The 144,179-nt window shown below is 34.8% G+C and overlaps 6 protein-coding genes, 1 non-coding gene and 1 pseudogene across 8 annotated transcripts; 5 read left to right on the top strand and 3 right to left on the bottom strand.

The window, feature by feature from the left end:
* Positions 1-34,972: 34,972 nt before the first annotated feature.
* Positions 34,973-35,449, bottom strand: LOC108462692 (glycine-rich protein A3-like). Its single transcript, XM_017762611.1, has 2 exons — positions 35,386-35,449; positions 34,973-35,169 (listed from the first exon to the last, which is right to left on the bottom strand). The coding sequence occupies exons 1-2, from the start codon at positions 35,447-35,449 to the stop codon at positions 34,973-34,975; spliced, it is 261 nt and encodes an 86-aa protein (XP_017618100.1).
* A 71-nt stretch (positions 35,450-35,520) lies between these two features.
* Positions 35,521-41,399, top strand: LOC108462691 (UPF0664 stress-induced protein C29B12.11c-like; annotated as a pseudogene).
* An 866-nt stretch (positions 41,400-42,265) lies between these two features.
* Positions 42,266-45,306, top strand: LOC108461911 (putative pentatricopeptide repeat-containing protein At3g23330). Its single transcript, XM_017761893.2, has one exon. The coding sequence runs from the start codon at positions 42,595-42,597 to the stop codon at positions 44,755-44,757; it is 2,163 nt and encodes a 720-aa protein (XP_017617382.1). The 5' UTR covers positions 42,266-42,594; the 3' UTR covers positions 44,758-45,306.
* A 1,303-nt stretch (positions 45,307-46,609) lies between these two features.
* LOC108461277 (50S ribosomal protein L3, chloroplastic) lies at positions 46,610-48,207 on the bottom strand. Its single transcript, XM_017761072.2, has 2 exons — positions 47,532-48,207; positions 46,610-47,077 (listed from the first exon to the last, which is right to left on the bottom strand). Exons 1-2 carry the CDS (start codon positions 48,067-48,069, stop codon positions 46,788-46,790), a joined length of 828 nt encoding a protein of 275 aa, XP_017616561.1. The 5' UTR covers positions 48,070-48,207; the 3' UTR covers positions 46,610-46,787.
* Positions 48,208-71,800: 23,593 nt separating this feature from the next.
* Positions 71,801-71,906, bottom strand: LOC128287459 (small nucleolar RNA R71). Its single transcript, XR_008278159.1, has one exon. It is a non-coding gene; the product is annotated as a small nucleolar RNA R71 (small nucleolar RNA).
* A 9,654-nt stretch (positions 71,907-81,560) lies between these two features.
* LOC108462690 (UPF0481 protein At3g47200-like) lies at positions 81,561-83,285 on the top strand. Its single transcript, XM_017762610.2, has one exon. It carries the CDS (start codon positions 81,775-81,777, stop codon positions 83,119-83,121), a length of 1,347 nt encoding a protein of 448 aa, XP_017618099.1. The 5' UTR covers positions 81,561-81,774; the 3' UTR covers positions 83,122-83,285.
* A 4,229-nt stretch (positions 83,286-87,514) lies between these two features.
* On the top strand, positions 87,515-90,381 carry LOC108462689 (uncharacterized). The gene is made up of 5 exons (XM_017762609.1): positions 87,515-88,052; positions 88,175-88,906; positions 89,222-89,603; positions 89,655-89,730; positions 89,875-90,381. Exons 1-5 carry the CDS (start codon positions 87,515-87,517, stop codon positions 90,379-90,381), a joined length of 2,235 nt encoding a protein of 744 aa, XP_017618098.1.
* A 22,380-nt stretch (positions 90,382-112,761) lies between these two features.
* LOC108463428 (UPF0481 protein At3g47200-like) lies at positions 112,762-114,712 on the top strand. Of its 2 annotated transcripts, none has more exons than XM_053023805.1 (2): positions 112,762-112,916; positions 113,125-114,712. In XM_053023805.1, the coding sequence occupies exon 2, from the start codon at positions 113,139-113,141 to the stop codon at positions 114,480-114,482; it is 1,344 nt and encodes a 447-aa protein (XP_052879765.1). In that variant the 5' UTR covers positions 112,762-112,916; positions 113,125-113,138; the 3' UTR covers positions 114,483-114,712. The 2 variants fall into 2 exon arrangements, with proteins under 2 accessions (XP_052879765.1, XP_017618859.2); XM_017763370.2 differs by having other exon boundaries at positions 112,770-112,916; positions 113,130-114,712.
* Positions 114,713-144,179: the final 29,467 nt, after the last annotated feature.

Here is a 144,179-nt window from a genome sequence, read left to right on the forward strand (position 1 = left end):
TCAAGTAGAACTCTTGAGTAAGAAATTTAATGGTTTTCTTAGTTCTTCACAGGTTCACTCAGTAATGCAATGCGAAGCAAGTGGAGGTGGATCGAACAATTCAGAATACCCACCTTATGGCCACAACATGGAGAAGCAGTTAAATTACATGGGTAATAATCCTCGATCTCAAAACAATCCTTATAGCAATACTTACAATGCAGGTTAAAGGAACCACCCAAATTTTTCATGGGGAGGCCAAGAAAATTAGAAACCACCACCCCCTCTAGGCTTTTAGCAACCACCGTACCAGTAGGAGAAAAGCCTGAACCTTGAGGAGATGCTAACCAAATTCTTCTCAGTGTCAGAGATTCGTTTTCAGAATATCGAGACGGCACTCAAAAATCAACAAGCATCAATCCAGGGGCTCAAAACTCAGATTGGATAGCTCACCAAGTTGATTTCCGAACGACCATAAGGTAGCTTGCCAAGCAACACTGAATCTAACCCAAGGGAGCAACTCAACGCAATTTCCATTCAAGATGAGGAAAGGTTAGTTGCAAAACCAAGGCCAGAACCGGTGGTAAGCAAAGATAAGAATGAGTAGGCCAAAGCGAACAGAAATCGGTAAGTACAGAATACAAACCTCGTGTGGCATACCCCAATGCGACAGGGAAAGACCGCTCAGACGAACAATTTGGTAAATTCCTTGAACTTTTAAAGAAATTACATATTAACTTACCATTTATTGAAGCACTTTCGCAGATGCCGAACGCAGTCAAAATTTTAAAGGAGCTTCTAGCAAATAAGTGAAAGTTAGATGAAACGTCACATGTAGAGCTGAACGCGATTTGCTCAGCCATTCTTCAGAATAAGTGTAACACCCCAAACCCGGCCCAGTCGTTAAGGCCGAATTCGACGTGCCACTTTGAAGTCAAAAACCCGTGTTCCCTTTTTAGTGTTTTAAAAAAAAGCCGACTTTTGTCAAACTAACCAAGTGAATGGAAGCTGGGCACCAGGTAGGTATCCATAATAGAGGAGGTGAGCCATGAAGGCTGCTTAAGTACCAAGCTCTCCGATTGGATCCAATCCTAGACATGCCCACATCCATTGCCACACTTGGTTATAACAAGTTGAAATTTCTTTGAGTGATTATCTTTGGTAAACCGAATATTCGTGACGTCGTGTTATTTTTAAAAAAACAAGTATCGTTTTGAAATCACACCCTAAGTCTAGCCCATTTGAAATAGTATTCATCAATTTAAAGTTGTTTTTAATAATATAATCCCAGAAAAATCAAAGAAGAAAATAAAGTTAAAATGGCCTTATTACAACCAAAAAATTAAATAGCAATTAAAAATAACTTAAGAAAACAGGTCTCTTTTTCAAACCCAAAAGTATTCACCATGGCCACTCTAAATCCCTCCGGCTCCAAGTCACCCACATCAAGACTCACCGCAAGGTTAAAGAAGGGTGAGTTTGGGGAAACTCATGTGTAAGGAAAACCCATTCAAATCCCAAGTCACTCAAGCCCATTGGGCCTAAGCCCATTCAGTAATAGTGATCTTGGGCGAGCCCTTTTCAGATTACAATAAACCGGGCCTTAGCCCCTATTCAGATAATGATGATGGCCTATAGGCCCATTTCAAAATACATGCAACATTAGTAAACATATGCAAGCCCATTTGGGGAGACTACTCAACCCACCAACCACTACACTCCACCCATACCAGCCATACACTCCATGTGGGGAATAGCTCAACCCACCCAATTAACACTCCATAGTTGCGGCGTTCTTTGCTCGATTAACGATAGAATTGAGGCAAAGCCTCCAGTACGTGGACAAGCCACTTTCAGTACTTCCTCCGTCAATATCCTAGTCCCATGCATCAGATAATAACAACATGGCATGCAGTAAATAACAACAATCAAACATGCATTTAGGTCAATTTAACCCTATGGGTATTTCGGTAATTTATCTCCTAGGGTAAAGCGTAAATTTTCACTTTTAAAGGTATTTCAGTAATTTATCTATTTTAAGGTTTTTCATGCATATTCCTACCTTTCACGTACTAACAGAATCACTACCGAGGGTTCTTACTGAATTGGGCTCGTTGGCCCATCATTCCAATTTTGGCTCATTAAGGCCAAAAATATCGAGGGCACATAAATCATGCACTTTGCAGTCCAAACATTGCAGCTTACCAAAAACATTAATCGATTTACCTCACGAGCATTCGCACACTCGCAAATCTACAAAATACTGGTTTTCGGCATTTTGGCTTTTCGACTTTTGCTGATTTAGACTAAGAAAGAGGGTGTTAGTTACACACCTGTTTGCGACGATATGCTGACGAGATCCACACACGAACCGCCTACAATTGGATTACTAACACGTTAATCCAACTATTCAAATACAAACTACGTATTAACCCCTTACAATATTCGGCCAACCACACCTACAGATCATAGTAAGCTTATAAGAAATCAATAAGCAACTCATTAACAAATTTTTGTCAATGTTTACCACATAATCATAATTTTACTGCAAGCTGTCTTCCTGAGCAACAGTCACTAAATCATTTATAACTGGAGCTACGAAACTCCAAATCAAGTGCCGTTAATTTTCCCTGAAAATAGACTCATATATCTTTTATCCATAAAATTTTCAGAATTTTTGGTTTAGCCAATCAATACCAGATTTTTCTCAAAGTTTCCCATGTTTCACTGTTTGACTAATCTGACCACTCTTCATTACGAATCAAATTTCTCATTGTACAGAATTCAAAATATGTTCTCGTTTATTCTATTTGAAACTAGACTCATTAAGATTTAATTACATAATTTATTCACCTTCTAACTCATCTCTCACAATTTATGGTGATTTTCCAAAGTCACATTACTGCTGCTGTCCCAAGCAGATTTATTACCAAATCACTCTTTCACACATAACTTGCATGCATGTTATTTAAACATGTATAACACCAATCAATCATCACATATCTATGAGTTTACTTAAGTATAGTCTCCATTTCATCATTTTAAAGCACAACATGTTAGCCGATTTTTCCCCTTAGCATCTAAGGCACATGCATGCTCATTTGTTTGGCTCAACTTCACTTATCTTCCATTTTTCATCAAAAGAACATGAAACAACAACCATTTCCTTCATTTTAATTCATGACCAAATGCTCACAACACAACCAAAAACCAAAATATGCTTCAAGAGTTAATGTAGAATCAAGAAGAACTCATGAACATCAAGATAGAAGCAAACTACCATGAACTTACCTTCAATTTTCTTCCCCAAGTGACCGAACATTCAAGAGCTTTCTCCTCTCCTTTCTCTTCTCTAACTTTAGGCTATGATGAACAAAGATGGACAAAACTTTGTTCTTTTCACCCCTTTTTCTTTTAATAAAATTTCATATTTCATCCATTTAATTCTTTAATAAATTCCTATCATGGAACATTTACCTAACCCATTATCATGGAACATTTACCTAACCCATTATCATGAAACATTTACCTAACCCATTATCATGGAACATTTACCTAACCCATTATCAATTTGTATCAATTTGTACCATAAATTATGGATATCAAGTGCACATTTTGTCTACAACAACATGATGGCTGGCCACTTCATGTAAAATGGGAGGTTTGTCATGCAAATCCTCCTATTTTGCACTCCTATTTATTTGGCCACTTCAATTTAGCCTATAGCATTTTCAAACATTTTCACATAGGTCCTATTTCATAATTTCACCCTTTTTCTAATGGAACAAAAAATTAACTAAAATTGCCGGGTTCTATCTTAAGCTTGGGCCTTCTAGAGGCCCACTAACATAATTAAACCTATGCCAACATTCATAGAATTCCCGAAAATTGGGGCGTTACAACAAGCTACCCAACAAACTAAAAGATCCAAGGAGTTTTACGATTCCTTGTTTAATTGGTAGTTTAGATGTTAATAATGCGTTGGCTGATTTAGGGGCTAGTATCAATGTTATGCCTTACAGATTGTTTAAGCAACTAGGTCTAGGGAAACCCAAAAAAACTAGGATGAGTATTCAATTAGCAGATAAAACTGTTAGATTTCCTAGTGGTATTATTGAAGACGTACTCGTTAAAATTGACAAATTTATATTCTTAGTTGATTTTGTTGTTTTAGACATATAAGAGGATAGTAACTTCCTTTAATTTTGAGAAGACCCTTTTTAGCAACTGCTAAAACAATTATTGACGTTGGCACAGGTGAACTCACACTTCGTGTAGGAGACGAAACAATCACCCTTCAAGCTCACAACCCGAACAACACTTCAAAAATTGAAGGTGATTGTACAAATTGTTCTACTAAGACTGATCATACAGTGCAACCTATTTTACAGGAAAAAAGTTCGAAGGACACACATAAGCCATGTTCAATCCACAACAAAGGATCTATCTATGAAGAACGAAGGCTACAAATCGAGGAGTTAGATGAATAGTTGACATTTAAATCGAGAAAACATGATAAACCGAAACCACGCCATGACATGCTCGAAACCTCACCAAATCAACTTAAAGTTGGAGACAAGGTACTACTAGATCCAGCAGATCCTCGCATTACCACTTCTGAATCAAATAAAGAAATTCCTCTTACGGTACTTAGCATTTTTCCATACGGTACAGTCGAGGTAAGTCATCCCAAATTCACCATTTTCAGGGTAAATAGTACTCGACTTAAACTTTATGTTGATGAGATTGATAGCAGGGATGAGGAGTATAAACTCCTTGAACCACCATGATCACAAACCAGAGAGGTAAGTTGAGCTTAGACTATAAATAAGCGCTTCTCGGGAGGCAACCCGAGCACTAACAATATTATTTTCTTTAAATTTTAGTTTTTAAAATCTAACATACTAACCAAAACATTGAACATAGGCTTTCCAAAACCACACGGGCAGGCACACGTGCGTGCCTTATGCCATGCCTATACCATGGGTAATGACACGACCGTGTGCAAACAAGGTAAAAGTTTTTTCCCAACACAGGGCTGGGATAAGTTGCCACAACTGTGTGACATAACCGTGGGTGAAACTGTCAAAACAACACGGACGTGTGACACACCCCTGCCCCACACTCGTGGTCGACACTGTCAAAATAACACTGGAGTGCGCATGGGTACACGAGCGTGGGAGAAGCGAACCACATCACACACAGTCGTGCAACACAATCAAGCAGCCATACGGCCGTGCCATTTTTAAAATTAGATTATCTCTTTTATTTTATTTTCTTTTACCTTTGTTTTTTCACTAATTTATTTGAAGTCTCATTTGTTTTTAAACCCGGCTTATCTTTATGATTACTATCAGATTATTCTCTCAATTCTCCTTTTATCCTTCAGAATCATGCTTTCCCTTTAGCTTTATTTCCAATACTCGCTCTCGCTAATCCAGGAATGTCATCCATTTTTAACTCAGGAACTTTCACTTCTCTCCCTATCTTATGAACTTATATTTATATTGGTCAATATATCTATCTTTGTACATTGAGGACAATGTACATCTTAAGTGTGGGGGGGTTACTTACATTTATATCAGAAAAATCCCTGAATTTTGTTTTACTCTCATGCGATCTTCTCATATCATTATTAGAATGAATTCCAATTAGTCTATAAAGTTTATTGATATATCTTGAATTAAAACATAGGCATTTATGCATTGATTGTTTAAACTTTAAGACATTAGGGAATCAAGCATGATAAGTTGATTTTTAAAGAATTAAAACCTTTAGGTTGTTTCCCCAAGTTTAGGTATTATTTTGAGTTGGAATTCACAAGTTTAAACATCAAAAAGCCATAATTTTTGTGAGATCTTAAGCCTTTAGAGCATCTATTATTTCTTTCATGCTCACTTTCATTTTGAGAGCGTCAATATTGAATTGTTATTCTAAAATTTGCTTGATTATGCATGTCAAGACCACACCATTTGATTTGATATGTCAAAATGATAAATGCACTTAGGTTTAACCCACTCACTCCATAAAAGCCTACCTTCACAATTAACCCTTAGTGAACCCCCTTGAGCCTAACAACTCATTCATTAATTTACCCTCAATATTAACCCATAACTCATTATTGTTGAAATCCCCTAAATTAATTTGATCTATTTTTGTCGAGATTTGAGTTGGAATAGTTGCTTAGCTATGTTTTTATTCTATTTTGTAATTTGACTTGTTCTTAAAAAAAATAATAATACATGTATACATATTAGTAGTAGTGATCTTCTGAGCTAAAGAAGTTTAATTCCATATTCTGAGAAAAAGCTCTGTTGTACGCAATTGATGTTTAATTACTTTTTTCTAGTTAGACAGTTTTTCAATTCAATCTCGATTCTAACCTTTTCTTTCAGCTTGTAACCACACCCCCTAACCAAGTCCACGTTACAACCCTTTAAAGACCTTTTGATTGATGTTCATTTCAATTTATAGTGGTGGAGATTTGATTTTCATGCAAGCCTATGGTAATGACTTTTCATTATTGACTATTGACTGCTTCATTTATTGTCCTTAAACACCTCGAGTGATTTGAGTGAATCTTTAGTGAGGATGTGAAACTTTGTGATATTTTGAATCAAAGGTAATTACTTAGATAAGGGGAGACACCTATGTTTTCATGATAAAATGCTCAACTTGGAATGTTTGAAACTTTGATGTTCTTTCAGTTGAATTTTCAATGTATGATTACCTATGGATTATTTTAAGATGTTATTGATAGAAATTATAAGTTGAGAAGAATTTTTTTTGATTGTGAGTTGAGGATTTTGCTTGAGGATAAGCAAATGCTTAAGTGTGGGGGTATTTGATAAACCGTAATTTGTACATATTTCTATCCCATGCTTAGCACATTTTATGGATGATTTTTATTTAGATTTGGTGAATTCGATGCTCCTAATGCCTTAATTTCATGTTTTATACTTAGGTGAGCATAGGAGAGTGAAAGAAACGAGAAATGGGTCAAAAATGGAGAAAATGGGCCAACGTACAAAATCAATACGGCCAGGACTTCCTCACACGGGCAGACCACACGGTCGTGTCAATTTGGCAGAATCGAAGCACGACTCACACGGGTATACCACACGCCCGTGCCTATTTAACAAGCTTGACCACGGCCTGAAGTAATTGCACACGAGTGTGTCACACGGGCGTGTCCCTGTTGAGCCCAAGTAGAGTCCTATTCGGAAAAGGCCACTTTTGAGGGCTCTTAGGCATTCCAAAGCCTATAAATACACCCTAGAAGAGGAGAAGAGGGGGACACAGAGGAGGAAGCAGGGAACTGCTCAAGGGAAACTGATTGATCCATCTCAGAAGCCGGATTCATCATCAAGACTGAAGATCTCCCCTCAATTTCCCTTTAGGAGTTTTGGGTTTTTCTTTATGTTTTGTATTCATTACTCTTCTGAGATGTTTACCTTTTTAGTTATGAACTAAAACCCCTAAATACCTAAGGGGAATGAAACCTAAGACAGATCTTGTTATTATTATCTGAATTGTATGATAAATATTTGACTTGTTCTTAATTATGTGTTCTTAATTCTTATTTTGATATTCCAGGATATTGATTCAAGTTAAGCTCTTATTCAGAGGAGGAATAGACCCTGCCTAAGAGTACATTTGTCATAATTAAGCGGAGTTGGTTGCGCGCTTAGAGGTAGGGTGACAAGATTTTGTCGGATTAGGGTGAAACCTAATAAAGGGATCCATAGATCAAGTTAATGCAACCATAGGACATTAATTAGAAAGAGATTTCAATTATTCAATCTAGGGTTAGACGTTGTTAGTCTCGAGAGAGATAATAATATAACTTAGGGATCTCTACGGAACAAGTTGAATAAATAAATCGTCCGATTCAGAGTCAAATAACAAGTGAAGTCTAGGTAGATTTTTCCTTAGGTATTGTCTTAATCAATCGAATTTTCTAAAAAGTATTTTTCCCCAAATTTTTTTTTGTAATTTCTTAGTTAAATTAATTAGTTAGATAAACAAAAACCCTTTTATTTTTTAGGCTAGATAATAAAAGAAAGTTAATACTAGTACTTTTAGTTCCTTTGGGTTCGATAATTCGGTCTTCTAAAGCTATACTACTGTTCGATAGGTACACTTGCTTTCATCGTGATAATAGTTAGTTTCAAGAACGATTCATTATAAATATTTAAAACCTATCACAAATATCACATATCATCTCAGTCTTCGGGTTGTCCAAATCAAAGCACAACACAACTTATCAATCGGTGAATATCTTATCTCGCATTCATTGAATTTCTTACTGAGATAGTATATCGCTTTTTCTTTTCTTCCTAACTCATCATGTTGGCCTAGCTCGTATCCCATGGAGTTTTCGAACACTGCCAAATACAGTATCAGTGGCTTATCTAGGCAAGGTGGCATCAGCACTGGGGCATTGGACAAGTAATGCTTGACTTTATCAAAAGTTCTCTGGCACTCCTCATCCCATACACCTAGGTTGTGTTTTCTAAGGAGACGAAAAATGGTGTCGCATTTCTTTGTTAGTTGTGAAATGAACCGGGCAATATAGTTTAGTCTTCCTAGGAAACTTCGAACTTCTTTTTGAGTGCGTAGCGGAAGTAGTTTTTTATGGCCTTGACTTCATCTGGGTCAGTCTCAATCCCCTTTTCACTGACTACGAATCCTGACAACTTTCCTGACCTAGCCCCGAAGGTATATTTTGTGGCATTGAGCTTTAATTAAAACTTCCTTAACCTTAAGAATAGTTTCCTCAGGACCTGTACATACTCCTCTTCTGTTTTGGATTTTGCAATCATATTATCGACATAAACTTCGATTTCTTTGTGCATCATATCATGGAACAGAGTTACTATGGTTCTCTAATACGTTGCTCCTACATTTTTCAGTCCGAATGACATTACTTTATAACAAAACGTACCTCACATGGTTATGAACGTGGTCTTTTCCATGTCTTCATGATGCATCTTTATCTGGTTGTACCCCGAGAAGCCATCCATGAAGGAGAAGTGAATAACTTGTCGTGTTATCCACTAAGGTATCAATGTGAGGCAACGAGAAATTATCTTTCGGGCTGGCTTTGTTTAAATCCCTGTAGTCCACGCACATTCGCAGTTTCCCATCTTTTTTAGGAACAAGGACTATATTGGCTACCCATTCTGAGTACTTGACCACTTGTAAGAGACCGAAATCGAATTATTTCTTAACTTCTTCTTTTATCTTTAACAAAACATCGAGTCTCATTCTTCAGAGTTTCTGTTAAACAGGCTTGCAATCTTCCTTTATAGGGAGTCTGTATACCACGATATCAGTATTCAACCCGAGCATGTCTTGATATGACCATGCGAAGACATTCTTGAATACTTGTAGTAACTTAATGAGGTCTCGCTTTGTCTCTGCAGCGATACAAGGTCCAATCTTCACCTTCTTTCCCTCTCTTAAACTCATAATTTCCACTGACTCCTTGTGAGGTAGGATTTATTTCTCATCTTGTCCTACCATCCTTAACAAATCGGGAGATAGGTTACAGTGTTGGTCATCTTCAAAATCCTGAGAATCCTCTGTACACATATCTTGCTCAAAAAGAGACTCTGAGTCAGTAGCAGCGTTACTCATATCATTAATATCGGGAGCCTGTTATAGGGATGAAGAAAAGTCCAAAGAACAAAAGAATCTAAGAATATTTATTGGTGGTATGATTAGGAATAAAATAGAAAGAATAAAAGAATATTTGCTCAAGATGATACGCAAAGATGTATTTTTATTAAAATAACGATATCGGACAAGAGCTTATTTCAAAAAAGGATTCTTATTGCCCCTAGGCTTAGAGAAATAAGATTGTTTTGGACATTACTATGAATTAGTTTTAAAAGTTACAGGGATCTCCTCCGCGGTCCAATTGTTCAAAATGTTCCCAAGCACGTACGGGCAAATGTCTAATTGATTCTCTTCTCTCGTTTCTTCCTCGGATATGGCGTTAATGCTTAAGTTTTTTGACATTTCTTCGGTAGACCCTTTCCTTGTCGATCTTCCTTTGGAGTAAATAGTCCCTCCCAACACAAATGTTCTAGATATGTGGGGAAAGGTTATTGGCTCCCATTTAACCTCTTCCCCACTTAAACGCGCTTTTCTCCTTTTTTGTTTTTTCTCTTGCTCCTTTTTCTTTTGCTTTGCATCTAGCTTGAATCCTAAGCCAAAATAGTTTCGTTTATCCATGAGCATGGGTGTCTCGATCCTTCCTTGTATGCTTCTTCCAAGCCCCCTCTCGGGCAAAGCTCTTTTCCCAACCGTCAGTTGTAGGCCTATCCTTGTAGTTTTGGAGATTCTAGGCGTCAGGACCTTATTTCTTTTGACAATGAAGGTCGTATTTACAAATTCTAACAATTGAAAGGAACATTCTATTGCTCCATCATCTGTCCCCACATATGGCGCATCGCGGGTAACGGATGCAATGATATCTTCTTCCGCATTTATGGTTACCAATCGACATTCCGTTATAAATTTGAGCTTTTGATGTAATAATGACAGCACTGCCCCCGCTGAGTGAATCCATGGCCTCCCAAATAAGCAATTGTAAGAGGGCTTGATGTCTATCACTAAGAAATCCACTTCGTACGTGCTTGGACCAATTAAAAGGGGTATTTCAATCTTCTCCATTACTTTCCTTTCGGTGCCGTCAAATGCCCTCACTATGTTTTGGCATGTCTTCATATAGGAACTATCCACTGGCAACCTATTCAGTGTGGATAAAGGTAGGACGTTTAGTGCCGATCCATTATCAATCAATACTCCCAGCAATGTATATCCCTTACAGCGAGTGGTGATATGTAGAGCCTTGGTGGATCCTATTCCCCCTGGTAGTATTTTGTTGTCATTGAAAAATATGAAATTTTCGGTGCTTATATTATTGATAAGACGGTCCAGCTTGTTGACAGAGATGTCATCCACGACATAGGTTTCGTTTAACACTTTCATTAACGCGCTCTGATGTGTCTCCAAGCTGAAAAGTAAGGCTAGTACTGAGATACGAGCCGACTGCTTATGTAGTTGTTCTACAATGCTGTATTCACTGTGCTTTAAGAATTTCAAGAATTCTCTAGCCTCTTTTTCAGTCACTGGCTCGTTAACTGGCGATTCGAGCCTGACTGTCTTCTCCTTCATTTACTCGACTATTAGGGCATTTTCTTTAACAAATTCAGTTCTTATACCTACAGGATCATAATGTCTCCCACTTCGTGTATAGAAACATACATCTTGGCTTTCCCTTGAAGTACTAGCCGAATTCTCCTTCCTCGGGATTGTCATGTTGCAGTCATAGTTCTAGGGAACGCTTTTGCTATCCTTGTAAGGAAAGGATACGGGTTTCTAAATTATGACTCTTGGTACCATTTGTATTCTTGCTTCATTGTTCATTGGTCGCGAAATGATCACCACAGGGTACTTAACTCTTTAGACCCCTTCTGTTGTTCCCTCTTCTGAGGCGTAAACCTTTCCTTCTTCTGATCCTTTGATTTCTTCATAAAATTCCATCTCTTTATTGTCCATTAGATTTTACACTATGGACCTAAACTCATTACACCCTTGGATGTCATGGCCTTCATCGGCATGAAACTCACAGTATTTTTTCGCTTCTCTAGGACTTTCTCCTGAATGTTGTGTGATCAGACCTCCATCGATCATTTGTTTCCAAACCCAACTCAATGAGGTTTTTACTTCTGCCACGTTGGCTTTGATTCTTTTGCTCCCACTCTTGACTATTTCATTTATCCCTTTATTAGCATGATCAGGCAACAGATTTCCTACTACGTTGGGTCCTGATGGGTCATCGAACTTTACGATACCCATCTTGATAAATCTTTCTATCAACTTTTTAAACGCAGTGCAGTTCTCGATCAAATGCCTCGTTATCCCTGCATGGTACTCACATTGGGCTTTTGCGTCGTACCATTTTGGGAACGGAGGTTATATAGGCTTCAAGTAGAAATGTGACACCACATGGGCATCGAATAAGCTCTGATACAACTCCTTATAAGACATCGGGATAGGCGTAAACTGGAGCCTCTCTGTATTTGTCCTTGGCCTGGATTCTTGTCTTGGAGGGCCTTGCTGGCTAGTAGTCACCGTCCTTGGTTGGCTTACAGTATTGAGTTTTGAATAACCCTTGTTGTATGTGCTTACATTGTTCACCTCACTATCATTCCTTCTTGGGGCAGACCTTTTGGAGCTTTCCCCTACGTCTATCTTCCCATACCTTATCGCGTTTTCTATCATCTCTCCAAACATCACTATGTCTGAAAACCTCTTAGTTGCGCCCCTTAGCATATGGTTAATAAAAGGTGCCTTTAAGGTATTAATGAATAACATAGTTGTTTCTTTTTCTAGCAAGGGCGGTTGGACTTGTGTGACTATTGTCGAGACCATTTTTTTAGGGAAAAAACGGAGATAAACTTTTAAAACAACGTGTGGAGTCGACACCAATCTTTTTGTTTAGGTGTGATTGGATCACCTAATAAAACATTTTGTTCCATTTAAATTAACTTTGGTCCACGTAAATTTAAAAAAAAGGTTCGGGAGCTGGTTACGTATGAGGTAGGGTTAGCACCCTCACTACGCCCAAAAATTGGTACCAGATTGATTAAGTGTTGTCCTTATGTCTAGGATTTTAGAAAAAATATTGAAGATGGTTCTTATTAAAACACTTGAGTGGTTCGAGTTGGTCATCAAAATTCTCTCGTTTCAAAAGTATACAGCATCACATCCAGCACAATTGGACACGATCCTTTATACCCTTGAAAACACGATTGATTTTTGACTTTCAAAAGCTCATACGCCAAAAATTACGAAAAGATGTCCAAATATTCAGTCCGACGGAAAAAAATCGTAACCCAATTCGATAAGGCACTGTCGAAACCATTTTTTTAAAAAAAAGGGGAATCGACTTAAGTTTTGGAAACGAAAAACAAGTGAGTCGTCACCAATCCTTTTTGATGAGGTGTGATCGGGTCACCTTAAATTAATCATTTTAATAAAAGTTAAGATTCACTAAAACGATAATTTTTTCTTTGGTCTACGAAAATCAGAAAATGAGTTCGGGAGTCGGTTACGTACGAGGAAGGATTAGCACCCTCATGACGCCCAAAAATTGGTACCTAGTTGATTAATTAGTGTCTTAGTATAGAAATTTTGAAAACTTGAAAGATTTTAAAATACAATCCCTCTTTTTGTAGAAACACTTGAATGTTAAAGACTTTCTTGTCTCGAAATAATAAATGTCACATCCAGTAAGTTAGGACACAACATCTTGAATTTTCGAGAACGAGCTTGTCTTTTATTTAAAATTTGTGTATTTTAACCCTTTTTAAAGGATATTCGATTATTTATGGTAAACGAGGAAAATAGAAACCCAGAAAGTTAGGGCACGATCTCTCGATCTTCCAAATATCGAATATTTCCTTTGTTTGCAAAAATCTTATCTCAAGGTAACAAGATGTCATATCCGGTAAGTTAGGACACAACATCTCGTATTTTCGAGAATAAGTATTTTATTCAAAACTCGTGTTGTGAAAAAAAAAATGTCGTTATTTAGGTTAAACGAGAAAAATCGAAACCTAGTAAGTTAGGGCACGATTTTCTCGAATTTCCAAACACGAAACAGTGCCTTTATAAAAGAATTAATTTTGGGTTGGGTAAAGCATAAATTCGTAATAAAACAAGATAATAAAGAATGCATAAGCAAATAAAAATTTTGGTATTGACAAGCATAACAGAATAAATATGAGTGTGAACGATAATGATGATAATGGAAAAGATAAAATAAATGAGTAAAATGAATAACCTAAAATAATAAAAAAGAAGAAAAAAATAAAAAAAGCTAAAAAATATTTGAAATTAAAAAGAACTAGTAGTAAATAAATAAAGATTATATAAAACTATGAAAAAAGATAGTAATAGTAATGATAATAATAATAATCTGAAAAATATAACAATAGTAAAATGATGATATAGATATAATGCTTAAAATATAATAACAATGAAAATATAAATAGATAAAAATATAAATAGGTAAGTAACGAGAAAATCTACATAGATGAAAATATGATAGTAATAATAATACGATAGTAATAATGATAATAAAAGTTAGTAATAATAATATGTTAAATAAAAGATATGATAGTGACAATAATTAAAGAGTGTTAATAGTAGTAATAATAATAATAATAATAATAATAATAATAATAATAATAATAATAATAATAATAATATACATGAATAATAACAGTAATAATTATAATGACACAACAAGTCAAAGTAGAGAATAATAATATATTAACAATAGTAATAATTATATATTAATAAAATGATGACATGTTAATAAGGACAATAATAAATAACAATTAATAATACTAAATTAATTAATAATAAATAAATAAACATAAAAGAGAATATATAATATAATAATAACAATATGAACTTAATTAGTTTAGTACTAAGATAATAATAATAATGATAAAAATAATAATAATAATAATAACGACAATACATTAAATTATAATAGTAAAGTAATAATAATAGTGATAATCATAATATATTAGACAATAATGGTAAAATAATAAGCAATAATAATATATTAAATTAATTAATTTGATTAAAATATTGAAAATAATAAAAAAAAAGGGACTAAATAGAGTCTAAAATGAAAGTTCGGAGCGAATTTAGAATAAAATACAAAGAAAAAGGACCAATTTGGGCGCGCGGATAACAAGGGAGGACCAAAATGGGCAATATCCCATCCTCCCAAAACGCGCAGCACCAATAGGGACCAAATTGAAGGTCAAAATAAATTACAGGGTAAAATTATAAATAATGAAAAATCTAATTTCAAAACAATAAAAAAGCGGAAGGGCTAAATGCGCAAATATCCCCTTTTTCAAAAACACGCGGATCCTAGGCGGGTCGGGTCGGGCCTGTTCGGTCCAGGTCAAAATGACGTCGTTTTGGGCATTTAAGGCCAGTCCCAAAATGACGTCATTTTTGGGGCTATATAAGTCAAAAAAATTTTAAAAGAAACTCATTCTTTATTTGTTTTAAAAAAAAAACTTCAAAAACTTTCTATTCTCTCTCAAGGTCCTCTCCCTCCAGCCAAGCTCTGGCTCTGTCCGCCGCCGTCGCCGGCCACCATGCACGGTGGTCGAAAATTCAAAAAAGGTATATATTTTTATTTTTTTATATTTTTTTATATATATGTATGTATAGACGGTAAAAAAAATAAATAGATCTTTATATGTATAAATAGTTACGAAAAGTAAATAAAAATGAAAATAGATCGAAAATAACACCTTATACCCGAATCTAACTCCTCTGTTTTAATATTTCTTGTTATGATCGAATGCTTCTATTGGTGTTTGAATCTGTTTTTTTTTTCTATTGATGAAAAAGTTATCGAATCCTACAATGGTTTTAGATTTGGCTTTTTATACTCTACAAAACATCGGGCCTCATCCTTCTAAGCTTTTGTTGAACTAGCTTGCATTCTTCTTTGATGAGGAGCCTGTGTACCACAATGTCAGTACTTAGCCCAGGCATATCTTGATACGACCATGCAAATACATCCTTGAACTCTTGAAGTAACTCAATAAGGTCCCGCTTTGTCTCTGTGGTAATGCAAGCTCCGATTTTTACTTCTTTCTTTTCTAGTTCATCTCCCAAGTTCACGACTTCTACTGACTCTTTGTGAGGTAGAATCTGTTTCTCTTCTTGTTCTACCATCGTTAACAAATCAGGGGATAAGTTACAGTCTCTGTCATCTTCAAAGTCCTGAGATCCCTCTAAACACATATCCTGTTCAAAAGGAGACTTTGAGTTAGTAGCAACATCACTCATATCGTTGATATCTGGAGACCTATTGTAGGTGTGAAGGAAGATACAAAGAACAAGAGAATCTAAGAACAATGATATGTATGGTATGATCATGAATGAAAGAATAAAAGAATATTTGCACGGAATAAGACAAAAGGATGCATTTCATTGAAATAACGATTTTGAACATAAGCCTATTTCACAAAAGGGACTCTTATTTCTCCTAGGCCTAGAGCAATAAGTGTGTTTTGAACATTACTCTGTGTTAGTTCTAAAGACTATAGGAATCTCTTCCGTAGTCCAATTATTCAGAACACTTTCCGGCTCATGAGGACGAATGCCCGACAAATTCTCTACTCTAGTTCCTTCTTCGTATGTGGTATTGATGTCTAAATTTTTCAACATTCCTTCCACGGTTTCTTTTCCCGACGTCCCCCGCTCAGGGTGAATGACTCCTCCAAACACAAAAGTCTTCGATATATGGGGAAAGATCATTGGTTCCCATTTGATATCTCCCCCGCTTAATCGCGCTCTCCTTCTCTCTTACTTCTTCTCTAGTTCCTTCTTTCTTTGTTTCGTGTATGGCTTAAATCCTAACCAAAACGGTTTTGTTTGTCTTTCATTATTGGTGCATTAATCCTTCCCTGGAGGTATCTCCCGAGTCCTCTTCCGGGTAAGGCCCCTTTCCCAACAGTTAGCCGTAGTCCCATTCTTGTAGTCTCAGATAACCTAGGCATTGGAATTCTATTTCATTCGGTAATGAATATCGCATTTACAAACTCTAAAGACCGAAAAGTGCATTCTATTACTTCATCATTTGCCTCTAGATATAGGGCATCACTGGTTACTGCTGTGATGATGTCCTCTTTAGCATTGATTGTTACCAACCGACCTTCGGTTACTAATTTCAATTTGATGTAGTGATGAAGGGACTGCCCTTGTTGAGTGTATCCATGGTCTCCCCAATAGGCAATTATACGAAGGCTTAATATCCATGACTAGGAAATCTACCTCGTACGTGCTCGACCCGATTAGAAGGGGTATTTCGATCCTTCCCATTACTTTCCTTTCGGTGCCATCAAACACCCTCACTACGTTTTGGCATGTCTTCATATGGGAATTATCCACTGGCAACCTATTCAGTGTGGATAGGGGTAGGACGTTTAGTACCGATCCATTATCAATCAATACCCCCGGCAATGTGTATACCTTGCAATGCGTGGTAATGTGCAGAGCCTTTGTGGACCCCATACCTCCCGGTGGTATTTCATCATTGTTAAAGAAAATAAAATTATCAACGCTGATGTTGTTGACCAGACAATCCAGTTTGTTGACAGAGATGTCATTCGCGACATAAATCTCATTCAGTACTTTCATTAACGTGTTTCGATGTGTCTCCGAGATCAAAAGTAAGGCTAGCACTGAGATACGAGCCGGTTGCTTATGTAACTATTCAACAAAACTGTACTCACTATGCTTTAAAAATTTTAGAAATTCCCTAGCTTCATTCTCTGTTACTGACTCATTGACTGGCGATTCGAACCTGACCGTCTTCTCCTTCCTTTACTCAACTATTAGAGTCTTTTCTTTGGCAATTTTGGTTCTTGTACCCGCAGGATCATAACATCTCCTACTGTGTGGATAAAAACCTATATCTTGGTTCTCCTGTGAAGCACTAGCCGAGCTTTCCTCCCCCGGGATTGTCACGTTGCAGTCGTAATTCCAAGGGACCTTTTTGCTATCCTTGTATGGGAAGGATACCGACTTCTGGATTATGACTCTCAGTGCCATTTCTACTCCTGCTTCATTGTTCCTCGATCGCGAAATTATCACCACAGGATGATTCACTCTCTAGACCCCTTCTGTTATTTCTTCTTCTAAGGCGTAAACTTCTCCTTCTTCTGATTCTTTGATTTCTTCATAAAATTCCATCTCTTTATTGTCCATCAGATTTTGCACTATAGACCTGAACTCGCTGCACTCTTGGATGTCATGGTCCTCATTGACATGAAACTCGCAGTATTTTCCTACCTCTCTGGGCTTTTCCCTTGAATGTCGTGTAATCAATCCTCTATCGACCATTTGTTTCCAAACCCAACTCAATGGGGGTTTTTACTTCTGCCACGTCGACCTTGATTCTTTTGCGCCTACTCTTGACTATCGTATTTACCCCTTTATTAGCATGGTCGGGTAACGGATTTCCTGCTACATTGGGGCCTAGTGAGTCACCAAACTTTATGACACCCATTTCGATGAGTTTTTCCACTAACTTTTTGAACGCGGTACAGTTCTCAATCGAGTGCCTCGTTACTCCTGCGTGGTACTCACATTGGGCTTTTGTGTCATACCATTTTGGGAATAGGGGTTGCAAAGGCTTCTAGTAGAAAGGTGACACCATATGGGCATCGAATAAGCTCTGATACAATTCTATCTAGGACATCGGGATAGGCGTAAACTGGACCTTTTTCGTGTTGGGCCTTGGGTTGGAATCTTGTCTGGTGGAGCCCTGATGGCTGGTAGTCGCTGACCTCAGTTGGCTCACGGTGACTGGCTTAGAATAACTCTTATCGTATACGCTCGCGTTGTTCACCTCATTTTCTTTCCTTCTCGAGGCTAATCTCTTAGCACTTTCCCCTACTTCAATCTTCCCATATCTTATCGTGTTTTTTATCATCTCTCCAGACATCACTATGTCTGAGAAGCTCTTAGTAACACTCTCCAGCATGTGGTTGATGAATGGAGCCTTCAGTGTATTGATAAAAAGTATGATCGTTTCTTTCTCTAGAAGAGGTGGTTGGATTTGTGTCGTCACCTCTCTCCATCTTTGGGCGTACAGTCTAAAACTTTTATTATGCTTTTTCTCCATGTTCTGTAAAGTGATTCTATCAGGGGCTATGTTCGCCACATGACCGTACTGCTTCATGAAAGTTTGTGTTAGATCCCTCCATGAATTGATCTGGGTAAGACTCAGTTGGTTGTACCATTTAGAAGTTGCCCTAACCATGCTTTCTTGAAAGCAGTGAATCAATAGTTGGACGTTATTGACATGGCTTGCCATTCGTCTGCAGAACATAGTGATGTGAGCTTCGAGATAGCTAGTCCTATTGTACTTCTCAAATTTCAGAGTTTTGAACTTGGGGGGAAGTACCAAGTCCGGAACCAAGCTTAATTCCTTAGCATTGATTCCACGACGATAGTTGGTGTTTTCCATTTCTTTAAATTTCTCTTCTAACCATTTACACCGTTCTTCGAGTTCTTTCGGAAGCTCTACCTTTGTCTTTTCTATTTTTATCACTTCATCGAGATCGGGGACAACAAGGTTAGTCAGGTTATCCCTCGGATTGGAGCCCGAGCTAGCTTGATAGTTCATGGCACCGAAACACCAGCCTGAAATGGTTGGGGCCTAATTGTGACCGATGGCCTTCTTGAGTACATAACAGGTTGTGTCTGAACCTTCATTGGGGCAAAACCCGGAGGGTAGATAGGATCCTCATTATCATCTTCCGCATTGATCATGGGGCTTTTCCCTTTTTCTAATCTGCTCGCCAATAGTCGCGTTAATTGATCTATCATACTTTTTTGGGACTCCAGCATCTGGTCCCTCACATCTTGCTGGATTTTGGCCAGCTGTTCTTGCATACTTGTTTTTAGTTGATCCTGCATCTCTTTTTGCATTTGTTCCAATCTCTCTAACCTTTGGTCCATTACTTTTGTTTTTCCTCTTGTACCGTAATGATGTTCCAGGGTAACTGCCACAATTTTTAGGGTTTTTTTGTGAATTTTAGTGCATATGATACAATGCTGATGCATGAATACAATGAATGCAAAAAAAAGGCGTTGATTCTAATTCGATTTCATTAGAGTAACTTTTCTAGAAAACAAGTTTCTTTACATAAAACAGATTACATATAATGCTTGACCCTGATACTTAAGGCCTTGACCTGCCTAAGAAGCCAAGCTAGCTCTCGGCCTCGGTCCGATTCTGACTCATATTTTAAACTCAGCATATCGGCCTGTACTGGTAACGTTTGTAAGTGATCAGCCACTTCTTGCACTTGAGCCAAAGCTTTGCCCATGACATAATCCCTGTTCCTGACCTGGTCTTGAGATTGATGAAGTTGCTCATTCAATTGCTCGTTATTTACCTCAAGGAGTTCAATCTAAAGTTTACGATTTTACAGCGCTATTTTAAGTTCTTCTATCTTCTCTTTTAATTCTTCGATTCTGCTCTGACTAGCTTTCAACTCGATTACAGAGTTACGCATACGATACTGATACAAAAACCTCTCTAACTCTGACACCCGAATCTTTAATCCCTCCTTCTCATTTTGACTTTCTACCAAACCTCTTTTCAGAGCACCGTCTCGAGCTTGAGCATCTCGAAATTTTTCTTCCTATTGGTTGGCTTTGCTTTTCTCTTCTTTAATTTTCTGTCGCCACTGTTTAGATGTTTTTCCTAACCCAGCAGTTCTCATTGACCTACGCAACTTCTTGTAGTCTATTTTCAAACTGTCCAAATCCTCTTCAGCCTTGTTTTTTCCTTTGTTGAGTCTTTCAGCTTCTAGTTTTTGGACATCGACATCTAACCCCAGCTGTATTTTTTCTTTCTCCAATTGCTCTATCCTTTTTTCTAGTTCCAAGCTCTTTCTCTCGAAATCTTGCTTGATGATTTCTAGCTTAGATGGGATTATTTTCAAGTGTTCTTCCATTGATCGAGGGTTTCCTTGATCTGACGTAAGGATGTTGTCGTTAATCCTCTGATCCCACCACCGGTCATACTCAAGGGTAATCATGGGATTGGCAGCAAACTTTTTCATTCTACGAGTCTAGTTCCAGGTATTTGATATCTCGTGAACTTTCTTTTTGTAATTATTCCCCGTGAATACGAACTCACATTGAGCTAACCCGTATGTTGGTTGTGTAAACTGTCTGGATCTGTACTGTCTTAATGCAAGCAGAGGAGCATACCCGATGGCTCCCCATATTCCTAACAAAGGAACCCAATCGAAATCTCTGCATCGATATAATATTTCATCAGGAACCATCCACGGGGCTCTCCATTCAACGTCTTCCTCTTGCAAATTTTGAAGAACCGTCATCCAATTTCCTTCTGTAATATCATCTCTCTCGGTGTAGCCACTAATTCTTTCAGTGGAGAGTAGTTTTCAGAGAAGATGCGATACGAGACCTTTTTCACTTTCCAAAAATGGTTGTGGAACCAAGATAGCAAGAGCTGTGCACACTCAATAAATCTCCCTTCACCCGTTCTTCGACAAGCATTCAATGATCTAAAAGTTTCAGCCAAGATCGCAGGTACAGGTGTGGCCCCTTTACTAAGCCTGTCAAAGAGATCAGAAACTGCCTCGTCTATATGCCCCAAAGCTTTAAGGAAGATAACCAGTCCATAAATGCTCAAAGCGAACACATCTACCCTCTTCTTCACATCGGGATACGCTAAGATTAGATCCATCAGGTTCCTCCAAGGAATGAATTTACAATCTCTTTTTTGTTTGATCTGGGTTGCAACCCACTGTTCACTCATCCCTGTGATGTTCATTAGCCTTTTTGAGAATGCTGGGACGTTGCCAGCTCTAGAATAAATTCTGTCAACCTGAATCTTTGGGCAATGGAGCAAGGTCGTGTACTCTTCTATAGTAGGTACCAAATCTACCTTCTCGAAAGTGAAGCAACTATAAGCAGAATTCCAATATTGGGCGAGGGCTCGAAACAGGTGTTCGTCTACCTTGACATCAAGCAGATAAGGTAAATCGCCATAATGACAATAGAATATCTGTTTGATCTCGTCATCCCACTGACCCCAAACTTCTTTCATCTCTTAGAGATTATTCTGAGTTACGCTAATCCGAGTAAAATCCCACAACTCTGACACGTACCCCTCGGTAAGACTATCACCTTTCTCTTGCTGTGTTGTCTCAGCCCATATCCGGATAGCCGCATTGTCCTCTACTTTATCAAAAAACCCCTTTTCCATGATAAGTTATCTACTTAGCAACCGAATGTGAATCAGCACCTTTTGTGATGAAAATGCCATGCAAATACAATCAAAGTAAAACAAAGCAAGTCATTATTTCATACACAGTTTAAAGCAAATAAGGAATAACAAACACAGCACTTACTCAGATAACCACTAGGGTTTCGGAGTGGCTCTACCTAGGGTGGGCTCTTAAGGCTCGCTATATAGGGTTTGGCTCTAGAATAAAGGTACCTGAACCAGCAGATTCCTTGATCTTCACCCATTATAGGCTCATATAGACCGAGTTCAGTTCAGGGGAATACATTTCCCTATGGCTGCACGGAGATGAAAATCTCACGAAGACATAAGTATAGATGTATCCCGAAAGCGATCCACTATCTTGCACGGAGGTGAAAACCTCACGAATGAGTAGTTTCTCACTCCCACTAAAAAGGGTAAGATCAACTGATCATGCAATGAAATGTGCAAAAAGATACCAAAATTTAAACCAATGCAGCAATTATAAACCATAATGATGAAGATCGCAGCACAAAACAGATGAAAGGCGATGAAAGGATCGTATATCAAAACCAAATTTTCAATTTTCGACAAAAAGACAAAAGTTAATCAACTTGTGGTTTGACTCTCTTATTTGGTGTCCCCAGTGGAGTCGCCAAGTTGTCGAAACTATTTTTTTTTAAAAAAGGGCATCGACTTAAGTTTTGGAAACAAAAAAAAAAGGGAGTCCCCACCAATTCTTTTTGATGAGGTGTGATTGGGTCACCTTGAATTAATCATTTTAATAAAAGTTAAGATTCACTAAAACGATAATTTTTTTCTTTGGTCTACGAAAATCAGAAAATGAGTTCGGGAATCAGTTATGTATGAGGAAGGATTAGCACCCTCGTGAGGCCCAAAAATTGTTACCTAGTTGACTAATTAGTGTCTTAGTATCGAAACTTTGAAAACTTGAAAGATTTTAAAATACGATCCCTCTTTTTGTAGAAACACTTGAATGTTAAAGACCTTTTCGTCTCGAAATAATAAAATGTCACATCCAGTAAGTTAGGACACAACATCTTGAATTTTCGAGAACGAGCTTGTCTTTTATTTAAAATTTGTGTATTTTAACCCTTTTTGAAAGGATATTCGATTATTTAGGGTAAACGAGGAAAATCGAAACCCAGTAAGTTAGGGCACGATCTCTCGATCTTCCAAATACAGAATATTGCCTTGGTTTGCAAAAATCTTATCTCGAGGTAACAAGATGTCATATCCGGTAAGTTAGGACACAACATCTCGTATTTTCGAGAATAAGTATTTTATTCAAAACTCGTGTTGCGAAAAAAATGTCGTTATTTAGGTTAAACGAGAAAAATCGAAACCCAGTAAGTTAGGGCACGATTTTCTTTAATTTCCAAATACAGAACATTTCCTTTATAAAAGAATTAATTTTGGGTTGGGTAAAGCATAAATTCGTAATAAAACAAGATAATAAAGAATGCATAAGCAAATAAAAATTTCGGTATTGACAAGCATAACAGAATAAATACGAGTGTGAATGATAATGATGATAAGGGAAAAGATAAAATAAATGAGAAAAATGAATAACCTAAAATAATAAAAAGGAGAAAAAAATAAAAAAATAAGCTAAAAAATATTTGAAATTAAAAAGAACTAGTAGTAAATAAATAAAGATTATATAAAACTATGAAGAAAAGATAGTAATAGTCAGGGGCAAAACCAAGGGGGCAGGCATGGGCCCCGGCCCCCCCTAAAATGGAAAATTTTCATTTAGACCCTTTAGATTTTTTTAAAATTTTAAATTAGTAAAGGTAAAATTGCACTTTGGCCCCCCCAAAAATTTTTTCGGTCACCGGTAATAGTAATGATAATAATAATAATACGAAAAATATAATAATAGTAAAATGATGATATAGATATAATGCTTAAAATATAATAACAACGAAAATATAAATAGATAAAAATATAAATAGGTAAGTAACGAGAAAATCTACATAGATGAAAATATAATAGTAATAATAATACGATAGTAATAATGATAATAAAAGTTAGTAATAATAATATGTTAAATAAAAGATATGATATCTGACAATAATTAAAGATTGTTAATAGTAATAATAATAATAATAATAATAATAATAATATACATGAATAATAACAATAACAATTATAATGACACAACAAGTCAAAGTAGAGAATAATAATATATTAACAATAGTAATAATCATATATTAATAAAATGATGACATGTTAATAAGGACAATAATAAATAACAATTAATAATACTACATTAATTAATAATAATAAATAAATAAATAAATAAACATAAAAAGAGAATATATAATATAATAATAACAATATGAACTTAATTAGTTTAGTACTAAGATAATAATAATAATAATAATAATAATAATAATAATAATAATAATAATAATAATAATACATTAAATTATAATAGTAAAGTAATAATAATAGTGATAATCATAATATATTAGACAATAATAGTAAAATAATAAGCAATAATAATATATTAAATTAATTAATTTGATTAAAATATTGAAAATAACAAAAAAAGATTAAATTGAGTCTAAAATGAAAGTTCGAGGCGAATTTAGAATAAAATACAAAGAAAAGGACCAATTTGGGTGCGCGGATAACAAGGGAGGACCAAAATGGGCAATATCCCATCCTTCCAAAACGCGCAGCACCAATAGGGATCAAATTGAAGGTCAAAATAAATTACAGGGTAAAATTATAAATAATGAAAAATCTAATTTCAAAACAATAAAAAAGCGAAAGGGCTAAATGCGCAAATATCCCCTTTTCTAAAAACACGCAGATCCTACGTTTTGGGCATTTAAGGCCAATCCCAAAACGACGTCGTTTTGGGGGCTATATAAGTCAAATTTTTTTTAAAAAAAATTCATTCTTCATTTGTTTTAAAAAAAAAACTTCAAAAACTTTCTATTCTCTCTTAAGGCCCTCTCCCTCCGGCCAAGCTCGGCTTCATTCACGCCATCGTCGTCATTGTCGTTTACCATCACAAGACGATGGTCAAAAATTCAAAAAAGGTATATTTTTTTATTTTTTTTATATTTTTTGATATATTTTTAATATATGTATGTATAGACGGTAAAAGAAAATAAATGGATCTTTATATGCATGAATAGTTACTAAAAGTAAATGAAAATGAAAATAGATTGAAAATAACACCTTACACCCGAATCTAACTCCTCTGTTTTAATATTTCTTGTTATGATCGAATGCTTCTATTGGTGTTTGAATCTGTTTTTTTTTTTCTATTGATGAAAAAGTTACCGAATCCTAAAATGGTTTTAGATTTGGCTTTTTATAGTCATTTACATGTTTTTTTTTATTATTTGTTGTCCTCTCTTCATTTAATTTTGCAGGTGCAAGTGGTGGTGACGTGACTAGGGCGGTGGAGTAGGTGGCCGACTAGCATGGGCGATGGGACAGAGGGCAGAGGCCGTAGTAGCTTAGGGTTTTCTTAATTTTTCTTTTTTTTTTTCTAATTGTTGTGGGCTAGGGTTAAAAGGGTTTTGGGCTGTTGGGTTTTGGGATAGTTAGGTTTTGGGCAGGGTAAATTGGGCTTGTAACAGGCACGATTTCTTGAATTTCTAAATATTGAATATTGCCTTATTTTAGAATTTTTGAATAAAAATCGGAAATTTGCTCAAAAGATATTTATTCGTTTTAAAATAAGATGAATAATTAATTTTAAAAAGTTGGACATTACAAAGCAACATTTGTATAAAAAGGATTAATAAACATAAGATAATATGCACACATAAAGTATAATACTTGGTGAATGAAAATGACACAACTTTACCTAACCAATTAATAAAGCAAACAATTAGATGCAACTAATCTAGAAAATGTAACCAAATTTTAAGCATGGATGAAGAACAATTGATATAACAAATAAAACAATGAATAAATAATATGCAACAACAACATATATGGCACAATATAAAACCATCTACATAAAATGTACAAAACAAAATGGAAATTAGAAGCCAATGTGGTATAAGACAAATTTAAAATAGTGATGAATTAATGAACACATAATATATATAATATATGAATTGGTGAATTGATGAATTTGAAATAATTTGTATAAAAAACTAGGGACACATATATAATCATGAAAATAAATGTTATAGAATGAAGACATTTGAATCAAATAATATGCAAATTGTTAAAAAACATTTATTTAAAATCGATAATATACACAATACAGAGAATTTCAATAATATATAAAATATAATCTTAAGAAATAAACCATACACATAATAGATTTTAAAAAAACATATATATATATACATAAATAAATTTTAGAAGTAATTATATGTAAAAATAATGTGGAATTAAATATATATCTAGGATCAAATATATGTACCAATATATATGTATATATATAATAATAATTTAAATAATACATAAGGTATGTAGGATTTTCCTTTAAATAAAAATATAAAATATGTGAATAGATTTAAAAGAAATTATATGTATAAAATAACATAAGATTAATAATATACATAGAATAAAATGATTAAATGTAAATCATGTATATATATATATACAAAATAATAATGTATAAAAATATTTAAAATAACCATGATATAAAACTTTAAAATAAAGAATGTACATAAAATTTTTTAAAAAATAAGTAAATTATATAAATAAAGTATTTTTTTAAAATATACAAAAGAAAAAATAAAAATGAATAATATAGAATAATTTAAAATAATGAATAGTATAAAATGAATAATAACTTAAAATAAATAATAAAAATAATTTTACAAAAAAATGGAATTAAAAGGAAAAGGACTCAATTGAAATAAAAATATAATAAAAAAGATAATCCCTAAATAAATAAATTGTTGGAGCTTAATTTAGGACTGAAATACAATGCATGCAAGCTCATGGGGATTAAAAATGAAATTATCCCAAGCTCCAAAACGCAGTGCTTAAACACGGACTAAATTAATATTGAAATAAATTATAAGGTACAAATTAAAATAAAAGAAAACTGGATTTAGAAGAACAGTTAATGCGGAGGGACTTGACGCGCAAATACCCCATCAACAAGGAAACGCGTGGATCTAGGGCTCATGGATCAGGTCACACGCGAATCCTCTCCCCCTTGAATGATGTCGTTTCATTAGCTGTTAAAGTTGGAAAAAATCTCTTTGAAAATATTATTTGCGAGTCTCTAAAGAACAACCATCATCTTTACTAGGGTTTCGGCCTCTCAAAGGCTACCCTTCAACACCACATAATGGTGGTCGACACGCAAAAAATGGCCTGGATCTAACCGACCATGATCACAAAAGCCATGTAAGTGTTCATTTCTTTCCCTCTTTTTATTTTTTATACATTAACCACAATAGAAGAAGATAAAAAAATGAAAAAGCTAGATGAAACCAACTTTCAATCTGCTTTAAAAAATAAGAGGGATAGATCTATCAAAACGAAAAGGATTTCAATACCTCATTTTATCTCTTTTGCAATCACAAAGTAAATCCACCCTTGAAATCAAACAAAAGCCAGATCCACTGAAAAATAAATGCAACCCTTTGCTAAATCTATTTGATTTTTTTTTATATTCCAATATGCATCCGTAATCCATTTGCAGTACAAATGATGGTTTTTTATAGCTGATTTGCAGCATAAATAAAAGAAAAATAAAATTCTATTTTCTTGCTGTCATTTGCTGGCTTTTGTTATTTGTTGTTGTTCTTGTTGCAGGAATGAAAATCGTGGTGCTGCTGACATGGCGAGGCCGTTCGTAGGGTGTACAGAGGATTAGAGGTGTACGTGTGGCACTGGGGAGGCTGCTCGTGAAGGTTGCGGTGCATGGGAACCCTAAGGTTCCTGAGGTCCCATTGGACTTGGGCCATTTGGGCCAATTTTGGAATTGGACCTTTGGGTCCATAAATTAAATTTAGCTTAGGTAATAATTTGGGCTAGGATTTGGGTTTGATTTGGTTTAGGCCCGAAAACTTGTAAATGGAAATTGGTCCTTTTTTTTAATTTATTTTTCTAGATTTATTACGGGCCGGGCAAATTGAGCCTGCTACAGCTATCTATCTCCACCGTTGGGCATATTGCCTGAAGCTCTCATTTTGTTTTTTCTCCATGTTCTGTAACGTGATTCTATCAGGCGTCATGTCTGTTACATGACCGTACTGCTTCATAAAGGCTTGTGTCAGATCTTTTCATGAGTTAATCCTAGCACGACTCAGTTGATTGTACCATTTAGTGGCAGACCCAACTAGACTGTCTTGGAAGCAATGGATCAATAGTTGATCATTGTGAACGTATCCTGCCATCCTTCGACAAAACATGGTGATGTGAGTTTCTGGACAACTAGTTCCACTATATTTTTCAAAATCTGGAGTTTTGAACTTATGAGGGAGCACTAAATCTGGGACCAAACTTAGGTCTTTGGCGTCCATTCTGCAATGGTAATCAGCGTTCTCTATCGTTCTGAGTTTTTCTTCTATCCATTTGTATCGATCGTCCAGTTGATTTGGCAGTTTCACTCTTGTTTTTCCATTTCTGCCACATCGTCGAGATCAGGAATAATAGGATTGGTTGGGTTGTCCTCGGGATTGGAGCCCGAGCCTGTTTGATAGTTCATCAGCACTGAAGTACCAGTTTGATGCTATTGGGGCCTGATAGTAACTGGTACCCCTCGTAGGTACACTTCTAGTTGTGTCTGGACATTGATTGGAGTAAAATCCGGGGGGTAAATAGGATCCTCATTATCGTTCCCTAAGTTAACCGTAATGCTCTTTCCTTTTTCACGTTCTCTGACCAGCAACTGTGCCAATTGGCTTATCATACTATTTTGGGACTCTAGCATTTGTTCCTTCATATCTTATTATATTTTAGCTAATTGCTCTTACATCTGTGCTTGCAGTTGCTCTTGCATATCGCTTTGCATTTGTTCTAGTCTTTCTAATCTCTGATCCATTACTTTAGTTTTGTGACGGGTATTGTAGCGGTATTCAGCTGGTTGACTCTTGTTGGTTTCCAGATTAACTGAAATAATTTGGTTTAATTAGGGTCTTTTCGTGAAATTTAATGCATATGATGAAATGTAATGCAAATGAATGAAATGAATGTGAAAAGAGGCATTGATTCTAATTCAATTTCATTAGAACAACTTTACTAGAAGAAAAATTTCTTTACATAAAGCGGATAATTACATATACGACTTTGCCCTAATTCCCAAAGCCTTAACCTTCCTGAGAAGCCAAGCTAAGTTTTGGCCTCGATTTGATTCTGATTCTTACTTTAAGCTCAATACATCAGCCTGAATTGCCAAGGTTTGCAAATTATCGGCTACCTCTCGAACTCAGCTTTGCCCATGACATAATCTCTATCTCTGATCTGATCTTGAGAGCAATGAAGTTGTTCTTTGCAATGTTCATTGTTTGCCTCTAAGAGTTCCACTCGAATTTTGCTGTCTTGTAGTGCAATCTCGAGTTCCTCTATTTTCCTTTTTAGCTCCTCGATCTTGCTTAGACTGGTCTTTAACTCAATTACAGAGTTACGACTACGATGCTGATGTAGTGATTTTTCCAATTCGGCCACCCGAGCTCGTAACCTCTCTCTTTCACTTTGGCTTTCCAACAAACTCTCTTTCAAAGTGTCCTCCTGCACTCAAACATCTTGAAACTTCTTTTCCCAATGATCGACTCTAGTATTTTCTTTTTTAATTTCTCGACGACACTGCTCCGACATTTTACCCAAACTGGCAGTTCTTATCGACATACGCAGCTTCTTGTAATCAGTTTTCAAACTATCCAAATCTTCCTCAGCCTTGTTCTTCCCTTTCTTTAATTTCTTGACCTCTAGCTTGTGGATATCGACGTCTAGTCCCAACTTCATCTTCTCCTCTTCTAATTGCTCTATCTTCTTTCCCAATTTCGAGCTCTTTTTCTCAAAGTCTTGCTTGATAATCTCTAACTTGGACGGGACTACTTGTAAATTCTCCTCTATCGGCCGAGCATTTTCTTGACTTGGCATTGAGATGTTGTCGGTGATTCTTTTGCCCTACCACCGATCATACTCGGAGGTCGTCATTTGACCTGCAGCGAATCTTTTCATCCTACAGATTTGGTTCCAAGCATCTGATATCTCACAGACTCTCTTCTGATAGTTATTGTCCTTGTATGAGAACTCGCACTGACCCAACCCCTGTGTCACCAGTATGAACTGCATTGATCGATACTGTCTTAACACAAGTAGTGAAACGTATCCAACGGCTCCTCATATCCCAAGTAGAGGGACCCAGTCAAAGTTACCACACCGATATAAGATCTCATCGGGATCATCTATAGGGCCTTCCATTCAACATCTTCAGCTTGTAAATTCTGGAGAATCACTATCCATTTCTCTTCGAAAAGGTCATCCCGCCTTGGCGAGGCCACTAATTCCTTCAATGGAGAGTAGTTCTTTGAAAAAACTTGATATGAGACTTTTTTTACCCTCCAAAAGTGACATGGAACCATGATAGCAAAAGTTGCGCACATTCTATAAATCTGCCTTCACCCGCTCTCCAACAAGCATTCAATGATCTAAATGTTTCGGCCAAGATCGCAGGGACAGGTGTGACCCTTTTATCAAGTCGATCAAACAGGTCTGAGAATGCTTCGTCTACGTGTCCTAATGCCTTGGGAAAGACGACCAAACTGTAGATGCTAAAAGCGAAAACATCAACCTTCTTCTTCATATTCGGATGTGCTAGGATTAGATCTCTCAAGTTCTTCCAAGGAATATAATTATTGTCTCCCTTTTGCTTAATCTGGGCTGCAACCCACTGCTCGCTCATCCTCGTGATATTCATCAATCTCTTTACAAAGGGCGGGATGTTAGCAGCTCTGGAATAGGCCTTGTCGACTTTAATCTTTGGGCAGCGAAGTAAGGCCATATACTCTTCCACAGTAGGTACCAAATCAACTTTCCCAAAAGTGAAGCAGTTGTAGGCGGGGTTCCAGAATTGGATGAGAGCTCGGAATAAGCGTTTGTCTACTTTTACCTCTAGTAAATAGGGTAAGTCTCCATAATTATGGTAAAATAGTTGCTTGATCTCGTCGTTCCAACCGTTCCATATCTCTTTTAATTCTTGCAGGTCATTCTGAGTCACACTGATGCGAGTAAAATCCCATAATTTCGACTCGTATCCCTCAGTCAAACTATCACCTTTCTCTTGCTGCGTCCTTTCGGACCATATTCGGACGGTCGCATTTTCTTCCACTCTATTAAGAAACCCTTTTTCCATGCTAAGCTTTTCTATCTAGTAACCGAACGTGAATCAACACCTTTTTATAATTTAATCCCATGTAATAACAGAAAAACACAACAAGTCAATATTATATATATAAAAAATAGAACTCAAAGTAAGTAGTAAATAGTCAAGCACCTATTCGGGTAACCACTAGGGTTTGGCGTGGCTCTATCTAGGGTGGGCTCCTATGGGTCACTACATGTGGTTTGGTTCTAAAGAAAAGGTACCTGAACTAGCAGATTCCTCGATCCTCACCCATTATAGGCTCATACGAACCGAGTTTGGTTCAAGGGAATACATTTCCCTACGGCTATACGAAGATGAAAATCTCACGAAGATGTCGGTATGGATATATCCCGAAAGCGATCCACTATCCTATACAGAGGCGAAAACCTCATGAAGGACTAGTTTCTCACTCCCACTTAAAAGGGTAAAATCGTCCAATTATGCAATATGATGCGCAAAAGTATACTAAGAAACTCGAACCATAAGCTAATCATATAAAATGATGAAAACCACAAAAATGAAATGCAATGAAGGGATCATAAATTTAAAACGAATTTTCAAATTTCGACAAAGGACAAAAATTAATCAATTTATGGATCGACTCTCAAAATCCCCAGTGGAGTCGCCAAGCTGTCAAAACCATTTTTTTTGAAAAATCGGGTTGACTATTATTTTAAAAAATGAAAATGGAGTCGCCACCAATCCTTTTTATTTGGGTGTGATAGGATCACCTAGAAATTTACTCGTTTTAAATAAAATATTTCGATTTATTAAAACAAATGATTTTGGTCTACGAAAATTGAGAAGACGAGTTTGGGAGTCGGTTATGTGCGAGGAAGGGTTAGCACCCTCGTCACGCCCAAAATTGGTACCTAATCGATTAATTAACGTCTTAATGTCGAAAATTGAAAAGATTTTAAAATAAATTTTAAAATACGATCCCTCTTTATGAATGCTAATTGTAAAACGCTTGAATTACATTGAAACAAGCATCAAAGGCATACTGGTTTTGAGATAATAAGGTGCCACATCCCATAAGCTAGGATGCGAACTTTAAATCTTCGTGAACAAGCTTGCCTTTAATCTTTATCGAAAATTTTTGTATTTTGAAATCTAAAAGGATATTTGGCTTTTTAGATTTAACAAGAAAATCGAAACCCCGTAAGTTAGGGTACGATTTCTTGAATCCCCAAAACGCGAAATATTGCCTTGTCTTCAATTTTATTTTTTGAATGATAATAAGTATAGCACTTGACGATAAATGTTCATTTTGTTTCGAGCAAAGCAAATACGTTGGAGCATGATATACAATATGATTTGAACTAGATAAAACAAAAATATAACATAGAGCATGGAATGACGCAACACGAATTAGATGCAATGTTAATGAATGTCACAATATGAAAATGCCAATAAATAAGTTCTAGTACATGTAATAGCAATATTCACAATGTATATTATTTTTCATACCAATCAATAATCAAAGAAAAACGAAGTAAAATAATATAAAAAGACTTGAAGCACATAGGATAAAAGTTCAAAATAGATAACAAATGAAATAACTAAGATTCAAAACACATAATAACAAAGAATGGTTCAAAATGAACGACATGTGAAAAAGATTTAACATAAACAAAATATAAACAATTTGAAATAAAATAATATATAAAGTAAATTTCAAATAAATAATATGTTAAATAAATTAAAATAACCAATATACAAAGTAAAATAAAAGGACCCTTTAGCAGAATATATAAGAGCTTAAAATAAACGATGTGTAAAAGAGAAATTTAAAACAAATAATGTACAAAAACAATTTAAATAAAAAATCCAAAATAAATAATTTACATATAAAAGTTTAAAATAAATGGCTTATGAAATTTTAAAATTAATAATAACAAAAGTTTCACGATAAATAATAAAAGAATTTTAAAAATTTACATATAAAATAGTGTAACTAGATAACGATGAAACGAAACTTCAAATGGATAATACATAAATAATAGTTTAAAATGAATAACGATAAAAATATTTCAAAATAAGTAATATGTATAATAGTTAAAATGAATAATATATGTAAAATATTTAAAATCAGAATATCTTAAAGTACATAAGACGTAAAAGGATTAAAATAACTAATAATAAAATGGTTCAATATAAATAATGTAAGATAAACAAACTTAAAATAAATAATAAGAAAACAATTCCTAAAAAGTTGAGATAATAAATAAATTAAATGGGTTAGGACCAGGTTGAAATTGAATAAAATTTGAAGACATGAATCGTATATAAATAAAGAAGCTACGAAGGTCAAAATAGAACACGCTTAAACTAATGGGGACCAATTTGGAAAATAGCCCAACATTCGGACACCCGTCCTTTCCCCGTGGGCTTAGCATACCTAGGACTAAATTGAATTGTACACAAGATATGTGGCCGAAATTTAAAAAAATAAACAAAAAGGTAAGTAACAGGCTAAATTGCAGCGCGCTATGAAGGTAGAGGGACCAAAGGGAGAAATATCCCAAAAGAGCAAAACGCGTGGATCCCCTCTGGAGAGGGTCGGGTCGCGCGTGGGTGTACCAGAAACGACGCCGTTTCGATGTTAATGTCCCATGTGCAAAACGGCACTGTTTTGCCTTATTATTTTAAGTTAAAAATTTCATTTTTTTTCATCTGCTTCCTTTTCTTTTTAAAAAAAAAATTAGAACACCCCCTTTCCCCATTTCTCTTTTCGGCTAGGGTTTTGAAACCCATCATCGCCGCTGTCGTCACGGCGCTACCATGGGCGGTGGTTGGGGCGGTACGAGAGGGGCTTTCTAGCCCTTATTTAGGACACCCGCGAAGGCTATGCCTTCTCAACCCAAAAAGTAAGAAAGAAAAGAGTCTCTCCCTTTCCCATTCGATCCGATCCCGACGACGGAGAGGAGACCTCCGGCGACGTAGCCGCGGACGATTCTGGTGAGATCCTCTTCTCTTTTCTTTTGTTTATTTATGACCACTTTTAAAATAGATTTGTAAATAAAAAATAATAATAATAAGAAACTAAAAAAACGAAACGAAAAATGAAGAAAAGAAAATCGAAATCAACCTGTCTGCTTTTGATTGCTTCAAATCGTGTGTTTAAAACATTTTTGGTTTTTTGGGGCTTTATAGCCGAGAATATTACAAATACATTATCTATTTTGCTACTGCTTTTTGCTGCTTTTTTGTCTGCTTTGTTTCTACTTTCTTTCTCTTTTTTGCGTGTTTACAAGTCAAGGAGGAGGTCAACGAGGGCAAAAACATGCCATTTTGGTGTAAGACCAATAAAGGAAATGACCCTCGGGCGATGTGTGCACTGAAGGCGCACATGGAGGGGGGTACGGTGCACTCGAGGCACGCGAAAGGTGGAAACGACGCCTAGGGTTTCTTTTGGCTGAATGAGTTTAGGTTTCGAGCTATTCTTTGGGCTAGGTTTTTTTAGTTTTAGGCCTACAAAATTTGGGCTTTATATTTGGGTTGTAAATTTTGGTTTGGTATACTTTACATTCGGGCTCTTTTTATAATTGGACTCAAACTCTTAACTTGTTTTGGTTTTATTTTTATTTTTGGGTTATTGGTTTAGCCCCGGGAAAAATAGGCCCATTACACCAACAAAAAGGATGAAAGGAATCATATGCAACTCCTTTTCAAACGAAACCAAAAAAAAAGAACATTCAATGTTTATTCGGGGCAATGGTCATAAAAGAACCAAAGTCAGAATTGGTAAAATGGGATACTAATACCATAAGAAACAGGAAGAATTACGGCTTCCATTTCTTGAACTTAGGTTTGAGAAACTTGCTCCCCTTCTTCCAGCGTTTCCCAGGCTTGAATTTCGCCTTCTCATGTTTGAATTTTCCCCGACCAAACAAACCATGTGCAATATGGTGTGCCCCGTAAGCAGCAGCTGCACCCACTGCTATCAACCCTCCCACAGCATGTCCATGTGAACTTTGTCCTGTAAATTTTAGATACACCCGTTAGACATACACAATCAACACTCGAGGTTGAGTGACAGAAGCAAAGACTGAACAAAAATGACATAATCAGCTATAAGTTTAAAACCATATGACATCCTTTTGCCCATTGTTGTTTGAACCAAAGACTAAAATGCCTTGCTATAGGGAGGATTGATGAGCCATATAAAAATTAAAGTGTGATTGAGCATACATACCGGGATAACCAGGTGGTGGATAAGGTGATTGAGGAGGATATCCGCCAAGATCACCGGGTACCATCCCTTTTGTTTTAATCTCCACTTTTCTTTTATTTTCTTTTTTTCTTCTGGGGGTTTTATTTAGATAATCAGATGCATGCCAGGCCAGGCCGTTTAAAACAATTTCAATTTGATGTTACGGTGTTTTTTTTTTCTGATCACAGGGAGGTCGTGTGATGCAAAGGGCATAATTTACTTATCCAATATACGGATGGTCTTTGTTGCAACTCACCCAGTTGGGAATTTCTTCGATTTTGATATGCCTCTAGCACTAACATCATCCTTTACCTTCAACCCTTTTCTCATGGCTTTACATATTGTTGAGATGATTTTAGATAGTGTTAAAATGGTGTTATCCAACATTGTTTGTTTAGACTTGGATTGCATGTAGCCTTATATTTACGTTAGGTCTCTCTACCTGTTATGACTCTTAGCATGATATCAAAGCTCAGGTTCTGTGTCATTTTGGAACTCGAATGTTATTTCTTTGAGTTCATCACACGATTGTCTTCTTTTGCTGTGCATCGTTGCCATGGAGCTTTTTTGTTAGGTTCAATTCTCTTGCATTTAGACATTGACTCAAAAGATGTCTATATGTTCCTTTTATGCAGCTTGACGTGCATGATGAAAAGTTTAATCAACCAATATTTCACTGCAACAATATTTCTGGTCATGTTGAGTCTGTAAGTAAAATAGTGAATCCCCATCTGCTGTCAAACTCTCCTGCAGTTTTTTCAGTAGTTCCTGAATATCTTGATTGTACATGTGAAAAATAAAATAAAATAAAATAAATAAAATAAAGAACATACAAATTTTACATGGAAACTCTTTCGGGAAAAAAACCACGGGCAGAGGAAAAGAAAATTCACTATGTCGAAAATTTTAATCAATACAAGAGAAATAGACTATGTCTATTTATAGGCTTGTAAAGCTATATTCTAGTAGGATTGAAACACCTTATCCTAATCAATATAAAATAGATGGAGTTTAATAAGGTTTAAAAAACCTTATTCTAAAATAAAATAAAAGAAGTCTAGTTCTATATGGATTTTACTTTTATTTTATTTTCCATCGTATTTTATTTAAATAAGAATTTGGGTCACTTAATTCTAACAATCTCCACCTTGACACAAATTCTCAATGAACAAGTTCTTCATCGCGAACTTTCAATAAACAAGTTCTCCACCTCTTCCATAAAACCCCTTAAGGGTTTAACTTCAACAATGAACACCAACCAAGTCTAAGCAATGCTCAAACTTGGTTATAGGAAGTGACTTAGTCATCATATCTGCAGGATTTTCATGAGTACTAATTTTGCTCACAACAATATCACCACGAGCAATAATATCACGAACAAAATGATACCGAACATCAATGTGTTTTGTTCTCTCATGAAACATTTGATCTTTTGTAAGAAAGATGGCACTCTGACTGTCACAAAATACTGTGCTGATTTGAAGGTCTTCATTAAGTTCACTAAAGAGTCCCTTCAACCAAACAGCTTCTTTACAAGCCTCAGTAATCGCCATGTACTCAGCTTCAGTGGTAGACAAAGCGACTGTAGTTTGCAAAGTGGCTTTCCAACTGATTGCACAACCTCCGATTGTAAAGACATAACCTGTGAGAGATCTTCTTCTATCAAGGTCTCCAGCAAAATCAGCATCAACATACCCAATGACTCCATCTCTAGTTCTTCCAAACTGTAAGCAAACATCAGTAGTACCTCGTAAGTATCTTAAAATCCACTGAACTGCTTTCCAGTGTTCTTTACCAGGATTCGCCATGTATCTGCTAACTGCACTGACTGCATATGATAAATCTGGACGTGAACAAACCATAGCATATTGAACCTGTAAAGAACTTTCTCAATGTACCCCTTCTGACTTAGGTACAATTTACTTGCTTTTCTATCTCTGAGGATCTCCATACCAAGTATCTTCTTTGCTGGTCCTAAATCTTTCATCTCAAATTCTTCACTTAGTTGGGCTTTGACCTTTCTTATCTCTACTTTATCCTTTGTTGCTATCAACATGTCATCAACATAAAGAAGTAGATACACAAAAGAACCATCACTGCTTTTTCTTAAAGTAGACACAACTGTCAAAACTACTTCTTTTGAAATCATGAGAAGTCATAAAGGAATCAAACCTCTTGTACCTTTGTCTTGGTGATTTGTTTCAAACCGTAAAGGGACTTTTTCAGCAAGCAAACATAGTCCTTTTTTTCGAGATGTAAAACCCTCGGTTGTTGCATGTAAATATCCTCCTCAAGTTCTCCATGCGAAATGCGCTTTTACATTTAATCGCTCAAGCTCCAAATCATGCATGGCCACAATACCAAGCAAAGCTCGAATCGAACTATGCTTAACAACCGGGAGAACACATCTGTGAAGTCCACTCGGAATTTGATCAGTAACCCTTTGCAACAAGCCTTGCTTTATATCTGGGTTCTTCAACTCCTAGAGTCCCTTCTTTCTTTTTAAACACCCATTTACAACGAATAGCCTTTTTACCTTTAGGAAGTTTTACAAGATCCCATGTTCTGTTTTTGTGGAGTGATTCCTTCTCCTCTTACATTGCAAACATCCACTTTTCTGAGTCTTCACAGCTAATCGCCTCAGAATAATTAAATGGCTCTTGATTCGCATCTATATCTTCAGCCACATTTAAAGCATAAGCAACTAGATCAGCCTCGGCATACTTCTTTGGAGGTTTAATTTCTCTTCTTGTTCTATTTTTGGCGATAGAGTATTGCGGTGAAGAAGCAACTCTATTCTCAATTTTGTATTCGCTGAGGAGTTGATTCGTATTAACTCGATGCTCCACCGCTTTTGGTTTTCTTTATTGGAAGAGTCTTTAAGAGATAAGTTAGGTAGCATAGCGGTTTTATCAAAAACAACATCTCGCTAATCACAACTTTTCTATTTTCAGGACACCATAACTTATAGCCTTTTACACCAGCTTTATAACCAAGAAAAACGCATTTAATGGATCTTGGTTCCAATTTTCCATTATCAACATGAGCATACGCAGGACACCCAAAAATCTTTAAATCAGAATAATTAGCAGGATTACCAGACCATACCTCTTGTGGAGTCTTTTTCTCAATGGCAACGGATGGAGATCGGTTGATCAAAAAACATGCAGTAGAGGTTGCTTCTGCCTAAAATGACTTCTGTAAGTTGGCATTTGACAACATACATCGAACCTTCTCCATGATCGTTCTGTTCATTCGTTCTGCAATGACGTTTTGCTGTGGAGTATGACGAACTGTCAAGTGTCTCACGATCCCTTCTGACTTGCACAATCTATTAAACTCATCAGAACAGAACTCTAAGCCATTGTCTGTACGGAGGTATTTTATCTGTTTTCTCGTCTGTTTTACAATCATAATTTTCCAAGACTTAAATGCGAAAAACACATCGCTTTTCTGTTTCAGGAAAAATGCCCAAAATTTTCTGGAAAAATCATCAATAAAGGTTAGCATATAATTAGCTCCACCTCTCGAAGGCACTCTGGATGGCCCCCATAGATTAGAATGAATATACTCCAACGTTTCCTTCGTGTTATGGATTCCTCTAGTGAATCGAACTCTCTTTTGCTTCCCAAAAACACAGTGCTCACAGAAATTCAGTTTGCAAATTCCTTGCCCATCAAGAAGTCCTCTTTTGCTTAATTCAGCCATGCCATTCTCACTCATATGCCCTAGGTGCATATGCCAAAGTTTAGTAATATCATCATCTGACAAGAAGAGGAAGCGACAGCTGCATCACCAGTAACAGTAGAACCCTGCAAAATATATAACTTGGCAATTTTTCTCTGCCCTTTCATCACAACAAGGGACCTTTTGGAAATCTTTAAAACTCCACTTTCAGCTGTGTATCTGATCCTTTTGAATCAAGAGTACTCAATGAAATTAAATTTCTTTTCAATTCTGGAACATGCCGCACGTCACTAAGTGTTCTGAAACTCCATCAAACATCTTAACTTTAATTGTTCCAACACCTGCGATTTTACATGAAGCATTATTTCCCATCAAAACAACACCTTCAGATACTGTTTCATAAGTTGTAAACCAATCCCGATTGGGACTCATGTGGAAGGTGTAGCTGAATCAAGTATCCACTCCTCGCTTACTTTAGAATCATTGACAGAAGCGACTAGAAGTTCACCATCGCTGTAGTCTTCTACAACATCAGCTTCACCGGAATTTTCTGGTTGTTTTCCCTTTTGATTCGCAGCCTCCCTTTTAATCTTATTTTGTAGCTTATGGCACTCAGATTTAATGTGCCCTTTCTTCTTGCAGAAGTTGCAAGTTTTACCTCTGTTTGAAGACTTCGATCTACCCTTAGATTTACCACGAGGATTTCGTTTCTGTGTCCTACCACGATCATCATCAGCATTTCGATCTTGTCTCCCACGAACAATGAGACCCTTTCCCTGAGAGTCGGGTTTAACCACAAGATGCTTCATCTTATCATACGAGGTTAAAGAATCATAAACCTCATCAACTGTGAGAGACTCGCGGCTATATAAAAACGTGTCTCTAAAGGTTGAATAAGACGGGGGCAACGAACAAAGTAGAATCAACCCTAGATCTTCCTTATCATACTGAACCTCCATGGCCTCCAAGTTTGAGAGAATTTCTTTAAACACTGTTAAGTGTTCGTGTACAGACGCACCTTCCTCCAAACGATGAGCATAAAGACGCTGCTTCATATGCAACTTGCTTGTTAGAGTTTTCGACATACATATTTGTTCTAGCCTCTTCCATAATGCAGCGACAGTTTTCTCTTTCATCACATCCTGCAAAATTTCGTTGGACAAATGCAGATGTAATTGTGTTAATGCCTTTCGATCCTTACGCTTCTTCTCTTCATCTGTTAATGTCGAAGACATCTTATCTATCCCTAGCAGGGCATCCTCCAGATCCATCTGTGCAAGAACTGCTTGTATCTTAATTTGTCACAACGCAAATCTGGTGTTGCGATCCAACAGCGGAGTTTCATACTTCAAAGACGCCATTACCGTGATCGAGATGAATAACCCGGAAGCTCGGATACCAATTTGTGAAAAATAAAATAAAATAAATAAAATAAAGAACACACAAATTTTACGTGGAAACCCTTTCGGGAAAAAAATCACGGGCAGAGGAAAAGAAAATTCACTATGTCGAAAATTTTAATCAATACAAGAGAAATAGACTATGTCTATTTATAGGCTTGTAAAGCTATATTCTAGTAGGATTGGAACACCTTATCCTAATCAAATATAAAATAGATGGAGTTTAATAAGGTTTAAAAAACCTTATTCTAAAATAAAATAAAAGAAGTCTAGTTCTATATGAATTTTACTTTTATTTTATTTTCCATCATATTTTATTTAAATAAAAATTTAGGTCACTTAATTCTAACAGGACAAATTTGAGCTAATTTCTGAAATGAGTATTAGGCACTGTACTCCACTCATTCATTCAAGATCTTGTTCAAGGAAGGCGGCTGCAGAGCCTTTGTTCCGCTTTCTTTAAATTTGATTTCCTCGGTTAGTGGGTACAATCAATAATTAAATCCGGCACCGCAACCTCAAATGGATCCTTTACAAGCAGCACAAACTCCGGTTGATGAAATGATGAGACATGCGTAAGTTTCCTAGTTATCAACCATATTTACCGACTTGATCGAGTTCTTAAGTAGCTTGTAGTAAATGGTTGTCTCTGTTTTCTGCAGATATGTTGATCCAAACGATCCGACAAGAATCTTTTTACAACAGCCAGTACACAGCCGCTGGTAAGGCGGCGAAATTACCAGTCCCAACCAACTGAATGTTCAATGTAATTTGATGTTAAGAAACTTAGACTGGTTTGTTGCGTTGTGCAAGTGCGTGCTGCATAATGCCACTATTTCTTTCATGTTCTGTGTTGTCCCGTCTTATGTTAATTTGATTGTGCCATTGCACTCTTATTCTATGTTCTAACTTGAGTATAACTCGATAATAATTGAGTTGAAATGAAAAGTCGAATTATTTTTAACCAAATAATAATACATAGTAATATTAAAAAAAATTAATAAACTTTACACTTAAAAATAATTTTGCTAATTAAAATCGACTCTATTGAGTGCTTTTGATTTTTTTTAACAGGTTTTAGTAGGGTTTGACTGTTTTGATGATCGACGTCTTGAATGATCATGAAAAGGTACAATAATTTATTGAATATGAAAAAGTAGTAGAAAAAATCTAGATTTGCAAGAAAGTTTAAATGAATTTTATTTTGAACCGTAAACAGTCTTTTATTTCCTAATTCCTAAAGAAAAAGTCGATGAAACTTTGTTAGTAATGATTAAATTTTTGAATTTTTTAAACATCTAACTTTGATTTTCATTTGTAATTATGTGTTGTTTCTTTCATCATGAGTATAGTTTGTTTTTTTTATTTTCTGATTAATATTATTGGATATCGGTCTCCTTCAGTGTCAAATTTAGGCATGCTTCTAGATTGAGCATGAATTTATGTTTTTCTTTTTTTTACTTCCGCCTAGCTGGTTTTATTATATAAAAATAATAATATTTTTATATTTTTATATTTAAATTTAAATAAAATCATTATTTTAATAATGAATGGTTTATTTAGTTGAGTCAAGCATAAGGTTAAAAGATCTTTTATAACTAAGCTTTGAATCGATTTAATATAACTCATGGACAGTTCTATTTAAGCCATAAAAGAACTAGTCGATTGAATTTTAATTCAATTGATATTGACATTGTTATCAGTATAAGATGATACGAATTTAAGTTAGTTAAAAGCGCATTATTCTCATGAGAAAAAGTTATAAATAATTCTAAAGATAATATAAAAAAGAATAGATATGACCGGAATTTATAATTGATTATTAAAAAGAAAACTTAAATAATAGATATATTTATTAATAGTAACTTGGATCAAATGGATTCAACTTGAATTACACTTTATCTAATGCCGGGCGGGAACTTTGGTCGGATCAAATGGGATCAACTTGAACCGAACCAACCAAGGTGAGAACTTTGGGGAGGAAGCCCGGGCGGTGTGGTGTGCGAAGGCAAACGCAATACCCGCCAGCGGCAGACAATTCCAAAACTTTTTTTAATGTCTTTCAACTAACCTTGGACGAAAACCCATTACCAGACTCCCCACAATGACTTCAAAATCCACCGCGAAAACCCTGGTCAAAACCTTCCTCAGAACCCCACATTCCCTCAAAACCAAATTCCAAGCCAAGCAGCTCCTTGCCCAATTCCTCAAAACCCAACCCTACTCTCCCTCTTCCACTTCCATCCTCATTTCCGTTTACTCTAATTTCAATCTTTTACACCCCTCCCTCTTCCTCTTTAACTCTCTTAACTCCCCTCCTCTTCTCGCATGGAAATCTATAATCAAATGCTATGCAAATTCTGGCCATTTTCTAAATTCCTTGACTAGTTTCGTCCAGATGCGTAGTTTTGGTATTTATCCGGATTCTAATATGTTCCCTCTTGTGCTTAAAGCTTGTGTCTTTTTGAAGAACTTGAGGTTGGGTGAATCCATTCATGGCTGTATTATTAGGCTGGGTCTGGACTTTGATTTGTTCACTGGAAATGCACTTTTGAATATGTATGCAAAATTTCAAAGCTTACAACCGAATGGAGGACGTAAAGTTTTCGCCTTTAATGTGTTCGATGGAATGCCAAAAAGTGATGAACTTTGTGGGACATCGGCTCAAGAGAAAGGCGCAAGTATTATTCAATTAGAAAGTATGACAAAGGTTTTAGAAATGATGCCAATAAGGGATGTAGTTTCATGGAACACTGTAATTGCAGGGAATGCACAAAATGGAATGTATGAAGAAGCTTTGAGGATGGTTAGGGAAATGGGGAATGCTAACATGAAACCTGATTCATTTACTTTGTCCAGTGTACTTCCTATATTTGCAGAGTACGTGGATGCCATTAAAGGAAAGGAGATTCATGGTTATGCTATTAGACATTGGTTTGATTCTGATTGTTATATAGCTAGTAGTCTGATTGATATGTATGCAAATTGTGCTCGTATTGAAGATTCATGTAGTGTATTTAATCTGCTATCTAAGAGAGATGACATCTCTTGGAATTCGATTATTGCAGCTTGTGTGCAGAATGGTGTGTTTGATGAAGGTCTGAAGTTATTTCGTCAAATGTTAACGGCTAAGGTAAAGCCAAGGGATGTTACGTTTTCTAGTATCATGCCAGCTTGTGCGTACCTGACAACATTGCATTTGGGAAAGCAACTACACGGATACATAATTCGAGGTGGATTCAATGATAATATGTTTATAGCGAGCTCCCTTGTTGACATGTATGCCAAATGCGGAAACATCAAGGCAGCAAGGTGGATTTTCGATCAAATGGAACACCATGACATGGTTTCATGGACAGCAATTATAATGGGGTATGCTTTGCATGGGCATGCTCATGATGCCCTTTTGTTGTTCAAGCAGATGGAAATGGATGGGGTCAAACCCAACTACGTATCATATATAGCTGTCTTTACTGCTTGTAGTCATGCTGGATTGACAGATGAAGCTTGGAGGTATTTCAATAGTATGAGTCGGAATCATGGTATTAAACCAGGCTTGGAACATTATGCAGCTATGGCAGACCTTCTTGGTCGTGCAGGAAAGTTGGAAGAAGCTTATAAATTCATTGGTAGCATGCATATTGCACCTACAGGTAGTATCTGGTCAACGCTGTTATCCTCTTGTAGAGTCCATAAGAACCTGGAGTTGGCAGAAAAGGTTGCTAACGAGATATTTAAAGTTGATCCAGAGAACGTGGGAGCTTATGTGCTGATGTCAAATATGTATGCAGCTGCTCGGAGATGGAAAGATGCAGCAAAGATGAGAATATTTATGAGGAAAAAAGGCATAAGAAAGGAACCAGCTTGTAGCTGGATTGAAGTTAAAAACAGGGTTCATACTTTCATCTCAGGTGATAAATCACATCCTCTATATGACAGAATATTTGAGGCATTGAAAGATCTTCTCGAACAGATTGAACGAGAAGGCTATATTCCGGACACAAATGAGGATTTCCATGATGTTGACGAGGAGCAGAAGAAATACATGATATTTAGCCATAGTGAGAGACTAGCTTTAGCTTTTGGCATCATTAGCACCCCTGCTGGGACAACGATTCGAATAACCAAGAACATTCGGGTCTGTGTCGACTGTCACACTGCAATAAAGTTAATATCAAAGGTGGTTCAAAGGGAGATAATTGTGAGGGATAATAGCAGATTTCACCATTTTAAAGATGGGAAGTGTTCATGCAGAGATTATTGGTAATAGGCTGAAACTGAAAATGATGTTGAGATCTAAAGCCATTGTTGCGAGATGGCCAACCATGCAACAGCTGGCACAAATGGCAGACAGTCCAAATGTGACTTACTTGGCGGACAATCATCTGTTGAATTGCCTCGCTTACTGTCGTTATGCGGACCATCATGTAATCATGCAAACTATCATGTGAACAGCCATGTCGCGGACAGTTCATATGCAACAAGCCTGGTGGACTGATCAAGTGAGAACAAAGCGCGAGGTTAAAGACCAGCGGATGAATGTGTCTGTGGACTGTATCCTCAGTTAGAATGAAAATGTTTTGGTGCACACTACCAGTGATAAGTGCGTGTGTGTTTTAAGTAAAACCAATCTTAGTTGGTAGATCTTTTATGTGTTTAGGTAATGATTGCCATGTTTGGTTAATTTACTTGAGTACAAGAAATGTATTTCAAGTTTCAAGATTGTTTTAGTGGGGTTTGTTATCTTGTAAAGAAACTCATATATATTGTTAAGTACGAAGAAAATGAAATATGGAGCAGACTTGTTATACTGCTATTTTCTCTGTTTTTGCTTTCTTTCTTTGTTCTAAAATCCAACAGCCATGATCATATATGGATTGAGGGATCAGTATTTACACGCAGTTTTCACTCTTGTGAGTAGGGAAGAAGAGTGCGGCGAGAATCTTTGCAGTACGAATCAGTGAGAAGCTTCCACCAGAATTAAAATCTTCGGCAATTCAGAAGGCCAAAGGCACCCTAGAAGCATAAGTGTCTTCAGATTACTTAGTTGGGATGCTCTTTGATCTCTGTCCTATAGATCGAGTATCGTGAAAACTTCAACTACTCATTAGAGCTTGAGAACTCTAAGAAAACAAATGTGTTTTAGGGAATGAAGCATTTAGTCAAGAGCCCGGCCCGACTTTTTCAAGTAATCACTAGAAAGTAGAACTTTGCACAGGCTTTTGCAGGTTTGGGATTTCTCCGAGGTTCAAATGTGGCATTCTCTGCAAGTCCTCTTCTTAATCCAAACTAGGGGTTTCTTTGTACCAGAGAGATGTTGGAATTTTCCTGAGAAAATGTATATGATTTTCCATCTGACTTGGCACCTTCTATACCTAACCTCGTTGGTTAATGATTAAAACTTTAAAGATAGATAAGAATTCATCAAAATATTGAACTCCAGTCTCTTCTTTACTAAGTTGATCATCAGATGAATAAATGCTTCAGCCATCCAGAGCATCAACTCCTCCATAAACCAAGGCCTCGGAAGTATAACAAGAAAAATATATTTTCTTCACCTAAAGTTTTATAGGGTGGAATATAGTTTGGTTATTTCATATCGGTTCATGGTTGCATTCCACAATGAAAATAAATGAAAGGAAACACCTTGTTAGCCCCAGTATTAAGTGTAAGAAATTTGGACTTGCAATGAGGGGTATGTGTATGTGTCCAACATGAATACTTTACAATTATCTTTGAAGGTTTTTTGAGAAATGTATCACAAAGGCACTTTTATTAAGAATCATATTACATTTTGCCTTCTTTACTAAAAAATAAGTAAATTAATACTAATACATTAGATCAAAGAACAAACTAATCCTAGTTAAAAATTTTATTCATTTTTTGGTGTTAAAAATCAATTTACTTTTTAATCTAACCTATAAAAATTAATTTACTATTTTTTAGTAGAATGAACGAAATACAATCCGACTCCTAATACAAGGTCCACGGTATTTTACTTTTTTTTTTTCATATACTTGAAAAATAATTTTCTTTACATATCTAAATATGTATTGGGAAAAAAATGCCGAATGAAAAGGATATGTATTCTGCAATCTAGCAGAGTTGCGCAGAGAATATTGACAAGTAGAATTGACTGATCAATTTAAGTAGTTCACAAATTGAGAGGCCATTTCCAAATTCAGGAATCAACTCAATAAAAGAAAAGGTAAATTTCGACTTAAACCACCAATGAATATATCAAAAGTTCCCACAACTGAAATACTAGCTAAAATGAAATGAGTCCAATACATGAAACTAGCTCTTTGGTATGTTCTTTCCAACAATCTTAGCCGGGGTTATACGTAGCAGATTTCCGGGCTTACCAGGGAGAGCACCTTTGATCATCACAACTCGAAGCTCATTGTCGATTTTCACAATCTTGAGCTTTCGGATCTTTCTTTTGCTTCCTCCCATCCTGCCAGGCATTTTCTTTCCCTTGTATACACGCCCAGGTGTTGTTCCAGCACCAATAGACCCCAATGCTCTATGACTCTTGGAACCATGGCTCATTTGACCTCTTTTAAAATTATGGCGCTTTATTCCACCTGTGCAAAAATTATGCCAAAGATTACATTCCACCAATTGGGGAATTTGAATTGCCAAAACAACAAGACCCACATTATGGCAAAGGAAGCTAAAACCTTTGAAGAAACCCTCGGCATTTCATATCAATATGCTAAAAACAATGTAATATGAGCCAAAGGATATACTTGGGTACTAACCAAAATATACAAGGAGAACACATATATGTATGGATGGATGTAACATCAATAAAAGAGAAAAAAAATCACCGATTTCTGAACTTTGCAATTTGACAAAATTGAAGCCTAACAACACCAGCATTGATGAAGCTATGATTCACACAATTAATTTCACTTCAAGCACAAGGATTTTAATTTGAAATATCAAACTTTTGTTCAGTCATCAACAACTCCACTAGAAACATAATATAAAACCATCATAACCTTCAAAATGCAATAAATAAATATAAAATCAAACCTTGAAATCCTTTCCCTATGGTAGTCCCAGAGACATCAACAAGATCACCTTCTTTAAAAATCTCTTCAACAGCCAATTTCTGACCAGTCTCAAACTCCCCCACACTTTGCAACCTAAATTCTTGCAAATGCCTCATGGGAATAACACCAGCTTTCCCCAAATGACCCAACTCAGGCTTTGTCAACTTCTTATCTCTAACTCTCCTATACCCAACTTGAACAGCATCATAGCCATCAGTAGCCGATGTCTTAACTTGGGTCACTATATTTCCTTCTCTAAAACCAACTACAGTCACTGGAACAACTGTGCCATCAGTTTCAAAGAAACTCATCATTCCAAGCTTTGTGCCCATTACTCCAATGCCTGCTTCCATGCTCATTGAGACTATATGCGAAAAAGGCCTCTTCTCGGTAGTTTTGAAGGCAAAAGAAAACTGGGTTTTTGTGGGTTTTGAGAGAAAAGAAGATTTGAAGGAGAAAGGAGGAGACTTTTGGCAGCAATAGCCTAAAGAATGGAGAGATAAGGTAGCAATTGGCATAGTTTTTCTGGGTTTGATTCAGAATAAAGATTAGGAAGATGAAATTTTGAGCCAAAACAGAACACAGAAAAAGTTTGAAGCTTTTATCTTTAGAGCCCTTACTCTCTTTCTTATCTAGTTGCTGAAGAGACGTGGGAAGCAATCTCCTGCTGTTGGATGCATAGAATAGTTTATTGGACCAATGGAATTTGAAAATGGGTAAACTACCTAATTCCTCACCCAATTTTTGGGCTTTTATTTTGGTCACTTAAAAAGAAATTCTTACAATTTTATCACTCAATTTTTAGGGCATTTTTGTTTTAGTCACCCAAGCATCAAATCTCTAACAGCCACATTTACACTTTCATTTTGATGATACAAAAAATATATTTTTTATTAAGTACTGATCAGATATAGAGCATTAAAATTAATGTCAAAAAGGGTAGAAACTAAAATAATATATTACAAAATGTAAATTGTAATTGTTTACCCTTTATCAAATATTTTAATTTTTTTCATATTAAGTTTTAAATTTCAAAACATCAAAATCAATTAAATAAATTGTTAAAAAGTTATTTATTAATAGTGCCGATGATTTATTACTATAATATTAAAATTTATTCATTAATACTAAGCTAAAAGCAAAGAAAGATCCTTTCAATTAATTAATTAATCAATTAATTTTATCTTCCATGCCAAACAAAATCCACAAGTTTTTCATCACTTATTTACTCAAATAAAAACAAACAATTAATCCAAAAAACAAAGATTCAAGATTATCTAATCAAAAGAAATTTAAGGTTCAAAATAAATTATTAAATATAGGTTATTTGAGTTGATTTTATTAAAGATAATCTAAAAACATAAAATAAAATTTTAGATTTTAAAAAATATTAAATTAAATAATTTTACTAATTTCAATATAGTAACCAATTGGAAAATGTTAATGGTGATGTTTGCGATATAATGATCAAAGACGAAAAACATTGTTGATACAATTTGAAATTTTAAAAACTTAATTCTTTCTCGCCAACAACATAATTAATTTTTTCACCAAAGTTGAATGACTTGTAGCCTCAAAAGAAACAACAATTCCTATTTTTTTTTTAATGAAACAAGTTAAGATATTAAACATTAAATTTAGGTCTATGGCTGCATAACATTTTATATGCTACTTTTCAATAATTTTTATAATTTTTTTAATAATTTCACATCAATAATAAAATGTTAAAGGCTAGTTTGTTCTAAATAAAAGAGTGGGACCAAATTGAATAAAAGTGTAAAAATCGATGGCTAAATTTATTAAATTTTTGCTCTCTCATCTAACTTGCAGGGACTAGTTTACCTACAATGATATTTTTTAAAGACTTTACCACTGGAAGACTACATTGAGTTATGCCGCCCATTAATTAATATCTTTTGTAACTTACAAGTGTTGGGTATAATAGTATGCTACATTGCATTCTTAAAGGAAGACACTAGTTTGAATTTTGGAGAAGATATTGTTGAAAAGGACAACCACGAATCTTAAACATAAACCATAAAACAAATATGAAAAATTTCAAAAATAACAGAACAATGTGATGGTCTTGTGTTCATTGGTGGGCTTAGTTTATATCATTTTTCACCTCAATAATTAAAACTAAAACAATTAAATAACATATTTATATATGTAAAAATTAATAAATTTAAAGGTAAACTACAACGTTAGTCACTCTAAATAGGAGTCGCTCCTATTTTTGTCACCTCAAATTTTTTTGTTAATTTGATCACCCAATAAAAATATTGATCAAATTGCCCACTTTTGCAGGTACAACAGATAATGATGTGACTCGGACTGTGCTAACAACTCTTGTTTCCTACCCAGTGTAACACCCCTATCCCGTAACCGTCGCCGGAATAGGTAAGGGTTATTACCAGACAGACAAAACAATTCAAACTAATTCAGAATCACAGATATCCAATAACATTAATACAAGAATCATCAACAATATCATCCTTTATGAAGGTCCATGAGACCTAAAACATACTTTAAAGGAAAAATCGAAACTAAACCGAACACATTCAAAAATTTCAAAACTCAGAAAATTTTTCAATTCTGTTGAGGTCACACTCCTGTGTGACCAAGCCGTGTGCCTCACACGGGCACCAGACATGCCCACGCGAACCAGCCGTACTAGAACAAGGCATAAATACTGACTTTCACCCACGGCCAACAGACACGCCCGTGTGCTATGGCCGTGTGATACTTAGCTAGCTACTGACTTAAGCCCACGGCCATATGACATGCCTATGTGTCTTAACCGTGTGGTCTTAGGAGGTCACTGCTTTGCATACACGACCACCAGGCATACCCGTGTTCCCTGGATGTGTGGCACAATGCAGGCTTGGTTTAAGCCAAAATTGCCACCCCTATTTGGGTCAAACGTACAAGCAACATTAAACGACACTTATACCAAAATTTTCAACCAATTCCATGCTTAAAATGACCAATTCCTATTGGATCATAAAAAATTACAAGCATACACCATTTGACATTACCAACCAAATGCCAAAACTACGCACAAACATATCATTTGCTAGCCAACTTTCATGGCATATCAAATATACATATCAAAGCTTAAGTACATAGACATTCTAGCCTATACATGCCATACTAAAAAAAAATATTTACATTTTCAAAACTACCAAAATGAGTTCGATAGTATGGTGATGATCCTTGATAGTCCCGAGCTTGTGGTAGCTTCGATATCTATAAAACAATTCAAACATACACACAAAGTAAGCTTTCAAAAGCTTAGTAAGCTCGTACTAAAATCATCAACAGTATATAAAACATAAATCATCAACACTTAAGTAATTATAATTTCTCATTTCATATATTCAATCTATACCAACTCAATCCATGAGTTTTTACCAATTCAATGAGATTTATAAACATAATGTCATCTACCACATAGGTATCATACTTAACTGAACATTTTCATATTCATTCATTTTCAATCTCACCTCTTGTTTGAATACTTTAAGACTTTCCAAAGATTGGCACTACTTTAAGCATTCGCACACTTAGTGCTTAAAAATTAGCCGACAATAGAACGATTTTAGCACACTTAGTGCTATTTCAATTAACCGAAACTAAGTCGGTATCGACACTTAGTGTCTTGTATAGCCGAAGCTATGCCAACTCACACACTTGTGCCATTTGTAGCCGAAGCTATATTAAACCGCACACTTAGTTCCAAGCATAGTCGAATATCATTATGCTCAAACCGTAATTAAATATCTATACAATTTATGCATTATCACTGCATTAAAACATAGCTTTAGCGTCATTTATTATATACGAACTTACCTCATATTCAAAGTTGTCAACTTGAACGTTTATTGTACAATTTTCGACTTCCCTCGATCTAAATCTGAATTCCTCGTTTCTTGATCTATATGTATTCAAAATTACCCCTTTTATTCACCAAATAATTCAATTCAATCCATAAACACATATTTAGGGTATTTTACAAATTAGCCCTCACATTTCCATATTTCGACACTTTAGTCCCTAATTCATAAAATCACCAAATGCACAAAATTTCTTTGCACACATGTCTAGCCAAATATTCACAGTGTTCATATAAGTCCCCACATTTCATTTATCTCTCATTTTAGTCTCTCAAAATAACATTTTTACAATTTTAGCCCAAATTACTCAATTTAATCAAAAATCCAAAAACAAAACATTTAAATCCAACATCAAGCTTCCGTAATTTATCAACTAACATTACAAAACTCACATTTTCATCAATGGCACATTTCAAAATCATCAACAATTTCATAAATTTTAGCATAGGCTCGATAGTATACTAAGCAACAATCACAAAAACGTAGAAATTATCAAAAATCGATCAAAAACACACACAGAATTAGCCAATACAAGTGCCAAACCCTAAAAACTTTTCTTCTTATTTTTCTTTGCCAATTTTGGAAAGATGAACACATAATGGCTTTATTTTATGATTTGTTTTAACATATATTACTTTAATATGTATTTTACCAAATTACCCTTGCTTTAAAACATTAGTATGCCATCAAATAATGTCCACTAATGTCATTTAATCATAATTTTAGTCAAATAACCACATAAGGACCTCACAATTATAAAGCCAAGTCGAATAGGCACTTTTAACAACTAGCACACAACTTTTGCATTTTACACGATTAGGTCCTTTTATCAAATTAAACACACAAACGATTAAATTTTTTCTAACTTGGATATGTGGTCCCGAAACCACTATTCCGACTAGGGTCAAAACTGGACTGTTACACACAGAGTCTAAAAGCTCTGTTCCTATGACTCTTAAAGAGTTAAGGGGAGATGTATCCTTTTCTGCCATTGAGACTTCAATTGTTGGGTCATCCCAATAGACTCAACAAGTTGCTACTGAGATTGATGTGCTATTGAACAACCCTTTATGCTCGAGCACACACCTATTCTCTAGCATAGAATTGAACCCTAGTTGGTGCTGTAAGTAGCCAAGGTAATCTTTTTTCTACAATTGATAGTTCATTAGTTAATGTTGTTGTTGCAATTGCAAAACCATCTTCCTCAAAAAGTCCAATTGATACATTTGCCTTCACCACTAATATTCAAGAACTTATGGTGGAACCTAAGAAAGTTGCAAAAGATAATAAGTAGGACCATACTGTCTCTACTGCTACTAAAAATAAGGCTAAGTTTGGAGCCTCAAGCTAATATTGAAGTGACCGAGGAAGTGCCCACTTCCACTGGCCCATCGTTGGTAACCATAAAGAAAATCCACTCTGTAATGGAAAATGGGTTTGACAGCATAGAGACTGTAAGAAAAAAACAAGGGCAAGGCTCCAATTGTTGAAAAATCTAACAAGAAATGAAAGATTGTTGTAAAAAGTTATAATAAACCATTTGATGAATCAAAGACAATAATTGAGTCAAGCTTTGATGAGGATGCACCTTTGAAGAATGTCACTACTAGAAAAGCTAGGACCAAGCACCCCAATGCTCCTTTCTCTGCACAACAGAGAACTAAGTAGATAAAGTAAGTTGGGGTTCTAGAGTTGCTTGTTGGCACTACTAATGTTGTCAAAAAATAAGAAGAAGAAAGATTGATTGAAAAGAGGAATCAAGTATTCCTAACCTCTGCCTATTCTAAGAGGTACTTTTCTTTCCTCAAGAAAAGTTTCATCAAAGAGAAAAACTGTGACATCTGCATTATGCCTCGGAGCTAGGTACAATGCTATTTCGGATTAGGAATATTAGAGAATTTTAGAAACAGACTAAATAGGAAATTTTGAGTGTAAGTATAAGTAGTTAGAGCCTATAGGAAATTAGAAAATGTTTTTAGATCAGGAAGCTTAATTTGAGGTATTAACTAAATTGTAGAAGAATAGAAAGTGTTGTGGTAAAACTAGAAAGTTAAAAGTTAAAAAAGAAATACATGGAATTGGTGAGAAAAGAAGGAATAAAAGTGAAATTTAACCGTAATAAAACATGAATCATGCATGGTATTATAGAAAAGATAAAGGATAAAATAATAATTACTTAAATTAGATAAATATGGAAAAAAATAATGATTAAGGATGGAATTATGTTAAATTACCATTGGTGGGCCAATTTGCAAAACTATTTTTTTAATGGTTAATAAATAGATATTTCATGGAACTATGTAGAAAAGAGTAGAAAATATGAAAAATTTTTATCCCCCATAAGAAGAAAAAAAATGTCACCCAATAAAGCCATCAATCAAACTTTTGATTTTTTTCCAAATAGGTCCTTCCAGAATTTCTTAGCCCGCCCAAGCTCAATTTCTTCAGTTTCTTTGATGTTCTCTTAGTAAATAAAATAAAGAAGACTAATAGTCATCTTAATTCCATGAGAAGAGACTCCATAGATGTGTTGAAGGAGAGAGAAAATAAGAATCAGGTTTTGATTTCAAGTGATTAAGGTGAGAGATGATGAAATTTTCATGAAATACATATTTATTTTAATAAGATAATATAGAAATATTATTTGGTTATGGTTTTAACATGTAAATATTATATGTTTTCATATGGAATTGAAGAAAAAGAGAAGAAATGTGAGACTCAAACTGAAAACAAAGGAATAGAGGTGGTCAAAGAATAAGAAGAAGGAAAACTCAACATCCAAGCCTTGGTTGTAAATAAAAGGACCAAATTGTGAATAAAAGGACCAAATTGTGAGAATTGAAAAGTTATAGTACATGGCTTGATTGAATAAATATTACGGTTCAATAAAAATAAAGCTTATGTAGATGAAATTAGAACTATTAGGATATAGATGGCATGCCATAAAGTAAGTTTAGCATGCTTATTGTTATGTTAAGTACTATTGTGCTCACTACTACTTGAATGCACCTCGGCGCACCTTTGTATTTGTTTTGTATATCCTAATTGTTCAGTTTAGTCTACATTGAGCTATTATATGAAATATGAATTAAGAAATCGATAATGTCATGGTAAGTCACGATAAGTTCTGCAAAGGTAAAATTTTGAACAGTAGGAACTAGGTTTGAAATGAAGTAAGCTTATGTTTATGAAGAACATACCAGCTTTTATTAATTAAAAGATCTAAATTCTTTTTGTACTTACTAAGCATTCACCGGCTTAACACATTTATTTCCAACACGTAGGTAGAAATTAATCGGACAAGTTAGGAAAAAGACCGTGAACTACTCATTTCATCACATCGCCAAGTTTGAAGAAGAGTATGATACTAACTTTTGGTATAGTTTGGCATGTACATAGGTATTTTCACATAGGATATGGTTATAGAGGACTAATATGTAAAATTTGTAAACTTGATCTATTTTGTAAGTTTAATCCAAATCCATAACATGTTTGTGTTAAGTTTGAATTGTCGATGTTATAATTGATTTATATGCTTACAATTATGGATTGGTTTGAATATGTTGAAGAAATTGGTGTGTAGGGACTTAAATGTATAAATTTTGGAACTTAGAAATTACCCTGCATCCCAAATGACAAAAACCTATTTTGGTATCGATACCATAGCCAAGGTACCGATACTTAGTGGCAAGTATTGATACTTCAACCTTGGTATCGATACTAATGAATTTAATTCGACAATCGGACAGGGTAAAAGGTGTTTCATGATTCCATTCCCATATCTGATCTTCCAAGTCCTTTTCAAGCAAAATTTTCGTATTGTCCACATCGTTGAGCATCATGAAAAACTAGTGCCTGAGTTAAAGTTTTCACACAAGTAGTTGGAACGTAAATCCATGGTTAATGAACCAAAGGATTAGCCAAGGGGTGATGAAGAAGGTGATCAAGAGGAGGTGCTAGTCAATAAGAAGTGCCCATTTCTTCAAGCCCTAAGATTATTCTCACTAGAATTAGAAGAGAATGATTGATAAGCCTACCTCCTCCTCTGAGGCCAATAATCGACTTATTTCTCGACTCCGAGCAAAGGAAAATGTGATATGAACCTTGTACATGATTAAGATTATGAGTCACGATTTAAGTTGCTTGATCATTCTAAATAGAATCAAACTTGAAATATGATAAATGGTAGGAATAAAAGTAAGATAGCGAACACAATGGTAAAGGGATATAACTTTCGAACTCGAAAACAATCTTGGAAATGAACCTACGCTACTTAATTTCTATAAAAATGATTAAAGTTTCGATAAGTTTGGATAATTGAAGAAAACATGTGATCCACTATTTATATATAAAATAGGAATCAACAGTATAAGGGCAACCTCCACACACTTCAAAAATAAAAGTAAGTGATAAGATTAGATAAGTTTGAACGCCATCAAAAAACAATCTTGATAAGTTAGGATTTAAATTCTTGTAGAAAAAAAGAGAATTCACTCAAATTATGTAATTGATTATCATCTTTAAATCTTAAAAATGAAGGACTATTTATAGTCAAAACTAGTTAAGTGGATAGCCAAAAATCGGCCTTAATTGCAATGTCTAGAATGTTCTTTAACATTTAAAGATGATTTAAAGTTGCATTATGAGTTCTCTTCAATCGAACAACCACATGGTTCTTCATTTACTCATACATGCTTGCTTAATAATTAAGAAATTCTTTAAAGGACATATTTTTCTCCCATGTTGGACGATGGACTTTAATGTGCATTGGTTTGGTCGAAAATCACCTTCTAGAATCCTCCAAAGGGCCTTGTTCAACTCCCCTTTGGACGGTGGCACTTAATGAAGAAATGGTTGGTCGAATGGTCACTTGTCATGCCAAAAATGAACAGCCTTTTGTGTGTGAACACTCTTTGATTCCCTTTCACAAAATGAACAATTCACTTGCATCCTTAAAGGTAGCTAACCATTAGTGTTCTAAACCAAATGGACAATTGGGCCTTAAAAGTCTACATGCAAAAAGTTGCATGGGCTTGAGTCTTTATTAGGAGCCAAATAAGAATTGGTCTTGTCATGTTCGACCCAAACTTGTTTGATTAAGCCCACAAGTGATTCCTTGAACCTCTTAACTCAAGCTTACGTTATAGGTCCAATGGGCATTCTGATTGGAACACTTAAGGAATTTTGTAAGACATCTCTTGTAAGCTTGTCAACTTACGACCAAATGGTGTGGGAATGAACAGCTTGGTTTTTGGCCCAATTAACATTTTAGAGATCACATCAAAAGGTCATTCAAAAGATAAAAGATAGGAAAAAACCCTCTATAATGATCTACTTGCCCTTCCTAAGGAAAAGTGATTTGGCAATATTTTGATAAAAAAGGTGGAGATGATGTCTAATAGGGGAAAATGATTGCTGCTGACAATAACATTGTTGTTGCTTACCTTTATTTTGTTTATGTTTATCTCTTTTACTTTATTTTGGGATGATTGTAATTTGAACTAAAACTTTATAGGGTGAACTAGATGTTATTAGATAGATGATTAGACTTGGTTGCATATTCTTCTTGTCCACAAACTCACTTAGTTATATTATGGTCTTTTTATTGATGCAAAATTCAAATTAAGCATTAATGGTTGACTGACTTAATTATCTTCTAAGTTAAGAATATTGGATTAAGGGGATTATGCTAAAATAGAGCTCTTTTTGATTGATGGCTAAGCTTTTTGTCTTAAAATTGTTTTGTCAAAAAATTGTCAAAAGGGGAGATCGTTGACATATTTGAAGTTGTTGCAAATTTTATAAGATAAATGTAGATTAAAAAAAATTAGTTTAAATTTATTTTTAAAATACTCTATATTAAACATGTTATTTACAACAACAAAGTTTTTCATGAAAGTGTGTATATGCCATATTATTGTTTTCTTATGGAATCAAGTTATCCTACATGTTCGTTCTATGGTCTATCAAGTTATCCCCATGTTTGTTTTATGTTATATGAAGATTAATTCTTTCCAAGTTGATAGTTTCCCATTATAAAAATGTCACATCCAAAATTCGAATTTGAATTCTCTCCTTAAAATTGTAAAATGCCTTCCATTACGTCAAATACATAAACTTAAAATATATTTAAATAAATATAATCTCTAACTATCGTACCTTGTTATTTTACGCCACACCCTAAACCCAAACAAAACCAAGTTATTCTTGAGGTGCGGGCTACCACCTAACCTCTATTATTACCTTTTTTTTTTATGGCTTAATACTCAATTTGATTTCCAAATTATAATTTTTTAGAATTTTTAAATTATTTCATTTTCATACTTAAATTTGTTATCTCATTTTGGTGACATCACAATTTTGATTGAAATAGTTAATAATATTAATTATTTAAATTAATTAGTGACATCATAAAAATAGAGGAGCCAAAGTACGTGAAAAATTAAAGTATATAGATAAATCTCAAGTTTTAACATATTATAGGGACTAAACTAAAGTTTGACCGTAATTTTATAATGACATGAGAAAAAAAACAGCAAGATAAATCTAACAGAAATGGAAAGCCATGTGTTTGTCTGTAAAACCTTCAAATTATAATATAATTACGTAATATTATAATACAAAAGTTACTGATATTAATTATATAAACTAATTGAAAAGATTATAAAATGTAAAAATCAAATTATATTATAAATTAATAAATTAAATATCAAATTTCAAAACTAAAATTAACCATTTTCTATGATGTAAAAGGACACCAATGTACTCCTTGTGACAACAATGGAACGTCTTACTTTTATATATAGTTAGAAAATATATTGTTTAGAAATGAAAAAAATATTTTATTTTTTATGCAGTTCAAAAATAAGTAATAAATTTATTTGTAAAATTTTTAGTAAAGGTGTAAATAAGTACAATTTAATAATTTTTAATGTATTATTTTAGTTTTATTGCTTTTTCATTTTAATTCTTAATATATTTTTTCTTCAATTAATACTTTAATATTTCATTAAGGATAATATAGAAATATAAATAAAATTTTAAAATTTAGAAGGAAATTAAATTAATTAAATTAATTAATTTCAATATTATAGTAACAAATCAGTTGACATTATTAAGGAATAAATTTTTAATAAATCATTTAATTGATTTTAAAGAAATTTTTACGTGCCCCTAATGAAGTGGAAGCATAATGTGATGTGTATAATCAAATGTCGTTAAAATTTAAAATTTAAATAACTAAAATGAAAACTCATTGAAATTAAATAATTAAGGGTACGATTTTTAAAATTCAAATTTTCAAATGGTAGCATTTGAGAATAGTAAAATTGAAAATAGTTAAATGTTGTGTTAATTTTACTAAATTTGTGTTAATGTTTACAGTCAATCACTCAATTTTATTAAAATTATTTATGTTTACACGCAATCGCTCATTTTATAAATTTTATTCTTTTGACCGGATTAATTTTATTTAAATATATGTTACGTTGACAGTTATTGGTAATTAAGTATCGTAAATTTTAGTAGCTCGTGCTTCGCACCGGGTATTGTAAATCATTAATAAATAATTATTTAACTGATAACTCCGTTTTTTTATTTATTGATAGTTAATTTTTATAAAAATTATAAAATAATTGTTCATCTTATCAACTTCATCTTTTCTTATTTATTTTCATTAGTTATTGTTAATTAAACAATAAAAGATATAATCTTTTAAATTAATATGATAATAAATTTAATTTTAATGTTTACATATTATATTAATTTTATTATAATTTTTTAAATTAATTATTAATAATTACACATGGTGTACTTTAACTATGCTTGAAAAATAATCATCAAAAAGATTTTAAAAATTTTCAAAATATATAGAAATATAAAATTTTGATTAATTAATAAAAAGTAATAAATTAAGATCTATTTTCCCGTTCTTTCATTTTCTCTACATAAAATAAATGATAAAAAGTTTTGTTGTTTTCATTTTTATTTACCAAAATCTAAAGAAGTGAATTTCGTTTCAATGCCATCTTTATCGAATACAACATTCCTTTTGGCATTAAGTTACAACAACAAATTTTAGGTTATATTTTAATGTAAATTTCGATTAATACCGGTGTTTAGTAGTTAATAATTGAAATATGGTATACCAATTAGTAAAAATAAAATAAAATAAAATAAAATAAAATAAAATTTTAATTTTTATTTTTTATTTTGGATTTGTTAAATGATGAATTATTATATGCATAAAATAGTTTCATAGGAAGATTTTGTTGTTCGATTTATGAATTTTTTATTTTTTTATTTTGAGTTTGTTTAATGGAGTGTATTTGTGAAACTTATTGAAAAATATTTTATATAATTGATGGTTATTTTATATTTAAAATTTATTTAATCTTATTGTTTGGTATTTTTATATTTTATATATATCAAATATTTTTAAAATAATACTAAACTTAAAACGGTACAACAAAACAAATCGATATTGATACGTACCAATAACAATAAAAAAACAATACATCCACTTGTACAACACTAATTACTTTTAAAAAAAACACACTAAACTTACTGATTTGCCAGAAATTACACTATTATTTACATCCTTTTTACACATAACTTTAGCTTGTTTAATAGTTAAATCAAAACATCTTAGTATATATTTAGGTTTTCATGCTTAAAGTAGTAGTTTATGCTTTTTAGTAGTTTTTATTACATCTTATATCTCTAAAGAAAGGTTACATGGTCTTGTAAGACAAATCAGGAGCTAAAGATGCATATTTGGGCTAAAACTGATGCCTATGTCGTGACACCAGATCCGATGTTGCAACACTACAAACCTATGTTGCAACACCGCTTCTACGTGGCCCAAAAGTCCTTGTACGTGACAGCTGTATTTTTTAGGGAAATTAGAAGTTTTTTTTCTAGTCAAACTCTAAGTACTTAAAGGATTGTTTAGGGACTTTAATATTTCGAGTTTAGTCTATACAAAGGCCATTGTAATAAGATTAAACACGCAATTTTAGTGATTGATTCTTTGGTTTTTATTTCGTTCTTAGTTTCTACTTAGTTTATTTTATGTTCTTGTAACCGGAAGATCCTATTTCGAAGTGAGACTTTCGCGAGCAAAGATTGTTCAGGAGCCACTCTTTCATCGATAAATCCATGAGCATCTCTTCCCCTTATTCTATTCTTTATATTTCTTTCTTTGACATTGCTGATTGAATGTTTGTGTAAAGATTAGAATCCAATTATACTTTATATATATTTACAATGTTTCAATTTTATTAATCTTATTAATTGTTTGGTTGATAGAGTTCATTTGGATTGGTTAAAGCTGGTTGAGTGTTATTAAACCCTGGAATTAACGACCTTAGGAAGCCATCTAGGTAGGAATTAACTTGAAATTTGTATTGCCTGCCAAGCATCACTCAGCAGATCAGTGGTTAAGGAAGGAAGAACTTAAACCCTAGGATTAACGACCCTAGGAAGTCATATAGGTGGGAATTAAATTCAATTTGGTATTGCCTATCCATGAAACCTTACCCTACCCCAGTCTGAACTAAGTCATCAAGAGGTGAGTAGTTCTCGTCATCTAGTTAGGTTAGTAGAAGGTTGATAGGCCCTACTAAGTTCATTAGAAACCAACTATTTAGATCCTCACATCAATAATTAATCAGGTAAAACAATTGGATCTAGGCTAAAGGAACCCGCATAGTCGGAATAAGGAATATAAGAAGTCGAAACATGAACTCAGGAGTAGATTTAGATTTAGTTCAATTCATTTAGTTTATTATTATTATCTTACTTCTAGATTAACACTACTAATTTGTGACTTGAGTAGATTAGCAGTTATTTTCAATAATTGACTTAATAGCCACTTTCCCTAAACTGCAATTCTTAGGATACACTCCTCAGCATATTTACCAATATTTAGTGACTATATTACAACCTGAACCATGTATTTAGTTGCATTATTCATACTCTCAACGTTGGTATGTCGGGAGGTGGTCAAGTTGTTGGCACTGTTGCCGAGGATTATAATGGTGAAATTTGTTATTGTTTTTAATTACTTTGTAAAATAATATTAATCAAAAGACGAACGAGCTAGATAGTGTACTAATTTTTTCATAATCATTAATTATGTTATTTCCGTTCTCAATTGTTTTTGTTCACCTTGTTGTCTAGGCAATTTAATTATGAAGGAATTTAATTATAGATGGTTTAATGATGAAAAGACTTCTTGGAATGACGAATGGAACTACATAACAAGTTGTTCGAACAAAGTTGCAAAAAACCAATAGAGTGATGATAACATATGTGAGGACAATTTGTATCCACATGAACCTCTTTATGATTTGTACGACTAAGATAATGATAAGCCCAAACACTTATATGAGCCTCCTTGTGATTTGCATAAAATGTTCTCATACGAAACTACTAAGCAGTCCAACTCCGAAATATTATCAAACATGTCAGACATGATGGAACATATAAGGAAAATGCTGTAAGAAATATCTGAGACTCTACCTCCAAGGGAAGAGTTCATGCATGATGTTTCTTACCTTGATCTTCCTTGTATTATTGTTAACCACCCTAAATTAGACAATAACAGTCAGCAAAAGTTTGGAATTGAAGATCATGGGGATGAATTAAATATGGATGAAGTGATTTCCGATCCAATTAAAATAGCAATAGACGTAGAGTTAGTAGTAACAACTGACACAGCTTTAATTAATTCTAAATGAAAATGTAGAAGAGCTAATACATTTTTTGGCCATAATAGAGAAAGTTTCAGTCGAAGAGGTTGATGAGCTCGATTCATTCTCATCTAACAAGAGAAATAAAGCTTGAGTGACCAAAACATCACGCTACATGGAGAGGAGAAAGCTCGACGCAATAATACTAATTTGGGGTTTGCTTGGATTTGGTACCAAATAGCTTGTAATGTGGATGTTACGTCGGTAAAAAAAAATAAAGCAACATCATTGGAATTAATTGTAACACCCCAAACCCTGCTTGAAAGTTATGACTGAATTTAGGAGTGTTACAAAGAAGAGTTTTAAAAATAATCTTAATAAATTAAGTTTCTCGCGTTTAATTGTTTACTAAATGAATATACTTTTTATCAAACATATTGGTTGTTATTGTTAAGGAAAATCATTGTTGATTTATTCTCTTATAAAACTTATTTTGCAGCGGAAATTTGATAAATCGTTGCCAATAAAAAAATCGCGTTTGTATTTTCAAAAAAACCTTTGTTTACATAAAATCGTGATTTTTCTCAAATATCGCAGTAGAAAATTCAAAAACCCATCCAAAACCAAAGGCAAACAGTCCCGAGAGTCCAAAAATTACAGAACTCTCCAAAAATAATCAAGAATTTAAATAAAACCTTTAATTAAAAACCGTTTGCAATATAGTAGTCACCGCTGAGCCTTCGTCGTATTGACCTCGCCTATGACTAAGGATTACCTGAATAGAACAGACAAACAGATGTGAGTTTTTACAAACTCAGTATGTAACCTAACAGAGATAGACATACAAATATGCTCAGAATTTTTCATATGCAGAGCAACTATAGAGACAGACATAAGTCCTTAATAGAATCAGTCAGAATCAAATAATCAGAAAAGATATACAAAATCCTACACTCATCCTCTACACACCATCTTCGACCATCCCATCACACTATATGGGGTATAAAACACCCACCCATCCCTACATACCATATAGCATGTATATGACACATAACAGAATAGTATGCAGCCAAACTGCCAAAAAATAGGCGAAAGGTCGCCGTATAGAACACTTCCTCCACATATACAAATCCTACCCCAAATACAGATAACAGATTTAACAGAATTAACATGTCTTGCATGCTCGTATATAGATATCATAAATGCTTATAAAAATCAATTAGACATACATATCAGTTTTCCTAACTCAAATTAGTTTATCAAAATATCAAATTACAAGCATCAAGGTTTGGTTAGCCCTTACTAAACCCTATGGAAGGCCCACAGTCGATTGGAATGACTCATGTAACCCTAGGGAAAATTTCAAAACTTTGGGCCTACATGCCCGTATGGGCCCATACGCTCAGATTGGCCTTGCCCGTGTGGCCCATATGGCTTGGCCCAAGACCCATACATCCGTGTGGCCTACACGTCCAATTCGGCCTAGCCCGTGCGGCCCACATGGTCACACGCCTGTGTGGCGTCAGCAGACCACTTTTTTGGCTTTCGTCGAACATTGTTTTCTTGTGTTTTTGTTACACACCTGGTTCGGTTTTGATGCTACTGCAATCCTAAGCCTACTAGAATCAACAACGAACAAGAAAACCCAATGTTCAATTTACTAAAGGGGCACCAGTTGTATCTTGCCTTTCCTCGGAAGGAATGCAATCACAAGTTGCATAAAAGAAGACGAAAAGAATTAACAACACTTATCCACAAAGAGTAATGCATGCTAGATCGATTTGAAATTCGTAAAAAAAGGAATTTATTTATTTTTTTGAAAATAATTAATTAAAAGAAAACACTAAAAATCCCCTAACAACTCCCCCACTAATAACATAATCCCTTGAAATCCTTCCCACTAACCTCATCCAACTACCTCAGAATTCCACTTCCATCGAACCTTTTTCACCCAACCAAAGAAAAAATTATCACTTACGCTGACGTGAGGATTCAAACACAAGACCTCCAGTAAGCTAACTCCTTACCAATCGAACCAGCAGGCTCATTCTGATATGAGTTTACAAACAATATTACATAAGCCCACCCAACAAGGATAATGTTAGGATAAAAAATAACAAAGTTTGCCAAAAGTGGGACTTGAACCCTTAACCACTAAAGTAGATACTTAATTGTGACAAAATACACAGAAAAAAAGTTAAGAAATTTAGGATGTTACATTAACTGAAGGGGCTAGTTCATATATATCGATAGCTAAACAAACGTCGAATCAAAGTGTCGAGAACCAGCTGGAAGTTCTTCTATGGTGGCAACATGGATCGTCTCAGTTTTTAAATAACTTCTATTTACTGTTTTAAATTTTGTTTCTTTTATTTTTATTAATCTTAGTTGTGTTTAGTTTTTTTTCCTTCCACAACAGGTGTAGATACCATGGAGTGACATAATAAAAAAAAATTTGAAGAAGCCAGAAGCTAGGCTTGATGTTGCGACATCGCACCCTAATGCTGCAACATTCTAGATAGAACGCCACCTTGCAACATTGAAGGGCCAAGTTCATCTGAATATTTTAAGATGTTTTGTCATCCATTATTGGCACTTCTTCTTTTTCTTCTAATTTTTATTTTTTTCTTTACATTATAGTTCATATTTCTTTTCGTAGAATCCTTTTTAGGTACTCTTCTGTCCGTTCAGAGCACATGGATCTCGAGACTATCACGAAAGTAAGGAATCGACTTTTAAGGAAGTTTCTTTGTTTATGCTTATGTTTTCTTTACATCAAGGATAATGTATGCTCTCAAGTGTAGGGGAAAGTACATAGGATTAGTTTTGTGTGTTTACTTTAATTTAGTTGATTATTTATTTACCAAAAAAAATTATTATTGTTTTCATTGTATGGTGCTTGGATTATATTAATATTGTGAATAGTGGTTGAAAATAATAAAGCATGTAATGATTTTTTCAAACATGAAATTTTTATTGATATGAGATAAATTGATTATTTTTCAGATAAATAGACTAGGTTACTTAGTTAAATTGCATAATAAATTAGAAGTACCTAAGTAAAAATGTTTAATGATGCCGTATGAGATATAAGTCTTATATATAGTCGTAGAGACATGAATGCTTGAATTGATTATTATTCGTTCAATTTAATTTGAAGTATGAAAGAAATTGGGTATGATGGGATGCTTAGGGATGGCTTAAGGCATTGTTTGAATAGCCTGTTCTTAAATGACCATATCTTAATGCTATGAATCCCTAGTCTCTTTGTTTGAGCTTGATAACTCCTTTTTGATGAACCAACAAAGTTGAAACCCAAAAGCCAAAAATAAATTGAAAAATTGAACTCTTACCTATCCTTGGTCCTTTAATACATTACGAAATAAATGTCAGACCATAGATATTGAGGGTTTAGGTAGATACATAATGATGGTTTCAAAAAAAATGGAAAGGAAGAAACAATGTGATATAATGATTATAGGTCGAGTAAAAATATGTGAAAAAGAAAATCCAAAAAAAGTTAAAAGTAAAAACGAGAAGAAAAATTATAGAATAGAAACAAAAGCATTGTGATTGAGAAAAGAGTAAAAAGTCAAGTAACAAAACAAAAAGTCAGAAAAGTGAGAAAAAAACTTAGTCATCAGTGCATCAAAACTCGTTAAGCCAACCATAGTTACTAGTATTATATTGTATCTTCCTACATGGAGAGATAAGAAATGTGAAAGAGTGAGATAAAATGCGGTGAGCTTGGAAAGGACACTTAGGGTGAAGAGAGGGAGCAATGTCATATGTCTAACTATTTTTAGTGTTTAAACCGTTTTGAGCCATATCTTTCTTTGAACTTATACCATCCTAAGCCTCAGAACGTTACAAGCCTAGAAGACCAATATGACTTAAGCATTCCCTGTGCATAATCTTCTGGAATTGCTAACAATTATACTTAATGAGTATTTTCGATTCACATGATTGTGTCTATTACATATTTGTTTGATTTATGTTAATGGTGATATTGTTAAACATTTAATCTTGAGAATTACTTCTAATTTGTTAGTAATTTAACTTTGTAAACTAATCTTAATTTACTTTAGAAAGTTTTCAAGGCATCAAACTATCAAGATTAAGTAACATGTGTGATAGGAATTGCTATACCTTTAATATTTGACAATCATGTTCGTAGTATTAATAAAGTCCAAGTGAAGTCTTCTTATTGTTAGACTTGGTTTGCTTGAGCACAAGAAAAAATTTAAGTGTAGGGGAGTTTAATGTAAGGTTCTTATTTACATCCATCTTCACTAACTCTAACTTGTTTAAAGAAAGAAATCAAGTCATCTTCATATTATTATTATTTCTTTCTTTCTTTGTCCCTTTTTCCCAAATATGTGCTTTGGTTACTTAAGGACAAGTAACAAGTTAAGTGTGGGGGAGTTTGATCTGCCACGAATTACACTATTATTTATATCCTTTTCACACATAACTTTAGCTTGTTCAATAGATAAATAAAAGCATCTTAGTATATATTTAGGTTTTCATGCTTAAAGTAGTTATTTATGTTTTTTAGTGGTTTTTATTACATATTATAAATCTAAATAAAGGTAACATGGTATTGTAGGAAAAATTGGGAACTAAAGATGAATATTTAGGTCGAAACTGATTCCTATGTCATGTCACCAGGTCCGATGTTGCAACATTATAGGCCTATGTTGCAATACTGCTTTTATGCGGCCCAAAAGTCCTTGTACATGACAGTTGCTTTTTTTAGGGAAATTAAGATTATTTTTTGTAGTCAAACTCTAAGTACTTCAAGGATAGTTTAGGCACTTTAATATTCTCGGTTTAGCCTATATAAAGGCTATTGGAACCAGATTAAACGCATAATTTTAGTGATTGATTCTTAGGTTTTTATTTCATTCTTAGTTTCTACTTAGTTTTTTTTATGTTATTGTAATTAGAAAACCCTATTCTAAAGTGAGACTTTCGCGAGCAAAGATTGTTCAGGAGCCACACTTTCATTCATAAATCCATGAGCATCTCTTTCCCTTATTCTATTCTTTATATTTCTTTTCCTGACTTTGCTGATTGAATGTTTATGTAAAGATTAAATTCAAATTATACCTTATATATATTTTGCATGTTTCAATTTTATTAATATTATTAATTGTATGGTTGATAGAGTTCATTTGGATTGGTTAAAGTTGGTTGAGTGTTATTAAACCCTAAGATTGACGACCTTAGGAAGTCATCTAGGTAGGCATTAACTTGAAATTTGTATTGCCTACCAAGAATCACTCAGTAGATCAGTGGTTAAGGAAAGAAGAACTTAAACCCTAGGACTGACGACCCTAGGAAGTCATATATGTGAGAATTAACTTGAATTCGGTATTGCCTATCCATGAAAACCTTACCCTACCCCAATCTGAACTGGGTCATTGAGAGGTGAGTAGTTCTCGCTATCTAGTTAGGTTAGTATAAGGCTGAGAAGCCCTGCTAGGTTAATTAGTAACCAACTATTTAGATCTGTACATCAACCATTAATCAGGTAAAATAATTTTATCTAGGCTAAAGGAATTCTCATAGTAGAAATAAGGAATAAGAAAAGTCATTACATGAACTTAGGAGTAGATTTATGTTTAGTTCAATTCATTTAGTTTATTATTATTTCTTACTTCTAAATTAACATTATTAATTTGTTACTTGAGTTGATTAGTAGTTATTTTTGGTAATTGACTTAATAGTCGTTTTCCCCAAACTGCAATCCCTAGGGTGCGATCCTCGAAATACTTACCAAGTGTTTCGTTGTAAATAAACTATATTACAATTTGACTTGTATTCTTGCGGGCATCGCCTTAATTCACATATTTAGTTGTACTATTCATACTCTTGACGTTGGTACGTCAGAAGGCGGTCACTTACCCTCTTTTTAAACTTATTTTGCTTTGTTTTTCTTATAATTTCTTGAATTTATAAAAAAAATATTGATTATCTTTCTGCCACCATCATCATCACCAAAATCCTTCACAAAATAGCAAGCTATTATTTTCACCTTTACAACTCTCGCCAACCATCACTCAACTCACAACTCTTGCCATCATCACACATTTCCACCATTGAAGACTTTTATTTACTCCCTTTTCTTACCTAGAAATCAAGCCATTGCTTCACTCACAACACTAAAAGAAAAACTCTCTTACAAATCAAAACATGTATATAAAAAAAGAAGAAGAAGAGTCTAAAAACCCGAAATTAGTTTTAAAAAAATAAAAAAATAAAGAGAAATTAATTTTATGAAGGTGGACTTTGAGGAGTTCGAGGGCTTATTTGGAAGATCCCAATGGTAGAAGTGAAATCTAGTTATCGAGGAACAACATATTATAAAATGGGGTTGCTACACCAACAGACAATGAAGATTAGAAAGGATAAAGGTGAAAGGTTCTAACCTAGATTCGTGGACTTCAAGAATTTTTGGTGAAATGGAACCCAGATCCAAGCTCAAGGGCTAAAGACTACTAGTAGTTAAAGTTTGAATTCACTAGCAACCAAAGATGAAAGTCAACATGAAAGCTAGCACAATGGTCCAACATTGTCCTTTTTCCGATTTCTAGGTTGTGTTTTAGAGAAAAGTGAAAAGAGAAATGTACAAAAAAAAAAGCTTAACCCACAAATTAACTATACCATGTTTCCCATTTTGGTACTTCAAAATTTTTCACAAATTATGTTTAAATTTCTTTTTCTCAAGTTGGTACCTCTCTAAATCAAACTGTCAACTAAAATATTAAGTCTATTTAAAAAATGATTAACCTATAAATTGATACCTAAATTATATCATTTTTCTCATTTTGATACCTAAACATTTTGTTGACTATAAGTGCTACCAAAATTTTTTCCCCTAAGTTGGTAGTGAAACCATTAAGTTTATTTTTTAAAAGAGATAATATAAAATTTGCCCCTAAACTTGACAACTAGGTCTACTTTGGTACTTGTACTTTTTTTTTATCCATATTGACACTTGAACTTGACAACTAGTTTCATTTTGGTCCCTAAATTTGAAAAATATAAAAGTTTGATGACGTGACACTTTGAGATATCATTACTTGAAAATTGAAAAAATATATAATTTTTTAAGTGATGACATGGTACAATTTTAACGTGTCACATATAGTGTTCTAATAACTGAATTAGTGGTTGAATCAGTTGGACTGTTAGTCTCGATTCAATCATTTTGACCGATTCAACTGTTGTACCAACTATTTACATAAAAAATTAAAAATTCATAAAAAAATAAAAAAATTAAGCTTGCTCAACTACTAGTTTTCATTGCAATTTTTAATTTTTAATGATTACGAGCAGCTTTCAATTCAATCGATTCAATCCCTTTGTTTAGATCAATATAGCGGTTGGTTCTCCATCCAATGGGTCCAACTGACCAATCCAATCATGTTCCAAAAACATTGATCACATCATCAAATATTGATGGAATTCAAGTTCAATGACTAAAATGGATCTAGTTGCTAAATTCACATACAAATGTGAACCAAACAAAAGTATAGATACCAAAGTGGACCTAGTTGCTAAGTTTGGGGGCCAAAATTTATATTATTGATAAACCGTAAATTATATATATTTTTACCCCATGTTTAATGCATTTTATGGGTGATTTCTCATTAGAATTGGTGAATTCGATGCCCTAATGCTTTAATTTCATTTTTTATACTTAGGAGAGCATAGGAGAACGAAAAGAACGAGAAATTGGCCAAAAAAAGAGAAAATGGGCCAAAGTACGAAATCAACATGGCCTGGACCTCCTCACACAGGTAAACCACATGACCGTGTCAATTTGGAAAGCTCGAACACTGCCTGAAGTAATCAAACACGAGCGTGTGCCACGGGCGTGTCCCACGGGCGTGTCCCTACCGAGCCGAAGTTGAGTCCAATTCAGAAAATGCTAATTTTGAGGGTTTTAGGCATTCCAAAGCATATAAATACACCCTAGAGGAGGAGGAAAAGGGAGACGGAGAAAGGGGCTAAGGAAATACTTCAAGGAAGTGGATTGATCCATCTCAGAAGCCGGATTCATCATCAAGACTGAAGATCTCTCCTCAATTTCCCTTCAGGAGTTTTGGGTTTTCTTTATGTTTTGTACTCTTTATTCTTCTGAGATGTTTTCTTATTTAGTTATGAACTAAAACCCCTAAATACCTAAGGGGAATGAAACCTAAGACAAATCTTGTTATTATTTTCTGAATCGTATGATAAATAATTAACTTGTTCTTAATTATGTGTTCTTAATTCTTATTTTGATATCCCAGGATACTGATTCAAGATATGCTCTTATTCAGAGGAGGAATAGACCTTGTCTAAGAGTACATTTGTCATAATTAAGCGGAGTTGATTGCACGCCTAGATATAGGGTGACAAGATTTTGCCAGATTAGGGTGAAACCTAATAAGGGGATCCATAGATCGAGTTAATACAACCCCAGAGTGTTAATTAGAGAAAAGTATCGGTTATTCAATCTAGGGATTAGATGTTATTAGTCTTGAATAGGGATAATAACATAACTTAGGGATATCTACGGAACAAGTTGAATGAAAAAATCGTCCGATTCGGAGCCAGAATAACAAGTAAAGTCTAGGTGGATTTTTCCTTAGGTATTGTCTTAAGTCAATCGATTTTTCCCAAAAGCAATTCCCCAATTCTTTTCTCTGTGCGTTCTTAGTTTAGATAATTAGTCAATTAAAACAAAACCTCTTTATTCTTAGGCTAGATAATAAAAAGACAGTCATTACTGGTACTTTTAGTTCCTTTGAGTTCGACAATCTGGTCTTGCTAAAACTATACTACTGTTTGATAGGTACACTTGTCTACATCGCGATAATAGTTAGTTCAAGAATGAGTAATTATAAAAATTTAAAACCTATCACGAAATCACGCGATCAAGTTTTTGGCGTCGTTGCCAGAGAACTAAAATATTAGGAACTCTCAAATTTTATTACTTTAGCCATTTATTTTTCTTACAATTTAATTTAATTTTATTATTATTATTTATTAACCTACTCTTTCTTTCTCTTGACTGGTTTTTTTATAGTTTATGACTAGAAGAAACCCGTCGGGACCATTACTTTTTGACGAAGAAATCGATCGTACAGTTCGTAGAAACCAAAGAGAAATAAGGCGCAACTTAAGATACACGAAGAACGAACAAGAAGATGATACTCAACCCCCAACCGAAGAGATGGCTGAAAACCAAGGCAATCAGCTACCTCCTGCAATTGCAGTTAATCAGAATCCTGCTACACGCACTATGTAAAATTATGCTAAACCTTCTTTAACAGGAACTGAATCTAGCATAGTTAGACCTACTGTAGCTGCAAATACTTTTGAATTAAAACCTAACACTATTCAAATGATACAACAATTTGTTCAGTTTGATGGTTTGCAGGATGAAGATCTCAACGCTCATTTAGCTAACTTCTTAGAACTATGCGATACATTTAAAATTAATGGCATTCCTAATGATGCTATACATTTTCGGTTATTTCCCTTTTCATTAAGGAACAAAGCTAAACAGTGGTTGAACTCGTTACCATGAGGGTCAATTACTACTTGGGAACAAATGACTAAAAAATTTTTACTAAAATATTTTCCGCTAGCTAAAACGGCTAAATTACATAATGATATCTCTTCTTTTGTGCAGATGGATTTAGAAACCCTCTACGATGCATGGGAGAGATACAAGGACTTACTGAGAAGGTTCCATCACCATGGGTTACCGCTTTGGCTCCAAGTTCAAACATTCCACAATGGTCTGAATCCTTTGACTCGGCAAATGGTTGACACAGCTGCTGGCGGAACCATCAATAATAAAACACCTGAAGATGCCTATGAGTTTATTGAGGAGATGTCACTGAATAACTATCAGTGGCAAGTTATGAGGACAAAACCAACGAAAATAGCTGGCGTTTATAACATCGATTCGGTCACCATGCTCTCTAATCAGGTAGAACTCTTAAATAAAAAGATTGATGGTTTTCTTAATTCTTCACAGGTTCACCTAGTAATGCAGTGTGAAGCAAGTAGCGATAGAAAAAACCATTCAGAATACCAACCTTATGGCCACAGCATGGATAACGAGCAATTAAACTACATGGGTAATAATCCTCGACCTCAAAACAATTCATATAGTAACACTTATAATGCAGGTTGGAGGAGCCACCCTAATTTCTCGTGGGGCTGTCAAGGAAATCAAAGACAAAACATCCTCCGGACTACCAATAACCACCCTACCAACAGGAAACGAAGCCAAACCTTGAAGAGATCAAAGTTCATATCAGTGTCAGAAACCTGTTTTCAGAACACCGAGACAACACTTAAGAATTAACAAGCGTCGATCCAAGGACTCGAAACTCAGATAGGCCAGCTTTTAAAACTAATCTCCAAATAACCACAAGGTAGTTTGCCAAGTAATACTGAACCTAACCCAAGGGAACAACTCAACGCAATTAATATTCAAGATGACGAAGGAGTCGTTGAGCCTTAACCCGAACCGAGGCAAGAAACTGTGGTAAGCAAAGGTCAAGGTGAGGTAGATCAAAGTACAAACAAATCAGTAACTGTCGAATATAAACCTCGTGTGCCATGCCCCAACGCGACAAGGAAAGACCGCTTAGATGAACAATTTGGTAAATTCCTTAAACTCTTAAAAAAATTACATATTAACTTACCATTTATTGAAGCTCTATCATAGATGCCAAACGCAATGAAATTTTTAAAGGAGCTTTAAGTAAATAAGTGGAAGTTAGACGAGGCGTCGCATGTGGAGCTGAACGCAGTTTGCTCAGCCATTCTCCAAAATAAACTACCCAACAAATTAAAAAACCCAGGGAGCTTTACTATTCCTTGCTTAATTGGTAGTTTAAATGTTAATCATGCATTAGCTGATCTAGGGGATAGTATCAACGTCATGCCTTACAAAATGTTTAAGCAACTAGGTCTCGGGAAACCAAAATAGACTAGGATGAGCATTCAATTAGCAGATAAAACTATAAGATTCCCTAGAGGTATTATTGAAGATGTGCTAGTTAAAATCGATAAATTTATATTTCTCGTTGACTTTATTGTCTTAGACATAGAAGAGGATAGCAGCACTCTTTTAATTCTAGGAAGGCCCTTTTTAACAACTGCTAAAACCATTATTGATGTTGGCACAGGTGAACTCACACTTCGAGTGGGAGACGAAACAATCACCCTTCAAGCTCGTAATTCTAGCAACACATCAGGAATTGAAGGTGATCATTTAAACCATTCTACTAAACCTAACAATATGGTGCAACTTACTATACAGAAAATGCGTTTGAAGGAAGCACACGAGTCGTTTTCAAGCAATAGTAGAGGACCTGTTCATGAAGATCGAAGACTACAAATTGAGGAACTCGATGAATGGCGGACACACAAACCAAGACCCGACAAATTGAAACTATGCCAAAACGAGCCCAATACCTATCCAAATCAACTTAAGGTTGGTGATAAGGTCTTATTAGATGCCGCAGATCCCTACATTGTCACTACCATATCGAATGAGGAAATCCCTCTTACGGTACTCAGTATTTTTCCATTCAGTACGGTGGAGGTGAGTCATCCCAAGTTTGGCACTTTTAAAGTAAACAACATCCAATTAAAAACATATTTTGATGAGATTGATAGTAGGAATGAGGAGTATAAACTCCTCAAACCACCATGACCATTCACTGGAGAGGTAAGTCGATCTTAGACTATAAATAAGAGCTTCTCGAGAGGCAATCGAGCACTAACAATATTAATTTCTTTAAATTTTAGTATTTAACTCCTAACTTACTAATAGAAATCTTGAATACAGATGTTTCCACAGAGACACAGCCAAGCATACGGGCGTGCTTAAGGCCGTGTGAAAATAGGGCAAAAAGATTTCCCCAACATGGGCTTCGATAAAATGCCACGGCCACGCGACATAGTCGTGGTCGAGCCTTCCAAAACAACACGAGCGTGCGACATGCCCGTGTGGAAAAATCGTGGACGAACCTGTTAAAACAGCACGGGCGTGTCACACGCCCGCGTCCAACACCCGTGGTCGAATCTGTTAAAAAGAACAAGGGCGTGGGAGAAGCGAACGAAGCTAGACACGACCGTGCAACACGGCCGTGTGAACCTACACACCCGAGGAATACGTGCATGTACTAAATGTCAGACGCGCCCAAATTTAAAATTCGCGAATCACACGGGTTGAAATTGAGGGACACGGGCGTGTGGCCTGGCCATGTAGCCCAAAATCTATAAATACCCTTCACTATTCACTTTCGTCCCCATTCAAAAACCTTAACCCTAGCCGTTGCAACTCCACACGGCCTCCCTGCCACGCCTACGCGTCGCCTACAACTCTATTCTCGACGCCAAATCTCTCTCCTTAGCATTTGTTAACTCCTTTTTCTTTTATTTCATTGATTTATAATGCTATTTATCATATTAATTTATATTTTTCATGCTATTTCCATATTAATAATCACATAAATTTCATTTATCAAACAAGTTATCATCTTTTTCATGTTTAAAATCTTACTCATTACATGATTCCTACACTTCACTCAATTAGTTAGAAGTGAATATTCATAGCTAGGATAGTTGAAATAATCATGCATGTTTTGTTGACATATCTTTTCATTCATATAGTATTTTGCATTCCATTCTTTGCCATTTTTCCTTATAGTACCATACTCATGCCATAAAGAAATGGGTCATTGAACTTATTGTTTTAATTGAATTTAGTAATTGTGGCTGAATATAGTTATGCATTTTCTTTCTCGAATTTAGTCGCATTCCTTTTATATATTATAAATTGTCTACTCATCAAAAGATGAATTGATGTTTCCACTTGCAGGTACACAATGTCGTCTTCAAGAGGAAAGAAAATCGTCGTACCTACTTCAAAGAAGAGGAATGGAGTGTCCTCTTCCACAGGTCCAACCGCGAAAATTTGTCACCCTCTTCTACAGTTCCCCCGAGGGCCCCAGGAAGAACATTTCCAGATACTTCGGGCCCGACCTTTAATTGTGGGCCACTGCATCAACTGGGCTGCCGTAAAACAAGTTCAAATGGCTGATGCGATTCGGGCCCTCTTGACCACTGACCCTTGGGAGTTGTTCTTTGGGATCATCGAACCAACATACCTCGAGCTCACGATGGAACTATGACGAATTACGATGATTTCGGCACGGTACAGTTTCGCCTAGGCGGGTTAGTCTGCCAACTAAGCGTCCCAGAGTTCGGTGAGGCACTAGGCGTATATATGGAGGAGTTCAAGGAGGAGAATGAACTACATGCTCTCAGTCGCTACATACATTTCTCTCCCTCGAAGTGTTGGTACACTTTGGCCCCTAGCACGGCCTCCTACAATCCTAGCCACTTCAAGGCATCAGTTCTCCCACCATCCCTGAGGTACTTACACGCTATTTTAGCTCACACGATTACAGGGAGGTGAGAGAGCACTAGCGTCGTCAACACCCACAACTTCTACTTCTTATGGTGCATGTCGCAAGGGCACGTCATCGACCTTGCCTATTTCATCACCCTTGCAATTTAGCACCAGACGGAACAGCATCGGAAGGGGGTCATCTCTATTGGCCCCTACGTGACTCGACTGGCGCGACACTTCAAGCTCCTCAACACCGCGGCCCAAGAATCATCCCTCACCCTCCTTGGCCAAATATCTCCACAAGGCATCTCAAGCATGCTTAGCATGAGGATGATCAAGAGGCGCCGAAGAACCTACCCTCTCCAGTATCGTCTCGCCCAATCTACCGAGGAGGAGGCCTACAAGGACATTCCTGATGATGTCACCCCACAGCACGAGGACCCACCGACTCAGCCACCACCACCCTCTCGTCCAGTTTATGCTGTAGCTTCATATGCTGACATCTCTGAGTGCCTCACCCGATTCGAGCAGCAGTGTTTTCAATGATTTGACAACATTGATGCTACTCTACAGTAGATTTGTCAGCACCTCCACATCTCATCGCCAGTCCCACCTCGTGAACCATCCAGCGATGAATATGTTTACAAATATTTATTTATTATTTTATATTTTTAATTTTTATTGAAACTACTTTTTATTTTTATTAGATTTTAGAAATTTTATTTTTAATTATTAATTTCAGTTATTTCTTTTTTAATTATTCTCCCTAATATCCCCTAAAAATTTCTTAATTTTATCACAGTTGTATAGAGCTCTTAAGCTCATCGTTACATAGGAACTAAAACTCCACCGAAAAAGTTCTCTATGACTACCATGTCCTGATCGACCATGACCATAACTATCACTAGATATAATATTCTTTGGCACAAGACTTATGGACTAATGAACCTCTACGATCGCCGGAGTATCCTCTTCCACTCTCGAACCAATCACTCTCCAAAACTCTAGTTCGAGAAATTCATCATACAGGAAGTTTCATTTCTCCCCTTATCTTATTTTTATATTATAATATCTATCTTTATACATTGAGGGCAATGTACATCTTAAGTGTGGGGGGTATTTATTTATTATCAGAAAAATCCTTGAATGACTGCCTTGTTCTCTTAAAAAGCTCTCATATCATATTTAGGATAAATTTCGATTGATTTATGATTTTGATTGATATATCTTGAATTAAAACATAGGCAATTTATGCATTGATTGTTTAAACTTAAGACATTAGAGAATCAAGCATGATGAGTTGATTTTTAAGAATTCAAAATTATAGGTTGTTTCCCCAAGTTTAGGTATTATTCTGAATTGGAATTCACAGTTTTTAACATCAAAAAGTCGTAATTTTTGTGAGATTTTTGAGCCTTTTGAGCATCTATTAATTCTTTCATGCTCACTTTTATTATTGCTTTGAGTGCGTCAGTAGTGAACTGTTATTCTAGAACTTGCTTGATTATGCATGTCGAGACCACACCATTTGATTTGATATATCAAAATGATTAAGGCACTTAGGATTAACCCACTCATGCCATGAAAAGCCTACCTCTACGGTTAACCCTTAGTAAACCCATTTGAGCCTAACAAGCATTCTTTGTATTAACCTTAATATTAACCTTTAACCCATTATTGTTGAAATCCCCTAAACTAATCCCTATTTTTGTCGAGATTTGAGTTGGATGGATTGCTTAGCTATGTTTTGTTCTTAATAGTTACTCTATATTATTTAACTTGTTCTTAAAAAAAAGAATTATGTATACATATCTATAATTTCATATTTTGAGAAGAAGCTCTGTTGTACGCAAGTAATGATTAGCTCTTTTTCTAGTTAGGTAATTTTTCAATTCAATCTCGATTCTAACCCTTTCTTTCAGCTTGTGACTACACCCCCCTAACCAAGCCTCATTACAACCCTCCAAAGACCTTTTGATTGATGTATCATCTTAAATTATAGTGGTGGAGATTTGATTTTCATGCAAGCCTATGGTAATGACTTTTCATTATTAACTATTGAGTGTTTCATTTATTGTCCTTAAACACCTCGAGTGATTTGAGTGAATCTTTAGTGAGGATGTGAAACCCTTTGATATTCTGTATCAAAGGTAATTACTTAGATACGGAGAGACAACTATATTTGCATGATTAAATACTCAACTTGGAATGTTTGAAACTTTTATGTTCTTTTAGTTGAATTCTCAATGTATGATTACCTATGGATTATTCTGAGATATTATCGATAAAAATTATAAGTTGAGAAGAATTTATTTTGATTATGAGTTGAGAATTTTGCTTGAGGACAAACAAATGCTTAAGTGTGGGGGTATTTGATAAACCGTAAATTATACATATTTTTACCCCATGTTTAATGCATTTTATGGATGATTTCTCATTAGAATTGGTGAATTCGATGCTCCTAATGCTTTAATTTTATGTTTTATACTTAGGAGAGCATAGGAGAGCGAAAGGAACGAGAAACGGGCCAAAAACGGAGAAAATGGGCCAAAGTACAAAATCAATACGGCCTGGACCTCCTCACACGGGCAGACTACACGGCTGTGTCAATTTGGCAGGCTCGAACACGGCCTGAAGTAATCGAAAATGGGCGTGTGCCACGGGCGTGTCCCTACTGAGCCCAAGTTGAGTCCAATTTGAAAAATGCTAATTTTGAGGGTTTTTAGGCATTTCAAAGCCTATAAATACATCCTAAATGAAGAGGAAAAGGGAGACGGAGAAAGGGGGTAAGGAATTACTCTAAGGAAGCCGATTGATCCATCTCAGAAGCCGGATTCATCATCAAGACTGAAGATCTCTCCTCAATTTCCCTTCAGGAGTTTTGGGTTTTCTTTATGTTTTGTACTCTTTATTCTTCTGAGATGTTTTCTTATTTAGTTATGAACTAAAACCCCTAAATACCTAAGGGGAATGAAATCTAAGACGAATCTTGTTATTATTTTCTGAATCGTATGATAAATATTTAACTTGTTCTTAATTATGTGTTCTTAATTCTTGTTTTGATATCCCAGGATATTGATTCAAGACATGCTCTTATTTAGAGGAGGAATAGACCTTGCCTAATAGTACATTTGTCATAATTAAGCGGAGTTGATTGCGCGCCTAGACATAGGGTGACAAGATTTTGCTGGATCAGGGTAAAACCTAATAAGGGGATCCATAGATCGAGTTAATGCAACCCTAGAGTGTTAATTAGAGAAAAGTCTCGGTTATTCAATCTAGGGATTAGACGTTATTAGTCTTGAATAGGGATAATAACATAACTTAGGGATCTCTACGGAACAAGTTGAATGAATAAATCGTCCGATTCAGAGCCAGAATAACAAGTAAAGTCTAGGTGGATTTTTCCTTAGGTATTGTCTTAAGTCAATCAATTTTTCCCCAAAGCAATTCCCCAATTATTTTCTCTGTGCGTTCTTAGTTTAGATAATTAGTCAATTAAAACAAAACTTCTTTATTCTTAGGCTAGATAATAAAAAGACAGTCATTACTAGTACTTTTAGTTCCTTTGGGTTCGACAATCCGGTCTTACTAAAACTATACTACTGTTCGATAGGTACACTTGTCTACATCGCGATAATAGTTAGTTCAAGAACTAGTAATTATAAATTTTTAAAACCTATCACAAAATCAAGTAATCAATTATCCCTAAAAAAAGGTAACTAATTAAAAAGTGTTATGTAGCTGAAAAAGATAAACATTATTATATATATTCTTTTGTACTTTATATTTTTTTTCTTTCTCTTTTCCTCTTAGGCTTCTTTTACAGTGTAAGCATTTTGGGCTTTATGGTCTTATCAAGATTTTTTAAAACTAAACCGATGGTCGAACTAGTTAAGCCACCAGTTTTTGGTTTGATCAGTTTATTCGGTTCGATCAAATAAATAATTAAAAATTCATAAATATAAAAAAAATTTAAAAAAATAGAGAAAATTGATTTAAGTGGTTCAATCAAATTTTTAACTTGATTCAACAATTTTGTATCAGTTCATAGGTCAATTGGTTCATTCCTATTTGTAGACCAGTATCAGCTGATTCTCGTTCTCAAAACACTGGTTTTGATTAATGAAAGAACTTTTTCAATCACAGGTTAAACAAGCATGGAATGAAGTGTGAAAGCATAATTAATCGCTAGTGTCTCAACTTTGGGAGGGCTAATTTCGAGCATTGCTAACATTACTAGAAATTATAAAGAAAATAAAGAAAGAAATAATGTAAAAGAAAAAAAGTAAAAGAATTATATATTTTTAAAGTTTATATGATGTAGAAGTCTATTATTGGATGGAATTTTTTAATAGATATAATATTTTGGTGCAAAATGAGTAATAAAAGAATAATTTAGGTACCACGTGTGACAAAAAAATGTTTTGGTATCAACTTGGGAAAAAGGGTGTATTTTAGGTACTAATTTGTGGGTTAATCTTTTTCTAAAATAAATTTAACAGTTTGATAACAGTTGAACTAACGGAAGTACCAATTTAAGAAAAAAAATAGTTTTATGTACCACTTGTGACAAAAAAAGGTTTAACTACTAAGATGAGAAAAAGGGTATAGTTTAAGTATTAATTTATAAATTAAGCGTAAAAGAAACCATGAAATGTGAAAAATGAAAACCTCAAAATGGGAAAAAATAATTAAAAATATCAATTTTCAAATTATATATATTTATATTTATAATTTTTACTTGTTAATTTTTTAAATATTTTTATTCTTTTAATTTAGTGTACATACATATATATGTTAGAATCATTATCGAATTACACAATGCATAAAAGGTGATGACTAATTTTTTTATTTTTTATTTTTAAATTCAGAGGATTAAATTGACATAATGTATAAAGCTTGAGAGTTAAATTTATTATTATACCAAATTTAGAACTATTACATCCTTTTTCGATTACTTAGTTAATGATAGCTAGCGAAACAGACCAAAGATAACATCGAACAATTGAATAATAAATTTGTATTTTTTTATAATTAAGTGATTAAAAATTAATAATTGAGTCACTATTACTATAATTTACTAAAAATATTAATATATAGTAAAAATAAGAAAAATTTAAAAGATATTAATAAAAAGTACTACCCGCATAAAGTTTTGTAAATTTAAAATATTTCAAATGAATAAGATAGTCTAATTAAAAATTTATACAGATGCACCGTCTAAATAACTCTAAATTGTGAATGAGTCAATCAAAACAAAAGCGTCTTATTAAAGATATTTTAAAAATAAATAATTTTGTTAATATAAATAAATTCATTGTAATGAGTTCACATTGTTTAATTCATTGTTGCTTATAAATTATCAATAGTTAAATATAAAATTGATATCAATATTAGTATTTTATTTAAATATAATAAGACTAAAAGAATTTATTTTAAACTTAACAATTAAATTTACTTTAATATTTGTATTTTGATGATACAGTTTAATATTTAAATTTAACAATTAAATTAATTTTAAGTTTTTAGTGCTTTTAACTTGAATTGCAAACAAACATAATAACATAGTAATATAAAATTATACCATATTATTATCTAAAATTTTAAAATATATGTAACTTAGAAATAAATTTTTTAATATTATGATGTGATATATTATGTTGTTACAAATTTTAAAATTTAAATTTAGAGACGAAAATGAACATACTTATTAAAAGTCATATACAAAATTGACATAGGAAAGTAAACGTTATTATTAAAATCAGAGAGGGAAAAGTACATTAACCCTTTAATATATATTAAATATAGGAGACGTTAACAGCTAACTAAATAATTTTTAAGATTCAATTTACAAACACCCACCAATGCCACCTTTTTTTAAATATGTTTGTTAATGTTTTGTTGGATCAGATTCAAGCCATCCGATCCAAGTTTGCATCTATATAAATACCCTTAGCCACTCTGATTGACTTACAGGATTCGATTATTATCTAGTAACTTGTCCTTCAACGTTTCCCTTCCATTTCTTTCCATTCTCAAATTCAGCCTTCGGCAGCCAATTCTAGTATTGGAAGCCTATATTTGTATGATCTACAATAGTCAGTAACATTCTAGTACTGGTCCGGTCAGTACATACTGATTTCAAAGAACTGTACTGTTGCATGCCACACAATGAAAAAGTAGGTGCAAGAAATGGCTCCAAGGAAGGGACAATTAGGCTCAATTAACGCCCCATCATTTGAGACAAAGAAAGATGAAGCATCCAATGATTCGGAAGTTGAGGATTTGGAGCGGGGGCCGGACCAAGGGTTTATCTACGAGGTCCCTAGGAACATTCGTCAAGCAAATCCAAAAGCTTACACTCCTCTATTGATTTCAATTGGCCCTCTTCATTATAGGAAAACAAGTTTGGCTAGCATGGCCAAGTATAAAGTGGATTATCAAGATAAATTTCTTCAAAGGACTTCCGTTTCCAAGGAGGCATTGGAAAGTTTTTGGAGCTTCATTGAACGCAACGAGAAAATTATTCTCAACTGTTACGAAGCTTTAATCGATGAAGACGAGTTCGTAAAGATGATATTTTATGATGCACTGTTTATCTTGGAGCTCTTCTTGAGGAACTATGAGAAGGAAGTGGAAAAAAAAGGGGACATCAAAGACTTCTTGTTGAAAGAAACATGGTCAGCTGGTCTACGGAGGGACTTGATCTTACTTGAAAACCAGATCCCAATGTTCGTGCTTGAACAAGTGTATAAACCATATCAAAACCACAAACTAGAATCAGATGCCTCTGTTCCTTCTTTCCTTAAACTAGCTTGCTCCTACTTTGACATTCCATGGGCCCCGCAGTTCGAGCAGATACAAATCCCACACTTCACCGCTTTGCAAAGATGCCATATGGCCAAAACACAAAATCCATCATCCAAGACCAATATCCCAACGTTGAAAAAGGTGTACGGTGCCACAAGTTTGCATGAAGTTGGTGTTGAGCTTATAGTTGAACCTAATCAAACTGCATGTTTGCTTGATGTTAAATTTGAAGGCAAAAAGCTTAAAATCCCCAAATTGACAGTGCACTCCAACACTGAAGCTTACCTTCGGAATGTCATGGCGTTCGAGATGTGCCATTGTCCAGATGAAGCCTACGTTTGTGCTTACATAGAACTAATGAATTATCTCATTCGAACTGCCCAAGATGTAGAACAGTTAATAGAAAAAGGGATTTTAAGCAAGGAAGGCAAAAACGAAGGAAAACTGGTTACCATAATAAACACGAATATAGCGGTGCAACGTATGATTAAGAAACTTATGCAGGGAATTGGGGAGCCACCTGCTTGCTACCGGGAAACCGCGAACCGTTTGAACCAGCTTTATAAAGAGGGTCGGAAGCGCAAAGTGACATTATTCATCAAGGAGAATTATGGAATTCTGAAGCGTGTTTATTTCCCCAATCTTTGGAGAGGAACAGGGACTGTTGCAGCTTTTATGGTGGTCGTCTTCACCTTCATACAAACCGTGTTGGCTTTTGTGAAAGATTAATTTTTAGTATTATTGTGTGGGTGTGTTTTCAATAAAATACGAATGCCGACGCAGTTGTATGTAATGAAAGTAGTGATTGAAGTTTTCATGGTTTTGCTTTTAGTTTGTTATTTGGATGCGCCAGATTCTTTTTAGTGTATGTTAAGTTTAATTACCATGCCAAAGTTAACATTATATGCCCTATCACCTAATTTTTCTGGGTATGAAATCTTCAGTACCTGCTTGCACAAGCCACACCATCTGCGTAACTTATCGTTGCTCCGTCACTCAACCCAACTCCTGGCCTCTTCATCTGCATGCATCTATCTATATATCTTGTAACGAAGGTTGAGGTTAAAGATGATGTGAACAACTTAAGGGAGGCACAGGTTGTGGATGGTAGTGATTTAGTGAATAAATTAAGAAGGAAAAGAAAGAAGGGAGAAAAGAAAAATAAAGAAAATTTAATGTCATTTAAGAAAGTAAGTAATTAATATTCAGAAAAAAGAAAAAGGAAGACAATTCTTCTTAAATACTTGGCATATTTGTCATGCCACGTCAGATAAACCTTATTCGTTAAGGGTAGTTAAGGAGTTAGGTGACCATTTTGCAGTAACCCATAACATAAGGGATGATTTTGTAAAATTTAAAAGTTAAGTGGTTGAAACATAATTTTATTAAAATTTAGGGACGGTTGATGTAGCTTACCCTTAAAAGAAATATACTTAGTTGCAGGTTGTTTGTAATTTGTTTGTTGAGAAAATATTGTATGAAATTGTAATTTCACGTTATCCTTATTCATTTTTAATAGAAGAATGACTAATCATATTTTTCCTCCTAAATTTTTACATTTTTAGTTGAAAAAAATCTAATTTGTTATTCTTTTATTAAAAAGAGATATGAATAGCGTGGAATCACAATTTTATAAAATTGTTTCATTTGTTATTCATCTTACTGAGAATGTCAATATAAGATTAATTGTTAGTATTTATCGGACTTTGCAGTTACTAACTTTTTTGATAAATATTAGACTCGTCTCTATTTGAGATATTAGAGTCTCAATCAATAAAATAAGTGGATTTATTTTTTATTTTTATTTTTGTTTCTTTGCTATTTCTTCTCTTTCGTTCTTCTTCACCACGGATGATTGTTAAACAGGTATAGAATGTGCTGTAGGCGGATTGGATATGATGCTGGTGCAGGGACAAGGTTGGACCAGACTTACTTAAATAGTTGACTTTTTGGCATGAATTGCCAACTAAAACGACTTGGCCAGTTTTAAAAACAATAAAGAAACTGGAACAATGAAGATTGAAAATGTCGTTTTTCTTTTTACACTTTTTTATGAAAAACAAACTGTCACATTAATTTGTTTATAAGTATTTAACTTATCTATCAAATTAAATATAAAAATAATGTTATTATTGTAACAACTCTTATTCAATCTAATTACTAGATATAATTTACGGGATGTCATATTTATTATCAAAATAATTTCAGCTAAATAAAACAGATTTTCCATAAGTACAACAATTTAAATCTAAAAATACGATTATGAACCATTATATTGTATCATTTTCTCACTAGGGTTTATACGTATTGTTAATTCGAAACGGTTGGTAGACTAAAATAGAACATTTTTAAAATTTTCAAATTAATATCGTGACATTTAAAATTTAATGTCTCGACCCAGGACAGTAAACGAGCTTCTTTCCTTGAAGACCCAAATTACAATTTTTTTTCCGGTTATACTAATGGACGTCCCGATCTTGAGGTTGAATGTCAGGATTTCAAAAGTTAGCGTCATGACAACCAAAGAGTGGTGTGGTTACTCTAAAGACAATATCATAAATTTTAGGATAAGGTTTTCCCATCAGATGACATTAATATCAAGAGACATTTGTCAACCAAAAAACTAATCAAAAGACAATTAAACAATATAAAATAATTAAAACACTCTAATTTAATAGCTCGTGCTTCGCACCGGGCATTGTAAATCATTAATAAATAAGTTTGGAAACAAATATCGTAATTCGTTCTCAAAGTACGTTAACAACATATTTTTATATATTGCAACTTAAGTCTCCCCTCTCCTGTTTTCTAACTGCTCACGCCTGCTTCTGGTAGTACATAGTGTTTATACTACAATTGAAAATGCTTTAGGTAAAAGTTCTACATGTTGTTTAATTTCCAAAAGAAATTTAAGGATTTAATTAAATTTTAAAAAGTTTAAGGGCTTAATAAAAATTTCAAAATTTTTGGGAATTTAGTTAAAATTTTTAGAAAATTAATGAGAGTTAAATTTTTTAGAGATCTAGAGGTCAAGGAACAATATATTGTAAAATGAGGTTGATATCATTTTTCTCATTACATTTTTTAATCGTAAGTGCTACTTAAATTTTTTTTCTAAGTTGGTAGTGAAACCATTATGTTTTTTTTTTTGAAAAAAAAAGGATAATATAAAATTTTTCCTAAATTTGGTAATTAGGTCCATTTTGGTACTTGTACTTTTTTTATCCACTTTGGCTTTGAACTTGACAACTAATTTCATTTTGGTCCCTAAATTTGAAAAATATAAAAGTTTGATAACATAACTTTGAGATATCATTACTTGAAAATTAAAAAATTATATAAATATTTAAGTGATAACGTGGTATAATCTTAAAGAGTGTCACATACAATGTTCTAATAATCAGACTGTTGTTGAGTCATTCAAACCACTAGTCTCGACTCAATCGGTTTGATCAGTTCAACTGTTATACCAACTAATTAAATAAACAATTTAAATTCATAAAATAAAATAAAAATTATTAAACCGGTTCGACTACTAGTTTTCATCTCAATTTTCGATTTTTATCGGTTTCGAGCAATTTTCAATTCAATCGATTCAAACTCTTTGTACCAATCCAATCATGTTCCAAGAAAATTAGTCACATCATCAAATCTTGATGGAATCAAAATTCAATTACTAAAATGGATCTAGTTGTTAAGTTCAAGTGCCAAAGTGAACATAACAAAAGTACATGTATCAAAGTGAACTTAGTTACTAAGCTTAGGGGCAAAAAATTATATTATCCCCAGAAAAAGGTAAACGAAAAAGATAAAAAATTATATATATACATTTATATATTCTTTTTTTACTTTATTTTTTTCTTTCTTCCTCCTCTCCTCTTGGACTTCTTTTACAAGTGTAAGCATTTTGGGTTTTATGATTTTATTAAGGTTTTCAAAACCGAATTGATGGTCAAACTAGTTAGGCCACTAGTTCTTAGTTTGATCAGTTTATTCGATTTGATCAAATAAATGATTAAAAATTCATAAAAAATACTTTTTTAAAAAAATAGAGAAAATTAGTTTAAACAGTTCAATCGGGTTCTTAACTTGTTTCAATTGTTTTGTATAAGTTCACAAGTCAATTTGTTCAACCCTTATCTCTAGACGATCTGACTTGTTGATATGGTCCAGTTCTCAAAACATCGTTTTTAATTGATGAAATAACTTTTTCAATCACAAGTTGAGCAAACATGCAATGAAGTTCGAAAACAAAATTAATCGCTAGTGTCTCAACCTTGAGAGGGTAAATTTCGAGCTTTATTGGCATTTAATACAAAAGTACCAAAATATCGAGTATATATAAAAAATAAAAATATATTTAATACAAAGTATGTATCGGCATAAAGTTTTGTAAATTTAAAATATTTAAAATAAATAAGATAGTCTAATAAAAAATTTTATACGGATGCCATCTATAACTCTTAAATTATCAACGAGTCAATCAAACAAAAGCGCCTTATTAAAGATATTTTAGAAAGTAAATAATTTTGATAATATAAATAAATCCATTTTAATGATTTCAGATTTTCTAATTCATTGAGGGTATATATTTATAAATTATCAATAGTTAAATATAAAATTGATATGGATATTAGTATTTTATTTAGGGTTAATATAATTTTTAGGCTTAGAAATTAGATTTATTTTGAAATTTATATTTTGGTTGTCTATTTAAATATTTGATCCTAAATTAACTTTAGGCTTTTAGTATTTGAAATTGGATTGCATACAAGCCTGATGAGCTAGAAATAAAAATTTATGTTTCAGTTGATGATGGGGATTGGGAAATAATATTATAATGTCATGTCATTGATAATATTTTAAAATTTAAATTTAGAGACTAAAATAAAAAAATATTTTAGTTAAAGGTATATACAAAATAGACAAAAGCAAAAATACATTAACCCTTTAATATATTAATATATTAAATGCCCACCCATGCGTTAATGTCTCGTATACTGATATATTAAAAGGTTAATGTATTTGGTTAGCTGTTAATGCATTAATGTCAACCAACTAAACATATTTCATATATATATATATATTGAATGAAAAATTATTTTTAATAGTTATTAAAAAAATGTCTAAGGAACTCTCCTCTCCTTTGCTACCAGCTGTTATTGAAAATGACGATGATTCTCACTCTATCGGGGATCAAACCACCAAGAAAGTGAAATTTAAAGGCGGAGTTGTTGATGCTTCGGGCGGGGTTGAAGATGTCTCGGAAGATATGGTTGTTGAACCTAATCTGACATCAATGCTCTCGTGGAAAGATAAGTTATTTGGTGAAAATCCGAATAATCCCATGATGGATTGTAATGGTTCTTCCTTTGGAAGAGTCAATACAAGCAATAATGATTTTGATTTACGAGCAGACGATGTGCAAACGTCCATCATCAATGGAGTTCCGACCATTAATTTCTCTGACCGGGTTAAAGAAATCCTGTTCAAAGAAATGGAACTAACTTTGGTTATCAAACTCTTAGGGCGAAATATTGGCTATAACACTTTACTAAATCGCATTACTAGTCTTTGGAAACCTATTTCCCCGATCCACCTCATGGATATTGAGAATGGTTATTATCTGGTGCGATTTGTGAATAAGGCTGACTATGATCGTATTTTTTCGCAAGACCGTGGATAATCTTTGGACAATACCTCACTGTTCAACCAAGGACAAAGGACTTCAGCCCTTCGCAACTGTATCCCAGCACGGTTTTGGCATGGATTTGGTTACCAGGCCTCCCGGGGTTTTTGTTTCGTCGACAAATTGTGGAGGCTATTGGGGGGCTTATCGGGAAAGGGGTCAAATTAGACTTTCAGACAGACAATAGGTCTAGAGGTCGCTTTGCTCGCCTCGGAGTGTTTTTAAACCTCAAGAAGCCCCTGATTTCTCAAGTCCTGGTTGATGGCGCCGTTCAGAGAGTGGAGTATGAGGCACTCCCTACTGTTTGTTTTGGCTGTGGTAAATATGGTCACGTAAAGGACTTATGCCCGACTAAGGTTGAGGATCGTACCTTTGAACGCCCATCAGAGTTGGTGACTGATAGGTCGGATGCGGCTGCTGGTGGTGTTGTTGAAGAAACGGGACCGGAGTGTGGTCCATGGATGTTAGTCAAGCGTAGATCCTGGCGTGGTTCAAGGAATGGTCAAAGCATTGCCGGAGCAAACAAGGGATTGATTAACGAACCCAAAATTCGAAAGGAGACATCAAAATCACGGTTTTCAGTGTTAATAGAGGGGGATAAGAATCGTAATTTTCTTGCTGTTAATGATGATAAATTGTCGGTGGAAGATGCTAAAATGACTGTTGAAGGTGTGGGCGTTTTAATTACTAAGGCTGGGGATAATAATTTGGGTAATGTGGATTTATCTGCTGGTCCAAACAGCAAGCCCATTTTGGGCAATGGGTCTTCTAAGGAAGCTATAATGGCAGACTTGGAATTAATGGTTTCGGGCCGTCTAGGAGATGGTTCTGCTATGGAGCCTACCAAACTTAATTATTTGGGCCAGGCAAATTTTAATAAGTAGGGGAAGTTTGAAGGGAAAAGGCCAATGACGAGTAATGAAAATGTGCAGGTTTCGAAAGAAAATTTTCTTACTAGTAATTTTGTTTCTAATTCTTTTTTAAACTTTAGTGGCGCAGGATCCTTACCTTAATTGTCTTCGGGTAAAGATGTGACTTTTAATGTTGTTGATCATGGTGTTTTGTCCAATGAAGTTCGGGGGGATTTAAATGTTGAAATTTTTGATAACATTAAAGCTCATTTCAATCTTGCTTTTGAAGGTCCTGGGGGTTCTTCTGTCCCCATTTCTGATGGTATTTTAGACCCTGGGAAACATTCTGCTATTAGTTTTAAAGATACTTCTCACAAGAAAGAAAAAAATAACTCGGTCAATATAACCTGGGGGAAGAAAGGTGATGGTATTCCTATTTCTAAAGAGAGACACAGAGGTAAAGATTCTTTTGGGTGTAATAGTCGAAAAGCATCCAATGTGTTACGTGGCCGGGGAGGTCGATTCAAAGCTTCCGGAAACTTTAGAGTACCGTTAGTTGAATCCATAGAGGAAATGGCTAAACTCATTTCAAATTTGAATCCTAGCAATGACATCAACTCTGTCTCAAATGGCGCGGTCTTGATCACGAATGGGGGTACTGTCAATCGACAGTAACAGGTATGTCTCTTTATTTTCTTAATTTTATTATGAATATGTGCTAGCAATAAGTTTCCTCGTATTTTTCGGGAATATAATCGGGAATATAAGCCTGATATTATTAGTTTGCTTGAGACAAGGGTCAGTGGTTCCAAAGTTAACAATATTATTGCTAAGCTGGGGTTTCCTTATTTTCATCGCGTTGAAGCGATTGGTTTCTCGGGGGGCATTTAGATTGGGTGGAAGGATTCTGTCTGTCTTGAGATCATTTATAATCACTCTCAGTTTATTCTAACTCACGTGGGATCTACGTCTTCCACTACTGTTGTTTTCATCTCTTTTATCTATGGAAGCCCTAATAGGCAAAAGCGAAAGGATTTATGGGACACCTTGAAACGGTCGATCCCAATGGAGAATTATCCATGGATAGCAATCGAAGATTTCAACGCTATTCTTTCTTCCTCTAAAAAATTAGGTGGTATGTCTAAAGGAAGACGTTGTCCGCTTTATGGTGATTTTGTGGGAAAGGCTGAGCTTCATGATTTAGGGTACAGAGAACCCCCTTTCACGTGGCATAAGGGTTTACTTTTTGAGAGGCTTGACCGGGCTCTGGGAAACAGTGCTTGGGTTCAGCGTTTTCCAAATAGTTTGGTCACCCATTTTCCAAAAATTAAGTTTGATCATAGGCCTTTACTCCTATCTTTAAATCTTAAGATTATTCTTCCTAGAGGTAGACCTTTTAGGTTTTTGGCAGGTTGGGTTGAGCATCCGAATTTTTGGAAAATTTATTGAAGATAATTGAGGTTTCTCTGGTGACATGGTGGCTACTTTAAGCAACTTATCTCGCGACCTTAAGGATTGGAATAAGACAGTCTATGGTCACATCACTTGTCGGAAAAAGTTTCTTGTTAAGGAGCTTTCCAAAACTCAAAAGATTATGGATTTCTTTGGCTCTAATTGTCTAGCTCAAGTGGAATTAAAGATCCGGCAGGAGTTAGAAAATGTTCTTCACCATGAAGAAATTCTTTGGAGACAGAAGGCTCGTTGTGATTGGATTCATCATGAAGATTGCAATACTAAGTTTTTCCATGATCATACTTTGCGACGTAGGAAGAATAGCCGCATCACTGCAATTTGTAATGAATGTGGGGATTGGATTTATGAGCCAGAAGTTATTTAAACTGAGGCAAATAAATTCTTTCAGAATTTGTATGGGGAGCTTCCTGACCCTATGGGACAGTTGCCCCTAGTAATTTTCCTCTTCTTAATCAAGATGATATCTCTTTTTTGGGAAAATAAGTTACTAATGAGGAAATTAAAGGAGCTCTTTTTGACATGTCTCCTCTCAAAGCACCGGGTAATGACGGGTTTCATGCACTCTTTTTCCAGAGGCAATGGAATACTGTTGGAGAGGCAGTCTACAATTGGGTTAGAAGTATTTTTAATGGGGAAAAAATTTAAGATGAGCTAAATAATACCTTAATTGTTCTCATACCCAAGGTTGATAATCCTGAGGATTTTACTCAGTACTGACCGATTAGCCTCTACTCTGTTTTATACAAACTTGTGATGAAAGTTATTGCGAATAGGTACAAGGTTATTTTTCCTAAGATTATTGGTCCCGAACAGGCAGGGTTTATCATAGGGAGGAATATTACTGACAATATCATCATTGCCTAAGAGGTAATCCAATCGATGCAGAGTTCTTCTAGAAGAAAATGGATGACTATCAAGATAGACTTGGAGAAGGCTTACGAAAGAGTGCGATAGGATTTTATTAACGTTTCACTTCAAGCTGCTGGTATCCTTTCTTTTCTCATTAATGTCATTATATCTTCTATTTCTAACTCTACGATGTAGGTTTTGTGGAATGGTGTTCCCCTGTCTAAGTTCAGGCCAACTAAAGGAATTCGGCAAGGATGCCCGCTCTCCTTTTATCTGTTCGTATTATGCATGGATTGCCTTGGCCAAGCAATTCATTCTGCTATTGCGGAGGGGGAATGGAGCCCCATTCGACTATCCAGGACAAGTCCTCCTATCTCTCATTTATTTTTTACAGATGATTTGGTTATCTTTAGTAAAGCTAATTTGAAACATAGTAGACTTATAAAGGACATTTTGGGAAGTTTTTGAATTTTTCTGGCCATAAAATAAATGCTAGGAAAACAAACATTTTTTTCTCTAAAGGTGTTGAGGTGACGATGGTGGACTCTATTAGTTCTTTATTTGGATTCCAAAAAGTTCAGAATCTTGGTCACTATCTTGGAGTTCTGCTTTTTCATAAGAGGCTGACTAACAGTACTATGCATTTCGTGGTTGAGAAAGTAAGAGGTAAGCTCCAAAGCTGGGATGCAAAAAGATTATCCATTGCCGGTCGCATCACTTTGGCACAGTTGGTTCTTCTGACCATTCCTAGCTATTTTATGCAGTCCATGATGATTCCTAGAAGAGTATGTAATGAAATTGAGAGTTTGGTGAAACAGTTTATTTGGGGTTCTTCTAAGCATAAAAGGAAGATGTCTTTGGTTGGGTAGGATTCCATTTGCCAACCTAAATGTTGTGAAGGCCTTGGTTTATGGAAACTTCGAGACTAAAATATCTCGTTCCTGTTAAAGCTAGGTTTTAATCTAGTTACTAATAAAGAGGCTCTTTGGGTTCGGGTTATTAGGGGCAAATATCGCATAAAGGATACTCTTCTTGAAGATATTAAGAGAAACATGAGTTCTTTCTTGTGGCATTCCCTTACTAAAATTTGGCCACTGCTTTGAGAGAATTTATGTTGGTCTGTTGGTAATGGAAATCAAATACGTTGTTGGGAAGATGTTTGGATTCCCTCTGTGGAAAAATTAATTAAGTTTATTCCAGCTAATGTTAACTTTGATTCAGGATGTTGTCTTAACGATATGGTTAATGAGAATGGTTTGTGGAACCTTGATTTATTTAGACTTTGGATCCCGAAGGAAGTGATTGAGTTTATTATGGGTATTCCCCCTCCTCTTCCCTCTGAAGGGCCGTATAGAATCATTTGGTGCCATACCTTGTTTGGAAATTTCTCGATCACAAGTGCCTTCAAGATTTGTAAAGGTGATGACTGGAATTTGAAGGATGAAAAGTGGAAGTGTATTTGGAAGATTCCAGGCCCTCAAAGAGTTCATTTCTTTATCTGGTTGGTTTTTAAGCAGCGTCTTCTCAGTAATGTTGAAAGGGTCAAAAGAGGTTTAACTGCTAATCCCTCATACTCTACATGTGGTTATCTTTCAGAAAACATCCTTCATATTCTCAGAGACTGCACTACAGCTAAGGATGTACGGAGTATGGTCCTAATAGGTAACCGTCTAACAAAATTTTTCTCTCTTAATTTACAAGATTGGATTCTTTTGAATGTGCAGGATAATTCAGTGATCTCGAAAGGAGGAGCTAGCTGGGCTGGTCTTGTTGGGATTTTGATTTGGTGGCTTTGGAAGAATCGCAATCTCCTTATTTTTCAAGGACATGCTTGGAGCTCGAGGGAGTTGTTAACAATTCATTGTGTTGGGCTACTCAATGTTATTCACCATCTAGAGTTATCACTTGTGGTGATTTTGGTTCTCCTTTGAAAGAGGAAGATTTTCGGTCTAAGATCTTTCTCAACACTGACGGGGTTGTGCAACTGGATACTGGAATTGCATCTGCTGGGGGAGTTACGAGAGATAGGAATGGCCAGTGGCTCTTTGGTTTTCATCAATATATTGGAAAGTGCTCGATATTCGAAGCTGAACTTTGGGGCATCTTTGAAGGACTTAAGCTGGTCTAACGAAGAGGTCATGATTGTGTAATAATTCTCTCGGATAGTCTGGATGTTATTCATGCCAGTCAAGGGAGTTACACAGCTACGTCGAACTCTGCTTTGATTAGGCGTATTAAGAGCATTTTATCTCAGGAGAACTCTTGGTTTTTATGATATATTCCCAGGGAGAAAAATGCAATTGTTGATTGTTTGGCAAAAGAAGCTCTATCATCTACTTCTGATTTGCAATTCTTTGATACCCCTCCTCCTGTGGTTCAGAACTTCTTAGATGTTGACCAAGTCCATAGGTCTTTTCTCTGATCGCATGATGTAATCATTTTGATGGTTCATTTGTTTTTTCTCACAAAAAAAAAAAGATTTTTAATACATTAACCCTTTTATATATTAAATATAGGAGACATTAACTGCTAACTAAATAAATTTTAAGATTCAATTTATAGACACCCACCAATGCCACCTTTTTAAATATTTTTGTTGATGTTTAGTTGGATCAGATTCAACCAACCTGATCCAAATTTGCATCTATATAAATGCCCTTAGCCACTCTGATCGACTTCAAGGATTCACTTATTATCTAGTAACTTGTTCTTCAACGTTTCCCTTCCATTTCTTTCTATTTTCAAATCCAGGCTTCAGCAGCCAATTCTAGTATTGGAAGCTAAAAGTTACCAGATTCCCTGTAAGTTTTAAGTCTCTATGTGTATGATCTATAGTAGTTAGTAACATATAGTACTGGTCTAGTCGGTACATACTGATTTCAAAGCACCATACTATTGCATGCCACATAACAATACTAAAATCATTCTTCATTCAATATATATAAAGTTTATTGCTAACTTGATATGTATGCTTGATACATGAAAAATTAGGTGCAAGAAATGGCTCCAAGAAAGGGACAATTAGGCTCAATTAACGCCCCATCATTTGAGACAAAGAAAGATGAAGCATCCAATGATTCAAAAGTTGAGGATTTGGAATGGGGTCCGGACCAAAGGTTTATCTACGAAGACCCTAGGAACATCCATCAAGCAAATCCAAAAGCTTACACTCTATTGATTTCAATTGGCCCTCTTCATTATAGGAAAACAAGTTTGGCTAGCATGGTCAAGTATAAAGTGGATTATGAAGGTAAATTTCTTCAAAGGACTTCCGTTTCCAAGGAGGCATTGGAAAGTTTTTGGAGCTTCATTGAACGCAACGAGAAAAATTGTTGGGTTTTTACAGAGGAAGAAAAGAAAACAAGGAATAAATTTAGCAATCAAATCTCACTTGCTATTTCATTACTAGTCTACAACAATTTGCTTACAAAGTACAACTTTAAATAAGAAAAAAAATTACTAAGTGTAAGTTGGCTACCTGATAAGCCTAGATATATGAATTCACTCATTAGTTGATTTCTGTTTAATCAACACCGATTACATTAACCTATCAAATTAGTCGACCTATGGATCGTAGCATTAGCAATACAATTTTGGTTTTGATCCCAAAAAGCCAAAGTCTAGAAACTATTAATCATTTTCATTCGATAAGCCTTTGTAATTTTCTTTATAAGATGGAGACAAAATTAATTTCCAATCGATTCAAACCTATCTTTTCGAAGTTGATTGTAGCTAATCAAGTCAGTTTTATAGCTAGACGATTTATAACAGACAACGTCCTTATAGGTCAAGAAATTATTCATTCTATGCGAATCAAGAAAGGGAAGAAGTGTTGGCTGGCTATCAAAGTTGATTTAAAGAAAGCTTACAATAGACTACGATGAGTGTTCATAGAAGATACCCTCTCAGATGCATGTATTCCTTCTCGGATATCTCAAGTTATTATAGAATGCATAACTTCAGGTTCTATACAAATTTTGTGGAATGGTTCTTTATCGGATGAGTTTCAAGCTTTGAGAGGTATCAAGAAAGGGACAATATATTCATAAACTGGTTGGAGAGAGGGTTTGGAAACCACTCTTTTTTGTCAAATGGATGTCTAGGAGAGCTGCATCTATTTTTTGCGAATGATTTGTTCATGTTTATTGAAGTTGATATAGAATAAGTAAAAGTTGTTAAAGATACATTGGAAACTTTTGGACTTTCCTCGGATCAAAAAGTTAATGCCCAAAAGACTAATGTTTTTTTTAAAGAGTACTCCTGTTGATATTGCCTTTCAAATCTGCATGGTTTTGGAATTTAATGAAGTTCCTGAACTTGTTGTTTATCTTTGCATGACACTCTTTCATAGCCATTTCACTGCTAGTACTTTAAGTTTGTCCTTGATAAGGACTATAAAAGACTTGATATTTGGGATGCTAAACTTCCTTCGATGGTGGGTCGTGTTACTTTGGTACAATATATTTTTATGCCAATCCCCAATTATTTTATGCAAACAACTTTGATACCCAGTAGTATATGTATGGAGATTGAGAAGATTGCAAGGGGTTTTATTTGGGGGAGTTCTTCCTTAGGATCTAAATCAACATTAGTGCAATGAGATGACTATTGCCAACCCCCGACTAATGGTGGTGTAACAGCCCATTTTTCTATGGTGTTGGAAACAGTGATTTCGGGGCCACCAAATCCAACGAGTAAGTTTGTAAATATTGTATTCAATATTTACAAGTTAATTGTGATTTTAAAAAGATTGTTGATATAGTGATTTTTGTTTTATAAGCGATTTATTAAGTTCAAGCGGTATGACCCTAAGGTCAAGTGGTTTTAGAACTTGAGATATCGGGACCTCATTTTTTTATAAACTGAGGCATAAATATTTTTATAAATATTTATGAAGTGTAATTAAGGTGGGCTTAAAGTTTGGTTGGAAAATTTTATTATTTCGATAGTTAATTAAGTAAAAAGGACTAAATCATAAAAGTTAAAAAAGTCAATTGCTATTAATTTAAAAGTGTTAATTGAGTAAAGAATATTAATTAGGTGGTTTTATTGTGTAAATTAGCCATCCTAAAGATAGTGGGGTTGTTGGATGCTTTGGTTTCTTTTAATTATAAAGTTTTATATGTTGTTTTATTAATAAATAAATAAAAGGTTAAAAAAAAATAAAGAAAACATGATAGTTTTCTTCCCCAAATTGTTTTTTTTAACCGAACCACCATAGGAGAAGCTTCAAGTTTCGGTTTTTCTTTGGATGATGCATGGTAAACCATTTCTCATCTATTTTTAATAATTTTTATGCTTTTGAGATCGTTGCAACTAGGTTCAGCTAGCCCGTACATTCGATTTTGAAACTTTTGAAAATTTTAAAGGTTTCCATTAATGAATCTTGTGATTTTTGATGTTATATGATGAATTTGGAATGTTGATTTATATTTAAAAGTATTTTATTAAGTGATTTTGATGAAAATTTTCGATTAGGGACAAATTTGTTGAATTAATAAAAGTACAAGGATTTAATGTGAAATTGTTTCATAAATGGGCTGTTTTGGATATCATGAACATTCGAATAAGCTCAATTCTGGGTGAAAAATGGTTAATTTACATGTTTTAGGCTCAGGGACTAAATTGAATAAAAGTAAAACTTTAGGGGTAAATTTGTAAAAATGTAAAAAATTACCAAATTGTATGAAATTAATTGTTTTATTGTCAAAATTAATATATTAAATGAAATTATTAATTTAGATTAAGATCGGGTGGAAAATCGAGGAAAATAGAAAATTACCAAAATGCCCCTGAACTTTGGTATTTCTACAATTTAGCCAGGTAAGTTCGTATGAACTATACTATGTATATTGTTGATTGAATTGAATGTTATTACATGAATTTCATTGAAAATGTATCGATATATATATATATATATATATATATATATATATGTTATTATACAATTTAGCTTATAATGAAACGAGGAAAATTCAATGACGCACGACGACTATTGAGTCCCGTTTGAACCTTAGGAATATTTAGGATACAAATGACATATCATTAGGGATTACCGTGTTTCGGGTGTTGGTCTTGTACGTCTAACCGGTGGTTGAGTTTCCGACATTTGTTGCGGTTACTTGACAGCTTGTGTGAGCATCACTGTGTAGCTACGTCTTGACTGATAGCTTATGTGAGCAGACCCATTTTATGGCTTAAGAGAGAGCACTAATATGAGATATGAGATAGTAGTGGTTTTGACCACATGTTAGCACATAATGTACGAGATTTCTATGTATTTGATATTATTCTAGTGGTTCAGCGGAAAATGTTATATTATGAGACAATATGAGTTCGATACGAACTAATACAGATATATACATGAAATACATGGAAATGATGGTACATGATATATTTATATATTGAAAAGGATGATATATGTATATAATGAAACGGTAAGATAATAATATGTATCATGACATGTATATATATGAATATCTTTGATATGTTGATACATGGTAATTATGTAAGTTGAGACAAGTAATAAACTCAAGTGTGACATGTTGAGAAAATAAGGTTACCAATGTTGAATTTATATGAAATATGTTCAAGTATGCTAACATGTGTTGCTGTTTGATGCTTAGGCAAGTGCCAAGCTATTGGTTGAATGATATTATGTTTACTTATAAGTCGTATTGAAATGGTAAGTGCTCAAATGAAAATATGCTTGTGTTTATGAAAAAGTGGTAAAGTTTAAATTATGTAATTTCTTACAAAATAGTTTATCATATGATTAATTCTAATAGAGCTATGTTTAAATGCACTAGCTTGTGGCTATGGTTGATGACATGCTTGTGTCTTGTGTATTATAGATATGAAATGAGTGATGAAAAAGGGAATGATGAGTTGAATTGATGATGTTATTTAAGCTAAAGAAAGTAAATGTAATGGAAAGTAACAATATGCAAACGAATGGAAGAAAATTGAAAGAGATTTAAAGTTTTTATAAATTCCTACTTTGTTAGGGATGATAGGTATAAGGGATGCTATGGAATTATTCAATTTGGGAGTTGTTGAATTTGGTTTCATGAATCGTGTGGTATCAGTATACTATTATTCTTGATATCTATAAATTTCATATTGGAAATGGATTGATTTGATTAAAGTTTATACGAACTTACTAATCATTCATTGCTTACGTAGTTATGTTTCTTTACTTTTCAGATTATCGGAAGCTCGATCGGGTTAAAAGCTCGTCGAAGATTTATCACACTATCTAGAGATTATATCAGTAGATTTTGATGTCTTGGTTAAGGTTATAATGACATGTGTAGGTATTTTGGCTAATCTTGACATATGTGTTTTGGTTGTTGATATGGTCATTTGGTTTGGGTTGACTTATGACTTATGTCTTAGTTTTGGCATGTAAATATTAGTCTTAAAATGGTGAATGTTTGTTTTGCTATGTTTGAATGGCGAAAGATGAAATAAAAGTCTAAATATACATATTGTAAATGTCTTATGGCATATGTAAATGTGGTGAATTGGTACTTTGTTATGAATGACTTATATGATATTGATGCTAGTGGTTGAATGGTATACTTAGTACCATTTGGTATGTTATGGTAAGTAAATTCAATGGTATGTAATGATACAAACTTAGTTAGAAGTTAATCAATTATTTTGGCCAAATTGAGTACATGGTTATACATGTTTTAATGTTGTCATTTAAGGTGCCTTTGGGTATATTGGTTGGATGTTATTATACCATATGTGTTTGGCTTGATTATGCATGATCTTGGTGCCTTTTGAGGGCTTATGTATATGTGCAAAAGGGATTATAGGTACAAGTTGAAAAGGGTGAGAAAAATGGCTTGTAAAATGGCCTATTTTCGTCCACACGGGCAGAGACACGGATTTGTGTCTCAGCCATATGTGACACATGGCCAGGTAGCATAGCCGTGTGTTCCTTTTAGTTTTCAAAGGGTTGCAAGTTAGGTTTTACACGGCCTAGCACATGGCCTGACACACGGGCCTGCGAGATTATTTCGAAGGGTACACGGCCTGGCACACGAGTTTGTGGCTTGGCCGTGTGACCCAATTCAGTGAGTTACATGAGCATCGGCACAGGCTGGGACACGACCGTGTGTCCCTATTTCGAATGCCCACATGGCTTAAGATATGGGCGTGTCTCTTAGCCGTGTGAGTCATATGGCCTGGCCACACGGCTGTATATCCCCTGCAGTTTGTAAATTTTCATCTTTTCCCTGAAATTTCTATATTTATTTAGTCTTGATTTATTTCTAATGTGTTTTTAGGGCCTCGAGGGCTCGTATAAGGGACAATATGTATGCTATTGATTGTCTTTCCTGTGATTGATGATATGGATTAAATGTTTTAAAATTTTGGATAGTTTTGAAATGTAGACTAGGTCTTTAACATTTAAGGTAACAAAATGAATCTTTCCTCTTAAAGTTGGGGTTTAATTTCAATACTAACAAGGACGCTTTATGGGTTCAAGTATAAGGGCTAAATCCAAAATTCAAGAGGTATCTATAATGGTAATTACGTGGAACAGAAGATCTTTTGTCTGGAATTCCATTGCCAAAGTTTGGCCTCTCTTTCGAGATGGCCTTTGTAGGTCCATAAGAGATGGGAATTCAATCAGATTCTGGGTTAATGATTGGATTCCTAAGGTGGGTCTTGAGACACTAAATGATCCAAATAATATGGCTCAAGATGATGATCTCATCCTCAAAGATTTGGTTACAAAAGGAGATGAATGAAATTGGAGGTATATTATAAATCATTTGGACAAATTTTTGTTTTGATAAAATAGGGGGTGTTTCACCTCCTAGTGCACTTGCTGGATTGGATTCATTAGTATCTAAATGGTCTATGAATGGAGACTTAATTGTTAAAGCATCTTATACTTTATTATCTCGTGATTCATGGTATATTTTGGACAGAAAATGGGAACTTGCTTGGTCCTATGATCGTCTGAAAAGTGTTTGACAATTTTTATGGCTGGTTTTAAAAGAGAGGCTCCTCTCAAACATGGAAAGATGCAAACGCGGAATGACGGATGACTCTAGTTGCTACATTTATGGATCTGCAGAAGAAAATATCCTTCATACACTTTGTGATTGTTCAAAGCAATTCATTTTGAATTCATTTTACTCTAGGTTCATAACTCTTTCACTTTTATCTTAGGTGAATGTTAATCTTTCTAATTAATTGAATTTACAATTCAAAAATGTTAATTGGAACACCTTGTACGACATACTATGTTGGTTTGTATGGAAACAAAAGAATTCTTTTGTTTTTGAAAATGTTCCTCATAATTCTGGTATGCTTGTGGGATCGGCTTGGAGTTGGGCTGTGAATGTTAAAGCTAATAGGTAACCAACAGTCAAGGTTAAAAATTGAATCAGACCAAGCACCTGGTAGTCACCAGTAGCTGGTTGCATCAAAATAAACATAGACAGTGCAAGGAAACCTCATACTAGACTTGCCTAATCAACTAGGATTGCTAGAGACAGCCATGTCAGATGGATATTTGAATATGGTCGCAATATTGAAAAATGTAGTGTTGAACAAGCAAAACTTTAGGCAATTTGTGATGACTTAAACTGCTTTGGTCTAAAGGGTGGAAACTGGTTGTTTTGGAATGTGATTGTTTAACTACAGTTCAAGCAATCAATGGTGGTTATAAAGATGTAGTGAACAAGGCACTGATATGCAGAATAAAAGAGCTTAGCGCTCAAGAATGGGTGGTTCGCATCGAGCATATTATTGGGAATCTAATGGAGCAGCTAATGCCTTAGCTAGTACGATGTTTGACTATCAATTGAGTCTCCATGAGTTTGCTTCTCCCCCTAAACAAATTAATGCTTTCGTTCCAAATAATTTGAAAGATGATATTGATGTAATTGTTGTTATGTAATTTTTAACTTTTTTTTCTTACCAAAAGAAAAAGTAGGTTAATATGTACATATTACAACATAAGTCTCACCTCTAGTGTTTTATAGCTGCTGACTCCTGCTTCTAGCAGTACATAGTGTTTATACTACACTTGAAAATGCTACAGGTAAAAGCTCAACGTGTAGTTTAATTTCCAAAAGTTAATAATAATAATAATAATAATAATAATAATAATAATAATAATAGTTTAATCAAATTGTAAAAAATTTGGGGCTTAAGAAAAATTTCAAAAACTTTTATAAATTTACTTGGAATTTTTAAAATTTTAGAAAATTTAATTAGAATTTAAAAAATTTCATGGACTCATGAAATATTTTAAAATTTAAAATTTAAAAGATATAGTGGAAATTTTTCTTAGAGCCAATTTAGGCCACGTGTATGTATATTTTATTGTTTTTATTATGACCGGGTCAACAAAATTGCAAAACTTTAAGAAATAACCGAAAGTTGTTTTCACAAAACCACGTGAATCACCTAATGGTAAAAACCCATAGATTACTTTGGCTATGGTTAACTTTTTAAAGAAATAAAAATTATAAAAATAATTATTTAACTTATCAACACGTTTTTAAAGAAATTATAAAAATTATAAAATAATTATTTAACTTATCAACTTCGCCTTTTCTTATTTACTTTCATTAACTATTGTTAATTAAATAACAAAAATGTCACGTTTTAAATTAACATAATAATAAATTTAATTTATAATAAAAATAATTTCCAATAATTACACATTTATGTACTTTTTCTATGCTTGAACAGAGATCATAAAAGAATTTAAAATTTAAATAAAATAAAGTATTTCATTAATCAGTAAAAATAATAAATTAAGATTTATTATCCGTTCTTTCATTTTATCTACATAAAATAATTGAAAAAGTTGTGTTCTTTTCATTTTATTTTATTTTTACAAAAATCTAAGAAATTCAATTTCGTTTTTGATATCACTTTGACCGATTACAACACTCCATTTCGATAGTAAATTACAATAACAAATTTTAAGTTGTATTTTAATGTAAATTTTGATCCGCGCCGGTGTTTACTAGTTAATTTTGCTTATATTTGTGGAAATATGGTGTATCAATTAATACAAAAATGAATTAAAATATAATTTTCTTATAAAATTAAAGGAAAAAATGTAAAGAATAAAGAGAGTGGGAGTAAAAAGGAAAGGTGTATTTTATTCATTCATGATAATAATCTACAATGTTTCTCCAAAGTTTATATTATAGACATAATAAGTATAAATGAAATAGAACTTTACTTTTAATGAATATTAGAATTTAAAGTACATTAAAACTTATTTTGATATTAATGGATATTCACTTAATAATAAAATATTCATAACACTCCCTTATATTTCCATTGGTAGATAATGTGTTTTGTTAAATCCTTACTAAGATAAAAATCCGTGGGAAAAAAATTCCTAGTGAAGAAAAAAGAATACAAATATCTATAATACGCATAACATGCTGTCTCATTAAAAACCTTACCAAAAAAAAATCCAATAGGATAAAACCTCAGTTAAGAAAAAGAAAGCACAGCGCATATTTACTCCCGTTCATAAAAACATCACATAATATTTCATATTCTACGTATTCAATCTTGAATACTAGCTTTCAAATGACTATTTGAATGTATTTGCTAAGCATTTATATCACCATTCTTTTGAAAGTCATGAGTGAGGAAAATTTTAGATAAATATATTTTGATATCTTCAGTAGTTCCAACAATAATCATAACAAACTTTAAGTATGATTCTTCTATAAAAATACAAATAAGTATTTTAAATCATTTTATAACCCTCCTTCAACTATTATTCACTAAGTCAAATTTACCACATATGTTCAAATTATTTCAATTTTTATAAATGAATAATTTCCCAATAATTTCAATATGCTTCTAGCGTTCTAAATCCTTCAAGGATTTTAATATAAACTTTACTATATAGTGATTAATAAAAGGTTACAACAACAATCATTAGACATAAGTTAAATATTTTATGAACTGTCGGTTTAATAATATATATAAAGGCCATTACAAAAAATATTATATCTTTTCACAATCATTACCAAGATTTTATTTATTAATTTAAAAATGTAAGACATTAATATCTCAACTTATCAACTCCATATTTTCTTATTTATTGATAGTTAACTTTTTTTAAAAATTATAAAATAATTGTTTAACTTATCAATTACGCTCTTTCTTATTTTTTTCATTAACTATTGTTAATTAAATAACAAAAATTTGACGTTTTAAATTCCCATAATAATAATTTTAATTTTGAATGAAAATTTTGGCTAATCATTACACAATCATCAAGTTTTTTCTCAAATTTTTTATTGGTTAGCATCAAGTTATGCTTGTCTCGGTTTTAGAGACAAAATTGAATAAATTGAAATATGTGTGTGACTTTATAATTGAATTTGATTTGATATGGAATTTGATATTCTTTGTTGTTGGATTATTACTCATAGCTAAAGACAATACGAGGCTGCCGAGAGGGAAAGGAAAGGCGAAAGTCGACGACAAGCAACTCGAATTTTTTGATTTGTATTTATATGATTTGAATTAATCTATTTATTGCACATTCATGATGTTTTTCTTGGTACAATATTGAGGTGAGTTTAAAATAGCTAGTAGAATTGAATTGGTATGATTGGGATAAATTATATAGATAAAGGACTAAATTGAATAAAATGAAAAATAGTCTCACTTATGATTTATGATATTATGTATGAAATTAAGCTGAAACATGATAATTGAATTGATGAAATGATAAGTTGATGGTATATTGAGAATGAAAGAATGATAATTTAATTTATAATGAAATTGAAAAATTAGTTACCTTATTAACTGTTCGGGTAGAGTCGGATATATTTGGCATGTCATAGAATTGATTGAGTATGGGTTACTTAGACTATATGTCGATGAGCGCTGGGCTCATTTCTTTCGGATGTTTAGATGGGTGCAGGGCACAACTTTTATTTCAATTATGCCAATGAGCGCTGAACACAATTAATTCACTTTGAACGTTCCAATTAAGTATTGAGTGTCAAATTGGTGTGCTAGCTGGGATTCATATGTCCTTTTGAGTCTAAGTCATATTAACAAGGAATATAAATTATGACTTGGTTGATTGATACTTGGAAAATGATTAAAAGTTATAAAGTTGTATTACATGTTTTATAAACAATATTTGATTACCGATAGCATGTGAAAGACAATGTGAACCAGTTAACGAGCCTAAGGACCGTTATGGTTAGATAAGGAATGGTTGATTCAATTTTGAAATTGTAATGCATATTTGGTTGAATGTGTTAAAATTGTAACATCCTGAGATTCGTGGGTTGATTGAGGACTCGTGGAGTTACTTATAGACATTTATAATGGCACATGATATCATTGAAAAATAGAAGTGATTCACGGTAGACCACTCCATAGTAAAAACTCGTTTAACTGTCGTGTGACTTTGTCACACGGCTGTGTGCTACCCTTCACATGGGCGTTTGGACCCTCACACGGCCTGGACTGCTCTACACGGCCGGAGTACGCGGGCGTGTGGCCTTATCTTGCCAGATTTTGGTTCTAGGTCAATTTAAGCGTACTTGTGACTCTGTGTGTTTCAACCCTTGGCTAAGCTTTAGTAAAGGTAATTATGACTCTGTTCTGACTTCGGTTTAGGTGAGATTCGTGATTGGATGAGTAACATGTTTGTTTCTGAACCTGGTTGACGGGGTGTGTAGGTGCAATATGCTTCTGTTTGATTGTCTGACTAGGTGTCACTGTTCTGTGAGGTTATATAGCCATTGAATCTGAATCTGGGTAATTGAGTATACTCTTATCTGAATCTGACTGACTAGATGTGAATGACTGTCTGTAATCTTGTACTCTGATTCTGTTCATCTGTTTGCACACATATATATGCATATAATATTTTTGGGTGGGATTGTGAAGAGAAGGAAGACTGAAACTGAACTGAACTGGCAGTTGATCTGCTGGTTGTTAGCCCCTAATGCCCAAAGGGTTTTGGGCAGTCCCAATACCCTGAGGGTCGTGGACTATACTGTTAGCTGGTTACCGCATTGCCCAGTACATCGCATACGTCAGCCTTACTGCGTGTATCTATCTGATCTGGCAATTTAACTGCACTTTACCGGTATAGTGGTTTATCGTATTACACTGTACCGCTATACGTCAGCTTAGCTGCGTATCATCACTGTTTGATCTGGAAATTCATACTGCATGTTTATACCGCAGTTTACTGCATAGCACTATACAGCTTACTAAGAGCCCCTAATGCCGAAAGGGTCGTGGGCAGTCCCAATACCCTGAGGCTTGTGGACATTATTGGAGTGCAGGGATGGATGAGCCTTACGAGGTCCTATGTGGTGTGATTGGTTGGATGAGCTCAAACAGCTCTTATGTGGAGTGATGGGGGACGGAGTGGTGTGTTGGCTGGATGGTGGGTTTTCTAACTTAATTGCATTCATAAGCATTTGTTTGTCTGTTCTATGCGCTAGAATATCTGCTTGTTCTGTTTGACTATAAAGAACTTTTGTGGTTCTACGTACTTTGTAACTCTGATTGTATTTAATTGACTGAATAGAACTAGTGACTCTTTTGTGAACTGTGATTATCTGATTGAGACTTCTGTCTTGAAGTTACCATCAGATTCTGTAAGTATATTTCGCTTCTGAACTGCTATGGGTTTTCTGTTTCTGATTCTGTAGTAGTTGGTTTTGAACTCAAACTGAGCTCGTGTAGCTCACCCCCTTTTTCTGTTTCCCTTTCAGGTACTTTTCAGAATTTTGGATGCTAAACTCGGTACGCGGAGGTCTCAGACAATATCGTCAACCTTAGATTAACAGTTTTGTTTTTTGCTACGATTATGTTATTTGATTAATTTTGAACTGCAAGGTTTTAAAAGACTGTGGTACAATTTCTGCTTTAGATTTTCATTCGTACATTTATTCTGGTTTTGTAAAATTTTTCCCATGATCACTTCAGTGATCAATGTAGCATCCTGAGTTTGATTTAAACTTCTAGGCCAGGTTCGGGGTGTTACAAGTCATTTAAAAACAGTATGTCACGTTGAGACGTTGAACGGTGGTCGTTGTGACAAGCCCAAGTTGCCTTACCATGGTATAATGTCGAGTTCAATTTTTGCGATAAGGTTTACTCAATATGTTACTTCGTGATGTCAACTTGATGTTTTGAAATTTTTATAAATTGGTCTTAAATCTATCTCGAGTTAGTTTTAGAGCTTTTATAAGCTCACGTAAGACCCAAAAATGGTTGTTTAATGAATTACATGCATGTTTTGATTGAAATTAATTATTTAATGGTATAAATCATACGATGTTTGATTGCACTTGCTCTGGCAATGAATGTAACACCTTGTAACTCGAATTTGATGATTAGATCGAGTATCAGGATGTTACATTTATTGGTATCAGAGTTATACATTTAGCTAATTTTTGGATTAAATTAATCTCAAAAATTGAGTCAAGTCTAGTTCGGGATTTGGATGCTGATTATAATTTTTTTCTTTTTTTATAGCTAAAGATGTTAGAGGAATAAAAAAAAGGATAGTGATGATGTATATAACAATGATCATTTCGCTGAGAATAAAAATAGAATCGAGATTGAGATACTTAGAATTGATTCAGTAAGTGCTCATTAGTTTAGAGTTACAAAACCTTGACTAGAGGGTTAGGGATGAAGATCTACTCCACGTTATAGTGGAAGCTTTTCAACGAGTGGCGGGAACTACTCCACAAGTTACACCAGTACCCGCAGTTGGATGAGCTTTGATAAAAGGGTTGTGGAAGATTGTGCCACTGAGTTTAAAGGACTGAAAAGGGTTGATCTATAGACAAATGAGGCTTTGCTTGAATCGAAGAATTAGGTACTGCAATAGTTTGAGTGTTCTTCGTATGAGTGTGTCATGTACTTAGTTTCCCTCTTGAAAGAGGAGGCATATTAGTGGTGGTTGACAGTTACTCAACATGTTTCAATCGATCAAATTAATTGGGATTTCTTTCAGTCTGAATTCCAGAAAAAGGTATGTAGGCGAGTTATATTTGGAAGATCAGAAGTAGGAATTTATGATTTTGAAATAAGGTGAGATGCCAGTAGTTGATTGTGAGCGTGAATTTCTGCCGCTAAGCAAATACGCTCTAAAACTAATACTTATGGAAAAGGAAAGTTGTAAGCGATTCCTTCGGGGATTGCATGATGAGCTCAGAGTTCAATTAGTCTCCCATAAAAGAATTTTCTAACCTGATTGAATGAGCCAAGATCGTGGAGCAGGCTATGGACCTTGACAATAGGACTAAACCCTTTCGAGCCTTCGGGATGCGGATAAGGACTTCTAGTTCGCATTTGTTACCAAAGCGAGCTAGAGAGTCTCATGAGCCCTAGAGAGGACCTTAAAGTCCGTTAGATCAGAAAGAGTTTGAAATCGTTAGCTGTCAATATTTGTGGGTAGTGTTAGAGGTTTCGCCAGAGATTATGATATTTTGAACTGCAATAATTATGGAAAAAACACCGGAGCAAGTGTTGAAAGTTGACAAGAGCTTGTTTTTGTTGTGGATCTTAAGACCACTTTACCGGATATTGTGTGAGGAATGATAATGATCTATCTGCTACCGCTCAGTGGTTCACTGCTATAGGTTGCGGAAATCTCCGCAATGGTTTTGTATTGAGGGGTGGTTTGAGAAAAGGGACCAACAGTTCAACAATCTAGGGCTAGAGTCCTAGCTTGATCCTATGTGGTTCATACCTGTGAGAAAGGTGATGCTACTGATGTCGTAGTAGGTTTTGATTGACCTTGGTTCATCGTATTCATATATGAATTATGGTTTTATGAAATCAGAGAGTTTGAAATCTAAAATGGCAAAATTTACAATAGTGGCATTGAGTCCTATGGGACAAACCGTGCTCGTTGACCAAGTTTGTAAACGGTGTCCATTGGAAATTCATAATAGATCGTTCCTTAATGATTTACTGATCATGCCATTTGGAAATTTCAATGTGATTTTGAAATATATTGGTTAACTAAATATGGTGTGATACTAGACTGTCTCTAAAAGAAGTTTTTTTTTCAAAGTCCGAATGGTGAGGCTGTGGAAGTGAAAGGTATCAGTTTGTATCATTTAATCAACTCGAGCTAATAAGCTCTTAAATCAAGGTTGTGAAGCATATCTAGCCTATATAATTATCTTAAACTCTAATGAAAGCCGAATAAGCAATATTCAAATGATATACAAGTTCCTGAATGTTGTTTTTAAGAATTGGAAGGATTGTCTCCTAATCATGAGGTCTAATTTACAATTGAAATTTACCTAGGTACAACTTCAGTATCAATTGCTCCATACAGTATGACACCGATAAAGTTAAATGAGCAAAAAGTTCAGTTGCAAGATCTCTTGTGTAGTGGCTTTATATATAGGGAGCTTTAATACTGCTTGTCAAGAAGAAACATGGGTCGATACAGCTTTGCATTGATTACAGACAACTGAAGAACAATCTAACAATAAAAAATTGATATCTTCTGTCAAATATCGGTGATTTTTTGACCAATTGATAGGTGCTTCAGTCTTTTCCAAGAATGATTTGAGGTCGGAATATTATCAGTTAAAGGTAAAAGATAGTGACATACCAAAAACAATATTCTATATGTGGTATAGTCACCTTGTGATGCCATTCAGACCGACAAATGCCCCTACAGCATTCATGCATCTCATGAACCGCATAGTCCAGCTTTATCTGGATTAGTTCATAGTAGTATTCATTAATGATATCCTGATATACTTGAGATCAGAAACTGAGCATGAAATGCATTTGAGATTCATAATGCAAGTGTTGCGAGAGAAGCAACTATATTAGAAGCTCAATAAATGTAAGTTTTGGTTATTTGAAGTGGTATTTTTGGGCCACGTTATTTTAGTTGAGGGAATTCGAGTCGATCCTAAAAAGATTGAAGTTATCTTTCTATAGAAAACACCAAAAAGTGTAACAAAGATTTGAAGTTTCCTTGGTTTGGTCGGATATTAAAGGAGGTTTGTGAATGGGTTTTTCAAAATAGCTTTGCCTATGATGAAGCTCCTGCAAAAGAACATGTCGTTTGAATGGAATAAGTGGTGCCAGGAAAGTTTAAGAAGTTGAAAAGAATGTTGACCAAAATGTCAATCCTGACTTTGCCTGAGTCAAGAAAAGAGTTCATGGTGTTTAATGATGCCTCCTTGAATGGTTTGAGTTTTGTGTTGACGAAGGATGGCAAGATGATTGCATACAATGTTTGCTCTTCATTGTATATCATGAGTGCAATGACCCGACGCATGATTTAGAGGATATAGCAATTGAATTATGGACAATGTTTGTTCAACTCAACATTTGTGGTAACGGTAGCCTACTGGCAAAATTGAGAATTAAACTTGTGTTTCTTGATTGGATAAAAGAGGCACAACTTGTTGGTATTAATTTATCTGAGAAAAAGAAGCTTATTCAACAATGCATCGTTGAAAATTTCAGTGTCGATGAGAATGATTGCCTTAGATTCCGTAATCGAATCCTGTTCCTAAATATGTTGAATTAAAAGAATTGATTCTACATGAAACTCATATTAGTTCCTTTGCTATGCATCCTGATGACGTAAAAATGTATTGCGACTTGCAAGAAACATACTGATGGCCAAAAATGAAAAGGGAAATTGTTAACTATGTTGCAAAATGTTTGACCTATTAGCGGGTAAAGGTCAAACACCAAGTTCCCACTAGGTAATTACAACCTATCTCAATTCCAAAATGAAAAGTGCTTAGTGTTACAGGAAAAGGTCAAGAGGAAACCTTTGAACTACCTCCATATATAATCTCTGAAGCTAAGTTCTTCAAAACATCTCAAGAGTAAAAAGATAGCCCAAGAACTTCTCATATTTCAGGGTTACTTCCACTTCTTCTACTTGTATGAAGTAGCACCTTGTGAAAACATCTCTCATTAAACATCTCTTGAAATGCAAGACAAGGGCTATTCTTGAAAAAGAATTATTTTGGCTCGTTTCAAATGTGAGTTGTTTCAATGTAAAGGTTAAAAAAGAGTTATTTTATGGTGATAATTTTCTTGGAAGAGCTTATTCTTAATAATGGCTCATTCGAAAAAACACAATATTCAAAATAGATGTTTTTCCAAACAATGGTTGTTCTAAACATAATTATTCTTGAAACGCTATTATAGTAAACAAGAGTTGTTCTGAATTTTACTTGTTCCCAAAAAAAGATGTTCTCAAATGATAGCTACGCTAGATGACAACTATTTTAAACTGAAGCCCTGTTCTGAATATAGTTGTTCTAGGTGCAACTATTCTTAAACAACGGTTGTTTTGAATAACAACTATATTGACTAGTAATTGTTCTTCTAGAGTGATTGTTGGAACATTTATAAAATATATATAATGTTCCAATAGTTGCAAATTAAAAGTTACAAGTGACTCAAAAGTTATGTCACTTGATTATTAACCAAGACTCGTCATTATTCATAATGATTAGTTATGGATCTTAAATAATAAAAGCTATGTTGCTTGATTATTAATAAAAAAGTTATGATTTTTCAAGTAATATATAAAAAAAATGAGCTTGTTCACTCTTAATGGATGTAACTATCCAAATAGGTATCTATTGGATAGTTATGTCTCTGCGAAGAGACACGAGAACTTACATAAAGAGGAGAGGAATTTTATTTGCATATATACTAAGAAATACTAAACCAAACAAAAAAATTCAAAAACAAAAGTTTCTCTAATCTTATCCATCAAAGATTTTCCTATACAGAATTACTACAAAAGTTATTTATAGAAATTGATACTCTTGCTATGTTCCGCTTACTGCACAGTGGATTGTTTCTATTAGTGCAAAACATTGACAATCATTGGACTTCATTATATCCTCAAGGTTTATTTGTCAATAAATTGTTTGCGCACCAAAATTTAATCTTAAAAATAGTGGCTTGATACACACTAGACTTGATCATGGGCCAGACCACTCGGTCCAAAGGCCCACCCGAAAAGTGGGGGAGGGTTTGGACAAAAATATAAGCCCAAAAAATATCTTTGAGCAAAAAAAAAAATAGGCCTTAGGTAATCTTTTTTTTTTTTTTTTACCGAGATCGGCCTGGATTTTCAAAAGAAAAAAAAAACCTAATGTTATTTTACTGTTTTTTTGTCATTGTTTGCTACCATCTCGTTATTATTTGGATATTTGTAACTCTTATTATTATTAAGTTTGCTACTATTATAAAGACATTTGATTACTAAGTTACACATATTCTGGTGTTATTTAAGTATAAATAAATTTTTAATTTATTTTTAATTTGTTGGGAAACATTTATTTTAATATTTTTAGTGAACTTTATTATATTGTTTAAATTTATTTTTATATAAAAATATAAAAAAATTAATACGAGCGGGCCAGACTCGAATTTTAACATTTTATTTGGGCTGAACTTGGACAAAATTTTAAGCCCATTTTTTAGGATGGGCCTAGAAATCGGGCCTAAAATTTTGTAAAGGCCGAACCCGTTCTATGTTTACCTCTAATACACACGTAAGAGTCTTGTCTTATTGGTTCTTTTTCTGTTGGAGTAATTGCTTGTGTTTCGTTCATGTGTTTAAGGTTTTTCTCAATGACAATTTAGAAATTTCGCATTAATCGTGACAATTCTTAAGCCAACCAATCTCTGACTCAATGAAAGGACTGGACACAATTGGGTTTTGTACCTAGCAATTGGGTACGGAGTATAGGTAAGGACATTAATAATAACAAAGTGAAAACTAGCAAATTACTATGCTCATTCTCAATTCCAAGTGAGAATCCATCTTACTCGACAGGGGCGAAGCTAGGGGGGCTGGCAGGGGCCCCGGCCCCCCCTAAAATGTAAAATTATTATTTAGACTCTAAAATTTTTTTAAAAATTTTAAATTAATAAAGGTAAAATTATACTTTGGCCCCCCTAAAATTATAAAAATTTAATTTAATCATTTACAAATTATAAATATATAGATTATAAAAAATTAAAATTTTATCCATTCCCTTAAAAAACTTATTTTGGCTTCGCCCTGTTACTCAACTCATTTTATTGCTTATGCGAGAGTAAGAAATACAAAATTGCATAATCCTGAGAGGGAGTGGATCAACATCTTCGAGAGTAAACCAAATGGAAGCTAGCTTCGGCTCTTGCTGACATTACAACACTGCTTCATGGAATAAAATTCACAAAATCGGCACAAGGAGAGAGAGAAATTCAAAGAGAAGCAAAGGAGTTGGCAATTGAAGCCCTAATGTGGATTTATCCTTTAGTTTGTTTGTATTTTCTTACGTCCCTTTCTAATTAATTTCTTGTCGTCTATTTGGGAGACCTAAAAGAAAAAGACAGATGATAGAAGACAAAGAAAGCTGTGAAACACATTTATGGTACCCTACCAGCCCTTGACTCCGCCCTTGGTTAGATCAGATTCAACCCACCCGATCCAAATTTGCATCTATATAAATGCCCTTAGCCACTCTGATCGACTTCAAGGATTCACTTATTATCTAGTAACTTGTTCTTCAACGTTTCCCTTCCATTTCTCTCTGTTTTCAAATCCAGGCTTCAGCAGCCAATTCTAGTATTGGAAGCCAAAGGTTATCGGATTCACTGTAAGTTTTAAGTCTCTATGTGTATGATCTACAGTAGTCAGTAACATACTAGTACTGGTCTGGTCGGTACATATTGATTTCAAAGCACCGTACTGTTGCATGCCACATAACGATACTAAAATCATTTTTCATTCAGTATATATATATATATATATATATATATAAAGTTTATTGCTAACTTGATATGTATGCTTGATACATGAAAAAGTACAGGTGCAAGAAATGGCTCCAAGGAAGGGACAATTAGGCTCAATTAACGCCCCATCATTTGAGACAAAGAAAGATGAAGCATCCAATGATTCGGAAGTTGAGGATTTGGAGCGGGGGCTAGACCAAGGGTTTATCTACGAGGTCCCTAGGAACATTCGTCAAGCAAATCCAAAAGCTTACACTCCTCTATTGATTTCAATTGGCCCTCTTCATTATAGGAAAACAAGTTTGGCTAGCATGGCCAAGTATAAAGTGGATTATCAAGATAAATTTCTTCAAAGGACTTCCGTTTCCAAGGAGGCATTGGAAAGTTTTTGGAGCTTCATTGAACGCAACGAGAAAATTATTCTTTACTGTTACGAGGCTTTAATCGATGAAGATGAGTTCGTAAAGATGATATTTTATGATGCCTTGTTTATCGTGGAGCTCTTCTTGAGGAACTATGAGAAGGAAGTGGAAAAAAACTCGGACATCAAAGACTTCTTGTTGAAAGAAACATGGTCCGCTGGTCTACGGAGGGATTTGATCTTACTTGAAAACCAGATCCCAATGTTCGTGCTTGAAGAACTGTATAAACCATATGAAAACCACAAACTAGCATCAGATGCCTCTGTTCCTTCTTTCCTTAAACTAGCTTGCTCCTACTTTGACATTCCATGGGACCCGCAGTTCGAACATATACAAATCCCACACTTCACCGCTTTGCAAAGATGCCATATGACCAAAACACAAAATCCATCATCCAAGACCAAGATCCCAACGTTGAAAAAAGTGTATGATGCCACAAGTTTGCATGAAGTTGGTGTTGAGCTTATAGCTGAACCTAATCAAACTGCATGTTTGCTTGATGTTAAATTTGACGGTAAAAAGCTTAAAATTCCCAAATTTACCGTGCACTCCAACACTGAAGCTTACCTTCGGAACGTCATGGCGTTCGAGATGTGCCATTGTCCAGATGAAGCCTACGTTTGTGCTTACATAGAGCTAATGAATTATCTCATTCGAACAGCCCAAGATGTAGAACAGTTAATAGAAAAAGGGATTTTAAGCAAGGAAGGCAAAAACGAAGGAAAACTGGTTACCATAATAAACACGAATATAGCGGTGCAACGTATGATTAAGAAACTTATGCAGGGAATTGGGGAGCCACCTGCTTGCTACCGGGAAACCGCGAACCGATTGAACCAGCTTTATAAAGAGGGTCGCAAGCGCAAAGTGACATTATTCATCAAGGAAAATTATGGAATTCTGAAGCGTGTTTATTTCCCCAATCTTTGGAGAGGAACAGGGACTGTTGCTGCTTTTATGGTGGTCGTCCTCACCTGCATACAAACCGTGTTGGCTTTCGTGAATTAATGTTTAGTATTATCGTGCTGGTGTGTTTTCAATAAAATACGAACGCCTATGCATTTGTATGTAATGAAAGTAGTGATTGAAGTTTTCATGGTTTTGCTTTTAGTTTGGCATTTGGCTACGGTCAAATATTTTAGTGTATATTAGGTTTAATTATCATGCCAAAGTTAACATTATATGTCCTATCACCTAATTTTTCTGGGTATGTAATCTTCAGTACCTGCTTGCCCAAACCACACCTTCTGCTTAACTTATCGTTGCCGGTTGCCCCGTCACTCAACCCAACTCCTGATCTCTTCATCTGCATCCATCTAATCTATATATCTTGTAAAGAAGGTTGAGGTTAAAGATGATGTGAACAACTTAAGGGAGGAACAGGTACTGGATGGTAGTGATTTAGTGAATAAAGGAGAAGGAAAAGAAAGAAGGGAGAAAGGAAAAAGAAAGAAAATCTTTCATGTCATTTAAGAAAGTAATTAATATTCAGAGAAAAAGAAAAAGGATCAATTCTTCTTAATTACTTGGCATACTTACCTTGTTTAGATACAAGCATGTTAGCTACCTTAGTTTTGGCATAATTTTGACTAAGATAACACTTAAAATAACAAGTGAGCAGAAGTATCCATGTTCATTAGACAATATAAGCAAACTCAAAACATATCAATTCATCACTTTCACATAACTTGTCTCAATGTCATATTCTATCATTATCCATAAGAACATAACAACTTCACATAGTTGATTTTCAATGTCATATTCCATTACCAACCTATAAGATTATACTAATTCCGTACAATTCCTTTCAATGTTATATCAAATTATTTTTATCAACTCATTTCATTACATTTTCAAGTTTTATATTCCAATTAATTATCATGTTTCGCCAAATGGAGCCTTAGTAAAATAGACTCAGATTTACAGGTAAACTACACCATACTAGGTTGCTCGTCCAAGCTATATTACACCAAGTTGATTGTTCGAGCTATATAATACTCGATGATCCACAATAAATTTTGGATCTCAATATAACCTAAAATAATCTTCGTACAATCAAGCATCTCGTTCCAGCATGCATATAACTCTATGGGCATCAATTACACATATTTCATTATCATCCTTATAATCAATCAATTTTATACGTTTATACTTTATAATCATTCAAATTTTCACATTTATGCCCTGAACTATTACGCAATAGTCAATCATCACATGAAATTCCAATTCAATCCTCTACTAGTCATATACGTCAAATTCACTAATATTTTAAATTATACTCAAACATACATATATCAAATTAAACACAAGTACACATATAATACAAAAATGAGATAGTAAATTCCATATGAACTTACCTATTCAAAACAATCACTAGTGGATTCTTTATAGACTAATCCCTAATTTTAGCTTTTCCCCTATTAACTCCACTTTGATCCAAATCTTGATATATATAATCATTTCATATAAAAAATAAATACCAAACATTTTCATACAATTTCCTAATATGCATGATCCTATATAAATCTATTTTTTGATTTCCCTCATATTTTATGTTTCATTCAATTTAGTCCCTAAACTCGAGATAGGCATAACTTTCAATTCCTAGCTTCGGATTAAAATATGATTTCATATATTCTCATTAGAAGTCTTATATTTTCTATTTGTAACATAATTTCATGACAGGTTTTAAATTTACTCAATTTGGCCTCTAACGTAACAAAGTTAACAAACAATCTAATTTAACTTTAAAATCTAGTCCTTTTCATATTCTAAGCTTAAAACCTATCAATTTCAAACCAAATTCTTTAAATAATCAACAATGATAACTTTCTAAAACTTTAACAGATTCACAAATTGGTACATAGGTTAGCTATATCAAGTTTTCAAGACCATAAATCTATAAAATTACAAGAAAATAGTATTTGAATGTTCGAATGACTAAGCCTTAAGAATGCTTTTTCTCTTTTTCTTTCAATAGTGAGTCGGTTAAGGAAGAAGAAGATGGTAACCTTCTCTTTCTTTCCATTTCTCTTGTTATTTATAGTTTAATTAGTAGTTAATTAGCTTAATAAATCACAATTAATTAGCATAATCTAACTTTTAACTTCACTTATTTGAGATAGCATCTTCTATTAACTTTTACATAATAATGCTTTATTATCCATTTTGGTCTTTTGGTTAATTATCATCTAGGTCCTCAAGCCTTTTTTTAATTAAAACTCTATAATGATTGGACTTTACAATTTTATCCTTGAGCCTTAGTTAATTATTAATTCGACAAAATTACTCGACCATTCTTCAAAATATTTTTATATTAGCTCGATAAATATTTGTAACACCCGTACCCGACTTGCTCTCTGAGTCCGAGTTTTGGATGATACAAATCTTGAATATCTGGCTAACACATTTGAATTTTACTCTCAACTAATTAACAATACACAATAGTCTATACCAGCATATACATCTTTTAAAATTGCTACTTCGTAACTTCATTTAAATCTTTGACTTTAAAACTTGAAAATTTTAGGACTTGACTAAAACCCCAAGGTATAACCTCTAGAAGTGCCCCTCTATATGCATGTTATGACTATGCCTCCCTTTGTCCTTCATGTTGGTGAAGTTTGGCTTATCCCTCCGCAAGATTTCCAAGTGAAAGCTTATTCTTGTAATAAAGCATGCCATTGGTAAGTTCAATAGAACTTAGTGATCTTTTGTGTGATGGCCATTTAGCTAAATTGACATTTAATAAATAAACACTAAAAGGATATTTTTCCACTCCCTAGTCACCATTGGCCATTAGTAAATTGTTTCAATGTGTTTTTGTCTTCCCTTTTTTTCTTAAAGCCCACTACTAACCAAATCCTTCATAATCTGTAGCATACACAAATTCTCTCTGAGGTAGGGGTTCATGAGGACAGAATTGAACACACCTCATACAAGATTCTTTCTTTCCCCCTTTCACCACCTTGGATGGAAGATTCCCATATCAGTTATTAATTAACTAACATTGGCTTATTGGGTTTAAAATCCCTATCTTCCCTTTTTCCTTGCAGACTATTTACCCTAGATAAGCCCTAAGCGAGTTCCTTCCTTGTCATTTCCAGTGACTTATCCCTTACCCATAGACCCTAAAGTTTTGCTCCTTCATTTGGTACATCTTTTAATCAAAAAACCCTTAGAGTCCATTCCATTTGGCGTTCTTTGCCAAACTCCATCACCAAGCTAAGATTTTTCACTTTGTGAAGTCACGTGTTCACTATATCACCTGAGTCTTCATGATGTCACAACTGAGCTACAGTTCTTCACTCTTTTACTCCAAGTTAAAGGTCTCAGTGGATTTTCCCAAGTCTTCTAACCTGATAGGTAGCACTATGTTTTCTATCCCGGTAGGCTCTCTATGTTGACATAATCGAGCTATGGACTTACATAGTATACCCTATAATGTCCTAATGGACTCCATTGGTTGCATAGTCTAACTATGGACCTATACCTCAAGATCCCTTTGTTTACTGTACCGATAGACTATCCCGTGTTTAGTGTCTTGGTGGACTATCTATGATGTCATATCGTCTTCACTAATTAATTTCTTGTCTTCTTTTCGGGAAGCACATACATAAAACAAAAAATAGATATGATAGTAGACAAAGAAAAGTTTGAAATACATTAGTGGTATGTGGATAATAGTTTCCCTTTTTTTATGGTTTATATATGCTCCATGTTATTATATATAAACCCTGCGGTCTTTTTTCATAACCAATTCGTTTCTCTATCTTTCTTTAAGTTATATAGTAAAGTTTGATCTCTTTAGCTGGTTTCTCTACATCATTATGGTCAATAGTCTAATAACCTAAATGTATGCTTTTCTCTGCTTAATTCAATCTCTTTTGATTACTTTTTTTTTGTTGTGTTGGTTTAGACAGTAGGCCAGAATACTTGTCATTATTCTACTATAATTCTTCTTACATGATATTTTATCATGTTCATGTTTTTGGTTCAACACTTTTCTCATGTTAATATGTACATGTTTATGATTATGATTATGTGTTTTGAATTTGTTTGTGTTTGTGTTTATGCCTTTTACTTTTCCCCGCACTTCCTGTTTTTAGTATTTTTTTACTTCTAAGTTATATGTCTGACAATACAAAGAATCCGGACTTACCTTTGTCCATAGTTTCTTAAAAAACAATCTAAACATAGTTACCTTATTTAAGGCCTAATAGTAAAGCACAACTTGTTTGCATATAAACTGCATCTTTTTATAGCCTTATTGCATTCTTTCCTCCCTCCCAAAAAAGTAAACTATAAATACATGTGGCAAGATAAGGGGTCGCAATCGAGAGTGCAGGAACCGGAGGCCACTGCGATATGGTACAAGCTGCACAAGTGGAATCTGTATATAAGTTTACTTCCTCTATTTGATGTTGATTAGAATAATGTGTTTGAACCTTACTGTATACTTTTATTTGATTTTGATCAGAATAAGGTTTTAAACATATAAATAGACATAATCGTCTCTCTTTTTGTATCATTCGAATTCAACATTCTAAAATCTCTTCTCCTCTACCCGTGGGTTTTTTTCCCGAAATGGTTTCCAAGTGAAATTTAGTGTGTTTTATTTTTCTTTCTTTTCGTTGCGATTCATTTCCATTATCGACATTTTATTTTTTTCACAAATTGTTATTAGAGCTTTCTGGGTTGCTTATCTCAATCACGATAATGGCATCACTGAAGTATGAAATTTCACTTTTGGATCGCAACACCAGATTCACGTTATGGCAGAGAAAGATATAGGCAGCTCTTGTGTAGATGGATTTGGAGGATGCCCTGCTAGGGATAGATAAGATGCCTTCGATATTGACAGAGGAAGAAAAGAAGCGTAAAGATCGAAAAGCTTTGATGCAATACATCTGCATTTGGCTAACAAAATTTTGTAGGATGTGATGAAAGAGAAGACCGCCACTGTATTATAGGCAAAACTACAATAGCTGTGCATGTCAAAAACCCTGACTAGTAAGTTACATATGAAACAGCGTCTTTATGCTCATCGTTTGGAGGAAGGTGCGTTTGTGCACGAACACTTAACTGTGTTTAAAGAAATTATCTGGGATTTAGAGGCCGTGGAGGCTCAGTATGATAAAGAAGATTTAAGGTAGATTCTACTTTTTTTGTTGCCCTTGTCTTATTCAACCTTTAGAGACATGATTTTGTATAGCAATGAATTTCTCACAGTTAATGAGATCTATGCTTCCTTGACATCATATGACAAAATGAACAACTTATGGTTGGATCCGACTCTCAGGTAGAGGGTCTCACTATTCGTGGGAGACAAGAACAAAGTATCGATGATGATCATGGGAGGACAAAGGATCGAAATCCTCACAGTAAATCTAAGGGTAGATCGAGATCTTCAAATAGAGGTAAAATTTGTAACTTCTGCAAGAAGAAATGACACATTAAATCTGAGTGCTATAAGTTGCAAAATAAGATCAAAAGGGATGTTGCGAATCAAAAAGGAAAACAACTAGAAAAATTCGATGAAGCTGATGTTGTAGAATACTCTAGCAATGGTGAACTCTTAGTTGCTTCTACCAATAATTCTAAAGTGAGAGATGAGTGGATTCTTGATTCTGGACGCATTTTCTATATGAGTCCCAATTGGTATTGGTTTACCACTTACGAAACAATGTCTAAAGGAGTTATTTTGATGAGAAATTATACTTCATGTAAAATCGTAGGTGTTGGCACAATAAAAATCAAGATGGTCAATAGAGTCGTTAGAACACTTAGTGGCGTTCAACATGTACCAGAATTAAAGAAAATTTTGATTTAGATTAAAAAAGGTACAAATATTCAATTGAAAGTAAGGTTTTAAATATCTACAATGGTTCCCTCATTGTGATGAAAGGGCAGAGAAAGACTACCAAGTCATATGTTTTGCAAGGTTCTACTACTACTGGTGATGTAGTTGTCGCTTCCTCTTCCTTTTCAGATGATGATGTTACTATACTTTGGCATATGCGTCTAGGGCATATGAGTGAGAATGGCATGGCAGAATTGAGCAAAAGATGACTTCTTAATGGGCAAGGAATTTGTAAACTGAAATAAGGTGAGCACTATATTTTTGAGAAGCAAAAGAGAGCTCGATTTACCAAAGGAATCCATAACACGGCGGGAACATTGCATTATACTCATTATGATCTTTGAGGACCATTTAGAGTGCCTTCGAGAGGAGGAGCCAATTATATGCTAACTCTTATTGATGATTTTTCTAGAAAAGTTTGAGTGTTCTTCCTAAACCTGAAAAGCAATGTGTTTTCTGTATTCAAGTCTTGGAAAACAATGGTTGAAAAATAAACAAAAAAATAGATAAAGCACCTCTGCACAAATAATAGCTTGGAGTTTTGTTCTAATGAGTTTAACGGATTGTGCAAATCAAAAGGGATCGTGAGGCACTTGACAGTTGGTCATACTCCATAGCAAAACGACATTGCAGAACAAATGAACATAACGATCATGGAGAAAGTTTGATGTGTGTTGTTAAATGCTAATTTGTCGAAGTCGTTTTGGGCTGTACAACCTCTACTACATGTTATTTGATCAACTGATATTTATCCGTTGCCATTGAGAAAAAAGACTCCATAAGAGGTATGGTTTGGTAATCCTACTGATTATTCTAATTTGAAAATTTTTAGGTGTCCTGCGTATGCTCATGTTGATAATGGGAAATTAGAGCCGAGATCCATAAATTTTTTTTTTGTTGGCTATAAGGCTGGTGTTAAAGGGTATAAGTTATGGTGTCTTGAAAATAAAAAAATTGTGATTAGTAGAGATGTTATTTTTTATGAAACTGCTATGCTACCTAACTTATCTCTTAAACTCTCTTCAAATAAAGAACAACAAAAACAGGTTGAGCTTTAAATTGGTCTAGTATCTACAATAGAGCCAACCCCTCAAGTTAGTACAGAAATTCAAAATAGAGCCACTTCTTCACCATAATATTCTATTACAAAAAAAAAATTTGAGTTAGCAGAGAAATTAAACCTCCAAAGAGGTATGTCGAAGCTGATCTAATTGCTTATGCTTTAAATGTCGATAAAGATATAGATGCATATTAAGAGTCATCTACTTATTCTGAGGCAGCTAGCTATGAAGGGTTACAGTCAGATTTCAGGTGTACACTTCACAGATGTGTTTTCTCCTTTTGTGGAGCACAGTTTGATTCGAGCCTTGCTTGGTATTGTGGCCATGTATGATTTGGTGCTCGAATAGTTAGATGTAAAAATAGCATTCTTGCATAGAGAACTTGAAGAGGACATTTACATGTAACAACCAAAGGGATTTTCAATCTCAGAAAAAGAGGACTACGTTTACTTGCTGAAAAAGTCCCTTTTATGGATTGAAACAGTCACTAAGGAAATGGTAGAAAAGGTTTGATTCTTTTATGACTACTCATGATTTCAAAAGAAGTAGATTTGACAGTTGTTTTTATTTAAAAAAAAAACAATGATAGTTCTTTTGTGTATCTACTCTTCTATGTTGATGACATGTTGGTAGCAGCAAAAGATAAAGGAGAAATGATGTGTCTCACGTTACTAACTAAAAATACGATGAAGGCAAGTGCACCTATTGATAAATAGTATAGCTATAGTGAGTAAAGATATCGTATCCACATGGACTAAAAGTATTAAAAATTATCATTTTCTTATTATTTAGCCGAAAAATTGGAGTGATGTGTTTTAAACAAAATTTACTAAACTAATTTAACTAAGAACTCAACAAAAAATGAATAACGAAAATAACCGAAACATAACCAATGAGAGAGACAAGATTTCACCTATTACAATGAATTTGAATTAAACGATTTATTCACTTGGTATCTTGATCCATAGAAATCCCTAAATTATGTTAATATCTCTTTCGAGAGTAAGAGCAACTAACTCTAGGTTGATTAATTGAAATCTCTTTCTAATTAAAACACCTATCGTCACATTAACTTGATCTATGAATTCCCTTATTAGATTTGAGTCTAATCGAATAGATTTATGTCATCCTATTTCTAAGGTTGCATGCAACTCCACTCAATTATGTTAGATCTACTCTTAAATAAGGACTTTTCCTCCACTAAATTAAGCACATTAAACATGAATTAATATCCTGGAAATATTAAAACAAGAAATAAGCATACATAATTGAGAACAAGAATCAAGTATTTATCGCATAAAATAGAAATTAAATAATAGAATTCATCATAGGTTTCATCTTCCCTAAGTATCTAGGAAATTAGTTCATAATAATGAATAAAAACATATCAAAGTCAGAAAAACCACAAGAAACAAAGATACTCATAAAAACTTCAAAACAATTTAAAAGGAGGTCTTCGATCTCAATGGAAATCTACTTCAGAGTTGGCTCCAAATGGTGTTCTTCGAGTTGTTTCTTCAATATTCTCTGATGGCTCCCAGATCGCGTGATTCGTAACAAGTAATAAATATTTATAATGAAGATCAAACCTAGACTAACTATTATCACGACGAAAAGACAAGCGCACCTATCGAACAATAGTATAGTAAAAGACCGGGATATTGTACCCAATGGAACCAAAAGTACTAGTAATAACTGTCTTTTTATTATCTAGCCTAAGAATAAAAGGGGTTTTATTTGTTTTAATTAACTAATTATCTAAACTAAGAATGCACAGAGAAAAGAATTGGGGAATTGCGTTTGGGAAAATCGATTGACTTGAGACAATACTTAAGGAAAAATCCACCTAGACTTTACTTGTTATTCTGGCTCCGAATCGGACGATTTATTCATTCAACTTGTTACGTAGAGATCCCTAAGTTATGTTATTATCCCTATTCAAGACTAATAAAGTCTAATCCCTAGATTGAATAACCGATACTTTTCTCTAATTAGCACTCTAAAGTTGCATTAACTCGATCTATGGATCCCCTTATTAGGTTTCACCCTAATCCGACAAAATCTTGTCACCCTATTTTTAAGCGCGCAATCAACTCCGCTTAGTTATGAAAAATGTACTATTAGACAGGGTCTATTCCTCCTCTGAATAAGAGTGTATCTTGAATCAGTATCCTGGGATATCAAAACAAGAATTAGGAACACATAATTAAGAACAAGTTAAATATTTATCATACGATTTAGAAAATAATAACAAGATTCGTCTTAGGTTTCATCCCCCTTAGGTATTTAAGGGTTTAGTTCATAACTAAATAAGAAAACATCTTAGAAGAATAAAGAATACAAAACATAAAGAAAACCCAAAACTCCTGAAGGGAAATTGAGGAAAGATCTTCAGTCTTGATGATGAATCCAGCTTCTGAGATGGATCAATTAGCTTCCTTGGGGTAATTCCTTACCCCCCTTTTCCGTCTCCCCTTTTTCTCCTCTTCTAGGGTTTATTTATAGGCTTTGGAATGCCTAGAAGCCCTCAAAAGCGGCCTTTTCCGAATTGGACTCAACTTGGGCTCGATAGGGACACGCCCGTGTTCGATTACTTCAGGCCGTGCTCGAGCCTGCCAAATTGACACAGCTGTGTGGTCAGTCCGTGTGAGGAGGTCCAGGCCGTGTTGATTTTGTACTTTGGCTTGTTTTCTTTGTTTTTGGCCCATTTCTCATTCCTTTCGCTCTCCTATGCTCTCCTAAGTATAAAACATGAAATTAAAGCATTAGGAGCATCGAATTCACCAATTCTAATGAGAAATCATCCATAAAATGCATTAAACATAGGGTAAAAATATGTATAATTTACGGTTTATCAAATACCCCCACACTTAAGCATTTGCTTGTCCTCAAGCAAAATCCTCAACTCATAATCAAAATAAATTCTCAACTTATAATTCTTATTGATAATATCTCAAAATAATCCATAGGTAATCATACATTGAGAATTCAACTAAAAGAACATAAAAGTTTCAAGCTTTCCAAGTTGAGTATTTAGTCAAGCAAACTTAGGTGCTTCCCTTTGTCTAAGTAGTTACCTTTGATTCAGAATATCACAGAGTTTCACATCCTCACTAAAGGTTCACTCAAATCACTCGAGGTGTTAAAGGAAAATAAATGAAGCACTCAATAGTCAATAATGAAAAGTCATTACCATAGGCTTGCATGAAAATCAAATCTACACCACTATAATTTAAGATGATACATCAATCAAAAGGTCTTTAGAGGGTTGTAATGCGGCTTGGTTAGGGGGGTGTGGTCACAAGCTAAAAGAAAGGGTTAGAATCGAGATTGAATTGAAAAATTACCTAACTAGAAAAGGAGTTAATCTTCACTTGGGTACAACAGAGCTTCTCTCAGAATATGAAATTATAGATATGCATACATAGTTTTATTTTATTTTATTTTATTTTAAGAACAAGTTACATAACATAGAATAGCTATTAAGAACAAGACATAGCTAAACAATTTATTCAATTCAAATCCCGACAAAAATAGGGATTAATTTAGGGGATCTCAACAATAATGGTTTAAGGGTTAATATTAAGGTTCATACAAGGAATGGCTTGTCAGGATCAAGGGGGTTTACTAAGGGTTAATCGTGAAGGTAGGCTTTTCATGGCATGAGTGGGTGAATCCTAAGTGCGTTAATCATTTTGACATATCAAATCAAATGGTGTGGTCTCGACATGCATAATCAAGCAAGTTCTAGAATAACAGTTCAATACTGACGCACTCAAAGCAATAATAAAAGTGAGCATGAGAGAATTAATAGATGCTAAAAAGGCTAAAAATTCTCAAAAAAAATCATGGCTTTTTGTTGTTTAGACTCGTAAATTCCAATTCAAAGTAATACCTAGACTTGGGGAAACAACTTATAATTTTAAATTCTTAAAAATCAACTTATCATGCTTGATTCTCTAATGTCTTAAAGTTTAAACAATCAATGCATAAATGCCTATGTTTTAATTCAAGATATATCAATCAAAATCATAAATCAACTAAAATTTATTGTAAATATGATATGAGAGTTTTTCAAGAGAACAAGGCAATCATTAATAAATACCCCCAAACACTTAAGATGTACATTACCCTTAATGTACAGAGATAAATATTAAAGTATAAAAATAAGATAGGGGGAGAAGTGAAACTTCCTGTATTAAGAACGGATAATATCCCTGGATTGGCGAGATCGAGTATTGGAGATAAATCTAGATGGCAAGCTTGACTCTAAAGGTAAACCGTTTTTTTTTTAAAAGGAAAACAAATGAATCTTAAAAATGAATGAGTCTTAAAAACTTAAGAAAAGGAAAATAAAATAAGATAATTATTCTATTTTTTCAAGTGGCACGGTCGGGGCACATGCCCGTGTACACCGTGGCTCGGTCGTGTTTGTCGCGAATTAAGATGTCACCACACGGTCTTCTTGCAAGCTCGTGTATATAGGCCGTGTCGCTAAATGATCGTGTCGCATGGCCATGTCTGGCATGGTTCGCTTTTCCCACGGTCATGGAGGTTTTCCCATGCCCGTGTTATTTCGATAGTGTTGTCCACGAGTGCTAGACACGGGCGTGTCTCACGCCCGTGTCGAAGAAACAGAATCGAGCCTTGCCCCTGGCACGCCCGTGTTTTTCTATTCCCACGTTCGTGTTCACCTATCAAGTTCACCCACGGCCATGTCCCACAGCCATGGGGATTTATCGTATCCCGTGTTTTGGGGAAATCATGTCGTGCTTCCACACAGCCGTGTTTCTTCCCCTGTTTGGCCACAGCTTTAGGCATGCCCGTGTGCCTGGCCGTGTGTGCTGAAAAACTTTGCAATTCAAAGATAAAGTTAATTATTTAACGTGTTAGAAATTAAAAATAAAGAAATCAAAATATGTTAGTGCTCAGGTTGCCTCCCAAGAAGCACTTATTTATAGTCTAAGCTCGACTTACCTCTCTAGTGAATGGTCAAGGTGGTTCGAGGAGTTTATACTCCTCATTCCTGCTATCAATCTCGTCGAAATAGGGTTTTAATCGGGTGTTGTTTACCTTAAAAGTGCCAAACTTAGAGTGACTCACCTCCACCGTACCAAATGGAAAAATACTGAGTACCGTAAAAAGGATTTCCTCATTCAGTGTGGTAGTGACAATATGAGGATCTGTGGAATCTAGTAAGACTTTATCGCCAACCTTAAGTTGACTTGGAGAGGTATCAGCCTTGTTTTGGTATAGTTTCAGTTTATAATGTGTTCTCAATTTGTGTGCTCATCATTCGTCTAGCTCCTCTATCCGTAGCCTTTGTTCTTCATGAGTGTGTCCTCTATCATTTCTGGAACATGACTAGTGAACTTCTTTGAAGCTCAATTTCTGCAAAGTCATATTGTCAGTTTTAGTAGATTGGTGTGGACTATTACCTTCAATATTCAATGTGATGCCAGAATTACGAGCTTGAAGGGAGATCGTGTCGTCCCCTACGCAAAGCGTGAGCTTAGTTGTGCCAACATCAATAATTGTTTTAGCAGTTGCTAAAAATGGCCTCCCTAAAACCAAAGGGGTGTTATTATCCTCCTCTATGTCTAGAATAACGAAATCAACAGGGAATATGAACTTATCTACTTTTACTAGTACATCTTCAATAATACCCCTAGGAAATCTTATAGTTTTATCTGACAATTGAATACTCATCTTAGTTTGTTTAGGTTCCCAAGACCTAGTTGCTTAAACATTTTGTAAGGCATGACGATAATACTAGCCCCTAAATCAGCTAATGCATAACTTATATCTAAACTGCCAATTAAGTAAGGAATTGTAAAACTCCCTGGATCTTTCAATTTGTGGGGTAGCTTATTCTGTAGAATAGCTGAGGAGGTTGCGTTTAGCTCCACATGCGACGCTTTGTCCAACTTCCGCTTATTTACTAACAGCTCTTTTAAAAATTTAATTGCATTCGACATCTGTGACAAAGTTTCAATAAACGATAAGTTAATGTAATTTTTTCAAAAGTTTAAGGAATTTACCGAATTTTTCGTCTGAGTGGTCTTTCCGTGTTCCGTTAGGATATGGGACACGAGGTTTATATTCTTCATTCACCGTTTTGTTATGACTTACCTCACTTTTACCTTTTCTCACCACAGTTTCTTGCATCAATTCTGGCTTAGGCACAATGAGTCCTTCCTTATCTTGAGTACTAATTGCGTTGATGTGTTCCCTTGGGTTAGGTTCAGTATTACTTGGTAAGCTACCTTGTGGTCATTTGAAGATTAGTTTGGATAGCTGGCCTATCTGAGTTTCGAGCCCTTGGATCGATACTTGTTGATTCTTAAGTGCTTTCTCGGTATTTTGGAAACGGGTTTCTGATACCGAGATAAATTTAGAGAACATCTCTTCAAGGTTCAGTTTCTTCTCTTGTTGATACAGTGGCTGTTGAAAACCCTGAGGATTTTGTGGCTTTTTATTCCCTTGACCACCCCAGGAGAAATTTGGGTGGTTCCTCCAACCTGCATTATAAGTATTAGTGTATGGGTTATTTTGAGATCTAAAGTTCTTGTTACCCATATAGTTGACTTGTTCCTCTTCGGTTGTAGGATTGAAGGCTTGATATTCTGTATGCACTCCTTCTCCACTTGAGTCACACCTCATTACTGGATGTACCTGCGTAGAAACAAGTAAACCATCAATCTTTTTATTAAGAAGTTCTACCAGATTTGACAGCATAGTAACTGAGTCGACGTTATAAACGCCGACCATTTTTGTTGGCTTAGTCCTTATGACTTGCTACTGATAATTATTCAGTGACATGTCTTCAATGAATTCATAAGCCTCTTCAGGTGTTTTGTTGTTGATGGTTCCTCCAGTAGCTGCGTCAACCATTTGTCGAGTCGAGGGATTCAGACCATTGAGGAATGTTTGTACTTGAAGCCAAAGCGGTAACCCATGGTAAGGGCACCTTCGCAATAGATCCTTGTATCTCTCCCATGCATCGTAAAGTGTTTCTAAGTCCATATACACAAAAGAAGAAATATCATTATGTAACTTAGCAGTTTTAGCTGACGGAAAATATTTTAGTAGAAATTTTTCAGTCATTCGTTCTCAAGTAGTAATTGACCCTCGTGGTAACGAGTTCAACCACTGTTTAGCTTTATTCCTCAATGAAAAAGGAAATAACTGAGGACGAATGGCATCATCAGAAATGCCATTGATTTTAAATGTATCGTAAAATTCCAGAAAGTTTGCTAAGTGAACGTTGGGATCTTCATCCTGCAAACCATCAAACTGGACAAACTGCTGTATCATTTGAATTGTGTTAGGTTTCAGTTCAAAAGTATTTGCAGCTACAGCTGGTCTAACTATGCTAGATTCAGTTTCTGTTAGAGAAGGTTTAGCATAATCATACATAGTACGTGGAGCAAGATTTTGATTAGCCATAATTGTAGGAGGTAGCTGATTGCCTTGATTTTCAGCCATCTCTTCGGTTAGGGGTTGAGTATCATCTTCTTGCTCGTTCTCTGTGTATCATAAGCTTCGCCTTATTTCTCTTTGGTTTCTATGAACTGTACGATCGATTTCTTCGTCAAAAAGTAATGGTCCTGGCAGGTTTCTTCTAGTCATAAACTAGGAAAACCTGCCAAGAGAAAGAAAAAGTAAATTAATTAGTAATAATTAAATTGCAAGAAAAAAACTAAATGGCTAAAGTAATAAAAATTGAGTGTTCCTAATATTTTAGTTCCCCGGAAATGGCGCCAAAAACTTTATCGCATGATTCGTAACAAGTAATAAATATTTATAATGAAGATCAAACCTAGACTAACTATTATCACGACGAAAAGGCAAGCGCACCTATCGAACAATAGTATAGTAATGGCAAGACCGGGATATCGTACCCAAGGGAACCAAATGTACTAGTAATAACTATTTTTTTATTATCTAGCCTAAGAATAAAAGGGGTTTTATTTGTCTTAATTAACTAATTATCTAAACTAAGAACGCACAGAGAAAAGAATTGGGGAATTGGTTTTGGGAAAATCGATTGACTTAAGACAATACCTAAGGAAAAATCCATCTAGACTTTACTTGTTATTCTGGCTCCGAATCGGACGATTTATTCATTCAACTTGTTCCGTAGAGATCCCTAAGTTATGTTATTATCCCTATTCAAGACTAATAACGTCTAATCCCTAGATTGAATAACCGAGACTTTTCTCTAATTAACACTCTAGAGTTGCATTAACTCAATCTATGGATCCCCTTATTAGGTTTCACCCTAATTCAGAAAAATCTTGTCACCCTATTTCTAGGCGCACAATCAACTCCGCTTAATTATGACAAATGTACTCTTAGACAGGGTCTATTCCTCCTCTGAATAAAAGCGTGCCTTGAATCAGTATACTGCGGTATCAAAACAAGAATTAGGAACACATAATTAAGAGAAAGTTAAATATTTATCATACGATTCAGAAAATAATAACAAGATTCGTCTTAGGTTTCATCCCCCTTAGGTATTTAGGGGTTTAGTTCATAACTAAATAAGAAAACATCTCAGTAGAAATACAAAACATAAAGAAAACCCAATACTCCTGAAGGGAAATTGAGGAGAGATCTTCAGTCTTAATGATGAATCCGGCTTCTGAGATGGATCAATCGGCTTCCTTGGGGTAATTCCTTACCCCCTTCTCCGTCCCCCTTTTTTCTCCTCTTATAGGGTTTATTTATAGGCTTTGGAATGCCTAGAAGCCCTCAAAAGTGGCCTTTTCCGAATTGGACTCAACTTGGGCTTAGCAGGGACACGCTCGTGGCACACGCCCGTGTTCGATTACTTTAGGCCGTGCACAAGCCTGAGAAATTGACATGGCCGTGTGGTCTACCTGTGTGAGGAGATCTAGGCTATGTTGATTTCGTACTTTGGCTCGTTTTCTCTGTTTTTGGCCCGTTTCTCATTCATTTTGCTCTCCTATGCTCTCCTAAGTATAAAACATGAAATTAAAGCATTAAGAGCATCGAATTCACCAATTCTAATGAGAAATCATCCATCAAATGCATTAAACATGGGGTAAAAATATGTATAATTTACGATTTATCAAATACCCCCACACTTAAGTATTTGCTTGTCCTCAAGCAAAATCCTCAACTCATAATCAAAATAAATTCTCCTCAAGTTATAATTGTTATCGATAATATCTCAAAACAATCCATAGGTAATCATACATTGAGAATTCAACTAAAAGAACATAAAAGTTTCAAGCATTCCAAGTTGAGTATTTAGTCATGCAAACTTAGGTGCTTCCCTTCGTCTAAGTAGTTACCTTTGATTCAAAATATCACAGAGTTTCACATCCTCGTTAAAGGTTCACTCAAATCACTCGAGGTGTTAAAGGACAATAAATGAAGCACTCAATAGTCAATAATGAAAAGTCATTACCATAGGCTTGCATGAAAATCAAATCTACACCACTATAATTTAAGATGATACATCAATCAAAAGGTCTTCAGAGGGTTGTAATGCGGCTTGGTTAGGGGGGTGTGGTCACAAGCTGAAAGAAAGGGTTAGAATCGAGATTGAATTGAAAAATTACCTAATTAGAAAAAAGAGTTAATCTTCACTTGGGTACAACAGAGCTTCTCTCAGAATATGAAATTACAGATATGCATACATAGTTTTTTTTATTTTTTTTAAGAAAAAGTTACATAACATAGACTAGCTATTAAGAACAAGACATAGCTAAACAATTTATTCAATTCAAATCTCGACAAAAATAGGGATTAATTTAGGGGATTTCAACAATAATGGTTTAAGGGTTAATATTAAGGTTAATAGAGGAATGGCTTGTTAGAATTAAGGGGGTTTACTAAGGGTTAATCGTGAAGGTAGGCTTTTCATGGCATGAGTGGGTGAATCCTAAGTGTCTTAATCATTTTGACCTATCAAATCAAATTGTGTGGTCTCGACATGCATAATCAAGCAAGTTCTAGAATAACAATTCAATACTGACGCACTCAAAGCAATAATAAAAGTGAGCATGAAAGAATTAATATATGCTCAAAAGCCTAAAAAATCTCACAAAAATTTATGGCTTTTTGATGTTTAGACTCATGAATTCCAATTCAAAGTAATACCTAGACTTGGGGAAACAACCTATAGTTTTAAATTCTTAAAAATCAACTTATCATGCTTGATGTTTTGATTCTCTAATGTCTTAAAGTTTAAACAATCAATGCATAAATGCCTATGTTTTAATTCAAGATATATCAATCAAAATCATAAATCAATTAAAATTTTATCCTAAATATGATATGAGAGTTTTTCAAGAGAACAAAGCAATCATTAATAAATACCCCCCACACTTAAGATATACATTGCCCTCAATGTACAGAGATAGATATTAGAGTATAAAAATAAGATATGGGGAGGAGTGAAACTTCCTGAATTAAGATCGGATGATATCTCTGGATTGGCGAGATCGAGTATTGGAGATAACTCTGGATGGCAAGCTAGACTCTGAAGGTAAGCCATTTTTTTTTTGAAAAGAAATACAAATGAATCTTAAAAATAAATGAGTCTCAAAAACTTAAGAAAAGAAAAATAAAATAAGATAATTATTTTAATTTTTCAAGTGGCACGGTCGGGGCACACGCCCGTGTACGCCGTGGCTCGGTCGTGTTTGTCGTGAATTAAGATGTCACCACACGGTCTTCTTGCACGCCCGTGTATATAGGCCGTGTCGCTACATGATCGTGTCGCACGGCCGTGTCTAGCATGGTTCGCTTCTCCCACGGTCATGGAGGTTTTTGTACGCCCATGTTATTTTGATAGTGTTGTCCACGGGTCCTAGACACCGGCGTGTCTCACGCCTATGTTAAAGAAATAGAATCGAGCCTTACCCCTGGCACGCCCGTGTTTTTCTATTCCCACGTCCGTGTTCACCTATCAAGTTCACCTATGGCCATTCGCACGGCCATAGGGATTTATCGCATCCCGTGTTTTAGGGAAATCATGTCGTGCTTCCACACGGCCGTATCCACAGTCGTGTTTCTTCCCCTTTTTGGCCACAGCTTTAGGCACGCCTGTGTGTCTAGCCGTGTGTGCTGAAAAACTCTGCAATTCAAAGATAAAGTTAATTATTTAACGTGTTAGAAATTAAAAATAAAGAAATCAAAATATGTTAGTGCTCAGATTTCCTCATTCGGTGTGGTAGTGACAATGTGAGGATCTGCGGCATCTAGTAAGACTTTATCGCCAACCTTAAGTTGATTTAGAGAGTTATCGACCTTGTTTTGGCAGAGTTTTGGTTTATCATGTGTTCTCGGTTTGTGTGCTCTTCATTCGTCTAGCTTCTCTATCTGTAGCTTTCGTTCTTCATGAGTGTGTCCTCTATCATTTCTGGAACATGGCTCGTGAAATTCTTTGAAGCTCAATTTTTGCAAAGTCATATTGTAGATTGGTGTGGACTATTACCTTCAATGTTCGATGTGATGCCAGAATTATGAGCTTGAAGGGTGATCGTGTCGTCTCCTACGCGAAGCGTGAGCTTAGTTGTGCCAACATCAATAATTGTTTTAGCTGTTGCTAAAAAGGGCCTTCTAAAATCAAATGGGTGTTATTATCCTCCTCTATGTCTAGAACAACAAAATCAACGGGGAATATGAACTTATCTACTTTTACTAGTACATATTCAATAATACCCCTAGGAAATCTTATAGTTTTATCTGCCAATTGAATGCTAATCTTAGTTTGTTTAGGTTTCCCAAGACCTAGTTGCTTAAACATTTTGTAAGGCATGACGTTAATACTAGCCCCTAAATCAACTAATGCATGACTTATATCTAAACTACCAATTAAGCAAGGAATTGTAAAACTCCCTGGATCTTTCAATTTGTGGGGTAGCTTATTCTGTAGAATAGCTGAGCAGACTGAGTTTAACTTACTTTGGTCCATTTTCTCCATTTTTGGCCCGTTTCTCGTTCCTTTAGCTCTCCTACGCTCTTCTAAGTATAAAACTTGAAATTAAAGTATGAGGAGCATCAAAATCACCAATTCTAATGAGAAATCATCCATAAAATGTATTAAACATGGGGTAAAAATATGTATAATTTATAGTTTATCACTCCCATATCTCTTCCTCTATATGCTATTTATAGATTTTAGAATGCTTAGAAAGCTTAAAAATTGTATTTTTCTACGCATTTCTGAAGCAGGTTGTGAAATCGATACTGCTTGACACATGGCCATGTGTCCAACCCATGTGGCTCTTGAAATATGCTCTTTTTGGCTGATTTTCGCTCCTTTAGCTCCCAAATGCTCACCTAAGTATATGAACATGAATTCAAAGGATTAGGGGCATCATATTCAACAATTTGCATAAATAATCATCCAAAAATGCATTAAGAATGTGATTAAAATATGTTAGTTTTATCATTTATCAAATATCCCCACACTTATGCGTTTGCTTATCCTCAAGAAAAATCCTCAACTCACATTAAAGTTAATCTTCCTAAATTGTAATTCTCATCAATAATGTTTTGAAATAAATCAAAAATAATCATGCATTGACAATTCAACTAAAAGGGCACTAAAGATTCTGATAATCCAAGTCAAAACTTTTAAAACACGAAAACATAGGTATCTTTCATTATCTAAGTAATTACCTTTAATTCAAAATCTACAAGAATTGACATGCTCACTAAAGATTCATTCAAATCACTTAAAGCGTTTAAGGTTCAAGAATAAGCACTCAACAATCGAACAAGAAATTTCATTACCATAAGTTTGCTTGAAAATCAAATCTCCACCACTATAAAATGATATGACACACTAATCGAAAGGTTTTTAAGAGGTTGTAATGGAGCTTAGGTTAAAGGTGCAGAAAAAAGGCTATAAACGTTGGTTATAATTGTGATTGAGTTGATAACTCACCAAACTAGAAAAAAATAAACTTTGTTGAATTAAAAAAAGTGCATCAATCAAAACAATTCAAGAACTAAAATGAGCTTCTTCTCAAAATATAAATTTAACTGTTCAAGCTCAATCAACGAACAAATAATTAATAATCAATATTTCTTTTGACCTTTTTATCAAGCATAATAAGAACTAATTCAACAAATCAAACAAAAGAGCATAGTTAGGCAATTAACCATATGAAATCTCAACAACAAGGGAGTCAATAAAACCGGAAAGAGTCATAATAAAAAAAATTGTGTTGTGGATTAAAATCAATGGGTTAATCAAGAAATAGTGTATTAGGTTGTTAATTAAAAATGTAGGCTTTTTATGGGATAAATGGGTTAAACCTAAGTGCCTTTATCATCTCAACATATCAAATCAAAGGTGTGATCTCGATATGCATAATCAAACAAATTCTAGAATAGCAAATCAAGTTGACACGCTCATAACCAATAATAGAATGAGCATGAAAATGTATGCTCTAAAGGCTCAAAAGCTCACAAAAAATCATGGTTTTTTATGTCAAACTTATAAATTTAAAACTTTAAGATAATACCTCAATTCAAGAAAATAACCTAAATTTTAATTCTGGGAAATAACTTATCATGCTTGATTCTCTCATGTCTTAAACTTTAAATCAACCAATGCATAAATATCTACAAATTAATCCAAAACACATCAACAAAAATCTCAAATCGATAAAAAATCATTCTAACGAAAGTATGAGAAACTCACTTAAACACAAGAAGTAATTCAGGGATTTTCTAATAATTATATGAATAACCTCTCCACACTGAAGATGTACATTATCTTCAATGTACAATCAGATATAAGACAGTATAAGCAGAATATCATAAGAGAATGAGAAAATTGAAACTGCCCTGAAAATGGATGAATTCGTCAGAATGGTGAAAACTAGATACGTAGGCATGTAACACCCCAAACGGCGTCACATGAGAATGTTTTTAGAAAATCTTAGCTAGTTAAAAATCGATCAGTTCATTATTTTTACTTAAGTCGTAAAATCTCCAATCCGATTATTAGGTGAACACATTTCATTATCGCAGAAGCTAAAACACCATTAATTCATTAATCAGTAGCTTAATAGTTTAAAATCCCGAAATAAATTTAAAAATTGTTCAAGTTCAAGACATTTTAATCCCAAAAATAAATATTTAGAATAAAGCAGACAAAATAGAATGTTACTCAAAAATCCATAAATGCCCAACAGTGGTCACCATTGAGCCCTCCGCCACACCGGTCCATCTACTGCTGAGGATTACCTGACATAAAATAAATAAAGGGGTGAGTTTTCACAAAATCAGTGTGTACATCCCCACAAACAACATGCATACAAAAAAATAACAGAATACAGATATTCGGCCTTAGCCTTATAGATATCACATGCATATCAGATCAGATATCAGAGAATAGAAATCACTCCCACCAACCCTGCACACCGTCTCCGTCCAACCCAACACACCATATGGGGATAAAATCAACCCACCCAACCCTACACACCAAGTATGGGGATAAAATCGACCCATCCAGCCCTACACACCAAGTAGTATTGTAAAACAGTACATAACAGATATATGCAGTGTAGCTGCCCGATAATAGGCTAATCGCCTCTCAAACATCATTCTCTTCACAATAGCCCAACCCAATACAATGCATCATAAATATCGTGGCATGCTTATATGCACAAATATACATGTTTATTGTAACATGCTTTAGATACAACACAGTAATCATTCATAATATAGGGTCTAACAACGCTTACCGTCCCTACAGGCAAGTCACAGTCGACTTAGGCGACCCGTGCAACCTTACAGAACATTTTAAGAAAATTGGGCTCACAAACCCATGTGCCCTACCCGTGTGGGCCTACATGCCCGTGTGTGGCCCATACGATCCGAATTAGCCTTGCTCGTATGGATCACAGGGCCTAGCCCAAGACCCGCACGCCTGTGTGGTTCACCCATATGACTCACACGCCCGTGCAGCCTACACGACCCAAATGGTCGGCCTTGCCAGCCTCACACGCCCGTGTCTTTCGCACCCGTGTGACACTCGCACGGCCTGGCTCGTCTATCACACGCCCGTGTCTCACGACGCAAGCTACCACACGAGCATACCAGACGCCCGTGTGGCGTTGACAGACTGGTTTTTTGGCTTTTACCGAAACTCGTTTTTTTGTACAATCGGAGTATACACCTGGTTCATTTTCGCTGCTAATCCAACTACGAGCACTCCAAAGCCTGATATTGACAATGCCGAGCCCAAATCAGTCACTTAAATCGATTTACCTAAGATTGGATAAAACTCGAAACCTGAGATCTATTTACCTTAGATGAAAAACTGTATTTCCTTACAGTTTAGAACCCCGATTAATGATCCACAGATCCTTGAATCCCCCCTAAACAGCAACCAAAACCTCTCTTAACAATCTCCAACAAAAAATACTTAACTTACATAAAGTGATACTTACCGAATCGACGAAATCTACTAACAAAACACCAAGCCAAACGATCGGGAAAGAAAAATGAATGGAGAGGATAAGGAGAATAAGAAATTTTAGTAGCAAAGGGAATTTTTGGGGAAAAGAGAAGACGACAAGTAAAAAATATTTTGCCAAAAAAGGAGGGACAAAAAAATAACCCTAGGTTTTTCCCTTAAAGCCTACAACTCAGAATTTTAATGAAGCCCAACGCTTACTGAAACTTGCAGCAAAAATAATCCTAACGCCACTGCAGAGAATCGAACCCCTGGCCCTGAGCGTAATCCCTTGTCACTTAACCACTAGACCAGCAAACCCATTCTGTTAAATTTTTACCAACAATTCCTTATAAGCCCACTGACCTCAAGTCAGGCTTAATTCAATTAAAAACCCAAATTTAGCCTAAGTCACAGCCTGAATTTAGGACCTCCCAAACACACCCTAGAGCTCATAATTACTTAACCCAATATACATTTAATCCAAAATAATACAAACCATAAATCCAGACACTTTCAAGCTTGAAAATCGCAAAAAGCCGAAAATAAAAAATTTAGGGCGTTACAACTCTACCCCCTTAAAGAAAATTCGTCATAGAATTTTACCTGCTCAGAAAAGGTGAGGATATTGCTGACACATTGAATCCTCTGGCTCTCAAGTAGCCTCCTCGGTGCTATGATTCCGCCACAACACCTTCACTAAGGGAATAGACTTCCTACGCATTACCTTAATGTTGCGATCCAAAATCTGAACCGGCTTCTCCTTGAATGTCAGATCTAGTCTAACCTCAATCTCCTCCACAGGTACAATGTGAGTAGGATCAAAGTGATACCGTCTCAACATTGATACATGGAATACATCATGAATACGATCCAACTCTAGAGGTAGCTCCAACTGATATGCGACTGGCCCCACTCGCTTCAGAATATGGTACAGCCCAATAAATCGAGGACTCAGCTTACCCTTACAACTAAATCTCAGAACCTTCTTCCACAGTGAGACATTAAGAAAAATAATGTCTCTCACAGAATACTCGATATCCTTTCTTTTCAAATCCACGTAGGACTTCTGTCTATCAGAAGCCACTTCCAGTCAGTCACGAATCAAATGGACCTTATCCTCAGTCTCTAAAACCAACTCTGAACCCAGAACACACCGCTCACCCAACTTAGTCCAGCACAAAGGAGTGCTACACTTATGACCATAAAGTGCCTCATATGGTGCCATTTGTATTCTAGATTGATAACTGTTGCTGTAAACGAACTCAGCTAAAGGCAAGAACTCCTCCCAACTACCTCAGAAATCTATTATGCAACCACTCAACATGTCCTCCAATATCTGAATCACCCTCTCCAACTGTCCATCTGTCTATGGATGAAAAGTAGTACTGAAGTCAAGACGAGAACCTAAAGCCTCATGAAGCTTTCCCTAAAATTGAGACGTGAAACGAAGATCCCTATCAGAAATAATCGAGACAGGTACCCCATACAGTCTCACTATCTTAAAAATGTACAGCTTGGCCAATTTCTGTAAAGAGAAGTCTATCCTAATAGGGATGAAATGTGCAGACTTGGTCAACCGATCCATAACGACCCAAACAAAGTCCATCTTAGTGGGTGTTAGGGGTAACCCACTCACGAAGTCCATCGTTACTCGTTCCCATTTCCACATTGGTATCCTTATTGGCTAAAGCAAACCTGATGGTAACTAATGCTCAGCCTTAACCTGCCGGCAAGTCAAACAACGAGCAACAAAGTCCGTCACCTCATGTTTCAACCCTGGCCACCAGTACAACTGTCAAAGATCCCTATACATTTTCTTGCCACCAGGATGCATAGCGTAAGGGATACTATGCGCCTTCCTCAGAATCGACAACCTCAAATCCTCATCATTCAGTACACAAATCCTATCTTGGAAATGCAATACCCCATCACTGTCAATCCTAAAATCAATGGTAGAACCAGTCTCAACCTGACGGAATCGTAACTCAAGAGACTTATCCCCCAACTGCTTATCCTTAATTCGATCCAAACACATCGGCTTAACCTACAACTCAGCCAGAAGACTCTCACCGTTATAAAGATTCAATCCAGCGAACATCACTCTCAAATCGGTCATCACCCTACGACTTAACGGATCTGCCACTATATTGGCTTTACCAAGATGATACTCAATGCTGCAATCATAATCTTTAAGCAGCTCCACCCATCGACGCTGCCTAAGATTTAACTCCTTCTGAGTGAGGAGATACTTGAGGCTCTTGTGATCAGTGTAGATGATACACTTCTCGTCGTATAAGTAATGCCTCTAGATCTTAAAAGCAAAAACCACCGCTGCCAACTCCAAATCATGCGTCGAATAATTAGCCTCATGAGTCTTGAGCTGACGAGATGCATAGGCGACCATTTTACCATCCTACATCAAGACGCAACCCTCAAACCCACATGTGACACATCACTGTAAACCACGAAATCCTTGCCAGACTCAGGTTGTATCAGAACTGGAGCCTAAGTCAAGACTTCCTTGAGTTTCTCAAAGCTCTCCTACTGAGCATCTTTCCAAACTAAGGGAACTCCCTTATGTAGTAACTTAGTCAACGGCACTACGATCAACGAGAACCCTTCTACGAAGCGTCGGTAATAACCTGCCAAACCCAGAAAACTACAAACTTTCGACACACTCTTCGGCTGTTTCCAACCCTACACAGCCTCAACCTTTCGAGGATCCACTTTAATCCCCTCTGTAGAAACTACATGTCCCAGAAATGTCACTTCTCTAAGCCAGAATTCACACTTACTAAACTTCATATATAGCTGTTTCTCCTGAAGAATCTGCAGAACCATCCTTAATTGCTCATCGAGCTCATCCTCAGACTTAGAATACATAAAAATGTCATCGATGGACACCAACATGAATTGGTCTAAGTAGTGCTGGAATACACGGTTCATCAAGTCCATGAATGCTGCCGGTGCATTAGTCAACCCAAAGGGCATAACTAGGAACTCGTAATAGCCATACCAAGTCTTAAATGTCATCTTATGCACATCAACCTCCTTTACTCTTAACTGATGGTAACCTCAGTATAGATCAATCTTAAAAAACACTAAAGCTCCTCTGAACTAATCGAATAAATTGTCTATCCTCAGAAGTGGGTATTTATTCTTGATCGTCAACTTATTCAACTGATGATAATCGATACACATCCTCATCGTACCGTCCTTCTTCTTCACAAAAAGAACCAGTGCCCTCCATGGAGACATATTAAAATGAATAAACCTGCGATCCAACAGCTCCTGAATCTGAGCCTTAAATTCCGTCAGCTCTTTTGGTGCCATTCTGTAAAGGACGATAGACACCGGAGCTGTACCAAGAATCAACTCAATCTTGAATTCTACCTCACGGCCCGGAGACAATCCTTGTAGTTCCTCTGGAAACATCTGGAAAGTCCTTCACAGCATGAATGTCCTTGACCGATAAGCCCACAAAATCAGAAGCATTGATTTAGGCCAAAAATGCCTCACATCTTTTCCTCACCAGCTTCTCTGCTCCATCATAGATATCACATTACTCAGATAATTCTGTCATTCCCCAATCACGACTATCTCTCATTATCCTCTTCGGTCCTCAGAACCACCCTCTTTTCGGCATAATCCAGACTTACACGATGCTTCACCAGCCAGTCCATACCCAAAATCAGGTCGAACCCCCCAAACGAAAGTTCCATCAGATCAGCCAATAATATTGTCCTTTAAACTTCCAACGGAACATCCCTGAACAGCTTACTGACCTTAATGGACTGTCCCAACGGACTGACTATAGAAATCTTACTAGAAGTGCTCTCATGCGAAATCCTCAAAGTCTAAGACGTAGAACACGCAACATAAGAATGTGTAGAGCCTATGTCTGTTAGTGCAACATAAGGTACATTAAGAATTAAAAACGTACTCGTGATGACATCTGGAGCATCTCCATCCTCACGGCGACATGCAGCATAGACAAGTTAGGTTGCCTCGCCTCAGTCGGCCCAGCATCCCTGCCAGGTGCTCTCTGACCTCGACCCATACCATTACCACCCCTAGCCTGTCCTTGGCCCCTAGGTGGTTATTGTACTCCTCTCAGCGACTGCGCAGTCTTAACAACTGGAGCTTGCACCTGATTACCCCTCAGTGGACAATCCTTAACTCGATGTTCAGTCGACCCACACCTCAAACAAGCGCCAGTAGATCTCCAACACTCACCTGGATGGCGTCTATTACATAGCTAACCGATCGCCACCCCAACAGGTGCAACTGTAGGCCCAACTCTAACGGACCCTTCAGCCTTGGCCTTTTTCTTAGGCCGCATCCCAGAACCAGTAGACTTAGAATCCCTCTTTAATTTCCCTTTCTCACGGTTTTGGTGCTCAAAGCGCTTCACCTCCTCGGCTATCTTGGTCTTCTCAACCAAGACTGAGAAATCCCGCTCCCTCTGAGGAGCTATCAGAACTCCTACACTATCACGAAGACCATTCTCAAATCGAAAACAGCCTTCATACTTATTTGTCACCATGCCCCTCGCATAGTGACTCAACCTCAGAAATTCGGCCTCATACTCGACCACTGAACGGTCTCTCTGAGTGAGATTTAGAAACTCATGTCGCCTAGCGTCAATGTAGCTAGATCCCACACACTAACTCTTATAGGTGGACTTAAACAAATCCCAAGTCAACCTATCAGGCTGAGTACCATCCTTAATAGTCAACCACCACTGGTATACCTCATCGCGAAGCAAAGACACAACCCCCTTGAGCTTCTGCTCATCAGTAAAATCCAAATCATCCATTATGCGCACTGTGGCCTCCATCCAATACTTAGCCACACTCGGAGCAACTCCAGCGATGCCCCTAAATATCTCATCCCCGTTTGACCGCAGTCATTCTGTAACTGACCCACAGCCTCCAGACCCAGAGTTAGCCTCAGCGACCTTCTCCAAAATTCACAGCATAGCCTGGGACAGTATGTCGTCTCCAACTGCATAGTCAATAGACTCAGTACCAGTCTCAGTAGCAGGTGATACTAGTGTTTCACTAGAGTCCAAATTAGGGATCGTATCAGATGCGAGAGACTCAGCTCGAATCCCTCCACGGCCTCTACTTCAGCCTCTAGTACCCCTTCTACGAGTACCACGTGTGCTCATCGTATTTATTGAATTATTCTGCATTAAGGAATTTTATACACATCAATTTACAGTTTCGATAACTATTAGTAGATATTTTATGCAGAACAGTATTAGAGTTTTCGAGTCAGTTATCGCGAGTAATAAGCTCACTACAGTTTCAGTTTTCACTACCTAAGTGTTTCAATAAAGTTCTACCTGTAGTAGTCTCACAACACATACATAGTTGATAAACCGCAATTTATACATATTTTTTACCCCATCCTTAACACATTTTATGGATGTTTTTTCCTTAGATTTGGTGAATTCGATGCTCCTAATGCCTTAATTTCATGTTATATACTTAGGTGAGCATAGAAGAGTGAAAGGAACGAGAGACGGGCCAAAAATGGAGAAAATGGGCCAACATACGAAATCAACACGTCCTGGACTTCCTCACACGGGCAAACCACACGGTCGTGTCAATTTGGCAGAATCTAAGCACGACTCACATGGGTAGACCACACGCCCGTGCCTATTTAATAGGCTTGACCACGACCTGAAGTAATCGCACACGGGCGTGTCCTTGTCGAGCCCAAGCAGAGTCCTATTTGGAAAAGGCCACCTTTGAGGGCTCTTAGGCATTCCAAAGCCTATAAATACACCCTAGAAGAGGAGAATGGGGGACGCATAGGAGGAAGCAAGGAATTGCTCAAGGAAAGCCGATTGATCCATCTCAGAAGCTGGATTCATGATAAACGCTAAATTATACATATCTAGACCCTAAATACTTAGCATATTTATGGAGGTTTATTACTAGATTTGTGGATTTTGGTGCTCTTAATCAAGTTATTTGATGTTTTGTACTCAGGAGAGCACCAAGAGTCAAAAGGAGCCAAAAACGAGCTAAAAAGAGACAAAACGAACCAAATCAAGAAGACCACACGGCCTAAGCCTTACCACACTGGCAATTCACACGTCTGTGGCCTTCGGGGGTGTCGACCAAGGTTTTCACGATTCACACGGCCTAGCCATTGAGCCCATACGGCCTGACCATTGAGCCCACACGGCCTGGTAATCACGTCACACGGTCGTGGTACACGAGCGTGTCCCTTTTTCAAAAAATTGTATGTTACACAGAAAAAGATTCTTAAGGAGGAAGAAAGCCAACCCAAAGCCTATATAAACACCCTAAGTATGACCTAAAAAGTGGCCTCTTTTGCTAGAAATTTTCTGGAATACAAAACCACACACCAAGAATTACTTGAAAGAAGCCAGACGATCCATCTCAAAAGCCGGAGCTACTCCAAGACTGAATATCTCTCTCAGAATTCCTTCAGGGGTTTTCGAGTTTTCTTTATGTTTTGTTATTTTCATACTTTTGAGATGTACTCTTATTTTATTATGAACTAAACCCCTTAGATACCTAAGGGGGATAAAACCTATGATGGATCTTGTTATTATTATCTGAAACCTATGATAAATACTTGATTTGTTCCTAATTATGTGTTCTTAATGCTTGAGTTAATATTCTGGGTATTAATTCATGATTTGATATGCTTATGCAGAGGAGGAATAGACCCTGCATAAGAGTAGATTCGACATAATTAAGCGGAGTTGATTGGGCACCTAGAAATAGGGTTACGAGATTTTTTCGGATTAGGGTGAAACCTAATATGGGAGTCCATAGATCGAGTTAATGCAACCCTAGAGTGTTAATTAGAGAAAAGTCTCGATTATTCAATCTAGGGGTTGACGTTATTAGTCTTGAATAGGGATAATAACATAGGTTAGGGAGTCTCACGGATCAAGTCAAGTGAATAAATCGTCCGGTTCAGAGTCAGATAACAAGTGAAATCTAGGTGTATTCCTCCTTGGGTGTCGTCTTTATTATTTGTTTCTCTTCAAGTCTTTTTCCAAATTCTCTTTTCGCTTTAATTAAATTAGTTAATTAGTTTAAATAATTAGTTTTCTAAACAAACCCTTTTATTTCTAGGTTAGATAATAAAAAGATAGTTATTACTAGTACTTTTGGTTCCCTTGGGTACGATATCCCGGTCTTGCCATTACTATACTATTGTTCGATAGGTGCGCTTGCCTTTTCGTCGTGACAATAGTTAGTCTAGGTTTGATCTTCATTATAAATATTTATTACTTGTCACGAATCATTGCGATCAAGTTTTTGGCGCTATTG

The sequence above is a fragment of the Gossypium arboreum genome, chromosome 13 (genome assembly GCF_025698485.1).
Source record: "Gossypium arboreum isolate Shixiya-1 chromosome 13, ASM2569848v2, whole genome shotgun sequence".
Classification (NCBI taxonomy): domain Eukaryota; kingdom Viridiplantae; phylum Streptophyta; class Magnoliopsida; order Malvales; family Malvaceae; genus Gossypium; species Gossypium arboreum.

Excerpts from the sequence above, each read along its gene's own strand:
- LOC108462692 (XM_017762611.1), bottom strand. The coding sequence starts at position 35,449 with ATGGTACCCGGTGATCTTGGCGGATATCCTCCTCAATCACCTTATCCA. Across the intron at positions 35,170-35,385 it reads TCCACCACCTGGTTATCCCG|GACAAAGTTCACATGGACAT; the intron begins GTATGTATGCTC and ends TAAAATTTACAG.
- LOC108461911 (XM_017761893.2), top strand. The coding sequence starts at position 42,595 with ATGACTTCAAAATCCACCGCGAAAACCCTGGTCAAAACCTTCCTCAGA.
- LOC108461277 (XM_017761072.2), bottom strand. The coding sequence starts at position 48,069 with ATGCCAATTGCTACCTTATCTCTCCATTCTTTAGGCTATTGCTGCCAA. Across the intron at positions 47,078-47,531 it reads CATAGGGAAAGGATTTCAAG|GTGGAATAAAGCGCCATAAT; the intron begins GTTTGATTTTAT and ends ATTTTTGCACAG.
- LOC108462690 (XM_017762610.2), top strand. The coding sequence starts at position 81,775 with ATGGCTCCAAGGAAGGGACAATTAGGCTCAATTAACGCCCCATCATTT.
- LOC108462689 (XM_017762609.1), top strand. The coding sequence starts at position 87,515 with ATGTCTAAGGAACTCTCCTCTCCTTTGCTACCAGCTGTTATTGAAAAT. Across the intron at positions 88,053-88,174 it reads GAATAAGGCTGACTATGATC|GCCTCCCGGGGTTTTTGTTT; the intron begins GTATTTTTTCGC and ends TTTGGTTACCAG. Across the intron at positions 88,907-89,221 it reads TTCGGGCCGTCTAGGAGATG|GTCCTGGGGGTTCTTCTGTC; the intron begins GTTCTGCTATGG and ends TTGCTTTTGAAG.
- LOC108463428 (XM_053023805.1), top strand. The coding sequence starts at position 113,139 with ATGGCTCCAAGGAAGGGACAATTAGGCTCAATTAACGCCCCATCATTT.